Source organism: Pinus tabuliformis, chromosome 1_2 (genome assembly GCF_031772625.1).
Source record: "Pinus tabuliformis cultivar Carrire ecotype Pingquan chromosome 1_2, CPIR1, whole genome shotgun sequence".
Classification (NCBI taxonomy): Eukaryota; Viridiplantae; Streptophyta; class Pinopsida; order Pinales; family Pinaceae; genus Pinus; species Pinus tabuliformis.
Window position 1 is genome coordinate 558,419,148 of NC_142298.1, and position 144,179 is coordinate 558,563,326.

The following is a 144,179-nucleotide window of genomic DNA, read 5'->3' on the forward strand; positions in this document are numbered from 1 at the left end:
TCTGTGCAGTGTCCTGTGCCACCTACGCTTTTGTTGCCACTGCCTCCTGCCTTCTTTTCTCTGCCAACTGCGCCATGCGCAGTTTGCCCTCCTCTTTCTTCTTTTGTGCCGCAGACTTCTCCATTGCTGCGATGTCTGGGGCGCGCCACTCCAGTGGCCATTTCTCCAGTACATCAAAAATTACATCATCCGTGGCTACAAAGGGTAGCTTGCTCCTTTTCTTAGCCAAGCCCTTGTGTGCCCTAATGTATATGTTGTGGAGGTCTGCTTTAAACTCTACAAAACTCTATAGGTTGTTGTAAATAGTGGGTGATAACCACGACTGGAGGTTAATCCCCATCCTGAGGTTCATCCATGAACACCCAGAATATCTTACTATCGCGGATCCGTTTTGCATCCTTTGTGATCCAGAGCGAAGCGTACTTTGTGGCCTCCGGCAGATCCCTGTCAATTGTGGGGAACTGACTGTCCTTTGGCAATTCCCCTGCCACGAGCACTATGGACAGTAGAAGCCATGCATAGTGGAACGTTTTTCCTTGTTCTTGAGCCTCACGGCAATTCTCCAAGAATTCCTTGCAGAGGAACTTAGACCAGTTAAACTGGACCCCCTTCACGCATTGTTCAGCAAGTGCTACCACTGGCATGGGTACCTCATCCGCGCGACACATGCGCATAACCTTACTTGCCAGTATTTGGGTCACCACTCTTACTGCTTTGTTGTTGATGTTGGATAGGTGTAGCCCCTTTTCTTCTTCTCCATTTTATATTTCTTCTTCATGGCCTCCGCGATGGCCAATTCACTGCTTTTCCCGTCCAAGATATCTACGGGGTCCTCTCCTTTGCATCGAAGCCGGGTAATGTGGTGGATCAAGTGGTCCGTGATGGGTATGGGCTCCTCCAGCCACAAACACCCACCATGCACCAGGCAGAGTAGTTTCCTGATGACAAAAGTGGTTATTGGGGCATGGTGGAAATGCGGCACCCAGAGCAGGTTTAGCAGCTCTGCCTTTTCCACTCTGCGCAACCACTTTCGCGGCTCTAATTCAGTAACCCCTGCCGTAGTGTTCTGCTTAGGCTTCATGAGCTGTGCGGTCTCTAGGTGAGGGAACTTCTCGTGGTCAGCAAGATCCCAATATTCAAATTTCAAGCTAGGCACCCGTCCCAGGTGCGTGCCCTCAAAAATGATGTCGTCTGGGAGGAGCGGGGTCTGGAGAGAGCTCTTGCTCTCATCAAGATCCTTGGGCACTTTAGCCTTCCCCTTCCATAGGGGGATATAGGCGGGCAACTTTGTTGGAGGGTGCGCAAGCTCAGTTTCTTCCTCCATGCCTTCGTCCTCGTCTTCTTCGATGATAAGGTCCTCTAGGTCTTCCTCCTCCTCATCGGTTTCTATGTTAACGACTTTCCCTTTCTCCTCCATTGTTAGCTTGGTGTGCAGCGGGTTTCGCGGGGACACACATACGGGAACCATCGACTATTTGTCTTTCTTCGGCCTCGGTGTGCACGGTGATTTAAGGATTTCTTCCACAATCCCAGTGCCTTCAGGGACATCCCCAACAGTCAGGGCCTGTACAACCTCTTCGGCGATCATCTATGTAATTTCCATAACTTCCTCAGATGCTGCCATCATGTCTGACCAGAAAACTATCACTCGCATACTCAGGGGCTCAATCAATTTTCTGCATAGGAAAAACAGGGCTCTGCTCAGGCTACGCGAGGTATACAACAACTCAATTCACAAATGACCAAGTGTTTTTTGCTAGGCAGCCCTTTGTAATTTATAGTGCCTTTTGAATTTGAATTCAACCGTTCCCCCCAAATCCGGTTCATTAATGCTCTCTTGGCAGCAGATTTTCCCAAATATTGCCCATAAATCTCATCTTAAATGCCTACCGACCGCTCCATTTTGTCTCAAGTCGAGCATCACATTGTGAATAGTGACTCCAATGGTCACTTTCTGCCTAACCCACGTGGCAGTGCAGCCCCCCTTGCGCGGTCGCAGACCTTGTGACTCTTTGCTTCTACGTGCAACTCCTGGGCATAGTAGTTTATAGTCCCGCACCTCCTTTCAACTTCTAAGAGCACTAAGACTGTACTTTCCACGGCTAGTCAGGTGGCTACGCCACCTGTATAGGGTTTCATCTAGTCATCCATCACTTTTCCAGGAAAATACCCACCTTTTATTGTTACTGGCGGCGTTGCGCACTTTATCATCTGCAGCGCGCCATCATGGTTGATTCGTTTAGTAATATGCAGTCCAAGCCAAGGCATCACACTGATCAATTCACGGAAATAGTCCCCAAACTTGTCCGCGTGATCGTGTGCACCCGGTTTTATTACCCTGGTCTTCTTATCAAGAAAATATTCCTTTATCTCGACCTCCAGCTTCTTGACTTCCGCTACCACCAGTGCACTTTTTTTTCTTAATCACACCCTTTCTTTCTCAAGTTCTTGGAGCCTAAAATTACCCTGCTATATTTCTTCCTCAGGTCCCAAGTGTTCTGCTTCATTCGGCTATGCAATCCCTTCTTTCAAGGCTCCACGAATCGTCGTATCAATCGGTGCTTCCATGCGCAGACTAGGCATTTCATGCTCTATGGGGATTACAACAATCACTTCATACTTCAACCTCAGAGGTGCCTTCACCGTTAGTTTCTTGCACGTGGTCCTATAAGCCCATAGAACCGCTGGTACGCGTAGGTCCCAATCAGTCCTTTGTGCATTGAGGACCTTATTCAGCGCTTCACATACTTCGTTAAAGGCTTCTGCATGGATAACCTTCTGTGCACTTGGTCTTTCCATATTCCATGGTTCCAACCGGAGGGGTCGTTCATGCCATTTCCTCGCCTATGCCTGCTTACTGACCATGTCTCCTAACGCAAAGACTGAGTGCATCTACAGATTTCATACCATATGCCTGCGTCCATCTGGACAGGTCGGCGTGCGGACTATTTTTTCCGGCAATCTTGTCTGTTAATCACATATGAGGCTTCTCAAACAGCATGCGCATCATCCTCCTGCATTCGCACCAGTCCTCAAAACTTCTTTAGTGCATACCCCACCACCTCACAGGCGTAGCGCTCAGTACCCATTTCAAAGCTTCAAAACGTTGTTGTTCTGGCACTTCTCTTTCAAATATGTTCAGGAAGTCATCCACCTCACTTAACCCATCATACGTAGGTAGCTCCCTTACCTCCATCGATATGCAACACAACGATCTCGTCATCATGTTACAGCTTAGCATGGTTACCTCGTGTAACCGGTTCTGCCATCGTTATATCTCTTCTTCAGAATCTGACGTGCAAGAGCTTTCACGCTCCCATGAGATTCGTCCATCCACAGTTGGATTCACCCAGTCTTGTTCTCGCGTGCTTATCTTGTAGATGCAATCCAAATCGTCATCGCTGTCATAGTCACGCACTGGCTCTGTGTAGCGCGATCCTTCTACAGGGTCCAATGGTACAACTACGCGCAGAGACTTTTTCTCAAAAATCATCTTACACTTCTTCATATTTATCGCCCCATTCATGTCAGTGGCCCAATCTATTCCTAATAGCGCAGGGTAGGGATTGTTGTCATCAACAATCTCTATTACTTCGCAATCTTCTAGTGTGCTTGCTCCTTTGATATCCATTGTGATTCCCTACAATCTCCCCATAGGTAGGATCTTTTACTGGTTCACCATTCATAGTTGGATAGGAGACCATTACAGTGTAGGCCTTCCCATGCGCTCCCATGTTTTCTTCAGCAGGACGTTCGCATCCGATCCTAGATCCAGAATCACTTGGTCCATCTCATATTCTCCAATCTCCGCGCTCTATCTCATCTCCCTTCCAGATCGCGTCATGTGCTTTCCGAGCTTCCGGACTATGTGCGGTTCTCTTGGCGCGGTCCTAGCACATGTATTTATGAGTTCCTGCAACCCCTTTATAGCCTTGCTACCGCGCAACAGCTTCATGCATGTTTCTAGGAACGTTGTGAGCATTGATGGGTCCATTTTTGGCTCCGGTCTATCTTTACTTCCTGAAGTGGAGGCATCAATGAAGCTCTTCTTGGCTTCCATGAAGGTTTCCTTAGTGTGCTCCAAATCAAACTATGGTTCCTTCGTTGGAGCCTTGCAAACCCAAGTACTTTCTTCAAGCTACTTGCCTTTGTCATCCCCTGCACTAATTCCACTTTGGAGCATAATATTTACATTAGGGTCTTCCTCACGCGACTCAAACCTCATCATTTGCAGGTTTTGAGTCGGGGGAGGTTTGAGTGCTCCTTTATCGCGCAACCTCGCTATCAGGGTGGGACAATCCTCCATCTCATGATCAAACAATGTACAATACAAGTATGATGGTCGTGCTGGATTTGTACAATCGTGGGCATAATGTCCTGGCCCTTCGCAAATGTAACATATCAGTTGTCCGTGACCTCTTCTTGGTCCTCCTCCACCTCGGCCTCATCCGTGCCCCTAAAATATGGTTCGTGCCATCCCTGCGTTCTAGTCAAGGGCCTGCGTTTCAGTCTGAACTCTGTAGGTAGGAGTCTAATCCATCATCAACTCATAACTTCTACACGTGCACTCATCGTGTCCCACTGATCTACAAAAATTACAGAACAACTACTATGAATTTTGCGTGTACTTTTGTAATAAATAGTAGTTATTTGTAGCATGCTTTCTTCCTATCTGATAAATCGCGCACCATAATGCAGGCATCGTGCTTGGTCCTGCTTGCACCTTTTGTCTCAATGGCATTGGTCCTCCTCCCGTGAGGTAATTCGCAAACACCAGGCAATGGTCCTTGTCATGTCCCTGACCCTTGCACTTTATGCACCATACCTCATCGCGCACTTCTGGGCGAGCTTTCCTGTCTTATTTCAAACTCTGCATCTCAAGGCACAATTTTTTCAATTATGCGTGAATCTGCTGAACTCCCAGGTTGGGATACTATATCGGGGTCTCGTGCAATCTCATCGCGACCTCCAAGGCTTCGGCCTTAGTTGCTAGCCTCTGTTGTGACAGCGCGTTCCGTAGATGCGGTGTTCGCGATGCTACAAACCATCCGCGGTGTTGTCCATCCGTCAACGTCATGTTGGCTTTGCGAATTGTGAACTTCAGTCTCTGATCCAACTCCCAAGGGGTCTCTCCTGGTAGCATTGTGATTTCCTTGAACCCAATGATCAACCGTGCTTCTGACTTTGACCTGCTAAATTCTTTGTTTAGCGCAGTTTAAATATCTACGATCCCCACATTCGGATTGTCATTGGAATGTTTAATGTACCAGGTCAGCGCACTATCCTGTAGATCACTAACCAATGTCACTTTCTTTATATTGTCATCTGTGACTCCCTGCGCTTCCCATACATCTTTTATCACAAAAAAAACTAGTCCTGATCTTCATTCCCTACTTCCTTGAACACTGGAAACTTTATCGCGTTCGCCATATTGTTTTGTGGTGGTGGCAGAGGTGGTATGGGTGAAGATGGGGATGAAGACGGTGAAACTGGAGGTTGTGTGGGTGGGGTTGGTATGCTTGGAAATCTCTACCTTATCAAATTGATCACACTTCTTGGTGAGACCTTCGCGAGCTCTTCCTCGCCCCCTTGTGGAGGTGAAATTAAGGGGCTAGTTTCTAGTTCTGTACTACCTTCTTTTCTGTAGATTCTCCCACTTCGCATAGCCCCAAACATCAATTTATTTTCATAACCCGTTTTTCACCTAGTAGCATTTTAATCCAAGCGTTCAAATATTTAACGTACTTACCTCATGGCCATTTGAGGAAGCGTCGTTCTACCTCGCTATAGCTAACTGAAGTATCTACCACATACTCGGTGATGAATCCTCCTATAATTCGATCGAGCCAGTGATCAACAGCGCATGTGATATTATCCTCTGATGCTTCCAATTTGCGCACCAATTCTGGAGTCCACACAATAGGTCTATCGAGCTTACACCTTCCTTGGCTATCTTCTAGCTTTGTGATCCACTCGTATAGCTCGGTAGGGAAATATGCGAAGAAAATTTTGTGGATCTCTATGTATAAGTAGCAGTCTAACCACTCTTCCTTTGATAGTCATGGGTTCCTATTCTCTTGTGCCGTGAACTCGTGAATCTTCCTATCCAACCAATCTTCCATTCCTTTCTTTTTCGGATTCCATTGATATGACATCAAACATCTCTATGCAGATCCCAGTCCTGGCAACGAAGCCATTTGTTGGCTTGTTGGGGCCTGACCCAGGTTCGGAGTTAATTAGCCAAACAAATCCCTGTAGTACCAGCCCTTTCGGCAACAGTCCGCGGAGTGCGGACTGAGGTCTCACCTGAAGTAGTATAGGGGGGTGCTGGAACCAGGTTTCCACACCCTTGAGATGTCTGAGGGTTTGATTTGTTCCAACTGCTCATCCCTGTGCGCAGATTACTTCGCGCACTTCCCGGGCTTTCGCGCTCTAATATACTTGCCTTCGCACAGCCCTAGGGGCTGTGGGGCTTTCGCGCTGCTTGGAGTAGCGCTCTGCATTATTTCCCTAAGTCACTTGAGATCTTACCTATCTTCCTACGCTAGTTAGTTATCTTCATGTAAATAGAAGCCTTGTGTTATATTTATTTATACAACACACACATATAAGTTCACGTAGCAAATAAATAGTACACTTGCAATTTATACCCAATAATGTATTAAATAGGAAAAGATACACAGAAATATGGTAAACTTCTCCTTTTTAATTCTTCCAATGGTTATAGACTCGTCCTGCCCTGCGCACTCAGCTACAGGGGTCCGCGCACTCAGCTGCGGACTACTAGGCCTCTGCGCACTCAGCTGTAGAGCCTTCTCCTACTCTACGACCCAAAGACACACTTTACACTTCGACTCAATCTCTTAGACTCATCATGCTTCTTGTCTATTCCTTAGCTATATGTTATCTTCTACACTTAGAGCCTCACTCTATTTATACAATCCCATGGTCTGCGGACCATGGGTAGGTCTATCAAGCCGACATTACATTACAAAAACAAGGGCGGACAACCCTATGACTCTATTATGACTTCATGCTCCGCGCCCACAAATCGCGGAGCCTTTACAAAGGAGTTGGTCAAAACTTGGGCTTTAAGCCCCAAAACATGCCTTGGGGGATTCCATGCCCAACATTGCATTCCATAGCTTGTTAGCCAAGATCAGAATGAAGATTTGACGAGGGAGATATCATATGAGGAAGTAGAGGAGGTAGTGAAGGCCATGCCCAAGAACAAGGATATGAGCCCATACAACTTCGCAGCAGACTTCTTTAAAGCCCATTGAAACTTTAATGGTGAAGAAGTATGCACATTGGTGGGAGATTCCAAGCGTCTACAGAAGGCTTGGTCTGATTTAAATGCCATACTCATAACATTAGTTCCCAAGACTAGTAAGTTGGAAGATATAGTGGGGTATGAAGCCATATCATTGTGTAATGTAATCTATAATATTATATCTTTAGTCATTGCCATTTGTTTAAATTCAATGCTTCAAGACTTAATTTCACCCAAACAAAATAGCTTTGTAGAAGGGAGATAAATTAATGACAGTGTAATTACGACTCATGGAGTAGTGCATTCTCTAAATAAATTTAAGAAATAAGGCATGTTGATAAAGCTAGACTTGTCTAAAGTGCATGATAGATTGAATTAGGACTATTTGGTTGAGGTATTAGATGCTTTTGGTTTCTCGTCACATTGGAAATCTTGGATTTGATCTCTTATCTCAACCCCTTTTTTCTCCATTCTTCTCAACGGGTCTCCCACTAAGACTTTTAACCCTTCATGAGGCATAAGACAAGGTGATCCAATTTCACCATTTATTTTCATTCTGGCTCCAGAGGGGCTAGGTAGATACCTGAAAAACACATGCGAAAGGAATATTGTCAAAGGATTGTGTTTGTATGGAAACGAACTCCCTATAACACACTAACAGTTCATGGATGATATCTTGTTATTTTATTAGGACACTCCCCAAGAGTCAAAAGCAATGTGAGGTATCATATCAAAATCCGAGACTATTATCAGTAATGAGAAAACAAGCATATCATCTTCTTTTTTAATTGCATCACCCCCATACAACACCACCTAGCTATAGTCTTGGATTTCCAAATTACGAACCTCCTAGTTGAATACCTTGGGGTTCCATTGACAACCAACACTATGAAAGCCTCTTATTGGCAAGAGATCCTACAGAAGATCTTGACCAAGCTAAACAATTGGAACTTTTAGTCTTTGAATGTGGTCGATAGGTTGGTGTTGCTAAAAGAATTCCTTCATGCCCTGCCTACTTACCAAATGGAAATAATGTCATCTCTAAAGAATATTTGCAAATAAATTAGGGATAAATTTAGGGACATTTTAAGGAGACGGGTTGAGAAAGCTAAGAAATGGTCGTTGGTTGCGTGCGAAAAATTGCGCACATCGAAGATGACAAGGGGTATGGGTTTATGGGATATTGATGTCTTAAACCAAGCCTTAGGTGTGAAACTTTGGAGGAACTAGATCCAGGGTGGAGAGGAAATATGGAAAAATATCTGGAACAGGAAATATAGTATAACCTCTTCACAAGCGGACAAACTTTGAGAGAAAATTGTCTCACATGGCTCCTCTATCTAGATTCTGGCTCAATCTAACAAGATTATAGTCCAATAAAACTCCTTCTGGGAAGTCAATAGATGGGATATATCCTTCTTCTTGGAAGAGGCTTGGAAACAACTCTCCAAACTCAGTGAGAAAGAGGAATTTAGGGAACTAAAAAATTTCACCACTGAGTAAGGGAAGATCAAGGTAGTTGATTACTGAAAAGAGGTCTAGCATACCTCCAGCTAGAGAGAGTGGAAGACAAAAGAGTATTGGATTGAACCTCAAGAGGAGCATCCCTAAAATAGCCTAAGTGAGGAACTACATGAAAGGGGAATTCCAATTGATAAGGAATCGAACAAGTTACAATGGGGGTATCGAAGAAGGACACAAATAATTGCCAAGATATGTGATATGTAAGAATATATGGATGAACAAACCTTGCATAAAAATATGTTGAAAATAGCAACAAGAAATGTTAGAAGTAACATCAAGAAAAATCCTAATTTAATTTGTCCTTGAATTAAATTAGGAATTAAATTGTAGTTTTATTCTCATAGCAACTTGTAATGGTTAACTAAGTTAAGTTGATTTAATTGGCTCAGTAAATTTGAGTTGGAATTCTATCTAGAGTCATGTAGAGTGATCCATAAATTTTAGGGGCCCAAGTTGAGTTCTTATTGAGTTGTAATTATTTAATTCAGTTTAACTTAGTTAAATTTAGTTAAACTAGTTCTAACTGATGGAGGAACTAGTGAGAGGTCAAGTGGAATACATTGGATTTAATTAAAATGCAATGATCAATCAGATAACTGATAATTCACTCATAAATAAGCATGACCCACTTGAGATTAGAGTTCAGGGATAGTGTACTATCAGTTGTAAAATCATATAAATTAAACTAATGGTGCATGCAATCATAGGAAGGCTTGTGGATGGATTGTGCAGTTATGGATCAGGAATTTCCCAATCAAATATGGGTTAATTCCCAAGGGAACATGGCAAGGAAGTAGGAGCTTGGCAGGCAGCAGATTTGGCTAAGTATTGGCTTGAGTTGGTTTGTGAGAAATTGAGTGAGATTGTACTTGTGCAAAGATTGTTTAGATTGAACAAGAATTGTATTTTCTTCTCATATTTTTTGGTTAATGCAATATACAGATAGTAGGTGTTTTTAGTTGAGGCTTTACTCATAAAATTATTTTGTTATGTGTGATTGAAATTCTTCCTTTTCTTGTTCATGATTTCATTGATAAATTTCTATTTTTGTTGATGAGTAGAGTAGATTCAAGTCAATTGTTTTAGCATATCACAATTTGCAGTTTGAATCTACAATAAAAGTATACATGGTATTAGAGTTGAAATCATTATAGAACAAGAGAATACTATTTTGTTGTGCGGGTGAAATTGAATTTGCAGTTTCATACTTCAGAGCCAGCAGGATGTCGTTCTACGGTTTGAGACTTAAGTATGCCCTTGAGGGTAGCTCGAATTATATAGCTTGGAAGTACATGATGGAGGTAGTGTTGGAATACAATGGGCTGAAGGAATTCATAGATCATGATATCCCGAAGCCTCCAACATATGATGTTAAATATCTAGCAGAGTGGAGAAAGTGTGTGGCAAAGGAAAGAAGGATTATCCTAGAAGGAGTTCAAGATAATATTGTCTCAAATCTCCATGGTAAGGAAACTCAATTTGCAATGTGGAAGGCCTTGATAGACACATTTCAAAATAGCAGTGACCACAGGAAGCTAGAACTGAAGGAAAAACTCAGAAAGATCAAGATGGAGAAGGGTGATATAATGCCAAAGTACTTGACCAAGTTCATCCAATGTCGAGATGAGCTTGGAAGTGTCAGTGTCACTATTTCTGAAGATGATATAGTGAGCCTAGCACTATATCAGAACTCAGTTAATGGGAGGAAGAAACTACCAGAGTGGGAGTGATTGTGGTCTGACTTGGTATAAGAAGAGATTCGGCGGAACACCAGTGATGGGACCTCATCCAAAGAAGTGGAAGAGGACTTTTCATTAGTCAAAAAAGAAAAGAAATCCAAGGGAAAGAAGTCCCAAGGTGAGGAGGGAAACAAGAAGAAGGACTTGTCGAGCATCAAGTGTTTTCACTATCATGAGTTCGAGCACTATGCCACGAAATGCCCACAAAAGAAAGAAATCAAGAAGGAGCCTACAGTAGCAGCAGCAGGTGAAGCTCTAACTTCACAATTCAAACTTGATTTCACTCTCATTGCATGCATGGAAAGAACTATAATGGGAAGAATGTGGTACCTTGATAGTGGTGCCTCGTTTCATATGACGGGGAATAGTGATCTCCTCAGTGACTTGGAGGAGAAAGACCTCATCATGCAGCCTCAGAAGCAGCCTCAACAAGTTGTGGAGCATCCACAATTGGAGAAGAAGAGAGGAGATCGACTGGAGACATCCACTCAAGAAGAGACCTCCAATAGGGTCAAACTTCGAGCCAAGTGGTTAGAAATAACACATGCAGTCATACCTCCAAGTGGGAGGTGGGGCAATATGAAAACTTAGTCCAAATGTTTCAGAATTTGGGCAGGATCCATTGAGGTGTTTTTTTTGCCTCATGGATCATTACCTTGCTATGGGGGCCTAAAGTATTCAATACCAGGAGGATTAGTGTCAGTTAGATACTAAGGGGTGCAACGCATTGTTGATAGCAGACTAGGATGCTCAGTAGCAGAGTCAGTAGTAACACAATTTTCCCAATAGAGAGTTGCAGACACAGTTGATTCAATTTATTTTGTTTGGATTCTTTTTTGTTGCAAATGTTGCAGTAGCAACAAAAACAATGACTAGTGTTGAATGCAAAACATGCCAAAGGCACTAGATGGGAATAGATTTGAATTTCTTTCTTGTTGAGATGGAGTGTTGAAAATAGCAACAAGAAATGTTAAAAATAGCACCAAGAAAAATCCTAATTTAATTTGTCCTTGAATTAAATTAGGAATTAAATTTATTTCTATTCTCATAGCAACTTGTAAGAGTTAACTAAGTTAAGTTGACTTAGTTGGCTCAGTAAATTCGAGTTGGAAGTCTATACTGATACCTAAATTTTAGGGGCCCAGATTGAGTTCTTATTGAGTTGTAATTATTTAATTAAGTTAAACTAGTTCTAACTGATGGAGGAACTAGTGAGAGGTCAAGTGAATTAAATTGGATCTCATTCACATGCAATAATCAATCAAATAATTGATAATTCACTCATAAATAATTCATGCATGTCAATTCTAAGAAAGACCTAGTTGAGATTAGAGTTTGGGGACAATGTGCTATCAGTTGTAATACCATCTAAACTAAACTGATGGTGCATGGAATCAAAGAAATTCCTATGGATGGATTGCACAGTTATGGATGTGGAATTTCCCAATTAAATATGGGCTAATTTCCAAGGGAACATGGCAAGGAAGGAGGAGCTTAGCAAGCAGTAGATTTGGCTAAGTATTGGCTTGAGCTGGTTTGTGAAGCAGTGAGTGAGATTGTACTTGTGTGGAGATTGTTTAGGTTGAACAATCATTGTATTTTCTTCTCAAGTCTTCTGGTTAATGCAATATACAGATAGCAGAGGTTTTTAGCTAAGGCTTTCCCTAGAAAATTATTGTGTTATGTGTGATTGAAATTCTTCATTTTCTGCGTCGTGATTTCATGGATCAATTTTTTTTACGCTGATGAGTAGAGTAGATTCAAGTCAATTGTTTTATCATATCACAATCTGTAGTTTGAATCTACAATAAAATTCTACAAAATAGCCTTCTTCCTCTACTCAGTGACAAGAAGAAAATTGTTGACTTGGGACCACATAAGAAGGAAGGGATATCAATTTTAATAATTATATGAATAATTTTATATTTTTTTATTGATATGAAGATCTTTTATATTTTTTATTAGGTATGTCAAGCCCCATGAGTCAATTTGAATAATTATATGAAACATTATATATGTGTGTGTGTGTGTGTGTGTGGGGTAACTTTAAATGAGTGCTTAAAATTAATGATATCTCGTGAAGTTATGAATCATTTTTATGCTTGTTGGATTATATAATTTTATGAACAACATAACAATTTTTGTGGCTCATGTGTTTTGGATATGGACAATATAACAATATTTTTGACAAAAAAATATTTTTAATTCAATGTAATTTGTATTGAGCATTTTTATTAAAAACAAATAAAACATTTGGAACTAATGATGAAGTCTTTAAATTATAAGGTGATATCATCATGCCATTTTGTCTCATGTCATGTTTGGAGTAATTAAATAATGCTAAAGGATTAGACATTTTGAGGTTTAAGTTTATGGTTTTTTTTAGACCATGGTTTGAAATTTTTTCTATTGCCTTTGTTGTGATGGTACAAGTGATTAAGGCCATTGTTTCAAAAATGTTACAATTTTAGGTTAAAAAATTTGTTGTTGATAGCACCATTTTTCAATTTTGGGGTTTATTTTAAGTTATGCTTACAACTATACTACTTCTTAAAGTCCTGGTTTCAAATAAATTGTAATTTTAACTTTTAATAAAAAATAAGGGAAAAATAAATAAATAATGCTCTTGATAGCACCACTTTTTTATTCATAGGTTGGTTTTAAAGTTTTTGTTAGCTACAATATGAGTTTTTAAGGCCATGGTTGAAAAGAAAATTTAATTTTCACACACCCCCACCCCATCCCTCCATCCACCCTCTTCCCCCACCCCTAATAAAAAAAAACAAAACAAGGTGCTACTTATGGCACCGCCCTTTTATTCAAGGATCGATTTTGATGTTTTTGATACAAAAATATGGGTTTCTAGGGTTATAATTCTTATCTTGGGGTCACAATTCTCATTAACCCCATAACTATGTTAGGTTACCAACTATGATGTAGAAAAGGTTGGGAGAATTCACATTATGCATTTTGGATGCGGAAATTTATTTTTGATTCCTATCTCTTGGCCTATAATTAGGAGGGTATTCAATACCAAGGATTGAATAATAATGATTCAATCATGGGGGTAGAGGAAAAAATAAATGGCTCCCACACCCTTATAGGGAAATGATTTAGGAGATATTAAAAGGGTTTCTAACCACTCTAGAACTTGAAGGATTGTTATGTTACAAGAAACAGTTTGCCAAAATAGTTTTTGGAGATTGATTTTAGTTGTTAGGATTAAAAATACTTTCACTTCCTTACCATCCTTTCCCATTCATCATCATCTATTTAGGATGAGTCCTATTGGGTTGTACTTATTATTTCAACAACTTTAAGAGTAACAAAAATTTCTATTAGCAAGGGACAATCCTTAATTCTATAGTAGGTATTTAAAACATGAAATATGTGTTGGTGAAGTTGTTGTATCATGTTAGATGAAAGAGGACTTGCCCTTTCCACTGGATATACACAAATTCCTTCAAGTCTTTAGAAGCATCAACCTTAAGATGCATCCCCTTGTGAGGTTGTTGATTAAAAGAATGATTTGGTTCATGGTGAATAAAACTATTAATTTCCATCAAGATATGCTATATATTATACTAAGTTGCAAGGAGAACCACGAGATTTCTATCCAAATTGATTAATAAAGTTAGGAAGCTTCCTATATGAATAAATCCTTATGCCATTTGGTAAACTTGACCAATGTTTTTTTAGACATCCATGATTTGTCAAATATCACTTGATGTTAATGGCTCTCTTCAACAAAATAAAATTGAGAAAATTCCTTGGTCATGCTACACAAAACTATGCAAATATATTCATTGAATCCCAAGCCTCATTGGTCCAATAATTTGTCACAACCTCAAATAGGATTCATCCCACAAAATAAGTGAATAAAGTGTTTTTTTTTTTCCAAATTTTCATGTATTACCATAGGATTTCATAATATTGAGAATTAAAAATAAATTAATAATAAAGAATTATTACCTCTTACAACAAATTCTTCTAAATGAATTTATACAAGACCTTCTAAGGAACCATATTGTCCTACTCATACTCACCATCTCTTTACATAATTGGTAATGATATGGTAGCAATTTAAATAACTCCCTATAACCATTTAACATCAAAAATAATGCTACCCCAATGGGGGTGGAAGACCATCATGCCATCATGGGATCCAGGTGGGTAACTGCCACCCCATCGACCCCCCATGCAATTAAAGCTAGGGTGAGGTGGAGGACTTCACCATGCAATCACATGTGTATATTTATATGGAGGAAAATTTAATGGGTATTGTTCCAGAGAATTATGTTGGAGCTATGTATTTGGGTGGGAATTCAGGATGGTGTGGGAGCGCTCTTGATGTCAAGGGGGTAACCTGCCATTATTTGTAGCCTATGGCAACTCAACTCTGCTGATTAGTCTAGAATTTTGCAATTTGGTTCAGCCTAAATGTGAGGGAGGAAATAAGTTTCCATCTTCTTTGGTTGCCTCTCCTGCAACCTAGCAGGACTCGCTCTATCTCGTATTGCGGTGGTGCAGTTCATCCTTTTGCCAAGGAAGGAAAATGTTCAATTTTGTAGCTATGTTTGGTCTTCATAATTTAAATTTTTATCCCTTGTAATATATAATATAAATCTAAGACATGTTATTCATATCATTTTCATTGTTTAGCACATGAATTTTTTTATATAAAAAATGTTCTTCATGTCAGATTTAAAAGAGAAAATTTTGAAATTTGAAATTTGAAATTTTGGCTCCAAAATAGCCAATTTGTCCCTTCCTCAAGTCAAGTCGGCCCCAGTGGGGAGACACGCCCATTCACAAAGGCAAAATACTATATAGAGGGATTCAACCTCAGACAAGAAAGACTATTTCTGGGCAGCCAAATGAAGGAGAAGAAGGATGAAGAAGGATGAAGAAGGACAAGAAGAAAAATTTCATCTTTAGCATATATAGCTCCCTCCCTCTTTAGCTCACACGTGTCTTTATGGGAAATTTTTTGGGCAACATATTATGGGCAGGCCGAATTTATAGGTAGACTGGGAGGCCAAATTTTTTGGTTTCTGAACAATTTCTAGGAGGTTGAATTTTGGCCTAGGGAAGATTAGATCAAGTTGAGTTGTTGGATAGATTGGAGGCTTGACTTGAGGGTTGTTGACCAAGTTTGACCATAAGCATTGTTGGTTAATTTCACCACATAGTTGAGTAGTTGCATTAGATTTCTCTTGTTTAACTAAAGAATTTCTCTAAGAAAAAGGTTATTGGGTATTTCCCCTAAGTGGATTTTCCCAAGGTAAAATTTGTGCTCTCTTTGTGCATTGTGATCTCTATTTTCCTTTTACTTTTATGGTTGAATTTCTAAAGCGTATTTTCTTAATGATAAACTAGAATTGTTAAAACAAGATCTACATCATTTGAAGTAATTATTAATATTTCAAAAATTAGTGCTTATATCTATTGCACTTGAAAACTTAACATGGTTTTAGAGATTTGGTGAAGGATAGGACATTGAGATCTGTTAGGTCCCTATACTACTAGTGTAACCCCTTATTGTTATTAGTACAACCCCCTTATTATATTGTTGTGCCCATGTAGTCCCCATATTGTTATTATTGTGCCCCATAGAAGCCCATTATTGTTATTATTGTGCCCTTACATTATTATTGTCATGTCGGCTCTAATTATATTATGACCCCTTAGACTCCTATATATAGAAATGAGGTCTTGTGATTTGTATCATCGAAGAATTGTTCATTTGTGTAATGTAAAGGAGGTTTCCCACCTCGAAGAGGCTTATTTCTAAGGCGTTGATCTATCTTTTCTATCTTTTGGTGAGCTGGTTTCATAACATTTGGTATCAGAGCTTTGGATTCTAGGGTTCCGCTGCTCCAAACAGGTCATCGTGGAATTTTCGCTATAACTTTTTTCGGCAACGTTTCACATGCTAAAATGAAAACCCATTTGGTTTGAAATCGTTCTGAACCTAGGGTCCGAATATCAGAGCTTTTCGTGCTATATTTGCGGAGATATGATTTGAGGAAGTTGGCCTTTTTGCAGACTCTCGAATTACATTCCAAACAGGTGACCTGGGGAAAATAGTCATAACTTTTGTTTTGAGCATCAGATTGAAGTTTCATAAGAAGTTATAGAAATAGGACAGACTGTAGTTTCCTGTATATATTTTTCAGATCCTCAGGTCAAACCAGTGACACGTGGCACTTCATACAATTTAGCTCTTCTGAAAAGGTATATAATCAGGTCATCTTGGGAGATTGTGCATAACTCTTTCTTGGAGAATCTAAATTTGATCAGACTGGTGGTGTTGGAAAGAGGACAGAAAGGGCCACTTTAGGTCACAATTCCAGAACTTAAAGATCGAAAAGTACAGAGTTATAGTCGTTTCAAGATCGAGCTCCTAAAACCAATAAAAAACAAGATGAGGAAGTTTGATGGCAAGGATCTGGTAAATTGGATACTACAGATGGAAAAATATTTTGATGTACATGGTGTACCACTATTAAAAAAGGTATGTATTGCATCTTCCTATTTAGAACAAGATCAATTTTTATGGTATAAAGGGCTTTGTTCTCGTAAACAACTTGTTACATGGTCAATTTTCATGGAGGAAATTATAGCACATTATGAGAATACAAAGAGCAACACCTTCTTTAGAGAAAAACCACAACAATTGGAAGAAAAAAGAGAAAAAGGGCTTTGTTACAAAGTGGAAAGAAAAATTATGGAAACAAGGAATTCTACCCCTCACAACTATAAAGATAGAAGTGTTGTTTCTCCTAGCCTTCCACAACCTACAAGGGTTACACCACAAAAATTGGAAGAAAAAAGAGAAAAGGGCTTTGTTACAATTGTGATAGCAAATGCACTAAAGGTCATAAGTGTGCTGAGAATAAATTATTTTACATAAAGTATGAAGAGGAGGAAGAAAAGAATCAAGAAACATCAAAAGAATTGGATATATGCCAGGACCCAACCCCAAAGAAAGAAGAAATGAATCCGACCATATCTTGTAAAGCATTGGCAAGAATTAACACTCCTCAAACTCTCAAGATAGAAGGACATATCAAGAAGAAAAAGGTTCAAGAAGTGAAAGATCACATCAAGAAAGAAGAAATGAATACAACCATATCTTGTAATGCATTGGCCAGAATTACCACTCCTCAAACTATCAAAGATAGAAGAACATCTCAATAAGAAAAATGTTCAAGAAGTGAGAGATCACATCGAGAAAGAAGAAATGAATCCAAACATTTCTGGTAATACATTGGCCGAAATTACCACTCCTCAAACTATCAAGATAGAGAACATATCAAGAAGAAAAATGTTCAAGAAGTGAAAGATCACATCGAGCATCAAGACATGAATCCGACCATATCTTGTAAAGCATTGGAAGAAATTACCACTCCTCAAACTCTCAATATAGAAGGACATATCAAAAAGAAAAAGGTTCAAGCAGTGAAAGATCACATCGAGCATCAACATCAAGTTCTCCAACTTTTAAAGGATAACTCCACTTTGGTGCAAAATTGAATGAAACAACAGCTAGATCAACATCGCAGTGAAAAAAGTTTTGATGTAGGTGATTGGGTATTTTTACGACTACATCTCAAGTAAGCTATTTATGAGAAGGAAATGTTGGCAATACTACATGCACTTAACAAACAACGACCTTACCCATTGGGAAGACACTTCAAGGTAAAAATGGATCATGATATTCTTAAATACTTTTTAGAACAAATATTATCTTCAGAAGAACAAAAAAAATGGGTCACAAATATGTTGCGTTATGACTATGACATCATCTATAAAAAAGGGAAGCAAAATTTGGTTGCAAATGCACTCTCAAGAATGGATGAGGATGTGGAAGCATTGTTTTATGTTATTTCTATTATCCAACCAGATTGGATAAAAAAGAAAGGGATGAATGGAAGAAGGATGAAGAAGTGTGGCCACTCATTCAAAAGTTGCAGAAGATCCCAATTCAAACAATATTTCCAGAACTTGACAAGGAAGGAAAAATCATATTGGAACCTGGAGCAGTCACAGAAACAAGAACCTGAAAGCTAGGAAATCGATCAATTTCAGAGTATCTCATCAAGTGGAAGAACTTACCCACTGAAGATTCCACATGGGAGGACAATAATTTTATACAGAAGCGTCAAGAACTACTCAAGCGTTGAGGACAACACTTTTTGAAGGAGAGGGGCATGTTAGATCCCTATACTACTAGTGTAACCCCTTATTGTTATTAGTACAACCCCCGTATTATATTATATTGTTATTATTGTGCCCCATAGAAGCCCACTATTGTTATTATTGTGCCCTTACATTATTATTGTCATGTCGGCTCTGATTATATTCTGACCCCTTAGACTCCTATATATAGAAAGGAGGTCTTGTGATTTGTATCATCGAATAATTGTTCCCTTTTGTAATGTAAAGGAGGCTTCCCCCCTCGAAGAGGCTTATTTTTAAGGCATTGATCTATTTTTTCTATCTTTTGGTGAGTTGGTTTCATAACAAGATCACTCTTGGAAAGTTTTGGTAAAATGATAAAAGACCTCATCCAAGATGTTTTTGCTTGTCTATGAAAATGGGTTCCTATATGAAGGCAGAAAAAAATTAGAAGGAGCTACAAATTTTAGGGCTTATAAAACTAGGATTGATCTCCTTCTTGTGAAGAATGAATTCTTGGATATTTTAAAGGGTAAGGTCACTGAACCCGAAAAGGATGAAGAAAAATTAAAATTTCAGATAGATTATATTACAGCTAGAAGTATCATTTTAGACTCCGTCAAAGATCATTTGATCCCATATATCACAAATATTGACTCTTCAAAGAAATTGTATGATGTCCTAATTGGAGTATACACTATCAACACTATTAGTCAAGCAATGAGATTGAAGGATGAGTTTCGTGATGTTAAAATGACAAGGTATGATACTATAGCCTTATAATTCATGAGGGTTTCTCAATTGAGAGATCAACTTGAAGCAATTGATGAAATCATTTTTTAAAAGGAACGAGTGACTACAACACTTAATGGTTTACCTGAATCAAGGGATTCATTTGCATCAAGGATACATTCTGGAAAATAAACTCCAAAATTTGATGAACTATGGACTACATGTACTCAAGAATAATCAAGGCTCATGTCTGTCGGGTTATGTTATATTCTTTCCACGTAGTTAACAGGGGGTTTGAGGGGCGCCCGTAACCCCACTTTATGGGGTCCGGAGCAACGCCCCAGAAAATTTTGGTTTTGGACCCTATGTTAGATTGGGCGGAGCCACCTATGGTTTTGTGCATGATTTTCGCACATGTTTTTTTTGGACGCGATGGTTTTCGGTCCATGGTATTGGACGCGATGGCTTTCGGTCCATGGTATTGGATGCTTCGACATGTATAAATATATATTATAACATTGAAAGGAACATAATGAAAAATAAAGCTGGTAGTCCCAGTTTTGGGATCCAGGGGAAAATCTCTGTGTATATGTGTTTTATGTGTTCTACTCTCGCATTATTTATTTTTTGTGTTTTAGAATTCGTATGCAGGTAAGTTCTGTACGGGGTTAAAACCTACATTTGGTATCAGAGTTGTTTTGGCGCCTTTGTTGCTGAGGGGTTTCGCTTGGGCCTGTGGTAGACCCTATTCAGTGGGAGATCTGCGAGATCGATTCTAGTGATGAAAGAAGATGGCGAGCAGTGGAAAGATAGAGATCGAGAAATTTAATGGTCAGAGTTTTGAGTTGTGGAAACTCAAGATGGAGGATCTGTTGGTGTATAAAGATCAATGGATTGCGGTAGATCCGGGTACTAAACCAACGGGAGTGTCCGATGAAGAATGGAAGAAGTTGGATCGGAAGGCAAAGAGCACAATGCGATTGTGTGTCTCAGATTCAGTATTGCTGAATGTATCAGGGGAAGCTATGGTGAAGGCTTTGTGGGACAAGTTAGGGACTTTGTACCAATCTAAGTCTCTGGTGAATAAACTGTTCCTGTGGAAAAAGCTGTATAACCTGAGGATGAAAGATGGAGACTCAGTGACAGAACATCTGAACGCTTTTAATACTATGGTAAGTCAGTTAGAATCTGTTGATATTAAAATTTCAGATGAAGATAAGTGCATAATTTTGTTGTGTTCTCTATCAGATTCATGGAATAGTCTGGTTATTGCAATAGGTAGCAATGCAACTGCCTTGCAATTTGATAAAATAGTCTCAGCCTTGTTGATGGAGGAGATGAGATGGAAAAATATGGAGAGCCAAAATGGTGATGCCTTGTCTGTACGAGGCGGTCCCAAAACAGAAACAAAAATAAGTCATCGAGTGGGAGATCTAAATCTAGAGGGATATCTAAATCTCCAGGAAAACCTGTAAAGGTGGTGTGCTGGAAATGTGGAAAGGAAGGGCACTACAAAAGGGACTGTAAATCTAAATCTCCTGACAAAGGAAAGGGATTTGATGAGGCTCCTTATATAGAGGTGAAAACCACCTCAGATGAAGGTGGGGATGTGTACTTGGCTTCTTCAAGTACACATGTAGATCATGAGGCATGGTTGATTGACTCAGGTGCATCACTTCACTTCACTCCCCATAGAGAGTGGTTCTGTGAGTATGAGAAATATGATGGTGGTGATGTCTTCTTGGGGGATGACAGGAAGTCTAAAATCATTGGTCACGGAAAGGAAAAGTTGAAGTTGCAAGGTGGAAGAGTTAGAACACTTCCAGGTGTTCTACATATTCTTGCATTGGCCAGAAATCTAATTTTTGTAAGAAAGCTGGATGATGCAAGTGTAAAAATAGTGTTCGAGAAGGATACCTGCAAGATGGTTTGGGGAGCACTGGTATTGATGCGGGGAGTTTGGATTGGAACTCTATACAAGCTGCAAGGTAGCACAGTTGTTGATGGGTGCAACAGTTCTGTGGTTCTTGAAAGTGGAGCAGAAAATCTAGTGGTCTCTGGAGAGAAGACCATGCTATGGCATCAAAGGCTTGGACATATTGGAGAGAAGGGCCTTCGGATACTTCATGGTAAGGTATGGTAGAAGGTATGAGTAATAGCTCTCTGGATTTTTATTTCTGTGAAAATTGTGTGTATGGGAAGCAGAATCGGGTGAGTTTCCCCTCTAGTGGTAAGAGGGCGAAACAAATATTAGAACTTGTGCACATTGATGTGTTTAGACCTGTGAAGGTTCCATCACTGGGTAAGCCTGTGTATTATGTATCATTTATAGATGACTTCTCAAGGAATACATGGATATATTTCCTTAAGAAGAAATCTGAAGTCTTTGACAGGTTTAAAGAATTTAAGGCTCTAGTGGAAAACCAGACAGAGAAGAAGATAAAGATGCAAAGGACAAATAATGGTGGAGAGTTTTGCAGTAAGGAATTTGAAGAATTCTGTAAGAAGTGTGGTATAGCATGGCAGGAGACTACTCCATATACACCTCAACAAAATGGAGTTGTAGAAAGAATGAATAAGACATTGATGGAAAGGGCAAAAAGCATACTTAGTGGTGCCGGGTTAGGACAGGAATTCTAGGCAGAGGCGGTGGATACTACATGTTACCTGGTCAACAGGTCACCTTCTTCAGCATTGGAAGATAAGACTCCACAAGAGGTATGGACTGGTAAGAAACCCTCTCTTTCACATCTGAGGGTATTTGGACGTGATGCATATGTACATGTTCCAAAGGAAAAACGAACCAAGTTGGATAGTAAATCTGAAAAGTGCATCTTTATTGGGTATACGGATGGTTTAAAGGGTTATAAGCTTTGGAACCCAGTCACACGGAAGGTTGTGTACAGCCGAGATGTGGTGTTCAGAGAGGTGAAAGATGTTATTAAACATGAAGTCCAACAAAAGGAACCTGAGAAGATAGAGTTTGAGCTAAAGGAGGAAGAATCGGACTCTACAGCAGAGGAGGAATCAGAAGATGAAGAGCCACAAACTCCGACTGTGAGAAGATCAGTTCGAGAAAGAAGACAGCCAAAGATGTATAGTCCATCTGCTTTCTGTTCAAATTTTGCTTTTTCTGTTACTAATGATGATCCCAGAACTATGAAGGAAGCAGTGGATTCAGAGGATGGAAAACTCTGGAAAGAGGCCATGGTTGATGAAATGGCATCTTTGCACAAAAATGAGGCTTGGGATCTGGTGGAGTTTCTGACTGGGAGGAAACCCATTGGTAGCAAATGGGTGTTCAAAAAGAAGACAAATGCAGAAGGAAAAGTGGAGAAATACAAAGCTCGGTTGGTAGTAAAAGGTTATTCCCAGGTGCCGGGAATTGATTTTGGTGATATTTTTTCTCCTGTTGCCAAGGTAACTTCTATTAGATTACTTTTGTTTGTTGCTGCTGGTTTTGATTTTGAGGTAGAACAGATGGATGAGAAGACAACATTTCTTCACAGGGATCTGGAAGAGGAGATCTACATGAAGCAACCTGAAGGCTTTGCGGTGAAGGGTAAGAAAGAACTGGTATGCAAGTTAAAGAAGTCTCTGTATGGGTTAAAACAGTCACCAAGGATGTGGTATCAGAAATTTGATACATTTATACAGGGACTTGGCTTCACCAGAAGCAAAGCAGATCACTGTGTGTATTTTAAATTAATTGGTGACCGTGTTATTTATCTGGTCTTGTATGTGGATGATATGTTGCTGGTTGGAAATGACAAAGAAATTATCCAAGATTTGAAGACCCAATTGTCCTCCAAATTCAACATGAAAGATCTTGGTGCTGCAAATTATATTTTGGGCATGGAAATTAAAAGAGATCGTACAAAGAGGAAGCTCTGGTTAAACCAGAGGAAGTATGTCGAGACAATAATGCAGAGGTTTAATATGCAGGATAGTAAATCGGTGAAGGTTCCTATTCTTGTAGGTGTGAGGTTATCTGCTGAACAGTGTCCCAAGACACAATAAGAGGAAGAGGACATGTCCCGTGTTCCATATGCAAGTGCAGTCGGTAGCCTGATGTATGCAATGGTCTATACTAGACCAGACATTGCACATGCAGTGGGAGTATTGAGCAGGTTTATGTCAAAACCAGGGAAGGAGCACTGGACAACAATGAAGCGGGTTTTCAGGTATTTGTGTGGCACTAGTGATTATGGTTTGTGCTACCAAGGAAGACTAGGATTGGATAGAGTGTTGGATATTCATGGCCTTGTTGATGCAGACTGGGCTGGAGATCTGGATCAGAGAAGATCTACAAGTGGGTATGTGTTTAACCTATTTGGAGGTGCAGTCAGTTGGATGAATAAGAAACAATCTGTAGTGGCACTATCAACTACAGAGGCAAAATACATGGCAGCCACTCATGCAAGCAAGGAAGCAGTTTGGTTGCAGAGATTGTGTTCAAGTATGGGGTTATTACAGGAAGCTATAAGGATAGACTGTGACAGCCAAAGTGCAATTTTCTTGGCAAAGAACCCTGCATATCATTCAAAGGCAAAGCACATTGATGTTCAGTATCACTTTGTGAGGGATATGATAGAAGACAAAAAGGTGTTGCTGGTAAAAGTGGACACTTTGAAGAATACTGCAGATGCATTGATGAAATCTATGAGCTCTAAGAAATTCTCTTGGTGTAGAGAGAAAATGGGCGTTTCAGGGCTGGAAAAATGACTAAACTCTCTTGTGGCCCCCTGTGGAAAGAAAACAACAAGTGGGAGAATGTTGGGTTGTGTTATACTCTTTCCACGTAGTTAACAGGGGGTTTGAGGGGCACCCATAACCCCACTTTATGGGGTCCGGGGCAGCACCTCGGAAAATTTTGGTTTTGGACCCTATGTTAGGTTGGGCAGACCCACCTATGGTTTTGTGCATGATTTTCGCACATGTTTTTTTGGACGCGATGGTTTTCGGTCCATGGTATTGGATGCTTCAGCATGTATATATATGTATTATAACATTGAAAGGAACATAATGAAAAATCAAGCTGGTAGTCCTGGTTTTGGGATCCAGGGGAAAATCTCTGTTTATATGTGTTTTATGTGTTCTACTCTCGCATTATTTATTTTTTGTGTTTTAGAATTCGTATGCAGGTAATTTCTGTACGGGATTAAAACCTACAATGTCAGGAGGGAAGATTTAAAGATCTGAAGAAGGTGACTCTCAAGCATATGAAACATGTTTCATGAAATGTGGAGGAAGAAATAAATTTAGTTTCCAAAGAAGAAATGAATGAAGAAGACTTGAAGGAAGAAGATCTACTCCTCAAGGAAACAGAGAGAAGTCAAAAGTCCAATGCTATCATTGTCACAAATTTGGTCACTATAGACACAATTATCCGAAATTATCAAATGATAGATAGAGAAAAGGAAATAAGCTTGCCACCGCAACAGATTTTGAAAAACTTACAAAAAGACCCAAGAATGAAGATTCAAGTACCAAACATTTCTTTTATTTTTCCGCTCTCACAAGTTCTATGCATAAAGTGATCATTTGTGGGTAGTAGACAGTGGTGCATCAAGGCACATGACAGGGGATTGCGACAACTAATCTAATGGAAAGGCGATTATCTCAAAAGGTATAACTTGGAGATAACAATAGTTATGCAATAAAAGGTGTTGGGGAAGACTTCCATTGAGTTGGAATCAGGTGAAAATGTTCATCTTAGAAAGATGATATATGTACTAGGTTTGAAAAAGAATTTAGTTTCCATTTCATGCTTGGAAGGTAAGGGAGATAGAGTAGCATTTGCTGATGGCAAAGTTCTTTTATGGCCCAAGGGTTCTAGTATAGATGTTTCTAAAGCAATTGGATTTCATGAAGGAAGGTTGTATAGACTTTTGAAACAACCTACTCAAGAATCAATACATAATGACATCAATCCATGTGAACTTTAGCATAGAAGATATGAACACCTTCACTATAGATCTTTGTTTACATTAAAAAACATGGTTTCAAGTGTTCTAGATTTGTAGGTAGAACATGAAGAAGTATATAAAAGATATGGACTTGGGAAAAATGTCAAGAAGCCCTTTCTAAGCAGTGAATTTAGGTCTAATTGTTTTTTGGATCTAGTCCATTCTGATGTATGTGGTCCAATGTCAATGATGTCTCTTAGAGGATCTTTGTACTATGTAAAATTTATTGATTATTTCTCTCACAAGGCATGGATTTACTTCATGAAGGTAAAGGATGAAGTCTTTGACAAGTTTCAGGAATTCAAGGTTAAAGTTGAAAACTTCTGATAATGGAGGGGGAATATACTTCTAAGGAGCTTGTTACCTTTTGCAAAGAAGTTGGGATTAAGAGGGAGTTGATGGCCCCTTATAATCCACAACAAAATGGAGTTGTTGAAAGAAAGAATAGAAATATTGAAGAACTTGTTGAGGAAATTATGAATGATCTAGACTTACCAATGTTTATATGGAGTGAAGCATCTATGACAACTGTCTACGTTCAAAATAGAAGTCCTCATCGAATTTTGGAAAACAAGACTCCAGAAGAAGCTTTTACGAGACATAAACCATAGGTTGGTCATTTGAGAATATTTGGTTGCCTTGTTTATATCCATGTACCTAAACATAAGAGAATAAAGCTAGAGCCTTTAGGAAAGAAAGGAATACTCATTAGATACAGTGAGTCATCAAAGGCCTATAGAATCTAGTTCCAGGTCAAAGACAAGTTGAAGTTAGTAGGGACATGTCGTTTGATGAAAATGTTTCCTATTGGAAATCTAAAGAAGTTTCTATGGATTCTAATGATGGAAAAGAATGTGAAGCTCCCAAGGAAGAAGTTACAGGTCCATCCAATATTGCAGAACATCTTATAGATCATCAAGAAGAGCCAACAAGTCCTAGAAAACCAGTGGATCCAATTGTTGTTCCTGAAATTAGGAAGAAACCAGCTTGGCTTAGATCTACCTTGCAGGAAGCAAAAGACATAAAGCACCACATTGAACCTTCAGGGAAAGTAAGAGACCAAAGAGGTATGTTGGTTATGTAGCATTGTTGAATAATATCATTTATTTTGAACCTTCCACCTTTGAAGAAGCAACAAACTAGCAAGTTTGGAAGGATGCGATGTTGGAAGAATACCAATCAATTATGAAGAATGATGTATGGGAGATTGTGCCTAGACTTGAAGGGAAATATGTGGTGACCTCTAAATGGGTATACAAGATCAAGCATGCAGTGGATGGTAGTATTGACAAGTACAAGGTGATATTTGTATCTAGAGGATTCTCCCAAAAAGAAGAGGAATATTACAATGATATTTTTTCTCCCGTTGGTAGGTACACTACCATTAGATCTATTATTTATGTTGCTTCTTATATGGGTTGGAATTTACACTAGATGGACGTAAAGACCACTTTTTTTAATGGCATGATTGAGGAAGAAGTGTACATAGAACAACCTCAAGGTTTTGAGGTTCATGGAAGAGAGTCTCACGTCTATAGATTGAAGAAAGCCTTGTATAGAATTAAGAAAGCACTAAGAGATTGGTATTCATGAATTGAAAATTATCTGAGAAGAGTTGGTTTCTCCAAAAGTGATGTTGATCCAAACCTATATTTCAAGGTCGAGAAAAATGAAATTGTGATTCTATAATTGTATATTGATGACTTATTTTTGACAAGTGTGGAGCATCTCATTATTCGAGGTAAGAGGGAGTTGGCCTCTAAATTTGATATGAAGGATATTGGATTGATGCACTATTATTTGGGGATAAAGAGAAGGCAGAAGCCTGGCGAGATCTTCCTTGGTCAAGAAAATAATATTGTCAAGATCCTGCAAAAGTTTGGAATGATGGAATGTGGATTGGTAGAAACTCCCATGGTGAAAAACCTAAGAAAGTTAAGAGATACGAAGTCAGATTTAATAGATCCATGCATGTAACAAAAGTGCTCACTCATGTATTTGGTTAATACCAAGCCGGGCATTTATTTTGTTATGAATACTCTAAGCCAGATCCAGGTGGAACCAAGACATGATCATTGGATTGCAGCAAAGCACATACTAAGATATTTGTGTGGTACTATTGATTATGGTTTGAGATATGTCTCAAACGGTGATATATAGCTACAGGATTATACATATGTAGATTGGGCATGGAGTGCTAAAACATAAAGAGTACATCCGAAGATTGCTTTAGTTTGGGCTTCGCTATGATTTCGTGGATGAGCAGGAAGCGGACATCTACTGCACTTAGCACCACTGAAACAGAATATATTATCATTGTTTTAGCGATTTGTGGAGCGATAATCAAAGTTGTGTGAAGCTAACAAATAATCCAATTTTCCATGATAGGTTGAAGTACACTGAGATCAAGTACCACTACATTCATGACATGGTGCAGAAGGGAGCAATGAAACTCCAATATGTATCTATTGATGAGAAAATTGTTGATATTCTTACAAAGCCTCTGTCTAGAGCGAAGTTTGTATATTTTAGGGACAAGCTTGGACTTGTTGAGAATGCCTCTCTCCTTGAGAGGGAGTGTTAATGAGATAGCACCATGGACTAACATTTTCCTTGTGTCTAGTATATTGACCCGAATTAGGGAGACTGGTACAACAGAGGATAGTTATTCTTCTTGTGTTCAGTTTGTTGACCCGAATGAGGAAGAATGGTCATGGAACATCAAGTTCATTTAACATTCAACCTTGGATTATGTAGTTAAAGTGTGGCCTTTAGAGATTCACCATGTATAATTGACCTGAATAATGTTAAACCAAGACTAGTCTAGATACCATGTGTCAGGTAACGACCCAAATTATGGTGAATAGTTGATGCTAAATAATGTACCATGTATCTAAAGCACTGACCCGAATTATGGTGAGGATATACCATAAGTCTAAAGTGTTGAGCCGAATTATAGTAATTAGTTGATGTTGATGATTTACCATGTGTCTGAAGTACTGACCCAAATTATGGTGAGGATATGCCATAGGTCTGAAATATTGACTCGATTATGATAATTGATTAATATTATTGGTTTATCATGTGTCACAATTGTGCCCAATTATAATAATGATTTTTTATAATATAGATTTTAAAGACAATATAATTAATTTAAGAAGAAAAAAACGAAAAACATGGACAACAATGCTATATCCTATGTAAACTCTACACTATCCTAAAATAACGTGATCATGACTTTGGACTCAAACTCCAAATCTCTACGACATAAGAAGTCAAATCACATCAAAAACCATATCCTCATCCTCATAGAGCGTATAATGATAAGAATAGGCATATACCTACATCAAAGCATCCAATTCTAAAATATAAGCATTGTACTTTTTGAAATGAGCGAGTACCATGTTTTCAAGAAATTATTATATTTACATTTTAAAAATATGGAATGAGAAGCATTGTACTTTTTGAAATGAGCGAGTACCATGTTTTCAAGAAATTATTATATTTACATTTTAAAAATATGGAATGAGATTGTTACATTGCAACAAAAATTTAAATGAGTTCTTGAACAACCGTGGATCTCTCCTTAAACGAAGAGGTTTTTCCATATGAATGGTAGGTCATTTATGGACTTTTCCAGAATCTATGTAAATTTACTTTGATAATCTTGGTAAAGGAGAATAATAATTTAAATGTTTTATTAAATTATTAGGATAGGAATATTTTAAAAAGCAATTTATTAAATAAAAGAATTATATTATTAATTATATCGATAAAATCATTTATTTAATTAAATATAATAGAAATATTATTATATAAATATTTATTTTATTTTGTATTTATTTATAATAATTATAGCAAAATTTTTAATATAAGAAATAAATAAGAAAAGAAACAATTTAGGAATAAAGGGAAAATTAGTATTTTATTAAATCTAATTTAAAAAAAACACACACGTGTTTTGGTTTTTATGGATTATTTAAATAATAAGAAAGTCTAGAAGGAAAGTTATAATTCATAATTTAATTTGTATCAGATAAATCTAAGCATTACATCTACATTGAGGAGGCCCAAGTCGTCGTTAGGGTTAGCCATTCCATCATCGTAAATTGAGGGAGACCTTAGAAATTGAAAAAGATCCAATAATTTGAATAGAGATGATGGTTGGAATATTAGTAAAAGTTGGCTCCGTGTCCTGTCCTCCTAGTTTTTTAGGCTTCTTTTTGGGATTTATTTTGTTTGTTTATCTATGCAGGTATTGGTATCATTTTATAGTATTTGTTGTTGATTTATTCTTCATTAGAGTTTGCTTTCTTGATCCTTCGTGTTTTTTTATGTATTTTATCATCATATTCATTCTTAACTCCTTTTAGTATTTTTGTCATTTGTTTAATAGGCCTCAGCCCCATATTTTATTGTTAACCCTGTTTTATTTATTGATTACTTGTATATATATATATATATATATATATATAGATATATTTCTTTTGACTTGTGTATATTTTTGTTTTATTTTATTTATTTTTCTATTAATTATTTTTTATTTAGTTTATTTTATTTCCATTAATTATTTTATGTATTAAATGATCTTGTCTCAATTAGGGTCTTGATTCCTCTTTATAATTTTTTACTTCCCTCATTGTTTAGAGTTTGACTTTGATTTTTTAATTTTTTATTTTTAATAAATTAAATTAAATATTAATTTTCAAAAACTAGTAATATTTGGTTTTAATAAATTAATTTAAATATTATTTTTCAAAAACTAACCATTTAATATCGCCGTTACTTATTAATAACTTTTTAATAAATTAATAAACTAATATCATTATTTAAATATTATTTTTCAAAAACTAGTCGTTTAATATAATTGTTACCTATTAATATTTTAATAAATTAATAAACTAATACCATTATTTAAAATTTTATTTTTCAAAAACTAGTTGTTACTTAATAATAATGGTTTTAATATATTAATAAATTAATATCATAATTTAAATATTATTGTTCAAATATAGTTGTTACTTGAAATTATGTTTCTGCATTGCTCTCTATTTAAGCCTTTGTCATGGTCTACCTCTTCATCTGGTCCTAATGATAAACCACACTTGTTGGTTCAAAACACGTCAACCAAAAATTTCTCTTATGTGATTTCTACCGCAAAACTTTGCTTAATTCATTATGGATCACAGAACCCTGAATACAAAAAAAAAAATGAGATCTTAAATGACCATGAGCCTCACTTTGAATATAGACCTTTAACCTTAATCCTAAACTTTACAATGCACAGAAAGCCCATACAAGAGAATTGTGAGAATCAAAGGCACCTGTTTTTTGACAAAAGTAAAATTGAACTCTTCTTAAAAGATCTAAATAAAGATTAACACCTCTTAATTAATCAATGAATAAAAAAAAAACTCTATCATAATTTTATGACAACCCTCTCTAGTTCTATTAACAACTTCTTTATTGAGGTTTCATATAAAAAAAACTACCAACCCTTTATATGATAATGATTGTAAAATTGCTAGAAAATAAATTAAAGATGATCCTAATGAATCTTTACTGCTTGATAAATCTCTTATAAAAAGGAAGAAAATGTACTATATAAATAGAAAGGAAGATCAACTATTGCACCTATCTAAACAAGATCTTAGGGAGTTTGGAAGGAAAGTCATAATTCATAAAACAAAAAAAATGTATATGATTCTATTGAAGAAATATAATTCCTATCTTAAAAATCTTTATGAATCCCCTAATGCCATGGACAACATTTTGAATGCCCCTATAAAAGATGAAATTTTTCTTTGTGAGACATTGAGTTTAGGGTTAAGAAAATTGCAACTAGGAAAGCTAAGGACATTGAAGGCTACAAACTTGAAATTTTTAAAATAGGAGGACCTATCCTCACCCCTCACATATACAAGCTCTTCAATTTGGCAATGAAGCAAGGCTTCACTAAGCATTGGACACAAAGCCTCATTGTACCTATCTTTAAAAGTGGAGATGAAAATATTCCCTCTAATTGTAGGTCCATTATGATTAGCACATTCTAGGCAAGATGTATGAAATGATTTTAGAAAAGAAGATTAGCCTATGGTTAGAAATCCACGGTAGAAAAGTTAAAGGACAAGTTAGGTGTAATAGATCTGACCTGAAAATATATCACAATGCAAAATATATCTAATACTGCAATTAAACCCAAGATCCAATACAAGAACAAAATAGATAAATTTTAGATCTTTATTAATATCAAACCCTTGAGATAGGTAACACCATACTATCACTCCCTAAGGAAGGAGAAAACTCCACAAGTCATATGCTTGCCAATACAATATTTCATGACATCTCTCCATGGGGAGTCTCTAGCCTCTATATAAGCTTCATACATAAAATACCATGGGGTCATTACCACGGGTCTCTCAATACCATACATCTAATAGCATGGGCTTATCACATTATTGCTAACTACTTGTGGTCCCTTACATGATGCAGGTTAACCACTTTATTTCTTAACTATGGCCCATCCCATTATTACATTGTTCCCTTGAGTACCTCCCTCTGTACCTCCCTCTGTACCCCATACTATCCCTCCTAGGTATACTACATTCCACCCCCCCTTAAACATGTTACATCCTTGAAACATAAGAAGAACACAAATAATAAGATATACTCAAAAGAGTAGTCCACTGGTACCATGCACGTGCATCTGGCCATCCAAGAGAAAGGTGAACCCTCGATCTAGCTGGTGCCTCGCTAACTTGAAATGGAAGTTGAACCTGGCGGCTCTTCGTGTTGATGTGTTGTGGGTGGATCATCGCCCCTGTCTATGTGTCGTGCAATGGTTGTTGTCTTTGTGACTAATTTGTTGTCATCGTGTTGGTTGTTTTCTTGCTAGGTAATGTGGGTGGTGATATGCTGAATTTTTAACCAACGGTGTATCTTTCTTTAATGCACCACCTAATGGAGCCTAATTGGTATTTGGTACATGTTGGGGCGCCGTTGTTGTTTCTTATCTTCCAATATTACTTCAACCATGGATTCTTCATTTGATGTGTCAATCCCTGGAACATCTTTTGTTTCAGCCTCCTTGGACTCTACTTGTTTATTGATGGAAATATCCTGTAATGTAATTTTCTTTTTTTATATACTAGAGCTTTAGGAATTTCTTTTGCACATTAATAATGATAGAACCAACAAATTCCATGCAAGGGTATCCCAAAACAACATCCACATTATCCATATCTGAAGCATAAAAATAAAAATGCAATACATACTTATCCACAGAAATCTTCAAATATTTATAAACTTGAACATCCTCATTATCAATCTGTGCGTTTTCAATGTGTTTTGCTGGAACTCGTAATTTTTTTACCAAATTAACATTTATAAAATTTTGTTTGCAACTAGGATTTATAGGCACAATGATCATCTCCTTCTGAATACATCCATGAACTTGCAATAAGGGGATACCATCAAAAAACAGCCCCTTATGAGTCTCATTCACCTGTTTTCTAGCATGAGACCATCTTTCTAAAAGGATTTCTTCTCATTTTCATGAGGAAGTCGCCGCACTAAACCGTCAAGTGAGTACCACCATTTAGCAGCCTCATCTTTTATATTAAATAGTAGGCAACTTGTCTAAAATTGTTTGAATCGATACTTGACATATTTCATAAATTTTTCAATAGTGGGACCATCATCCTGTCCTGTAAAAATCATCTCATTAGAAGCCATGAAGTAGAATGAGAGTTTTGAAAAAATTACCCACTTTATGTGGCAAATTTAAAATGGTCACGGTTTGGTCAATATTGTTCAGAATCCTTATTATGACCTATTTTCAGAAATGGAACGACCATTCTGCATCATCTCATGTGCTAGAAATCCCGATCTAGGCACTTTGGAATTTCATATTTGCGTTGCAACTATCCCGCCGTCACAAAAAAATCTAAAAAAAAACAAAAAAATAAAAAAAACTGATTTTAAATCAGTGATATCTCCCTCATCCGAAAAAAAAAAAAAAAAAAAAAAAAAAAAAAACTGATTTTAAATCAGTGATATCTCCCTCATCCGGACTCCGATTCGACCGTTTTTTTTAAATTGGGTAATCTTTTAAATGGATCTCATATATATATAATTATTTTCTCAAAATTCCCCACAAAAATGACAAAAATTAACTAGAGATCCATCGTCCACGAATTTTCGTCAAAAAAATTATGCAACATAGTTGATGTTTAAATCAGCGATATCTCCCTCATCTGGACTCTGATTCGGCCGATTTTTTTATTTTATTTGGGTATTGTTTTGCAAAGAATCCATATCTGCAATTTTTTTCTACAAATTTTGCACCAAAAGTTTCATATCTGATCTGTAAACTCGCCGCCCCAAAAAAATTCTGCAAAAAAATAATATATATATATATATATATATATATATATATATATATATATATCTGCTTTCCCAAGAAAGTGCTCTGATACCACTTGTCATAAATCTGACCTACATATGTATGAAAATATCAAATATACCCAGAAATAACAAGATCAAATAACAAAATCGAATATAGAAATGTTTCTCTTTATTAATCAAACCCTTGAAGTAGGGCAACACCATACAATCATTCCTTAAAGAAGGAGAACACTCTACAAGTATGCTTGCCAATACAATATTCCTTGACATCTCTCCATGGGGAGTCTCTAGCCTCTATATAGGCTTCATACATACAATACCATGTGTCATTACCATGGGTCTCTCAATACCATATATCTAATACCATGGGCTTATCACATTGTTGCTAACTACTTGTGGTATCTTACATGATGCGGATTAACCACTTTATTTCTTAGTTATGGCCCATCCCATTATTACATATTCCCTTGGGTACCTCCCTCTGTACCCCATACTATTCCCCCTAGATATACTACACTAGGTTTATGAGATATCATTCAACTATGGACCACCTTGTTACTCTCAGAATCATTGTAGAGGAATGTCACAGTAATTAAATTGATCTCTTCTATTGTTTTGTTGACTTTACAGAAGCTTTTGACACCATTTGCATGATCACCTTTGGAAAAGGATAGAAGATATAACAATTCCTCTTAAGTAGAGGATTGTTGTGACAAGATTGTATGAGAATGTTATTTCCAATTTATAGGATGATTAAGGGTTCATCGAAATAAATTAACTACAATATTGTAGTCAAGCAAGGTTACCCCTTGTCTCCTACCCTTTTTGGCATATACATTGATAAACTAGAAGCGTATTTGGAAGATCCAAGTTGTATGGGGCCCATGTTTATTGGTATAGACATAGCTCTTATCCTTTATGTTGATGATATTACTCTTTTGGAAATGATTCATTATGATCTTGGAAAGTTGTTGGCATTGATGTCAATGGATTGGAGATGTTGTTGGTCATAAGCATATGTGATGAGCATTTGGTGTTGGATGCTTCGTAATGGTCTTGTTAGTTGGCATTGATGTCAACATACCTATGACTAGACATAGTGGAGATGATGTTGTGGCTGCTAAGGAGATGGATTCCAGACATGTTGAGTTGGTTGGAGATGTTGCTGCTGCATGTGGTTGGAGTGTTGCTCTAGATGTTGCATATGTCTCTACATGTCTCAGAGACATTGCATATGTTGCTACATGTGTGAGATGTAGTTGCTTGTGTTGGAGGTACCTCTACCAGTGATGGAGGTCGTTATATGCCTTGATGTTGCTGCTGCAAGTGTTGGAGATGTTGCTATAGGTGTTAGAGATGTTGTGGTTGTTGCTTGAGGAGCTAGAGATGTTGATCTTGGTTCTAAGGTTGGCAGAATAGATCTTGTATTTCATTGACGTGTTCCTTATCTCCTCAGTTGTAGACTTATCTCAGTGGCTTGGATGAGTGTTTAGATAATGAAGAAGATGTTCCATCAGGTGGAAAAGGTACAGAATTGAAGGATTAATGTTTTACTTCATTTTTAGCCCCAGTCGCATGCATGATGGGTCAAGGGAATGATTCTAGGCTCCAATCACTGGCAGGGCAGGCTCAAGGGAGCGGTTATAGCCCCAATCAAATGGATGACTATGTTATGGGAGCGACTAGGGATTTTTATGATAATTGCTCCACATTCCTCGTGTTCTTGAGCTAATTTTTGTGTTTTGGCAACCTCCTTGATAAAAAAATTTCAATTTGTTATCGGAAAAGTTCACAGGACCTCCAGAAGTTTATTAAAGTTGAAAAGATAAAAAAGGCGGGTGGAGTTAGTGGTTGATTGAGTCAACGAGTTGAATCTGAATCTAATCTAGCATATGAACAGAGTTGTGAAGCCCATTAGTTTTGAGTAATTAATGATTTGAGCACTTGAGTTCGTCTACATATTGGAGAAATCTCATTATGAGTTTGGTTGGATGAGTTTTGTGTGTGTAGACAGAGTGATCTTGGAGAAGAGCTTGCAAGCTGCATGTTTCTCTAGTGTTTAATTTTTGAAGCAATTTGTCGTTGAAGCAACAGAGAGTTGAAGTATGTTTCAGCCATGAGATTATCATAATGAGTGAGTGTTTTATGTATGGTTGAAGGAGAGTTTGAGGAGATTGTTTTCCAGTTGGTGTGGATATTTTGTGTGGAGTTTTTTATTGCAGCTTGTGCTACAAATTTGTGATTTGATTGAGCTTTGATAATATGTTTCTGCAGTGCTCATGTTGAGCAAGTTATAGGAGTCTAGTATGAAATATTTTGAAATGAGGCTCGCATGGAGGAAGTGAAGGCATGGAGGCTTTGAGTAGACAGTGACATGGCAAATTCAGTAGAAGGAAGAGATTTCTCAATCCAATGGTGGTTGGATAGTCCAATGGTGGTTGGGCAAGGATCGACTAATCGTGGGAGCCTTCAGTGGATGGTAGTTCGTAGATTCGAGAGAAAAAAAATTTCTTGTATGATAGGTGCCAGCATATTGTGAAAGACGTCGAGTCTTCTGGCTCATAGGAGTGAGCTGATCCATGTATAATTTGTTCAGTAGATAATAAAATATTGAGCAGTACAACAACATCAAGGTGGTATTTTTCCCGGTGAAGAGTTTTCCACCATAAACACTTGTGTCCATTGTGTGATTTATTTCATGGTTTATGATTTATGTTTGATGCACTACTCTATAATTATGTGTTTTAGTTTATGCATGTTAAAGAGTAAATAATTGGAGAAAAGTTAAAAAGCACCACACTTCTGATTCACTGTCCCCCCCTCTCAGTAGTGATCTAGTTTCCAACAATTGGTATCAGAGCAAGGCTATCGGTTACAGTTTGATCGCTTGAGAGTGGATCTTGGAGATTTTGATAAAAAAATTGCATTTTTTTTTCTAGAATGAATTCTCCAAAAAATTGGTTCTTACTGCTATAAATCTCAAAGCATGGAAAGAAAATTTGAAAAATAAATTATTGCTTGGTGGTTCTAACATTTGGAGTTTGGTTTGTGAAGGAAATGATGGAGATTTGCCTGCATCTAAAAAATGGAAGCAAACTGCTCAAGCAAGGCAAAATATTTTCAAAAATCTCCATAGTTCATATCTAGAAAAAAATTGGAGATTTAAAATCTGCAAAGGAAATTTGGGATAGATTACATATTTTATATGGAGCCAGCAACAACAACAGTGATAAGGATATTGAGAAGAGCAGCAAAAAGAAGAAAGAAGCTCCACTTGAAGCAGCTGTGAAAAATGACAACAAATTTGAAGGTATAAGGCGTAATGATATACTCTTGAGTTATGTTTCTGATAGCGAAAATGACAATGATTCAGATTTGTTTAGTGATAGAGATGATGATCACAATTATATGCTTTTGAAGGCTCAATATGAATCTTCCATGGTTGTTATTGAATAATTTTCTAGTGAAATTGGTAGACTAACAAATGCATGTAAGGAGCATAAGAAGAAATTGCAAGATTGTGATCAAAAGGAGAAAAAATTAAGGAATAAATTAATATCTTGAGAAAACAGCTAACAGAATCGAAAAGATTAGAAGAAGTCAATTGCAGCAAGCAAAAAGATAGAAAATATTATGTTGAAGCGCTTGAAGGTGTGATTGATAGTTTGAGAAAGGAGCTTGAGGAAAAGAACTGGCAGTTGGAGAAAGTGAAGAGCACTGTACCAATGAAAAAAGTTAGCAACAAATAGGAAAGATTGACAAAATAGAACCAAAGAAGCCTGCAACAAATAATGTGATCCACATGCAGCAGCAAAATAGAGAACCAAAAGGAGATTTCACATCTAGAGGACTATTTTCTCCTATGGTTGGAGGTAGCAGTTTTGAAACGAGAAGTCAAAACTCCTTTGCCCCCTTGATGGAGGAGATTGAGTGCTTCAACTATCATGATTTCAGTCATGTGGCAGCTGATTGTAGGAGGAGAATGCACTCATCCATGCAACAATATAATCAGCCAAAAGGAGGACCTACATTCAGGTATAAAAAATCTTTCAATGGTCATTGTTTTTCCTATAACATGTTTGGGCATAAATCCATTGATTGCATATATAACATAAGAAGATGGAGGTCCAGTATGAGAAAAAAATTATTAGATCCTTTGGCTACATATCTTGGTCACATAGAGTGTTATGTATGACATATTTGTGGGCACATTACTAAGGATTGTAAGATGCCTAAACCATTGAGTCCATTTGTTCAAAAGAAGCAGTAAAGGGAGAATGTGCATCCTACAAGCACATGGAAGAAAGAGTAGCAGCTAGGAAGATGTGGTATTGCACTTTTTTCTTGTGATGAGGATGACATGTGGTATAGATAGTGGATGCTCAGACCATATGTCAAGAGATAGGAGAAAATTTCATTTTCTCAATAAAACCAAGGACGAGCATGTTGTGTTTGAAGGTAGTGAAACTGCTAGAGTGTTGGGAAGTGGTAAAGCCAATCTTGGTGAAAAGAGGACAAATGCAGAAGATGTTTGGCTCGTTGAAGGTCTAAAGCATAGTATCTTGAGTGTGGGCCAAATGGTTTATGGAGGAAAAGAAGTGATCGTCAATTCCAAAGGTTACATCATCTGGAAGGAAGGATCAAAGAGAGTGATTGCTAGAGGAATCAAGACCCCAGATAATGTGTATGTGTTGAAGGGAAGAGTGAAAAAAAAAAGAGATCAAGAGAGTACTCTTCCTCATCAAATTCAGAATAGATGAAATGAGTCCCTACTACAGTCCATTCTTTCATGTTAGATCTACTTGACTGCAATAGTTTGTATGAGACTTTCATGGTCTCAGGAGGAGTGTTGGAAGCTTGATTTAGTTCCTTCATGCACTTTCATACTAGCCAAATCACTTCATGTGAGGTATATCATGTTCAGGGGGAGCTATGTTTTTCAAGGTTTGATTCTTTATGTTTATTTATTTTCACTCATTATTTTTGTAGCTGATGTATTTATTGCATATGAGTGCAAAAGACATGTATGATAGCCTTGTTGCAACATTCATTGATTATTTTTCAACCATATTGTTACTGATGGTTTTGGATCAGCTACATGTTGAGAGCTTGTGATATTATTGGAGGTATGGCAGCCACATGGTTGTCTTATGCACATGGTAAAGGTGTGATGGAGGATCACACATTTAAGGGGAGCATATATGATTCCTAATGGATTTGCAGAAGGTTGACATTGTTTTGTTGCAAGATGATTTTTATTGTTGTTGTCACATTTTGCTAGTTGGATCATCTAGAATTTATGTACCTCATTGCTTATGTTTTTACTTTTAGATGGATCATGCATGTCGTTGTTATATTTAAGATGGTTGGATTATATGTTGCATTTGCATGGAGAGAGAGAGAGAATGATGTTGTTTATGGTATGATGGATATTCATTTGGTTGAGTCATGTTGATTTATATGGTTGCTCATATATGGAGAGAATGTAGTTTCTCATGATGAGGATATGTACTTGTTGATGATGCTATATTTTTGAGCCTCATGGATACTTTTTGATGATGTGGATATTTTTGTTGTTGCTACTATGACATATTGTTATATTGTTGCTATCAGTGGTAATGTATTTGTTGATGCCTATGTGGAACATGGTGGTTGCTAGTGGATTTTATGATCTTGTTGCAGGATCTTCATTGTTGGGATGATGATGGCCAAGGTGTTGAGTGGCCATGTACTAGCATATGATGTTGTTAGTACTTCTTTTTATTGCTGCTACAGTTGGAGAGCTCATGTCATAGCTCGTGGATGTCATGTATTGTATTGTTGCTACCATATGGAGCATATATTGATGCTCATTATTTCCATGTACTCATGCATTACATATTTTGGGCATGTACTGATGAGAGCACATTTTTGTGCATATGAAAAAGCCATGTACTATCATTGTATCATATTTTGGGCATATTGCTCATAGAGAGACCCATGCATGGAAAATTTTAGGGGCTAATGTTCGCCCAGTGGGCTAATTTTCCATGATTTTTCCAAAAAAAGATTAGCCAATTTTCAATTTTTATAAAAGACGATTTGCCCAAATTTTAGAATATAAAATTATTTTACCTTAAAAATCGCCAACATTATATAAAGACTATATATAAAATCATTATAAATTTGAATAATTTTACAAATATATCAATAAACATTTTATAGTTTTCATATTAGGGATTAGTGAGATTCGCCAATGTTTTTAAACTTCGAGAAAATTTTCCATCCTTAAAATTTTCCTTGGACCCATGGTGTCTAGCATGTCTTGTCATTAGCTATGTATGGGTCAATGGATGTCCAAGTCATGTATTATGATGTATATCATTGATGTAGCACTACATTGGGTGCATGATGTAAACTTGGGTCCATAGAGTCATGGTTGGTGATAGGTGTAGAAGAGTTATATGTCAGTCCTCTTTACTTGTCACAATTATGTAATTTCTCGATGTAGCATTGTTGTATTGTACTTCATTGTATATCATGTCCAAAGTTAGTTAGAGTCATGGTCCATGTGTAGTATCTTGCACTTGACAAGGAGGCTCATTGCATTAGGCAAAAAGTATGATTGCAACTCCATTACAGGCTTAGGGGGAGCAAGTTCATTCTTCAGAGTTGGCATGGCATTGGCTAATGGTGTTGGAAGTTGGTTTCCTTGTTTTGCATGCTTATCTTCTAGAGGATACTTCTTGGTTTGCATCAGTGTTGTGTTGAGTATGACAAGGGGAGTCCTTCTCTCATCCGACACATTATTGGCATTGTACTTCAGTGTTGATATGGCCCTTTACCATTGATGTCAAAGGAGGAGAGATTTGGATGGTTAGTTGCAACTTTAGTATATGGAGATTAGCCTCACTTGTTAAGATTGAGGTTGACATCAATGCCAAAGGGGGAGTTTGTTGGTATTGATGTCAACAAGTTGGAGATGTTGCTAGTCATATGCATGTGTGATGAGTGCTTGGTGTTGGATGATTCGTGATGGTTTTGTTAGTTGGGATTGATGTTAGCATACCTATGACTAGACCTAGTGGAGATGATGTTGTGGTTGGAGATGTTGTTGTTGCAGGTGGTTGGAGTGCTTCCCTAGATGCTACATATGTCTCTACATGTCTTGGAGACATTGCATATGTTGCTACATGTGTGAGTTGTAGTTGCTTGTGTTGGAGGTGCTTCTACCAGCGATGGAGGTAGTTGTATGCCTTCATGTTGTTGCTGCAAGTGTTGGAGATGTTGTTGCAGGTGTTGGAGATGCTGCTACAGGTGTTAGAGATGTTGTGGTTGCTGCGTGAGGAGATGGAGGTGTTGGTCTTGGTCCTAACGTTGGCATAATAGGTCTTGCATGTCATTGACTTGTTCCTTTCCTATTCATCAGTTACAGACTAATATCAGTGACTTGGAGGAGTGTTAAGATACTAGAGAAGATGTTCCATCAAGTGGTAGTGATACAAGACTGAAGGATTGATGTTTTACTTCAGTTTTAGCCTCAGTAGCATGCATGATGGGTCAAAGGCGCAGTTTTAGGTTCCAGTCGCTGCCAGGGCAGGCTCAAGGGAGCAGTTATAGACCAAGTCGCATGGATGACTGTGTTATGGGAGCGACCAGGTATTTTCACGAGAATTGCTTCGCATTCCTCGCATTGTTGAGCTATTTTTTGTGTTTTGGTGACCTCCTTGATTGAAATTTTTCGGTTTATGATCGGAAAAGTTCGTGCGACCTCTAGAAGTTGATTAAAGTTGAAAAGATAAAAAAGGCTAGTGGACTTGGTGGTTGATTGAGTCAATGAGTTGAATCTGGATCTAATCTAGCATATGAACAGAGGTGTGAAGCCCAGTAGTTATGAGTATTTATTGAGTTGAGCACTTGAGTTCATCTACATATTGGAGAAAGCACATTGTGAGTTTGGTTGGATAAGTTGTGTGTGTGTGTGTGTAGAGAGTGAACTTGGAGAAGAGCCTGCAAGTTGCACGTTTCTCTAGTGCATAATTTCTGAAGCAATTTTCAATTGTAGCAGCAGTGAGTTGAAATATGTTTCAACCATGAGATTATCATAGTGAGTGAGTTGTTTATGTATGGATTGGAGTAGAGTTTGAGGAGATTGTTTTCCAGCTAGTGTGGAGTTTTTTTATTGCAACTTGTGCTGCCAATTTATTATTTGATTGAGCTTTGATGCTATGTTTATGTAGTGCATGAAATATTTTGAAATGAGGCTCGCATGGAGGAAGTGAAGGCGTGGTGGATTTGAGTAGACATTGACTTGGTGAATTCAGTAGAAGGAAGAGGTTTCTCAATCCAATGGTGGTTGGGTGAGGATCGGCTGATTGTGGGAGCCTTCAGTGGATGTTAGTCCGTAGATCCGAGAGAGAAACAATCTCTTGTCTGATAGGTGCCAACATACTGTGAAAGAATTCGATTCTTCTATCTCATAGGAATGAGTTGATCCATGTATAATTTAATTAGCAGATAATAAAATATGAGCAGCGTCGCAGCAACAGGGTGGTTTTTTTCCCGGTGAAGGGTGTTCCACCAGAAACACTTGTGTCCATTGTGTGATTTCTTTCATGGTTTCTGATTTATGTTTGATGCACTAATCTATAATTATTTGTTTCAGTTTATGCATGTTAAAGAGTAAATAATTGGAGAAAAGTTTAAAAGTTCCACACTACTAATTCACTCACTTCCCCCCCCGACCACCTCTCTCAGCAGTGATCTAGTTTCCAACAAAAGTAGTTCATGTTCTAATATGTGTATCATTTTTAATACTAACAAAACAAAAGTCACAATAATTAATCTAGAAATATAGCTTGATACTTTCATATATGGCAACAACAACTTTGAGGAAGCTCCTTCATACAAATATTTTGGAATTGATATCCATCACAAGTTCAACTAGAATTATAACATGGAGAAAATGATAACTGCGGGATGTAAATATTATTATGGGCTTGAAAACAATAGTAAGTTAACAAATATTTGGATATGGAATTAAAAAATAAAAAACAAAAAACTCTAACTCCTCACTCCTCTTTTTTTATATATGTATAAGAAGAATTTATACAACATGGAAGACAAGAGGTTTCCTAATATTGTTTTTAACTCTAGTCAAAATCACCATCTTTGGCTCAAGTGGGAATGACATAAGAATGCCCAATCTTAATTAGACCATTGGGGGATAAAGGAGGAGATCATTTTGCAAAATAAAGATAATGTTAACAATATTATTACATAATTTAAGGAGAATTGTGGGGTGATAAAGAGTTAGAGGGAAAAAGGAAACTAAAATATCATTAGGAAGTAATTGATCCAAATTACGTAAGCCAAAAATATATCTCTATTTGTCCTATATATATATATATATAGCTAAAATAAAAACAAATTCTCATGGGCTTCATTGTGACATTGGACATTGGTCAATTCTCAAAATACCATGGATAAAAGAGTCTATCACCTTTGTGACACTAAGAGAGTTGAAGATGAAAAGCACTTTCTCTTAGATTGTCGAGTTTATATGCACATTCAATATAATTTTCAAAACATTTGTCATACTACCAACCTTTTTGACCTTTTAAGTAAGCAAAACTATAGAAATAAAATGTTCAAGTATTCTAAGTAATATCTTACATTCGTAAGCTCCCATAAACCATTTTGGTCATAGTGGACATTAATCATTATAATATATTATTATTTCATCTAACCTATTTGATATATTTTTAAACTTGTTTTATATATAGAGAGAGAGAGCTAGCATTGAAAACTTTTATTATAATTTTATTACTTCTCTCTATACTACCATTAACAAGTTCTTTGCCTAAGTATCATATAAAAAGAATAATAGAATTACCAACCTTTGGTATGATAATGATTTCAGTATAGATCCATCTTAACGACAGATCTAACAAGGCTTCAAAAATACAAAAAAAAAATAGAGTTCAAAACTTGAAAAAAATTACAATAACACGTCATTTTCAAAATCATTACCAATTGAACTACCCAAAAAAATTATTATTAAAAAAATAGAAATAAAAAACTAAAAAATATAATTACCAATTCATATATATATATATAATTAATTTAAAATTTTTAAACATGCTACAAATACATCTTAATATAGATAATTCTTTTAAGTATGCCATCTATATATATACCTATAACATAAATATAATATAATTTAAGATTTTTAAACATCCTACATTTACATCTGCATCTAAATATAGATAATAAATATATATAATATACATTTAATTCATTTTAATTACAAAATTTAAAGAATCCTCAAATATATATTTCCTTTTTTTTCCATAAACAAATCTACATTCTTTTGTATGATAAGATATTGATTAAAAAATAAATTAAAAACATTTTATGAAAATAAATTGAAATTTTCGATATTTATAACACGATGTGCTATTTAAAAATAAACTAACTTAAATCTTAAATAGAGTGGAATTGAGAAACTTCTTCAATATGCTGTCAGTTATATTCTTCCAACTGAGAAACTTCTTCGATATTCTCTGCTTTTTCCTTGCGACTGGCCAACAACTTGTTCAAGATTCTATCTGTTATCTTCTGGCCGGCTATAAATTTCAAGAGTCTTCCTACCACAATTTGATCAAGATTCTATCTGTTATTCTCTGGCCCGGTATAAATTTATACAGTCTGCTACCACAATTTGTTCAAGGTTCTCTGTTATTTTCTGGCACGCTTAAATTTCAAGAGTCTGCTACCACAACAGAGACCAGAACAATTAGCGTCTGGAAAAGTCTCAGGAAAGTCCATCCTTTCTTCATGGAAAATCTTCGATGGAACCTCTGCTCGGGATCTAGTATGCTTATTGGGTTTGACTCTATTTCATGTGGTCTGGATTTCTCATTCCCTCTTTCGTTGGCATGCATTCTTCATAGACTGGGATGTTTCTCATGGGACAAATTGATAAAATCTTGGTCAGATTCTATCCCTGTTTGGAAGGATGGGGAGGACCTGCATTTGCCTCAATCGCTGATCCCTCTCTTGATCTCTGTAAAAGAGAGACTAAATAGCCTGGGGATTTTTTGAGCGAGATCAAAGGACTGTTTGGTTTGGTCTCTTCCAAAAGCAAAACTGCCAGTGCGCGTAAAGGATATTTATGCAGAAATGATCTCTGTTCACGCTAGGTGTCCTGGTCTGCTTTTCCCTCCTTGCCTTTGGGAGGCTGCATGTCCTCTTAAAATGATTATTTTTTCTTGGCTGGTATTTGGGAACAGGAATCTTACATGGGAGGTTCTTCAAAGGAAAAACTGGCAGGGCCCAAGTAGATGTGCCATGTGCCACAATGCAGAGGAATCAAACCTGCATATGTTTTTTCAATGCGCCTCGTCCCTCCATATCTGGTATGATCTTTCTTTAGTTTTTGGTTTTCCTTACCTTATCTTTCCTTCTGTACAGGATGGTTTTAAGTGGTGGAGTGGGCAATGTCTATCCTGGAGATCGTTGTTCATCATTGCTTGTTGGTTCTTATGGAAATGGAGAAACGCACAAATTTTTCAAGAATCAAAGGAGCCCCTTCATGCAATTCTTCAGCGTATTATGGCATGCCATGACTCTTTTCATCAGGGCGACTCACAGCCAAAAAAAGTCTGCAATAAGAAGCGGGATATCTTTTCCTATCAGACTCCTGCCGCGTTCTTTGATGGAGCTGAACGCAACCATAGTTGTGGCTGCGGGGTTGTCGTCGTTATAAGTGACAACCTTCACTATTCATTATCTTGGCATGGTAGTTTTGGCTCAAACTCTTTGGCGGAGGCTAGGGCTCTCACAGGGTTGCTTGCCTTCTGTGTCTTCTTGGGCATCCAGTCTATATCAATCTTTGGAGACTCAAAATCGCTCATTGATCATGTTAACGGTCTGGGCCTCATAAACTGTCCACATCTCCTTGGATGGTTAAGCCGCATCAAGTTCTTTTAGAACTTAATTACCCAGATTTCGTTTCAGCATATTCCCCGTTCCTGGAATGCTCAGGCTGATATCCTCTCAAAGGATGGTCTTCGCATGCAGCCTAGTCTGTGCTCATTAACAGTCATGCATGATGATATCTCCTTCCTCATTCAGGATTTCAGTATCAATGGAATGTGACTCTCATCCATGACAAGGCCGCGAGCTCTCTATATGAATGTGTTTTATCATGCAATCTTTTGGATGGTTTTGCTTCTTCTGTGGTAGAATGACTTTATATCAAGATCAGATAAGCAGGTTATGTAAATGTTTCTATTCTAGTTTTGGATGATCCGGAAAATCTGTCCCTATATTTAGTATCAGCTTCTAGGCTTTCCTTTTGTCCTCAATCTTGTTATGTATTACAGATCTTTATATTTTCTTAATATAAATCTATGCTGGTTTTTTTCCTCTGAAAAAAAAAAAGAACTTCCACAACTAATCGAAGCCAAGTTATTGCAAAATTGAAGGTTACTGTAATTACAATCTGTAAACATCTACAGTGCAGAATGTAAAAATTTCAATTTTCTTTACATTGCAGAAAGTACAATTTCCAATTTTAGGACTCGATCTCAGACAGTCAGATTGCTGCCACTCCTCCTTCCATATTTCCCTGCAGATTGATTGAATGAGGCCTTCAGGCATCAATGTACCATTACAAGGCACCATGGCTCCCTGACAGAGAAAGTAAGTTGTGAGTTGAACATCCCATGGCTGAACATCGTGGCAACGCCTATCTGCTATGTAGCATGTGCATTAAACTGCAACCCTTGAAAGCATGTTGGCTCCTGAGGAGTAGGGTCACTGGCTAATGATTGATCCACATACACGGTAGACCAATTTTTGTTGAAATTTATGATTGAATTGATTGAAATTGTAGAGCCTGATTGGAACTGATGGACTCAGTAAAAAATATCTACTTCACCCTGATTATACACTGTGGGTCTCATCTACAGTTTCATCGAAAAACAAACAATTTGATTAAAATTGTAGATTGTGATGGTATAGCTAGATTCAACAATAAACATTTACTGCACCCTGATTTCTGCAAGATAATGAAAATAAACAAATAATTTGGCTGTAATGGTAGATTTTGATAGCATAGATGGATTCAGCAACAAACAACTCACTGCAAAGAGAAACAAGAATATTTTTAGAAATGAGGGCCAAGGTCGCTATTAAATGCACATTCTAAAAGGTAGAGCCAATCAACGCATTGTTGAACTTATTTCGATTTCGATTGCAGGTTCTGGAAAGGGGTAGTCTTTAAGTGAGACTTTTTGGAGTTTCTGACAGATTTCTGGTAGGTGAAAAAATTTGTGGCCAAATATTGATTTGTGTTATTTAAATTGGCTTTTTGACTGTATATATGGATTTAGCACCCTCAAAAACCCCTGAGGCACTTCCTTTGTGAAGAGTTCACCTAGGAAGCAACAATGCTTGTTGAACTTATTTTGATTGTAGATTCTGGAAAGGAGTTGTCTTTAAGTGCGACTTTTTGGAGTTTCTTACAGATTTATGATAGGTGAAAAAATTTGTAGCCAAATATTGATTTGTGTTGTTTAAACTTGTTTTTTGCCTACATATATGGATTCAACACCCTCAAAAACCCCTGAGCCACCTGGAAAGGAGTAGTCTTTAAGTGCGACTTTTTGGAGTTTCTTACAGATTTTTGGTAGTTGAAAACATTTGCAGCCAGATATTGATTTGTGTTGTTTAAACTGGCTTTTTGCCCTGCATATATGGATTCAGCACCCTCAAAAACCCCTGAGGCACTTCCTTTGTGAAAAGTTTGCTTGAGAAGCTTGTGATTTCAATGAATCCCTCCCAATTCTAAACAAATAAAATCATAAAACTTTTCAAAAAATTCAAACAATTAATATCTTGCAATCCTACCGATCGGGGCAAATTCAAACAATTAACCTTGCTGCTATTTGCCAGATTCCCGAATATATAAAGATGCCCATGGTTCCCCATAAACAACATTTTCTCACTTGAAAACACAGCACTGCTATCAAAGAGGGGAGATTGCAAGAATCACAAACAAACGAAAGAGACTGTTAAAAAATTGTCGCCGGTTGCAGAATTTTGTTCTACCAATAGTTCTACCACGCTTCTGTTTCTTTCTTGCTTGCAGGTATAGTATCTGTCCTTACCTTTGAACATATTCGCTGAGATAAGAAGTGAGGAGAAGCAGAGGACACCATTAACAGTCGCAGTAGTAAAGGAGGTTTCGACTGGGGCGACCTAGAAACACGTCGCCACATTAATCTAAACTCTTAAACTCTTGGTTTCTCCATGAGTCCTGTGAATGTGTTGCAAGGTCAACCCAGTCGAGCCTGCTCTGCCTCATTTATTCATATGAGCCCAATATGCAGGGGCACCCCCTTCTGAAACGGCAAGAGCTAACGGGCCTGCCATTGGGCATTAAATGCCCGGCTACATGCGCCCCTGATAGCTTTTTAACACACACGCCATTATTTTTTATTTATCTATCACCGTGCGCGCGTGTTATAAAAAGCTATCGGGGGCGCATGTAACCGGGCATTTAATGCCCAATGGCAGGCCCGTTAGCTCTTGCCTTCTGAAACTGATAGCCAATGAATGTCTGTAATTTATTAAGATGAGATTGATAGAAAAGGAGAGGGGCCGAAATCTGGTAGTACAAGCAGTACAAGTGAAGTGCAGAGATAGCCCTGAGATTTATGTTGAGTTAAGGTCGAAATTAGATGGTTTCACACACTGTCGATGGAAGCAATGAAAGGGCTTAATCTCCATAATTTGGTTGAATTAAATGGGGACAGTGCCATGATGGTAGGTCAGTACGAAATTGCAATGTATGGAGTGTACTCCAGTACTATTTTTACCAGAAAAAAGTTGAATAGTACACACAATAATACATTATTATAATAATAGAACGAATTGAAGTATAGTAAGGTTTGAAGGTGTCAAAGCCAGTGTGAATGCTGACGTGTCTATGAGACTCAGTTATAGCGATAGCTTCATCACATTATTTATATTTTTTCCAAAGAGGGAAATTTCCTCCAAAGTTTGTTACAGGTGCAAGGAAACTCATTAATAAAAATGCAGTGGAAATAATTATTTAGTATTTTTAATTACATAAATAATGTTGATTTAACTATATAATCATGGCTGGTTTTCTATAATTATATAAACTTATATTATTCCTATATTAATATATTAATTAATATATATTAATTGATTTTTAATTATAAAGTAAAATTATGATTTTTAATTATAAAGTAAGATTATTACTTAATATTATCATGAAATCTTGTGATACTCACTCATTAATGTTCGGAGATTTTATGACAATAGTATATTAAACATATGTATATATCATATCTCACTAGTATGTTAAAAATAATTATACATCATATTCTAATACTCGTATCTTTTAGGGTGCAATGTATGTGCACTTGATCATATCACACTGGTATGTTAAATATAGTTATACATAATATTCTACTTCTTATACATTCTAGGTGGTAATGTAAGTGCATTTGTTTGGTGATTCGTGACATTTATGTCATAATTGAAGAGAAAACATGCTCCTCATATTCCATTTCATGACATTTATGTAATAACTCGAGAGGGAAAATGCTCCTCATATTCCATATAATGGTGAGATTTTGGTTGAGTAGGTTGTTGGTGGAGTTGTATTTCATTATAATTCTTTGTGTTCAGTAATATATATAAAATTAGTGTTGTTCTAATATTTCTATAACATTGTGGGTATTGTTATTTAAAAGGGTTGTTTGAAAATGTTTTGAGTGAAAATTTATGTTTTTAGTGCTAAGGAGATAAATCATGATGTTTTTATTGTAATGGTGATAAAGTCCAAGATCATTTTCTCAAATAATAATTGGCTTTCAAATTATGTTCAAATCCCTATTGTACATTACCTTTTTAATCAATAGAAACATAGAATAGAAATAGAAATTTAGATAACAAAGTATTCAATAAAACAATGTTTTAATAATAATCATTGTTATTTAATTTAAGGTTGTAATTTAGCTAGATGTCAAATTGACATATAATAGTATTCAATAAAAAAATCTTTTAATAATAATCATTGTTATTTAATTTAAGGTTGTAATTTAGCTAGACGTCAAATTCACATATAATATTTGTTTGTGGGATCTCCTTCCCATAATGATTTCATTGCTTGGCTTATGGAGATTTACATATCCTACACTCCTTTAATTTTGAAACTTGTAACCTCTAAGGATGAAACGCATGTTCTTTACATATTAATTTTTTGCTAAGACAAGAATCCATTATATAAAAAAAATTAGGGAAGTAGACTCCTAAAACTCTCACTACACTATATTTGTTCATTCACATACAACTATTCTAATCCAATGACACATATACAAGTGCTTTGTACTTATATGATGTGTTGTATTCTATCAAAAGAAAAAACCATATATACCTAACTAAATTCCAAAATATTAGGCTACAAATTATATAGCTTCCACTTCGCATAATATTTCTCAACCATTTTTTCCTAGATTGAACCATGTTCTACAAAATTCAAAATTGATTCTTAGTAGTGTCTTTTTCTCAGTTTGTTCATGAATGAAATAGTAATGTGTCCTTATATGGTTAGCTTTCCCATAGCACTTTGAATGCTATAAATTTTTCTATCATACTTCAATATTGTTGGCTTGGTTTGAGTATCCTCAATGTATTGCAATGCTATTATCTATCATATAAATTCTTTTGTGGCTCAACATGATGTTAGGTATTCTATTATGCATGGAGATAATTTGTTTATTGTTTCTTTTTTAACCCACAAAGCTACACCTCCACTAAGGATAATACTATGTCCTAAAGTGATCTAGGTTGTACAAGGAATGAAATGAAGCGTAGGAAAGTAAATGTAAAATACATGGAGAATTATAATAAAGAGAACAATAACATAGTGAAAACCCAACTTCTTTAATAAATGAAATTACATAATATTGTAGAACACAACTGGTTAGAACGGTAGTAGTTATCTTTGAATAGAGAGAGATGGAAACTATACACATTCACAAAAGTTGTTACAAGAGTCCAAAAGAATGGGATTTTAACATAAATAAAGAACCCTAGAGGCCAAAAACTCTAACCCTAGAAGATGAAATGCCAAAAGGTTTATGGACCCTAAGGTAGTTAGTTGGTACATCAACTTCCCGAGGACTCAAATTTTGCATACAATAAATGTTTGGGGCACATGATAACTCGTTGCAAATAATTATTCAAGGATTGCAACTTTTGACTAGCGCTTGGCATACCATGGCAACTCTTGGCCCCTGGAATTACCAAAAAACATATTTTAGGGCATAAAAATTTCCCCAAAAGTTTGGGACCTAATAATCATGAAAAACTTCCAAGAAGATAGAGAATCGTTGAAATAGTGGAAGAGGTGGGTGGTCACCAATATCTACTTGGATCATTCCTCACCCCTTAGGAAGTAACAGTATCCATTGTATCAATGTCCCTTATCAAATGGGGAAAATTTTGTTGAATTTGGATCATGGTGAAGAAGTTGCCTTACTTTGACAACCTGGTAGAGTTGTATGTGTTGTTGGTGAGTATCCTTTATTTTGGTGTCCATGATCTAATCCACTGTACCATGTTCAATGCAGTTGAGATTGATTTCTATGGGGGTCAATTGCTCAACTACCTTTGATGTGTCCAATAGAGGTGGGAAATATGGTCAAAGCAACTCCACATTAGATAGTGGGTGCAAGCCAAGGAAAGGGGGAATACTCAATTAAAAAGAATTATCACCCACAACCTTTATGATTGTGTAAGTTCCATATTGGAGTGGCCTGAGCTTCCTATGGGGGCCTGAGAGGCAGTCTTTCTATAAATGTAACCACACTTTATAACCAACCTAAAACTTATGTGGAACGTGTTGATGGTCATGTTGTTGCTTCTACTTGGCAGTGGATTTTTGTAGGATATCATGGACTTGTTGTTCAAGGTGTTGGATCCATTCAACAAATTTGGTTGCCATATATGTCTCAACTTGACCATGGGAGGACTCTACCAGTGAATATGCAATGGCCATAGTTACATCAATTGGGGCCAATGGTTGGAATGTTAAGCACAACTAAAAGGGATTATGGCCAATAGAGATGTGGAGGGATCTGCTATAGCTATGTTGAACATATGGAAGGCTTTTGTCCCATATTTGTGGATTCTTGGATGTGTAGATGCATAAGATATGCATAATCTTCCTATTGACCATTTCTATTTTTCTATATGATTGGGGATGAAAAGTAGTCGATTTTTTCAACTTGGTATCCATGAGAGACCATAAGTTGGACCAAAATGTGTTGAGGAACCTGTTGTCCCTATCTGAAATAATGGTCCAAAGTAGCCCAAAATGAACCTAAACACACTCAAACAAGATTTTAGTAGTGGATTTAGTTGTGAAACTTTTCTTGCATGGACCAGTCTACAACCACAAACACAAAATAATTACCATGCTTAGTGGATGGAAAACCTGAGTAATCCATTCTGACTGACTCTTAGAGATTGTCTGGGTAGGTAGATTCTACATGATCAGATATATCTTTGAACATCCTCTCAAAGCTTTGGCCAATAGAAATACTTTTGAAGTACTAATATTATCTTCTCCACACCAAAGTTCCCTAACACCCAACTGTAATGTACTTCCCAAATCATCTTGGCACACTTGGTTGAAGGAATACCATGGTGGTTGAGGTAGCAAAATATCACATCCTGGACATAGAAGTATGGGACTTGTTTTCCTTCAATTGACATCTAGTATGTGATAGCAAAGTTAGAGTCATTATTATATCATTATGGCCACCCATAGGTCTCATGCCCATAAGCATTAAGAACTATGGTTAACACCACAATTGGGGGCCAACTAAGGAAGCCTACTACATGATTGGTGCTACCATTCTTGTATTTTGATGTTCAAGTGGAATTGTTGCGAGAAAGTGGACCATTTTTTATGACATTAATTATGTAAGTTTCTTGATGTATGCATAAATTGTAGAGGCCTATGATTTGTGTGGATGATCTTCTCCTTCCCAAGAATATTTTTCTTCCATTGTTGACAGGTCTACACAATGGAGTACATCTCCTTATCATAGGTGGGGTACCTTTGAATGGTATCGAAATTGTTTCACTATGATAGGCCATCATATGTCCTTGTTGAGAGAGGACCACACCAATAGCATATTCAGATGCATCTATCTCAATCTCAAATGGTTGTTACATGTATGGTAAGGTGAGGATTAGTGTATAGCAAAGGAATTGTTTTAGATCCTTGAATTCTTTTTGTCGTCACTTAGACCAAGCAAAAATTTATTTTTCTCCACCCTTGGTTACTTGATTTAAGGGCAAAGCAATATGAGAGAACCCCAAGACAAACCTCTGGTAGAATTTAGCAAGGCCCAAGAAGTTATGGAGCTCTAGTAGATTCGTGAGAGTTGGGAAATCTCAAATGAATTGGATCTTGGTTAGGTCCACAACCACCCCATGTTCATCCACAATTTATCACAAAATATTGAATTTTTTGCATGCCAAATGAGCATTTCTCCATATTGACATACAACTTGTGTCATTGCAGGGTACTCAATACCTATTGAATGTGCTACAAATGTTTGGCTCAAGTTCTGTTAAAGATGAGGATGTCATCCAAATATACAACCACAAAATAGTTTGTGAATGACTGTAGGATATCATCCATCATCCTCATGAATTGTTGGCATTGTAGTGTTGGAATTGATGTCAACAGTGTCTTGGTACTATTCATCATATGGCCTTATGTCAACCTGATGTGGTTGGTAGTCCTCCTCATGATGCGTGATGAGTGTGATGAGTGTTTGGTACTATTCATCATGTGATGAGTTTGATGAGTGTTTGGTATTATTCATCATGTGATGAGTTTGATGAGTGTTTGGTACTATTCATCATGTGATGAGTTTGATGATTTTTTGGTTTGTTGTAGTGATTAACTTGTTGGTCTTGTTGGTTGGCATTGATGTCAACATGGTTATGACATGACCTAGTGTAGGAACAAGAGGCTGATTAGAGATGGCTACAAGACATGTTGTGTTGGTTTGTTATAGGTCGATGTTGTTGCTACAAGTGTTGCACATGACTCTAAAAGTGTTGGAGGTAGTTGGATGGCTTGATGATGCTTCTGTAGGTGTTGGAATCATTAGAGATGTTGCCACATGTGTTGAAGATGTTTCTACAGGTGTTGGAGGCAGTTGGATGGCTTGATGATGTTGCTACAGGTGTTGTTGTTGTTGCTGCTATAGATGTTATAGGTGTTGGTCTTGTTGAGGAGTTTGGCATACTAGGGTTTGTATGTCACTGACTTGTTGTAGAGGTTCTTGGCCTATATCATCAGTTGTAGATCATGTCACAAAAGTTTGGATTTGTGTTTAGGAGTTGATGAAGGTGTCCAAGAAGTTTGGCAGAGTTCTACGCTTACTAGAGTGAGTTTTCTTTATCCTCTTCCCCATTTGCATGGAGACAGGCTCATGCGTGCGGCTGGAAGGCTCCAACTAAAATTTGGCAGGCTTGTGCATGCGGTTGTAGCCAAAATCTGGAAGTTCAATGGGTGCAGTTGAGGCCTGAAGCAATTTTTCCTCTGCATTCCTTGCACACATCAGGTGTATTATGTGTTTCTATGGCTTGTCTTGTTCGAAAATTTTCATGTAAAGGTCAGAAAAAGCTAGTGAGCTTCTAGAAAGTGGTTAAACTTGAGAATATCCATCATTAAGTGGAGTGTGTGGATTGATTAAGTAAAAGAGTTGAATATGGATTAAATCAAGCATATTAACAGAGTTTGTGGAGCTCAGTAGTTCTTAGTAATTATTGAGTTAATCACCTTAGTTCATCTATATATTGGAGAGAGCTCAATGATAGTTTGGTTGGATGTGTTATGATTTGAGTGAGTGCATGGGAAGAGAAAAGTGTGCAAGCTATGAGGGTTGTAATGTAGAATTTCTAAAGCAATTTGTAGGTGTAGCAACAAGTACCAGGAGTATGATTTAGCCAACATTTTGTGCATAGAGTGAGGAGATGAAGTAGAGATTGATTTAAAATCCTTTTAATGTTCGGTAGTAGCTTGTTTATTCTCCAATTTGTTGGTTGCGTGCAACAGTTGTTTGTGAGAAAATTTATTATTGCAGAGAGGGTTTTTTTCGATATATTTATTAGAATATTATTTGCAACATTTGATGTTTTCATTGAGGTTGTGTTTTAGTGTGTGGTTTTGTATTGGATCTTTCATTTGTATGCCTTGAAGAGATTCTTGTTGTAGTGTTCATGTTGAGGAGTTCTATGGTTCCAGTGTGAAATATTTTGAAATGTGAACCACATAGAGGAATCGAGTTGGTTGACTCAGGCGACGATAGTACAGGGAACAAATTTGTCCATCCAATGGTAGTTGGATAGTCCAATGGGGTTTGGGCGAGGATCGTTGGTCGTGGTGGCTTCCAGCGGATGATTGTCCATAAATCCATGAGAGAAAGAGTTTCTACTGATAGTATCCAGTTGAAAGCTATATGGAGCAGTTTTCTCCATCTAATGGTAGTTGCATAGTCCAAAGGGTATTGGGCGAGGATCATTGGCCACAGTGGCTTCCAACGAATGGTTGTCCGTAGATCGGTAAGAGAAAGATACTTCCTATATGTAGTAGGAAATGTACACACTATGTAATGAATTTACTTGAAAAATAATAATATATTATTGAGAAGTGCAACAACAAGAAGGGTGGTTTTTGACCCATGGGGAGGGTTTTCCACCAGAAATATTTGTGTCTCTTGTGTTAAATGCTTGCATGGTTTTACTTATGTTTGTTGCTCTAATATATGCTTATGTGTTTCAGTTTGTGCATGGCTTAGAGAATAACCAATTGGAGAAAAAGTGTAAAAAGTTTATAAGTTCCCTCTTTACTGATCCCCCCCACCCCCCCCATTAGTGATCTAGTTTCCAACAATTGGTACCAAAGTGGGTCTCTAGGTTGCAGCTTGATCATTGGAGAGTGGAACTGGGAGTTTTGGCATAATTTTGCAATTTTTTTGAAATGGATTAACAAGGAGTTTTAGTACTTGATGAAGGTAAATTTGCAACTTGGAAGGTAAAATTAGATGCATACTTGCAGTCTCTTAATGAGAACATTTTTCTATCAGTGGAATATGGAATAAAGGACAAATTTAATGATAAGGCTAAAGAGATTATTCTCCATAGGTTTTCAAGATCTGAAATTCTTTATGTGAGACATTATGAGACTGCAAAAGAAATGTTGGACAGGTTGCAAAGTTTGTATTGTGGAGGAACATTGTAGATTTTAGAGATGGAGAACAATGCAAAGGATTCTACTCTTATTGCAGTGACAAATCAAGCCTCCTCACAAGATTAAGATGAAATCCCTAGTGATAGAAATGATGGATCAAGCATCAATTGATAGGAACAACAAGAAGAGATCAACAACAAATATGAAGAGAAATCCAAGGTAATTGCCCTAGAAGAATAAATTAAAAGGCTCACAACTGAAAATAAAGATCAACGAATGTTGCTGCAATTTTTTTATGAAAAGGAGTGTGCTTACAAAGAAGAAATTTTAGATTTGAAAAATCAAATGGAAGAAGGAATGAAAATTGAAATTGGAATGAGGAAGCAGTACAAGGAGTTGGAGGATGACTATAAAAAATTGAAGGTTGAAGTAAATTCTATAAGAAATAATTAGAAAGGTTTAGATCTAGTGCTCAAGCATCTGCAAGCAAGTCAGAAATTGTTGGATAAACTAGTAATAGCATGAAAAATGGGAATCAATAGCCATGCAAGAAGCAAAATAACAAGCGACAAAGGCTAAGGAAGAAGAATATAATTGGAAGATGTTATAACTATGGAATACATGGACATATAGCAACAATTTGCAGTAGTGGAGAGATCATACCTTCTCATCAAAAGGAGCAACCAAAGTGTTGTATCTCCCAGAGACAACCTTGGATTGCTTCAAGACCAATGCCTGGGCACATCTAAAATGGTGTGTCTCAAATGATTTAGAGGAAATTGGAGACAACACTTATGATATATGGATACATATCTACATAGGAAATAGGTTGGTTCACTAATCCAAAGAAACAAAACATAGATTTGTGATACTTCTTCACTAGTTCAAATCTCAAAAATAAGCATAAAAATAGTGGAGGCCAAGAGCTTCAAGGTCTTGCAGCTTAATAATCTTTTGCAGAGTGGGTGAGAGAAGATAAGAGAGAAGAGTAATCCATCACATAGAGCATATTTCTTCAAGACTTCTATATTCAACACATAGAACTTGGGGTAGTAAGGACTTCTATGCTTATTTGTGTTACAAGCAGAAATAATGAATGAAGGGAGAACTCAAAGCTATGATTCATGTGTTGCAAATTTAAAGATCTAATCTCAATAGTCCTCACAGGCATATACATAAACAAGGTTCAAACAAATGAATCTATGAAACAACTACAAGCATTTGTATTAACATAGAGATACTAATGAATCTGTAAGGGGGCTTGAAACACATCTAGCAACAATAATTACATGAATTCAGGGAAGAAGCATGAAAATAAAATGAGTTAGACAAAGGGGAAAACATATTGTAATCCTTTGAAGAGAGAATCACCATTGTTTCCCTGAAATTTTGAAAAGATCTGTGTTGCAAAGGAAATATAGTCTGAAATTATAACATGTAGTGTTTTCTCTAGAATTTCTGAACATGTTCTAAGTCTTGCATTCCTCTATTTATCTAGAGAGAGGAGCCATAACATTCATTACACAAAATATCTCCCTACTCAGCTATTTGTTCAACTAGCTGTATCCATCCTAAATGGCTCTATGGCCCCAAAAATATTACAAAGTTGAATGCCTTCGGATTGGAGACACGTTACATTACATCATAGTAAATAACCACAAGGAAAAAATACATGAAGATCTCCTTGCCGATCCTGTGATCATCTTGATTTGTAGGAGCCATTCTAGCTAAGGTATGGCCTCTTGCACTGTTTCATAGACCACTGTATTTTTTCCTTTACTCCATTCAGCACTGACTCCCAGACCCGTGTCTCAGTGATCTTCCTTGAATCGACCCATCTTGTGCCTTGAATACACCACCTGCTCCTCTTAAAACCATAATTGTCGGCACATAATGCCCTTTAAACCTTTGTATTGTGCTTCCAATGCCCTAACGCAGTGGCTAAGATGCATTCCATGTGTAACGACACAATCTCATAGGCGCAAGATTTTTTCCTATAAAATAGGTGAAACATGCATTTTTTATTTTCCCCTTAGCCCCCTTTATCATAGCCCCTCGTGTGGATTTCCTCATATGACCGGGGGCTGGAACCAGGGGCTTCACCCTCACGTGTTAAGGCCTTTAAACCTGTGTCTGGGATCCTTTTCCTTTGTATCACAAAATCCTGCATATCGGCACTTTACCATGCTTTTCCCTTTTCCATAGCGCGGGCTGATAATCCAGACACGAAATCCTTATAGACCAAGCCATAATAATTTATCGCGTTCAAGGGAAAGTCCCACGCATCACAATCGACCCTGCAATGTTGTCTTAAGCTTTTCCCTTTAGCCACTTTTGATCGCCGATAATTCAGACGTGGGACCTCTTTAGACCTTGCTTTAATCTTTTATCGTGTCCGGGGGGGAGTTTCCGCATATCGTAATCGGCCCTTTTCTATTGCCTTAAGATTTTCCCTTTAGCCGCTTGCAATTGTCGATAACCTGTTGATGTCATTGCTGATGTCATCACTGCCACGTGTCACCCTATGGGTGATGCCATGTGGCACCCAGAAACAACCCCACAGGACCCTTGAAAATGCCGAAAGTGAGTGACACGTGTCCACCCGCAACATCATCTTCCATACTTGCCACGTCATCGCTAATGTCAACTACCATGTCAGCTCGGTGGACCAATCAGAGGCCGCCAAGTGGTCTCTTAGAGGAGAGAGAAAAGGGCATGCCCGACCCTGTTTTTTCAAGCATTTCTTTGTTAAACTTTTCGGCCCTCTCTCGACGATTTTACATTATATTGGCGAATCAGCCCCCGAAAGATTTATTAAGTCACCACCCCACCAATCCATAGATATTGCAGTGTTGCGGGATGTGGGATCCCACCACGTGGATGAGAGAGAAGGTGTTGGCTCGACCCTTGTTTTGTTAGTCCTTTCCTTTGTACATAGTTTTCTCACCCCCCCCAACGATACAACATTATATCGCAGGGTTGGCCCCCCACAAGGTCTGTTAAGTATGGAGCCTGCCCGTCCACCGATATATGATGTGCTCCATGACTGGGCCCGTCTAAACACCGATATAAGACTTGCGATGGACCTCCCAGGCCCGATTGCGATTTTCTCCTCAGACTTAGCCATTTTTTGGTTTTCCTAAGCTTTCCAAGGCAATCTTCAACATGCTCTAACTTCTGCTCCGAAAGTCCATTTTCAGAATTCTATATACTATTGGAAAGATATTTTTGAGCACTAAGCATTAGAGTGGGGTTGATGTAGCTCTGGGATCTTCTATGGTTTAGGAAAGTGGCTCCAAAATTTCACTATTCTTGGGCAACCTTAACCAATTGAAACCCACAATGCCGTGAGTGACAACATTGGCTCCAACTGGCGATAGTTCCTTGCTAGAAAGGTGCTGAGAACCTGCAGACCAGTGGATTTGCTTCAATTGGGCATCGAGTCATTTCTAAAAACTAAAAAATTAACTGAATGACTGTAAACTGACTACATGATTGTAATATTTACTAATTGTCTGACTTACATAGCTGAAAACTTTTAAGAAAAATAAAAATTTCAGACAACATATCACAAAAGTCTTAGGGCCTTCTCCTCGAGCTTCAAACTTGAATGACAATTTTCCATATCTGCTGAAAATATAATTACTAGGTGATCTCTTCTCTCCAATGCAGCCAGTTAAGCAACTAGCTACTTGACTGAGTTTTGCTCATACCTCTTATGAGGAGGCAGCAGAAGAAAGGGAGTGGCCACTCAAGATTCCACTGTTTCTGAAAACAAAAATTCCAATGATACCATCTCCACATCAGGGCACTAGACCTTATTCCATTGTTCTCTAGAAATTCAACAATTAAAATGACCATGTACCTCATAACATCTTCAGACACAAACTTTAATATGTGTTCCCAACTTCGTAATTGATGCTCAACTCTTTTGATATCCTCCATGAAACTTTTAATCGAGTTAATGAGCTCCTTACCTTCTTCTATACATTGTCGGATCTACTTAATATTCATCCCGGAGCCTCCAATAATAGTCGAGCATTAGACATTCTCATTCCTTATTGTCTGTAACCCAAGGAGCATTGCTTGATGTTCTGCCACATTGTTGGTTGCTTTGAGCTTTGGCTTGGATGATCCGTAAAAGTATAATTTATCCACTTGATTTTCATTTGTATTCTGGTGGTCTAAAGTCTTTGTTAGGTGTATTGATGCTTCCTCTAATATGTCCTCATCTTCTTCTATAAATAGGTAGGAGAGCTCATTTTCCTTCCCATGCACTAGGGAGTTTTCTGAGCCTTTAGCTGGGGCCACAGTTTTCACAAACCTGGACTCTCTGTACAGTCTCCTTTGTTCACCTCCAAACGTGGGGATAGTGGTGTAAGTTAGATCCAACTTAATAGAGCCCCCCATCTTGGAACCCCAACATCTGGATAAGAGCATTCCAAAATGAGGAGGTATATCAGCCACCACTATGTCCATTACCACACTTTTCACCAGGATCTGATCCAGGTTTACCACCAGATCCTTTATCATGCCTAGTCACTTAACTCTCTTGGAGTTAAAGGAGTACAGGTCCTTGTATGGTCTAGTGATCTCCAAGCCCAACTGTTCCATTACTGCTAGTGGCATCAGGTTGTGTGAATCTCAGGAGTCCAACATGCAGTTGTGTAATAAAAGATCATGGATTGCCAAAGTCAAAAAGAAAGGTATAGTAGAAAGATCAGATTCTTCCACATGTGACCCAAAAGCAACCATGGGTCTCTCCTCTTGAAGGTTCAAACTATCATGGGATGGTGTGGAGTTGGATGGATGCATGAATTGGGAGACTTGAGCTTTGTAATGAGGTTGCTTTAGGAGCTCAATTAGAGGAACAATAATTTTTACCTTTTCCAACTCCTTCTATAGATTGAACGTATGTTGGGCCTTTTCTCATCTCCAAGATTTGTTCTTTCCCTCTTCCCACTGGCAGTTGTCAGCAGAACATGTGCCTCTTTTTCTGTGTGCCCCTTAGGACTGTTGCTCTGTTCATTTGCAGAGACTCCTATCTTGGGTGGGTCAGGATGTAGCTTACCCTTCCCTTTGTCTGGGGCTAGAGGAACCACTTGGGGAGAAGCTTCCCCTTGTTGTTTTGGTTCTCTCATCCTCTTATTCGAAGATCCTAGATTATACTTACATTGTGGCTGTGTTTGCATGAACTCTACAAACTGTTTGCAATAATAATCCATATATTCATCCTCTACTACTGCTTTTCCATCATGACCTACCTCCTAGTGGGCCACATTTTCATATTCTTCTTCAGAGAAGGCTAAATAGAAGTTTCCTTGCATCTCATGGTCAATCGACGATTTCTCATCGAGACCGCCTTCTAAGTATAAAGGATGAGGGATCTAGTCAAGCTGCTCCTTTCTATCCCTTGGAAGTATTTGCAATGGAGGTCTTCTATACTACGGATTGTAACCCCGGTTGTTGACTTGAGCATTCTGTTTGGAGGGGCTATTGTTCTCAATCTCAAGCTTTTCAACTTTTTGAGTTAAACCCCTGATGAGTTTGTTCAGCTAGTCCCACTTCAGGTCTGATGATTCTCTATCTTGACCAGAGGAGGATGCCTCTTCCTTCCCTCTTTTGAGTTCAGAGGGTTCTTGTCTTACCCTTGACTTCCCTGTCAAGGCCAGATTTTTTTCCACTTCAAGAGTATCAATCTGAAGTTGGTCCATAGTGGTAGATTTCATTTCTCTCAAGGTAAAACCAACATCAGAGTCAAAGGCTCCCAAGAAAACCACTCGAGCTACAGTTGGGGGAGGCTTTATGTTAGCTGGTAGGTTATTGAACTGCTTATTGAATCTTTTGATAAATTATGTAGTATCCTCCTTTAGATTTTTCCTTATTGAATTGAAATCAGTAAGGAGGTACTCATGGTTCCTCTTTTCTCCCCATTTCTGGGTGAAAGAGTTTTCAAGTTTCTCCCATGTAGGGATGGAGGCATTAGGCAGGGATTTGAACCATTTTCTAGCCTCTCCATCGAGGGATTGTATAAACATTCTCATAACCACATCCAACTGTTCCACTTTTATGTTCTCAGAAAATGCACTGAAGGTTTCAATGTGGTTTTGTGTTGTGTTATCATCTTTCCCATTGAACCTAGGTAGATGCTTTAGGTAGATGCTTTAGGTAGTCTTGGGGAATTGCACTCAGAGGCTAGGGTAGATCAAGAGGTGCATATTTATTGAGCAAAAAGCCTGGGAGAGCCATTTGGACTAGTGGAGGGAGATTCAAATTTGCTTGAGGGATTGGGGTTAATACCACAGGGGTTGTAGGGGAAGGAGGATATGTCAGGGCCTTAGGAGTAAGTCCTAAATACTAAGAAGCAACAGGCTGAGAAATGGAAGAGGGAAATTCAAAGGCTAATGAGATGGTAGCACAATCTGGGGGAGTTTTCTCTTTCCAGACTTTCTTAGAGATCAATTTTTCAGGGTCAGATACAAATGGGGCTTTCTACTGGGATGTATTTGAGCGAGTATGAGGCCTTTTAAAAAGCCAGAGTTATGAATGATAATGATAGGGGTGTGGAGTCACCAAGGTGACATGGACGTAATCATAATAGACTTTGATCACCTATTCAAAGAGTGTTTCAGCATGTCGTATCCCAAGGGAAAGAATCCTTCAATAAACTCCCCGACAACGACACCAAAAGATGTTGTATCTCCTAGAGACAACCTTTGATTTCTTCAAGAGCAGTGCCTGGGCACATCTAAAATGGTGTGTCTCGAATTATTCACAGGAAACTTGAGACAACACTTATGATCTATAGATACATATGTACATAGGAAATAGGTTGGTTCATTAATCTAAAGGAACAAAACTTAGATTTGTGATACTTCTTCACTAGTTCAGATCTCAAAAATAAGCATAAACATAGTGGAGGCCAGGAGCTTCAAGGTCTTGCAGCTTAATAATATTTTGCAGAGTGGGTGAGCGAGGATAAGGGAGAAGAGTAATCCATCACATAGAGCATATTTCTTCAAGACTTCTACATTTACATTCAACACATAGAGCTTCGGGCAATAAGGACTTCTATGCTTATTTGGGTTACAAGCAGAAATAATGAATGAAGGGAGAACTAAAAGCTATGATTCATGTGCTACAGATTTAAAGATCTAATCTCAATAGTCCTCATAGGAATATACATAAACAATGTTCAGACAAATGAATCTATGAAATAGCCACAGGCATTTATATTAACATATAGATACTAATTAATATGTGAGGGGGATTGAAACACATCTAACAACAATAATTACATGAATTCAGGGAAGAAGCATGAACATAAAATCAGTTAGACAAAGGGGAACGCATATTGTAATCCTTTGAAGAGGGAATCACCATTTTTTCCTTGATATTCTGAAAAGATCTGTGTTGCAAAGGAGATACAATTTGAAATTATAACATGTAGTGTTTTCTCTAGAATTTATGAACCTGTTCTAAGTATTTCATTCCTCTATTTATCTAGAGAGAGGAGACAGAACATTCATTACATAAAATATATACGGTCCCTACTCAGCTGTCTGGTCGACTAGTTGTATCCATCCTAAATGGCTCTATGGCCCCAAAAATATTACAAAGTTGAATGCCTCCGGATTGGAGACACGTTACAGTACAACATAGTAAATAACCATAAGGAAAAAATACACGAAGATCTCCTCACCCATCTTGTGATCATCTCGATTTGCAAGAGCTTTTCTAGCTAAGGTATGGCCTCCTACACTATTTCATAGACCACTGTATTTTCTGCCCTTACTCCATTCAGCGCTGACTCCCAAACCTGTGTCTCAGTGATCTTCCTCCGAATCGACCCACCCTATGCCTTGAATGCGCCACCTTATCCTCTTAAAACCATAGGTGTCGGCCCATCACGCCATTTAAACCTCTGTATGGCATTTCCAGTGCCCTAACGTGGTGGTTGAGCTACATTCCATGTGTAACAATGCAATCTCATAGGTGCAAGCATTTTTCCTCTAAAACAGGTGAAACAGACTTTTTTATTTTCCCCTTATCCCCCTTTATCATAGCCCCTCATGTGGCTTTCCTCATATGACCGAGGGCTGGAACTAGGGGCTTAGCACTCAGGTGCTAAGGCCTTCAAACCCATGTCTGGGAGCCTTTTCCTTTGTATCACAAAATCTCGCATATCGGTGCTTTACCATGCTTTTCCCTTTTCCATAGCACGGGCTGATAGTTCGGACACGGAATCCTTATAGACCAAGCCATAATAATTTATCGTATTTGGGGGAAAGTCCCGCACATCGCAATCATCCCTACACTATTTTCTTAAGCTTTTCCCTATAGCCACTTGCGATCTCCAATAATCCGGACGCGGGGCCCCTTTAGACCCTGCTTTAATCTTTTATCACGTCCGGGGGGAGTTCCCGCATATCGTAACTGACCCTTTTCTGTTGTCTTAAGCTTTTCCCTTTACCTTATTGCGATCATCGATAACTTATTGACGTCATCACTGCCATGTGTCCCCCTGTGGGTGATTCCACATGGCACCAAGAAACAGCCCCATAGAACCCCTAAGAATTCCAAAACGAGTGACATGTGTCCACCCGCCATGTCATCTTCCGTACTTGCCACGTCATCATTGATGTCAGCTTCCATGTCAGATTGGTGGACCTATAAGAGGTTGCCATGTGGTCTCCTGGAGGAGAGTGAAAAGGGCCTAATCGACCCTGTTTTTTCAAGCATTTCTTTGTTAAACTTTTCGGCCCTCTCCCAATGATTTTACATTATATCGGCGAATCGGCCCCCGCAAGATTTATTAAGTCACCACCCCACCGGTCCATAGATATTACGGGGTTGAAAATGCGGGATCCCACCACGTGGAGGAGAGAGAAGGTGCTGGTCTGACCCTTGTTTTGTCAGCCCTTTCCTTTGTACACAATTTTCTCCCCCCCCCCAACGGCGATACAACACTATATCGTAGGGTTGGCCCCACGCGAGGTTTGTTAAGTACGGAGCCCGTCCGTCTACTGATATGTGATGCACTTCATGCCCAGGCTCACCTGAGCGTCGATATAAGACTTGCGATGGACCTCTTGGGCCCGATTGCGCTTTTCTCCTCAGACTTAGCCATTTTTTGATTTTCCTGAGCTTTCCAAGGCAATCTTCAATAGGCTCTAACTTTTGCTCCAGAAGTCCATTTTCAAACTTCTATACTCTGTTGGAAAGATCTTTCTGAGCACTAGGAATTGGAGTAGGGTTGATGTAGCTCTGGGATCTTCTATGGCCTGGGACAGTGGCTCCAAAATTTCACTATTCTTGGGCAACTTTGACTAATTGAAACCCACAATGCAGTGAGTGACAACATTGACTCCAACTGGGGATAGTGCCTTGCTGGAAAGGTGTTGAGAACATTGTTTCTTCCTAATATATTTGTAGATAGTTGGTGTTGTAATATTATTTAGTGCCCAATAGTTAATACAAAGCCTCCAAGTTCCATCCTTCTTTTGTACCAACATGACCAGGTTCCCACAGGGTGATGAACTTGGCCTGATGTGCCCTTTCTGCAACAAGTCCTAAATTTTCCTCTTGATCTCATCATTCTCCATAACAGAGCATCGGTAGATTGTTCCATTGGGTAGTGACACACTCAGGGTCGGATCGATGGAGTGCTTTAATTGATAGTGTAGGGGTACCTGTGTGGGTGAGGTGAATATGTCACTATACTCCTCCATGACCTTGTCCATCTGCTTCTACCATGTAGAGGATCCTTATATAGAGTCGTGGAGGTGGCCACAATATCCTTCTTCTTTCCCCGAGGGTGAATCATAAGGAAGAAAAATTTCTCGATCTAGGAAATGATCTTACTACATTGCTTCACAGAGATCAAAGAGATGGCGGTAGATGGAGCTCCCTCTGGTATCTTGTATTATTGCCCAAAGTAATAATAACAGTTCGAGGCCTAGACTCATACACAACATGATGCTTCCACAAGTATGTTTGGCCTAATAATACATCACAAACTTCAAGAGGAGAAACATCACATAATACCTCATCTATGAAGGGCTTGATGTTGTAGGGAAGGTGACACTACTGGTTGATGCAAAGATCTTATCCTTGGTGAAGCCACCCGATGGTGTATGGTTGTGGGTGTGGTGTAGTCGGTAGGCCCATTCGCTACACTACCTCTGCTAATGACATATATAAACCTAATTGGTTCATTTCGACCAGTGATTCCAGTCATTCATTATATACGTAATTACATCATTCGAGATATGTCATTATGCATTCAGGGATTAGATATGTCATTATGCATGAATGAGATAAATGAAATTATGCTTTCTCTGCAGAAAATGTTGCTATGGGCATTAGACCTCCATTTATTGAACAACTAGTAAAGCGCTCTGTCCCGCTGTTTATGTGTCTCACCTAGCCTCTCCTGCCTTGTAGCTCTCTTATCTGTGCCTAAGCTTAGTTGACACGAGGACCGGCAGGATGTGTAAGCATGCTTGACTGTTAAGGAGAGGGGCTCGACCATAAGGGAGAGGAGATCCCATTCAAGCCGAGGGGAGGACGCTACCACGGATGATACCCATCCTTCCCTCTTAGCACTTACCGTTGCAGATCCTGGTTTCTTCTCCTCCCCCCTAGCCATCGGCGTGAACGTTGTGAAATGCCATGATTCAAAAATAAAAAAGTAACTGAAACCAGAGGGTTGGGCTTCGTATTCAACCAGCAAGCTTGTTCGTTGGGTGTTTGATTTCGACTTGTCGTGTTCTTTTGGCCAGCCTCGGCTTATTACCTTCCTGCCTATTGTTCCACCAAAGGTTCTAATCACGGGTTCTCCCAGCCCCCTAGCTAGCTTTCTAGCATCCACGGGTTCAACTTCGGTTCAATTTTTGAGGCCCCTACTATGGCAAATGGGGGGTTCGCCTAGCCTAACATTCTAGCGTAACGGGCGGGTCTAGCCATTCAGCAAAAAAGCTCTCGCCCCCCCTATATCTATTTGGGTGAAACCAGCAAATTCTCAAAAGCAAGCCCCAGTTGGTTCTTATCCCAGCCATCCCATCGATCTCTTTTATTTCCCAACCTGCTGCCCTTTTAGCCCCATTAGCTCAAAGGGGGGCTAAAAGCAAGTCAAAGCCAAAATTGGAGCAATTCTAGATTTGCCAGTTGGACATCTCGGCTATCGTAAACATCATGAAATGGCATTATTCCGAAGAACAAACCTAACATTTAGTGCCCAAATGAGGGGATCCTCAGACTCCAAAAAACCGAGGACCGATAGGGGCTCGACTGATAAGGAGAGGACCGGTAGGGGCTCGACCAACGGGAGAGGAATTTATTGCTTGCTTGACGTTAGGAAAGCAAGGAACGGAAGGGGCTCTCAATCTAAGGAGAGGATTTGAGAAAGGCAAAACGTCAAATGAGAAGTGATATATATATATATATATATATATATATATATATATATATATATATATATATATATATATATATATATATATATATATATATATATATATATATATATATATATCTATATCTATATCTATATATCTAATCCCTCGGAAATGTGGTTGGACTGACCCTATTAGGACATTGATAACTCAATATCTTATCATATCTAAAAGCTTGTGTTATATACATAATGAAACAACAATTGGCTCATCAACTTCCTAAAACAGGTCCTACCAAACTGGTCATTTCAAGAGTGAGGTGGCCTGTTTACTAGCCCAAGAGATGGAAAATGAAGTAAGCAAAGGTGGCGTGTAAGTGAGTAATCAGTGAGTAAATGGATCTGCATCAATCTGGGCCTGGATCTCGAGGAAATGAACTACTTAAAGGTGGCATGGTTACCCCGCCCATTCCTCAATTTTCCACTCCAGAGAAGTAGTAAATTCACGAGTGATAAGGTGGCGTATAGAACTTGGCCTTATAGAAAATAGAGGTTCAAGGGTGCTTGCTCCCACACCGCCCCATCATCATTGGGTACCTGGGAAATTGAAGAGTGAAGGCCTTAAGGTCAGGTCTCTAGAATCCTGCAAACTCGTAGCCCTTAAAGAGGGTTTGGAATAATGTATTATTCTTCGAACAAAGTGTATGATTTTCCGAGTGTATTATTATCCGAGCCCTACCAAACCCCCTCTATGTTTTTTAGGAGGGCTCTTACCCCATTTGATAGCGATAGGCCACGTTCACACTCTCTATTATCCTTATCCCCCTCTCTTTTCTTGGGGCCCCTCCCCCCAAGAAAAGAGAGCAAGCTCCTATCGTCGCTTCCACCTTTTCATTCGTGAATCTCCCCACTTTGGCGGGGTGGTCAACTGAGGGGAAGGGCAGGTAAACCCACCTCCACCATAAATGGAACGACGAGTGGGACATGGAAATTAGGAAGGGCGGGTATGAGTTCCCTTACACCAACCCCAACCTATTGAAAAATGGAACCCACTAGTGTCTATTTTGAGTGGGACTAGTATGAATCGAAATAAGTAATAAATCCGGAAAAAGACGAGTTTCAGTCATTTGGCGGAAATCAGTCAAAAACTCCCCTAACATCAGTACTCAAAGACTCTAAAAGCAAAATATACACATTGGATATATTTAGAAATACTGGAAAAAACAGTCATTATGTATAATAAGATAAGTACTCCTAGATGTGTAACCACCTAACCTGGATATTCCCCACTGGCTATCTCCTATATTGGATAAGGCTTGGATGGGATGAGTCTTCCTTCCCTTTACTCCTTCCACTGGGCGACTACTTCCACAGGTAGTATTTCCACTGAACGACTACTTCCATGGATAGTACTTCCACTGGCTACTTCCGCCCGGCTGAGAATAGATTGGATTTGTCCTCTCCCGTTGGTCGAGCATGCTTACGCATCCTCTTTTTCATTCACAAGTGGGGACTGCTCCACAGGAGACTAACCGGGCTTCGTAGAAGATTCATTGTAATGGGAATAAAACAATTTCCTGCTCTAAGGGTGGGACATTTTGAAAGCAATCATAAGGGGGAGACGTCGGGAAAGAGATCCCTAAACACTGCTATGAGGATAAGGCAGTCATATAACATTTCACGAGGGGAAATGCGCTGATAAAAGAGAATCTAATTCTTCGAGTGATTTTATGATCAATAAGGAAAGTGTTTGTAATGGACCTAGTACAGATGAGGGCGAATCCAGATAGTCTCGTTGTGAACCAGATCTATTCTCCTGGCAACTTGCAGGAGATTGACTAGGTCAATGGAGAGGTTATTCAGGGAACTAAGAGATGCAAATAGCAGAATAAGGGTCGAGTCACCGTGTTTGTCGAGAACCCGCGTGTTAGCTACCTATACCAATAGGTTTCATTTTTCATGATTGGCAGGGGAAGTGCTAATATGATCTACTTTGATGGTGCAAAGATCTCATATTTGTGTGGAAAACACCTATCTGCAGTTGCTTGATACCAGTCCTACTTCTGAATGGGTGATCCAACAGTCTAAGCTGGGTCATGCCATATTTCAATTTTTTGTTGTAGACTAGAGAAAGAAATCTGTCCAAACTGTTCAATCTTGGCAGATAAGTAGTTAGGTAGAGAATGAAGGTGCCCAACTGCTTAATCTGGGGCCTTGGAAGTAATAAGGCTAGCCTTAGATAGAAAATCAAAAGAAAATGCCAAAGGAAAAGAAAAAGGCACATGAGGGTTTGCCAGTCTAAGTGCACCCTCCTTGAAGTAACAAAAAATGCTAGGCAATAGAATGGGTAGGTAGATGGGGTTGCAGAAGCATGATTTCTTTCATATCACTGGCCTGAGCAAAGGAAACACATGGTGGCCAGTGCAGATATTCCTATTAAGCAATTTTGGAGCAACAAAGTGGAGCATGTCTAACTTCCCAATCATCCCCCATCAAATTCCTTGCTAACATCCCTCTATCACCTTGGTTTATGAGAGAAATCAAACTCATTCATTGATCCTTGTAGCATAAAGAGCCACATTTCTTGTGTAAAAATCTTTTCATTTTGATCTACTCTCCTAACTAAGTTTGTTCCCTAACAACTTAGTCTTTGCCTCCTCTCTTCCACATTCCCCTCCAATACTAACTACTAACTCTATCTACACTTAACTCCCTATGTTCCCCTTTCCCTATTACTATATCACTATTGTGTATAAATAACCCAAAATATGTATATATCCCTCCCCTTTGGCATTATAGCCATATGTTCAAATCTTGGAAAACCATGCAGAAGCAAAGTCTTGTTGTAGGTGGTTTGTTTAAAGTCAGGGATTAAACTAACCCCTGGTTGGTTTAATAACCTAAACTATACCCTTGTCCCCTTACAACCCCTTCGCAATGCTTTACCCGCACTATTTTCAAAAACCTTGTTAAAACCCACTTTTGTCGCCTATCCAAAGTTTTGTTAAAATGCGCATTTCACATAAAACAAAGGAAATTATTAATATAATGCCGCCGGGTCCCGCCGTATTGTCCTATCAGCTTTGCGCCCCATCAACCGTCGGATCTAGGCCCTCCCATCCGATGGCTCACAGTGATATTGGACCGCCCCCGATGGCGGTACTTTACCTCCCGAAAAATGTCAGACCATGACGTCAGGGCAGTGCCACGCGTCGCTCCCAGATTATATCGGGAGGCCGCCTGCCAAAACCGCTCCCGTACTATAAGCGGTCCGATGGAACCACTTACCGCCCTCCGTATACCGCCTGCCCACGTCATGCCCACGTCACGCCAAGTCGACCCCGCATCAGCGCATGGCCCGCCATTGCTCCACGCTGTCCGCCACCTCATCAGTCCCCGTGGACCACTCACAGGCCACCACATCACCTTTCCGTACCCGACCCCACCCGATGACATCATGCTGACGTCATCCAAAAAACGCGCCAAAGCCCAAAATGTCCATATTTGGCCAAAAATCACGGTTTTTCGCACTTTTTGACAAAAGAACTACTGTGCTCCCTGCATGCAATTTTACGACCATTTCGCCGCCAACCTGCAGAAAGTGATTTAAAGACCGTGGGCACCCTCAACTCGCCTGCATTGCCACCATTGCCCGAGTTTACCAGGTATTTATCAAAATCTCCCCTCCGCACCTGGTTTTTTGCATAATTCACCGAAACAAGTGAGAAAAGAGAGAAAAATGCTGTAATTACCAGCAAATCCTCGGTGACCATCATTTATATCCAACTATAAGGCTGAATTCACCTCCAGACTGTCCGCATTGAGCCGAATTTCCACAAATTTATAGCCTGTTTGCGCATTCGCAAACTAAAACCTCTGCTACACAAGTCCACCGGGAAAACAGCTCTTAAGTCCCAGCATTTGCTCATTAAACCTTTTTTCAGGAGCATTTCAACTTGTTTTCACCATAGCTCACCCTGTTTCCTCTGTAAATTGCCCTGCTACTGCAAAATTCACTACTCTGTATCGCTGTGCCCAGAAAATTAAGGTCAAATATAATTCAAAGTACCAAAACCATGGAAACACCAGTGGCATTGAATGTAACACCTCTAAATGCCCCACAAAGAGAGCTAGAATGGCAGGCCCTGGCTGACAGAGACTACCAAATGGCAGAGGGAATCCCAGACTACAGCAAATACCACATTCATGTACTCAATGACCTTAAAGCCAAGCATCTCAGTGGAAATGATATCCTAGGGATTTGGGACTCCAATTTTCCCATTTTCAATCTCCCTCAGGTCAATATCCTCCCAGACTTGATACATAGATGCAGTGCCAACTATGACCCATGTTAGAGAGCTATCCTCAATTCCTCAGGCTCAGTTTTGTTCCATGTCACCCCTGAGGCCATAAATGAGATGCTACACTTTCATACTGCAAAGCCATTGACTCCTCTCTCCATGATGGACTTGCTAAAGAAAGGAGGCAAGCTGTCTAGTGCCCAAATTTTAAAGATCAATCAATTATTCATTCAACCAGGCTCTGAAACTGTGAGGACTCCTCCCATAGGAAATGTATATTTCAATGAGTTGGGCAGGATGCTTGTGGATATGATCAGTTATGTCCTGGGTTATAGGTCATCTGAGGATGCTGATGAAACCATTCTGGCGATGCTGTCCATCTTCTCCCCTGGAAAGCCTCCTGCTGTTCACTATGATTATGCTGCCTACATTGCCAACAAGATTCATGAGCAATTGATGAATCTAGAGAGGGAGAGGATATTTAGATACACTTCTTACATCTATCACTTGTTCCTATTCTATCAGCCTGATAGCTTCCCTATTACTCTCAAGAAGCTTGATGCCCAAGGGAACCAAAGATTTGTAGTATTTTGGTCTTCAGTTTTCCATCACATATCTTTTTCACCATATAACTACTGTGAATTCATAGACCTGTTTATCCATCCAGCCATGTCCTTGCTGTTGAGTGCCCCTCCTCCAAGATTAACAGATGAGATGCAAAGAATCCTACAGCTCTCAAAGGCCTACAGCATTGGGGATTGGTACTTCTACCAACACCATACAGTAATCAGAATATATGGCTGTGAGTTAGCCCCATATAGGCTACCAAGATATGTCCCTATGAGACTCTTTGCCTTAGAGTATTTCAGACAATTTGGAAATGCAGACATGGTCCATTTCCACAGCAAAAATAAGAAGGTGCAACTAAAAGTCAGAAATCAGCTAGGCCCATTCATTTATAATAAAAGAGAAGAGGCATGGCAAGAAGCAGATAAGATCCTGCAACGCCTCGGATTGCAAACCAGTTTCCTCTGGATACCCTATGATCCCAATCATTTCATTAGCCTTAGAAGGGTTAAGTATAAGTTGGCTAGCTATGATCATGTCAGGCTGCCTCATATTGAAAAATATGCAAATCTGTTAAGATGGAAAGAAGGCACATTAGAAGAGGCAAGTACTAAAGAGGAAATACTACAAAAAGAAGCAAAGAATCTTGAGAAGGAAGCTGACTTGGAAAATTGTGGGCAGGTTTCCTCTTCTTATCAAATTCAATTTGGAGCAGCTGCCTCATCCTCCACAGCCCCCCAGCAGGCAGCTCAAACTACTCCTCAGACAGCCAGCACAGGTAAAGGAAAAGAGATGGAACAGGAGCAGCCACCCCCAACAGCAGAACAGCAAAAAGAGCAGCCCAAACAGCAAGAGGAAATGGTTGAGGCCCCAATATCTACAGAGCAGCAGGCTCAAGAAAGTGTGCCTACAAGGCAGGAAACAGTAGTGGATGCCTCGGTGCTCCAAACTCCATTAAATGAAGAAAGGACCAGGAAGAGGGATAGAGAGCAGGAAACTCCCCTCACTACTTCAACAAGTCAACAAGGGGAGAAAAGGCAAAGGTTAAATCCTCTTTCTGAAGAAGAGATGCCTATTGGGCCATCCATGGGTATGGGCCCCCCTAGCATGGAAGCATCTGCCAGTTCCTTCCAACAGGAACAAGAAAGAACACTTGGAGGAGAGGTCAGCTCCTCAAGCCAGCAAAAAAGGGCAGAATCAAGCATAAAACAGCAATTTATTGACATCAAGAAGAGAAATGAGCCAGTTAGACTCCAGCTATACAATCACTTACTCAAAATGGCTCCCACAAACCAGCAGAGGCTTATGTCGGCATATGACATAACAGAGGGGAAGATGACCATGAGTCATTTCATGCCTACTATGCTGCAGCCACAGTCAGCTGCAGATTATATAAGGACCAACCTGGAGGTATTTGCAAAAGACATCCACCCAATGGACCAGATAGAGCTTCATAAGCAAACGGGTGAGATGGTCTATTCCACTCTTGCAGACAAAACCTTCCTTGCACACAAATTGCAAAATAGTCTCCATAATACTACTGCACAATTAGAATTGGAGAAAGCATCTTCACAAGCCAAAGACAACAGGATTAAGTCTTTGGAAGATATCATTATAGAGCTTGGGCATGACCCAAGTGATCCCAAAGCTGTGCAGGCATTATTAAAGGTAAGAGATGCAGATATAGCAGCTTTGAGGAAGATGGTCAAGATTCCAGCAACCCTTCACCCTCAAACAGAAGAGGTTGCTCAGCAGAGAAAAGACCAAGATGTAGCAGCCATGCTGCTAACACTACACAAACAGTTGGTACAAACAGAAGGGAAGTTGGTAGAAACAGAGGCTGCATTACAGGCAGCCCTGAAACAGAAAGAGGGAGGCCAGACATCTCAGCCCCCTCAGCCAGTGATTAATCTTGAGGAGCCTCCTCAAATTATCAGTCCTCCCACAGAGCAAACAGCTGGGACAGGCCCATCAACATCAGCACCAGCAACAACATCAGAACAGGCACCGAGCCTAGATATGCAGAAGATGATGAAGGAGATTCAAGTTCTAGAGGCCCAGATGGCAGAACTAAATGAAGCCAAGGAAAAATTGGCTACAATTAATGAAAAGTATGATAAATCAAAGCAAACTGTAGCTGAAAAAACAAGAGAGGTGAAGGCTCTTGAGAAAAGGATAAAAGAGCTGGAGAAAGAGCTCTCTCTTGACAAAGTGGTGGCAGAAATCAAGAAAGTCCTGTGGGCCAATATTGGTCAATCCATAACAGATCAATGGCAGTATATAGAAACCATTCATGAGCACATGGATCTCATAGGCAGGGCCCACAAGGAAAGCCAGAGAGCAAGGGCATCTCTAGGCAATATGCCTGAGATAGCCAATAGGATGATCAATGTCCTGAACAACCGCACAGGCCCTCAGTTGGTAGCAATAGGAATCCCCAACAGAACTGACACCATCTTACTGGTGAAAAGGGTGCTCACTTTAAGAAGTCTTGTGCAAACATTGGATAGAAGATGTCAAGAAATGCAGACAGAGGTGAACAAGTTCACAGAGAAATTCACAGCATTACATAACAGAGGCCTTCCCAGCTTACTGAACAGCACAGGAAGGCTACTATCCCATGAAAACTATGCCAAAAGGGTAAATACATTTGCTACAAATCAGATCACTGCAGGATCAAGTACCCCAGAGGAAACAGGGCCTGCATCTGGGCAGAGCCTCTATGACAGAATAGAAAATTTGTTTTTTATCATGAATGAGATCAGACATCTGTTTGAAGTGCCTCCTAATTACTACAAATATACTGAGGCAGATGAAACATTAGGCACAATTTTGAGACATCAGTTGCCTACTCAGGAATGGTGGACAAGCATGATACAGACATTGCTGTGAAAAAACAGATTTTCATCAAATCTTGTACATCAAATATAAATCATCATGTTCAGAAAATTGATACATTCTTTATGACTGGAGAAGAGTGGACAGAGCCAACTCAGCAGACAAAATTTGGCCACCAAAGCAGCACTAACAGATGCAGGTGACAGGGCCGAGAAAGCTACAGCATGACAAAGCAATAAAGAGCTTATCATTCAGAGTTAATACAAAGTGCCCAACCGACTCACTGGCCTCCAAAAGTCAAAAAAGTTTCTGACAAAACTAAAGGGTATTCATTGTATATTTAAGATGGCAATAACTTTCTTATCTGCTATTCTGAAAGTTGGTGAATGTAGTTATTGAGAAAATGACTCAGCGTTCAGATATTTTGTAAAACTGATTGTATATATATCCCCTAGCATAAGCTTGCTGGGGTTGTTGTTTTTCTCTTCTGGATAACTTATGCTGTAAATTTCAGACTTTTAATACAAGGAGTTGATGGAATTTTTGAAGTTCTGAGTTGTTTTGATGTATTGTGGTGTGATTGCTTACTGCTACAGGATTCCTGCATATTTCATGGCACAATAAGTTTCCTAAACCTTCTTGTTATGTATTTCATTCTATCATAATCCGCTCATGCTCTATATTTCACAGTTTAATAGCACAGAAAAAGAATATTTCAGGATTTGTCCATTAAACACCCTGAACTCAATCTATGCTGTTATGAATGTTTTCTTCAGTATTAGCTATGAATGTGTAATTCTTAGTTGCTTCACCTTCATACTAAAAATTTCACAGTGAGTATTATTCTGGAATTCAAAGCTGCTCCTGGGTGATATATCCTTTTCCTACATCACCAGCTTAGTGAAAGAATCTTAGTTGCCTCTCACTCGCTAGACATATTTCATATTCCTAATTTTAAGTTTGTTTCATGATATATCTAAATGGCCCTGCAGTTGTAGAAATCTTACTCAATATCCCAAACAACCCTTAATCACAGACTCCATTGCCCAATGGACTGAACCTTCTGAAGATCTCATCTCAGCTACTGGAAGACATCATCCAACCAAAACTTTAAACAAAACTCTCACCTCATAGCTAGCCTAAAATCCTCAAGAACAAAGTTAAAACTGAAAGAGAGAGCCCTCTCTGATTACAGGTAGGCTAGAGCCTGTAATCCAAAGCTTGGTTAGTGGTTACCCCGGCCGTATTCCCTCAGGAGTCAAAGGGAAAAACCTGGGTGTTAACACCGCGGATGCTTTCAGTAGGAATAATAAGAGGGAATTGTCCAGTTATAATGAAAAGCACTTATACTGATCGATAAGGTATTAAGGTGACTTCCTCAAAGGTAGGCTTTGCTTTCCTTTTGGCGAGGAATGACCCATGAAGTGCCAGACAAGGACAACCAAGAAACTCATTCATTATATATGATCCTCCCCCTATATCTTAAGGTATAAAATGACATGCAATAAGATCGTTATATATGTGATTGCCCTACCTTGAGTTGGAATTAGACTCGGGCAATCAAAATAGTCAATCAAAGAGGAAGGGCCAAGCCAAGAAGAATCCACTATTTAAGATACAGGAATAAGGCCTTGTTAAAGCTAGCTTGAAAAGCCCATTGAAGGGGATCTTCCTGTCTCTCTAGTGTCACTATTCCAAGTCTTTGGCCAGTCCAATAAGGTTTCTCTCCCTTAGGGCAAGCTTATGTCCATGGTCTATCTGCCAAGGGGAGGAAGGTCTCTCTAGTCAATAAGGTATCTTCCTCTAGTGGAGCTCCTTACCTTAGTATTAGATCTATATCTGGTAAGTAAGGCAATAATGGCTCTCCCAATGGTTGAGGAATTATGAAGATTTGATTTGCGAAAGTAGGCACTTTCTATCTGCTATAAGACTCACTGAAAGAATCGAACAGACAAGTTTTGGACTTTTGGACCTCCCTCACTTTGTTACTAAAAGATTCTACCTCACTTTTTTACTAAAAGGTTCTTTGTCTCCCGCTATCGACAATGAACTATAGAGAAGAACCCTTCACCCACTTTTGTGAGTGGAAGAGACACTCCCCCTCCTTTGAATCTTGCGCTCAATCTTCTCGATCTTGGTGGTGGCAACGATGGCACAAGGCTCCCATATATAATTTGCTTCCCTTTGTCATTCTCCTTGTCGGGTTTTGACTCAAAGTCGGAACATGAATCTGATTCGGAAGCCTTCAACTCACCTACTAGTGATTGCTTGGCTCAACACTCACTCGTGTTGTGAGTGGGGCTCTTATGGAACTCACACCATTTTCCCATGTCCTTCTTTGTCTTCATGGTGTTGTTCTTTGCTTGTGGCTTCAACTGGTTGTCCTGGGTTTCCCCGCATTGGATTTTTCCTTTGTTTTTCAGTTTGGGGGCACCTTTACCTCGTTTTGGATTTGCAAATTCAAACTTGCGCTTCTTCTATTTAAATTTCTGCTCGATCTTGACAGTGTATCGATAGGTGGCACTGAGTGAGGAGATGTCCAGGAACTCCATGTCATCCTAGATGTACTTGTGTAGACAGTCACGATACTTGATTACCAAATGCTGCTTAGAATCCTTGATACCCAACTTCATGCTAAGGGTATGAAAAATATTTGTGAACCTTGACATTTCTTAGTCCCTTCCCTGCTGCAACATGGTCCACTTTATGTATTTATCTTCATAGCTCCTGATATGGTAATACTGCTCCTTGATGGAATCTTGAAAATAATTCCAAGTGGGTGTGGCTAAAAATAGTGAGGTTTCCCTCTCGTCCCTCTTCTCGCAATAGGTTTCCCACTAGTCCTTAACGTGGGGGCTGACTTTGAGGAGTGCAAAAGTAATATTTCCCCGATTGGAAAAATCACAAATCGAAAAATTTCCTTGTAAAATATTTAACCATTTATCTATGACATTTGTATCTATCTAGCCTTCAAATATGGGGATGTCAAATTTGAATTGTACCTTAAATGGAGTGGCACCTCCAATGTGGTTGTTGGATGGAAATGTGTCGCTTGTGGGTAGCTACCAAAGGATTTGGGAAAAGTTGTCCATCATCGTGTTCCTTTGTCGCTCGAGGGATTCTTTGAGCAATATTTTGAAAGGATCCCCTGCTCGCTCATCTTTATTTTCATCCGCCATTGGAGCTCGTCAGGGTTTGCAAGGTTGGTCTTGCAAAGGTTCAACTAGTTCGAGCCCTAACTCCTTATACCCTGATCTCGTTGGGGACATGCAAAGTCAAAAAAAGAGAAAGAGAAGATCACTTTGATACCACTGATATAGATTTATATAGTAACACAACATAATAAAGATATAAAAATAAACACAAATATGCAGTAGAAATAAAACTTCATTCCATTAATATCAAGGAACTGAAATATGCTTACATACAAAATGGCAATAAACTAGCTCAGGTGATGGTAACTTATCTATGAAAAGAGATATGGCGGCTACATGCCTCTAAACTATGTTACAATGAGGCTCAAGGGCCTTTTTATTATTAAACAATAGAAGGAAACCCTAAAAAACAAAACCCTAACCCCAAGAGATGGAATGCCAAGAGTTTGAGGGCCTTGTTGGGGTTAGTTGAGCAGCCAACTTCCCGAGGTTGAAACTTGGTCGTATGATATCTATTTGGTGCGTACGATACCTCGTTGGAAATATACCTATGAGTACTATAGGATTTGCAGAAAACCCCTACCTATGGCTATGGGCCTACTATGGACCTCAAAAAAACGTCTTTTAGGGGGTCAAAACAACTCCGGAAGTTCAGGACCCGAAAAACTGCTAAAAATAGTAAATGCTTCAATAATCAAGGAAACTGATGAAACTGACTAGAGGTATAGGTGGGTGGCCACCAATATCCACCTCGATCAAGATGACAAATTTTATATGCATTAGTGTGACTATAAAGATAAAAATGGTGTTTGGAGTAGCCCAGGAGGTAATTCACAGCGTCAGACAAAAGAAAAAGAAGGGTGTGGTTCTTAAAATAGATCTCTCCAAAGCCTATGACCGAATCAACTGGCTTTATCTCCGGATGCTGCTAACTCATTTGGGCTTCAACTATTCTTTCATCAGCTGGATAATGGGCTGTATCACAAATGTCAGTTTTGCTGTTCTAATCAATGGAGCAGCCTCCCCTTTTTTCAAAAGCCAAAGAGGCCTAAGGCAAGGCTGTCCTTTATCTCCTCTCCTGTTTCTTCTAGTGGCAGAAGGGCTAAGCAGGTTGATTCACAAAGCTAGAAGAGAGGAGAAGGTAAAAGGTATAGAGGTAGCAATAAATCTTTTCATCACTCACCTTCTTTTTGTTGATGACATTTTGATTTTCTCTAATGGATCATATAATGAACTTAAGGAGATAAAATGCATTTTCGATCTATTTCTGAAAGCTACTGGCATGCAGATAAATTCTAGAAAATCTCAAGTTTGTATGGCAGATATTGACAGAAGGGAAAGATCCAGGATGCTCAATCTTTTTCCCTTCCACCATCAACCACTGGATTCCCCCTTCAAATACTTGGGGTTTTGGCTAAAGCCGGCAGCATACAAGAAAGAGGATTGGAACTGGCTCATAGCAAAGCTAGAAGCCAGAATTACTCATTGGAGTTTCAAGTGGCTCTCCAGAGCTGGCAGATTGACCCTCATCAAATCTGTATTGTTAGCCATCCCAGTATACTGGGCTGCTTTAACCTGGGTTCCCAAAGGAGTGCTGGAGAAAATCAGAAGGATTTGCTGCAGATTTTTATGGGCAGGATCAAAAGAAAACTCCGTTCTTCCCTGGGTGGCTTGGGATAAGCTGGCTAGGCCAAAAGAATGGGGAGGATGGGGATTAAAAAGGCTCCCCGAGTTCAGTCTTTCCCTGGCAGCTAAATCAGGCTGGAGATTAATCTCGATGGAGAATCTTTGGACAAGGGTGGTTAAAAGAAAGTACATAGATCCAGTCCCTTTGGAAGATTGGATTCGGAGCCAGGAAAAGAAAAAGAAGAATGTCTCAGCCATTTGGAAGGCCACGGTGGAGGCTTTCTCTATGATTGAACAAGGATTGGCGTGGAAGATAGGAGATGGAAGTCATTTAAGAATCGGCAGGGATCCCTGGGTAGGTTGTAATGAAGCCTTTGCCTTGTCACCTGGCTTTCTAAACCAGGTGGAGAAAGTAGGCCACTCTACTATATGGGGACAGGCTTGGAAAAATGATGAAGAATTAGGAATAAACATCAGGTGGAAGAACGAATGGTGTTCTTTCATTCAAGAACTACATCGTTCCAATGTCAGGCTTAAAAACGAACCTGATTTGCTGATATGGGCGCAGGGGAAAACAGGTGAATATTCCCCAAAAGATGGATATACCTTCTTAATGAAAAAGAAAGGTTGGGGAATACCAGAATGGTGGTCGAAAAACATTTGGAAGTTAAAATGCCCAGCTAAGGCCAGGATTTTCCTATGGTGCATGCTTAAAAGGAAAGTCCCAACTTGGGATATTTTACGAGCCAGATACTTAGTTGGGCCAGGGAGGTGCCCATTATGCAAAATAGAAGAGGAATCAATAAGTCATCTCTTTACATCTTGTGCAGTTTCAAAAAAAATCTGGGAGGAGTTAATCAGTTTGCTCAATGTAAAGGCACAGTGGGGGTTAGATCCTTTGGAAGAAGCTTGGAGGAGATGGTGGCAGAACTATCCGGAGGGAAACATGAGAAATCTACCTCTTATCTTTTTTTGGGGCGTATGGCTAGCGAGAAACAAAAGCCTGTTTCAAGACAAGGACACTCCCACATCCGCCATAGCCATTAATTGTGCAGCCATTTACTCTGCCATCCCAGTCCCTGAAGCAAAAAATCCTCAAATTCAACACAAGCCTGTTATTATCCAGGAGGGCATTCCATGGGCCTTTTTTGACGGAGCATCCCAGAATAACAAGGCTGGAGCAGGACTGTGCATTCATTTGAATCCTGATCACTCCCTAAAAGCTTCTGTAGGGCTAGGACCTGGCACAAATAATTTTGCTGAGCTGTCTGCCTTGCGCCTTCTTCTTTGCTGGTTACTTCAAAGAAACATCTTCACAATTCAAATCTTCGGAGACTCTTTGAATGTCATAAAATGGGTTAATGGGAGTGCTTCATGTCAAAACCAGATTCTGAAGATTATTTTAGAAGAAATATTGTTTTTAAAGTCATCTTTTAACAGCTTTACCATCTGCCATATTTACAGGGACAAAAACGAGGAAGCAGACCAGCTTTCTAAGGCTGGTTTACAGCAAGATTTGGGCAGCTGGTCAATAGTAGAACTCAGTCAGGGGCAGTCATCCACCTCTTTTCAGCCCCCTTTTGCTCCTCCACAGTGACCGCGGCACGTCTTTCTTTTTGTTTGCAGTTTCATGGGCACAATGATATATCTGATACAGTTTCTTTTATATTGTAATTTTTTGAGCACTACAAATCAGGAAAACTCTACACCTTTTTTGTACTTTTCAGCTGGTTTTAAGTGGTATTTACAGTCATGTAAGGGGTTGTTTTCCTTCTCAGAAGGAGACCCTAAAGTATACTTTGTTTTAATTGTACTAAGCCTCCTGAAGGGAGGAAGACTAGACAGTTTCTATTAGACTTCTTTTCAGCAGTTTCCGGACATATTTTATCATCCACAATCAGTCAAAAAAGACTGAGATTTTTGTTGTTACTTACAGAAGATCAAAACAGCAATCATATGAGCCATCAGGATTGCTCAAAGCATACAGAATGTAACTTTTTATTTTCTTAATAAAAAGTTTCGCTTTTTTCTTGGGAAAAAAAGATAAAAATGGTGTTTCCTAAATATTAGAGATTTTGGTCGAAATCTAGTGAAACAATTTTTGGTCAAACCTTATTATTTGAAATGCTTTTATGATTGCATACATGGATTCAACACCCTGAAAATTCCTAGGTATACTCAAATTGTATTACATCTCAAACTTGTGATTCCAACAAATCCTTGCCATATTTTGAGCATATTCCACTGGAAAATATACCAAAAAATGCTCCAAAATGTCTAACAGGTAGACTATGGAAAAAAAAATGAATTAATTTACTTCTTTTAATTTCATCTCATTAAAGTAAGTTAGATACTTTTAAATGTAGGATTAGAAATTAGATAATTGAGTATGCGTAAAACTAGCCTAGATCAATCTTAGCCCCGGATCTATCAAGCGCTGAGAGGGATCAAATCTCTGGAGGCGAAAACCTCTTTTTTGAGTGAAAAACTTGAGGAAAGGTTTGCACCTCAAGAGATTTGATACCTCTCATTGCTTGATATATTCGGGGTTAAGATGGATCTAGGTTAGTTTCAGTCATGCACAATCACACAAAATTCATTGAACATCTAATTATTTTGATATTTTAGAATGATAGAGACTGTTAATTACTTGAATGACGAAATAAAAATTTTGAATGGAAAGTAACAATGTAAGAATCTTGAATGATAGAAAATGTGAATAATAAGAATGTAGCCAATTACAAATAGTCTTCATTGTGATCAATCTCAAACTATTTTCTTCTACTATTCTTATTGTCACACATGTTAGTTTTGCCATATTCTATATAGATCATATGAAAATGTGGTTGAAATCATAGACCATTCAAATCTTTAACTCAAGATTTTGTAGTAAACGCCATACCTTGTCTCTCTTTCTCTCCAATATTAATAGTAGCTTTCTCCAAAGTCAACCATTGTAACTTATGGAGTGTTAAACCCTAAGTAAGTTTCAATGGTCACTCGTTTTCTATTACCTCATTTGAATGAAAAATGACTAACAGTGTTGAATGATGGAAAATAGGAATAATAATAATGTAATCAATTACAAGTAATTTACAATTTCAAGAAGCAAACATTTCAGGTAAGTGAACATTTTATTTAAGATGAAAATTCATGTATTTTATTTATGGTTGAATTATTGTGACACGGAAACCAATGCACATAGTCATTAATTTTTTTGTGCTTACAATAAAATCAATGCATTTAGTGAAAGCAATCAAATAGAATTAGAAATCAACATTTACACTAAAATCGAAATATCTAGTGCAAGTAATTGAATAGGATTAGAAATCAACAACTACATTAAAATCAATGCATCAAGTGAAATCAATAAAATAGGATTAGGAATCAACATCTACACTGAAATCAATCCGTCTATTTCAATGAAAAGCCAAAATATTCATGGCTTTTTGAATTTTACCTTTTGCAAAAGCCTTACTTCCTCTTCCATTATGGTTAATAATGTTCAATATTATATAATATTATATAATATCTATATTTTTCTCTATGTATCTCTTTCTTCTTCCCTCTCTATCCCCCTCCATCTCTATGACTATCTTCCTCCCTCTCTTCTTCTCTCTCTCTCCCCCATCTCTTTCTCTCTCTCTCTCTGGCCCTCTTCTCCCCACCATTTATAGCTATATCTTCCTCCATATCTCCTTCTCTATCTCTCTATCTCAGCCCCCAAACACACACACTCTCTCCATATCTATATATCTCTCCCTCTCTCTTCTTCCCTCTCTCCCCAATCCATATATATCTTTGTCTCCCATCTGGTCTCTTTATTTATCTCTCTATCTTACCCACCAAATATACTCTCTCTCCCTCTCTCCACCTTTCTCCTTCTATGTATTTATTCTTCCCTCCCTCTCTCCCCCCCTCCAACTCCTCTCTCTGCCCCCGCTCTCTCTCTCTATCTCTCCCCGCCTTTATCCCTCTACGTCTTTCTTCTTTCTCCCCCCCACCCCTCTCTCCCCCTCCCCACCCCTCTCTCCCCCTCCAACTCCATCTCTCTCTACCCACCTCTTTCATTCTCTCTCTTTTCCTTCCTCTCTCCCACATCCCTCTTTCTCGCCCCCCACACCCCCCTTTTCTCTCTCTCTCTCTGCACTCCAACTCTATCACTATCTCCCTTCCCCTCTCCTTCTTTCTCCCCCCCTCTATGCTCCCTCAATTTTTGTGTTTCCCTCTCTCTCTCTCTCTCTCTTTCTCTCTCTCTTCCCCTTCTCTCCCTCTTTCTCTTCTCTCATTTTCTCTCTCTCTTCCCTCCTCTCTCCCTCACTCTCTCTCCATCTCTCCCTTATCACTCTCTCTCTCTGTCTCTCCACTTCTATATATATATGTCTTTGTCCTACCCTCCTGATCTAAAATGGATCTTAAACCTCTAAGTCTTCAAATATCAGAACCAGAGAATGTAGAGAAAAACACCAAGGAATGGTGGAAATCCAAGAGAAGCGGGAAATGAGGTATCATTGAATCGGAGTCGTTGGATCCACCAGATCAATGGTGGGGATTGAATCGGTGATACCACATCAGAGGTAGCTAGCGGAACGTATCGGAGGCAGCCCATTGGGAAGTGCGATCAGCGATCCAGTGATTTAACAAGAACCGTTGAATCGGGCGTGCAGATCCAATGGTGGAGATCACATAATCGCATCGCAATGTTACCAAAGGTAAAACTTACCCGCAGGTCCAAAGTCCATGCGATATGCAATTTTTTCTTTATCACATCACAAATAATCAAAGAGGAGGACTTTTCACAGGCGCAAATGATTTCAACGGACCCAAAGGAATTATGAACCAAAACAGCAGAAATTTGAATTCCGTGGTAAACGGTATTTCGAACAGGATTCAAGTAGTAAGCGGTATTGGATGGGCTCCACCCGATTCCATACATTGGCTTAAATGTAGCATGGCGTAGCAGAAAGGAAACCACTTTTTTGGGCAGGTAATCCCCGTGCAAGTGGGCTACCCGAAATGGTCGTCAGCCGTTGGATTAACGGAGCATAGATCAACGGTCAAAGGGGGTGTTGGCAGACGAGGCATGACAACCATTCGATTCATCTGTTTCGGGATTAGTGTCAGGGAAAGGCCGGACGGTTGGGGCCACCCGTGCCCGCCGGTCCTTTCGTTCAAACTGTTTCTAATATAAACAAACCAGTTTCCACGCTTTAAGTGTTTTTGTAAGAAAAAACGTGTTATAAAACATGATGAACGTAGAAAAGTTGTAGAGAATAAGACAGAGAGGTTGACAAAGCCCAAGAGCTAGAGAGCCAGAGGGAGTTAACAGTATAGAGGTGGAGAGAGCAGAGCAGAACTAGAAGGGTTTGGAGAACCATCCAGGGGGTCTGGTGGTCGTGTAACTCTGTGTAATTGCCACTGACTATTGTGTTGAGACTCAGTGTTTGAGTTCACACTTGTAATCTCTGTTTTGAAGACATAATATAGAGGTCGCACTGAAATCTTGGACCAGGAGACGTAGCCAGGAAGTCTGATGAACTCCTTTATCATTTGGCTGTGTTGATATGTGTTTTATTGTGTCTTTTTAACTGTTGATTGTCTATATTATTCGCAATCTTATCCATCCATTGCACTAAATAATATAGGCATTTCCTGCACATAAGTCTGTAATACCTTAGTATTTATTTAAGATCGCATTTCAGATCAAGTGGTATCAAATCTTAAGCTATTTGTTAAGTTTAGACAAGCTTGTGTAGGAATTTGAATGCTAACTAGATTAAAGCTCAGAAGAGGAGAAGAAGAACTTGTTGAGGCTAATCCAGAGATTGGAAGAGTCTTTTCTCAGAGGAGAATGGCAGAAGAAACTCCATTGGGATCAGAATCTCAGTTTCTAGATAGTTTTATGACCATAAGAGCTATGGTGGAAGAGATGTATCTGGAGTTCAAAAAGGGTCGAGGTGAAGGCACTTCGACACCAACACCAGACAAACGAGCAGAGGAACCTTTTCTATTTGCACCTCCATAAGCCAAAGGAAAAGGAGGAATGCCTCCGCCACCATCTCCTCCATCATCAACATCATCATCATCCTCAGAGTCATCCTCTTCGCATAAAACTAGATCTTCAAAGAAGAAGAAGAAAACTTCTTTAATCAAATTAGATGTTAAGTTTGATTTTCCAATTTATGATGGAGAACTTAATGCAGAGAAGCTAGATAATTGGATAAGGCAAATTGATGTATATTTCAGGGTGCAGAACGTTGAATCGGAAAGGAAGAAGATCCAGCTGGCTAGCCTTCGACTAGGAGGAACTGCACTGGTATGGTGGGAAGGCAAGACACAAGCTGATCTTCAAAAACATGGTAAAATCATTTCTACCTGGAATGAATTTGTTTTTGCTATCAAAAAGCAATTCTATCCTTTGGCTTACATGCAACAGGAAATGATGAGTTGGCAAACTCTTCAGCAATTGAAGGGACAAAGTGTATAGAGTTATACTCAGGAATTCAGGAAAAGAGCTTTAACTCTAGGTATTTCATTGGACTCACCTAAGACTTTATTGAAGTATATAGGTGGTCTTCATAGTTATTTAAAGCATACTATACTTATGTTTAATCCCACTAGCTTAGATGATGTATTAGTTCAAGCAACACATCTAGAGGCTAGAGGTAAGAATGTAAACCCAGAGGTTGGGAAAACATATAAATATGCTGTAAACAAAAACAAGGAAAAGAAGAAACTAAAATGGAAGGAGAGGAAAGAAAACACTGTAAAGAAGGATAAACCTTCATGCACTCATTGTAAGAAAGAAGGACATGATGAGGCACACTACTGGTCTTTGCATCCAGAACTGAAGCCTAAGAAGTTTGGGGGTAAGGAGAGAAAGAATGTTGTTGCTATTCAGAAGGACTTGGGGTCAGACTCAGGTGATGAAACAACAGTTACAGCCACAGGTATTAAAGGTAAAGATTCTGAAGCATCCACAAGTAATTCTTCACAATCTGTTGATAATGAAAGTAATGAGAGGAAAAGAAATGAGCTATTTCATATTAGAGTAATTTCCAAGCATAATAAGAATGATACTTTATTTTATAGTTGATCACAAGTAAACTTGATTTTTGAAACAATTGTAAAGAAGTTGGAATTAGAAACAAAGCCTCATAAGAAGCCATATCCCTTAGGTTGGGTGTGTGATAAAACAAAACTACAAGTCACGAGACAATGTAAACTTAGGTTTGTTATTGGATCAACATTTGTAGATGAGGTTGAATTAGATATAGTTCCATTGAATATATGTGGTATTGTTTTAGGAAGTCCATACTTGTATGATAGAAAATCTATTTTCTATAGAGTTGAGAGTAAGTATAAACTCACTAAAGATGGAATAGAATACACTGTAAGGGCTCATAAACTCAAAGATAACTACTCTCTCATAAACTCAGGGTAGATGAAAAGAATTGTGAATTCAAGTAAGCAATTTTTACTAATGGTTGTAAAGGCAAAGGATCCTGAAAAATCCAATGCATTTGAAGGCTGTGATCCTAGACAGAAAGTTGATTTAGTTAAAGTTGTTTTGGAGTATGATATGCTATTTCAAGAACCTAAAGGTCTGCCACCCAAGTGGGAAATAGTACATGATATTCATTTACAGCAAGATGCTCCACTACCTAACATTGGAATGTACAAGTTATCAACTTTAGAGAATGCAGAGATAAAGAAGCAGGTATAGGAGTTGCTCGATAAGGGGTTTATACGACCAAGCACATCACCATGTGGATCGCCAATCGTGCTGGCGATAAAGAAAGATGGTTTGTGAGAATGTGTATTGATTTTAGAGCACTAAATAAAATAATGATCAAGAAGCGTTATCCTCTTCCTCGAATAGATGATTGTTAGATCAATTGAAAGAAGCAATTTACTTTTCTAAGTTAGATTTAAGAAGTGGCTATCATCAGATCAGAGTTGTAGAACAGGATGCCTGGAAGACTGCTTTCAAGACAAAGCAAGGACTTTATGAATGGTTGGTTATGCCTTTTGGTTTAACTAATGCTCCTGCTACATTTATGTGAGTTATGAATGATGTATGTAGACCATTTATTGATGATTTTGTAATAGTTTATTTAGATGACACTCTCGGTTTTAGTAAGACATGGGATGAACATGTAAAGCATGTGAAGCAGACTTTAGATGTTTTAAAAATATAAAATCTCTATGTGAAACTGTCGAAATGTGAATTTGGTAGAACATCTTCAAATTATTTGGGTTATATTGTAGGGGGTGGTGAATTGAAGATAGATCCCTCTAAGGTTGAAGTCATTGTGAATTGACTTAAACCCAAATCTGCTTCAGAAGTTAGGAGTTTCCTAAGGGCAGTACAATCCTGGAGAAAGTTTATTGCTAACTTTTCATTGATTGCAACACCTTTACATGCTTTAACAAGTTTGAAATAGGTGTTTCAGTTGGGAGGAAAACAACAGAAAGCCTTCGACACTTTAAAAGAGAAAATTAGTGCAACACCAATACTAGCATTGACAGATCTTCAACATCCATTTGAGATTGAGACAGATGCCAGTGACTATGCCAAGGGAGTAGTGTTGATACAACACAGGAAACGCATATGCTATCATTCTGAGACATTTACTTTTGCAGTAGTTAATTATCTTACATATGATAAAGAATTGCATGCATTAGTACAAAGTGTGAAAAAGTGGAAACATTACATAATGGGTAAAGAAACAATCATACATACAGATCGTCAACCACTTCAATATTTGCACTCACAAACTAAATTGCAGCAATCAAGACATTATAGGTGGATGGGTTTTCTACAACAATTTCATCTTGTCATCAGATATAAGAAAGGCATACACAATAAGGTTGCAGATATCTTATCAAGACCTATCATAAATGCATCTACTATACTTAATCATAACTCAGTAATTCATGAAAGTTACATTGAACAATATGCTCAAGATGTAGATTTTAAAGATGTATATGCAACTTTAAGTCATGGCAAGCAGGTAGAAGAATTGGATTATTATGTAAATGACCAACTCTTATATCATTTGGGAAAGCTATGCATTCCACAAACTGAAAGATTTAACATAATTTGAGAAGCACATACTTCTCTCATATCAGGTCATTTTGGTGTAAGTAAAACAGTTGCACAGTTGCAAAGGTTTTGTTATTGGCCAAGAATGCATGAGACAATTTCTAGATATACCAAAGGGTGTACTAGCTTTGCTACAAGCAAGCCCAGTAATAGAAAATTAGGCTTGTACACTCCACTCCCAATTCCTTCTCGTCCATGGGAAAGTGATTCCATGGATTTTATTGGGGATTGCCAAAGTCTAGGAAAGGTCATGATTATTTGTATGTAGTTGTGGACAGGTTCAGTAAAATGTGTATTTTGATACCATGTAATAAGTAGGTTACAACTGAACAAACAACAAAGTTGTTCTTTCAGAATGTATGGGTTCATTTTGGGTCACCCACTTCTATTGTATCTAATTGAGACTCTCGATTTTTTGGGAAGTTTTGGTCAAGTCTATGAGAGTTAATGGACACTAGATTGAAGAAAATCACAACATTTCATCCACAGACAGATGGTCAGACAGAAGTGGTTAATAGGATAGTGATCCAGTTGCTCAGAGGCTATTGCAGCAAGCATCCCAAGCTTTGGGATGAGTATTTATGTTATGCGCAGCATGCTTACAACCATGCCAAACACTCGTCTACTCAGAGATCTCCTTTTGAGAATCGTTTTGGTTTTATACCAAAGTCTCCCTTGGATTTTGTCTTTGGTAAAGACATAGCAATTGATGGACACAGTGATGTGGAAAAAGCAACTAAGTTCATTGAACAAATCCAGGAAATTCACCAGGCAATACAAGAACAGCTAGAAAGAAGTCAAGCCAAGTACAAGGCAAGACATGATAAGCATTGAGTTGAGCATAGTTTCCAAGTTGGTGATCAAGTTTGGTTGTATATCAGCAAAGACAGAATGCAGGGTGAAGGTAAGAAGATTAAACCAATAAGGTATGGACCTTTCAAGATACTTGAAAAAATTGGTGAAAATGATTTTCGCCTTGATTTACCAGCTTATATGTAGATCTACTCAGTCGTTAATGTTGAAAACTTGAGATTGTATGAACCTTCATTGATTGAAGATCTTGAAGAGCAAGGTCAGTTGCCTTCTATTGAGGATTTGTTGCCTGAGTATCTCAATGAGTTGCAGGAGGACACAGTTCTGGACAGGAAGGTGAGAACTACGCGTTGAGGGGATGTTGAGTACCTGAGAGTAGGACTCAAGGGTTCAAATCCAAGCAAGGCATGATGGATAGAAATTGGACAAGTGAAGGAATAATATCCTCACTTGATCGATGCCTAAAACCAACTTTTGGTGGTCCAAAAGCTTTTCAGTGGGGAGGTGTGATCTAAAACGGATCTTAAATCTCTAAGTCTTCAAATATCGGAACGAGAGAACGTAGAGAAAAACACCAAGGAATGGCAGAAATCCAAGAGAAGTAGGAAATTAGGTATCGTTGAATAAGAGCTGTTGGATCTGCCAGATCAACGGTTGGGATTGAATCAGTGCTATCACATCGGAGGTAACCAGCGGAACGTATCGAAGGCATCCCATTGGGAAGTGCGATCAACGATCTAGCGATTTAACAAGATTCGTCGGATTGGGTGCGCAGATCTAATGGTGGAGATCACATAATCGCATTACAATGTTACCAAAGGCAAAACTTACCCGCAGGCCCAAAGTCTATGCGATATGCGATTTTCACTTTATCACATCGCAAATAATCAAAGAGAAGGACTTTACACAGGCACAAAGGATTTCAACAGACCCGAAGGAATTATGAACCAAAACAGCAGAAATTTGAATTCTGTGGTAAATAGTATTTTAGACAGGCTTCAAGTAGTAATCAGTATTGGACGGGCTCTGCTCGATTCCATACATTGGCTGACACATAACACGACGTAGGAGAAAGGAAACCACTTTTTCGGGAGGGTAATCCCCGTGCATGTGGGTCGCCCGAAATGGTCGTTAGCCGTTGGATTAACAGAGCATAGATCAAAGGTCAAAGGGGGTGTTGGCGGACGAGGCATGACAGCCGTTCGATTCATCTGTTTCAGGATTAGCACCGGGGAAAGGCCAGACGGTCGAGGCCACCCGCGCCCGCTAGTCCTTTCGCTCAAACTGTTTCTAATATAAACAAATTAGTTTCCACGCTTTAATCATTTTTGTAACAAAAACGTGTTATAAAACATGATGAACATAGAAAAGTTGTAGAGAAGAAGACAGAGAGGTTGACAAAGCCCAAGAGCTCGAGAGCCAGAGGGAGTTGATAGTAGAGAGGTGGAGAGAGCAGAGTAGAACCAGTAGGGTTTGGAGAACCATCCAGGGGGTCTGGTGGTCGTGTAACTCTATGTAATTGTCACTGACTGTTGTGTTGAGACTCAGTGTTTGAGTTCACAATTGTAATCTCTGTTTTGAAGACATAATATAGAGGTCACACTGAAAGCTTGGACGAGGAGGCATAGCCAAGAAGTCTGGTGAACTCCTTTATCATTTGGTTGTGTTGATATGTGTTTTATTGTATCTTTTTAACTGTTGATTGTCTATATTATTCACAATCTTATCGATCCATTGCACTAAACAATATAGGCATTTCCTGCACATAAGTCTGTAATACCTTAGTATTTATTTAAGATCGCATTTCAGATCACCTCCCTCTCTCTCTTCTCCAATTCCATTTCTCTCTCTCTGGCCTCCATCTCTGTCACTATCTCCCTCCCTCTCTCCTTATCTCTCCCCCCCGCCACCCTCCCCCCCCCTGTCTCTTTTTCTCTTTCTCCCCCCTCCATCCATATGATCAATAATTGTCACTTTATATAATCAATAATATATGTAATGTCTAATATCCATGGTTAAGAATCTTGCTATATTGTAAGTTTATTGTAAGTATTAAGTTTTTATGTGCTTATTAATTAAATTTAAATATGGTTATAGAATCATTATTAGCCCTTGCCAAGGCAAGACTCTAGCAATTGATTTTTCTACTGATCACTATTAGTTTAGCATTGGCCAATGCAGTTTATATTGTTTGACTATTTTTCAAACATTTGATTGGACCATAACTTAAGCTCTATTGCAACGTTTTCACAATATAATTCCACCTGGATAACTGACTTACTAGGAGTAAAACTGTAGATGTGTAGACTTAGTAGTGGTTACTACCCACCAAAATTAATGCAAGTTCTTCCACCTAAGCAAGCAATTTAGTTATCCACTTCATATCTCAATTTATTAGTTCCTACCAAAGCAAGATTATAGAACAATTTCCTCTTCATATCTCAATTTATTAGTTCATACCAAAACAAGACTATAAAATGTTTTGCATATCAACCACTATTAATTTAGCATTGGCCAATGATAGTTATAATGATCTATGTAATTTTTCCTAGAGCATAATTTCTAAATCGAGTTTGAGGGACTAAGATGCCTTGGAAAACAAAATTACAATATGAAAAATTGGATTTTATTATTTTTATTACTTTTAAAATTTTATTGTTAATTGAGACAACATTTAAATGTTTACACTCATTTACATACACTACAACATCTCCTCCATTCTGGGCTCTATATTACTTTTAACCTTTTGTTATTTTTTAGTTGAGTCCACATATAAATGTGAAATGTTTACAAACATCGTTCTCATACTAAGTTGTAGAGCATCTCTCAATACAATAAATTCATATACTTTCTTAATTACATATCATTAAAAAAAATTTAAACATTTTATAATGTTATGTAAAAAGTTCTATATACATGAATATGTGGGTAAAAATAGAAAAAATCCATTTACTTCTCTCAATTACATTTCAACAAAAAAAATAGATATTTTAGGTTGAGTGAGAAATTCTATTGCATCATGCATGTGAGTGATATTAAAACTGAATTTATTTACTTCTGCTAACTTCATTTCATCAAAGAAGTAAGATACTTTATAATCGTGAGCGAGAAGCAAGATATGCATCAATTATGGGGGTGACTTTAAAAATGAATTCATTTACTTTTCTTAATTACATTTCATCAAAAAAATACTTTATAAGGTAAGATATAATATACATAAGTGTATTGGTAAGATTAAAATGTACTTATTTTAATTATATATATAAAAAAGCCAAATATTTTATGGTTTCAGTGTATTTTATATGTATATAAAAAGGGTCAATGATGATGATGGTAATTATGATGATAATGATTAAGATCAATATGATTTATGGGATTTTAAGAAAGTAAAAAATTAATTGAGACTTGTTAATATTTTATTTATGTGATCAAAAAATAAGGAGAGAAGCATTTCTAGATCACTATAGTTTTGTTGACTTAACAAGTCAAGAAAGTTGGAAGTGTGGCAAAAGTTTTGGAAAGGAGAATAGATGTGAGCAAAAATCGAACAATCCAAGAGAAAATGTTTTTCATCTTCAACCCTCTTGTATCGCAAAAGTGACAAATCTTTCATCCCAAAGTATTTTAAAAAATGATCAATAATCAATTTCACTTGAAAACTCATAAAAAAATAGTTAATATCTTGATTGTTTATATATATATATATATATATAAATTCAATTTTATTTTATATCAACAAAATTTAATCAAATTCAATTTTATTTTATATCAACCGAATTTAATGAAAATTTAACCTTATAGATAATTTGATATATTAATGTGTATATTTTAATATAATATTTTTATTTTTATTTTTATAATCTATAAAGATGAGAATCAATCTGCATGATGTGAATAATATTTATCTACATTGTTATTGTGAGTGGTTCATCTGGGTGTGAGTTTGCTGAGCAACCTCGTGTTGATGAGGTAATTATGGTTACTAGCTGGCTGGAGATGAAATGCCATCCCACCTCCCTATCCATTTGAGCTGCGGAAACATTCTATGTATGACAACGTTCCATTAAATTATTCTAATTTCCATTTGTAAGATAGAAGGAAAATCAAGGAGTTAGTTTTTAATTAATGATACAAGCGCAGTTTCTATATCATGTTGTTGAATTTGTGAATTTGTGTTTCTAAGCTCCAAGGAAAAATATAATAACTTGAAAATATTTCGCAATAAGTAAGATATCTTACTAGATGTTTCTTAGAAAATAAGATATTCTGAAATAAAATGATTATTCATTTTTAATTTCATATAAAAAAATTATATTCATTCATCTTTAAGAATATGATTATCTAACGAAACAATTCGAGTTGGCCACAAAGAATATCCATGTGTTAGATTGATGGATATCGAAAACATAATGAACATTCTTTTGTATTCAGGTCAACAATTCTAGTTGGCCACAAAGAATATCATGTGTTAGATTGATGGATATCGAAAACATAATGAACATTCTTTTGTATTCAAGTCCATGTACATAATGAATCAATGAAATTTTAATGATAGGTCTAAGTCTTTTTATCATAAGTATCACTTAAATATGTTTGTGAATTGCACATAAATACATAGATTGTAAATACCACATTGAAGTTTTTCATTAATATTTGGAGTTTAAATGGAGAATATGGTATGTAATGATTTTCCTAAGTCTAAATTTATGGTTTCAAAAGTAATAGCCAATTAATCACTCAAATTTCAATAAAACAACTAATTAGGTTATTTACATAAGATTGAAAAGATAGTTTGAGACAATTTTTTGTTGACATATGGTGTTTCAATGTAGTGGGACCATATGAAGCATAACCAAAATGTAGAATATACATGTACTGAGCTACATGCTCCAACCATTGTTATTTTTATTACTTAGCTAAGTGTATCTTAACCTTTAAGTAACAAAGAGAGCTAGTGAGGTTAACGAGTCTTGTTCCTATTTTGAGGTAGGAAAAATCTTGTTCTCATAAAATTGCTTGTCATTGACATGATAGTGGTAATACTCCCATTATTGCACTTGATCTTAGTTCCCTAGTGAGAATTTGCACTAGGGTGCTAGATTTTGCTTGTTGTAACAAACGCTATTAAATATTTTATAAAAATCCATTGAGATCTCATAATTGGAATAATTCAAATTAATAACCTGCTTATAAACTAGTCTCTTACACTTACGTAATGGATGAACAAACCATAGCAAAAACCATTTCAATTACATGTTTAAATTTCAAGAATATCATATATAGTACTCCAACAAGATACATACAGACATCCAATATGCTTTACATATTTTATAAATGCCTGAAATATTTTCCCCTTAGACGCATACAATCACTACTCCAACAAAAGAAATATAACCATCTAACATGTTTTACATATTTTCTTAAATACCTAAGGTGTTGGGAAGTCAAAACAAGTGATCCTTACATTGGCACTATCTTAAGCTACAATCCTACTTGTATCTATCAATAACCATATAACGCAAAGAATGATCAAATTCAATAACCAAATCATATTTACATTTCTAACCGCCCTATTTGATCCTATTGTGTTTTTTTGAAATAACCTTCACACTTATCCTTCACAAAACTCGCCCCTTTACAAAAGGTGAAGAAGAAATAAGAACAATTTATTTTCCCCAATTGAACGAAGTAGGCAACTAGGTTACAATCTTTTGCATGTCCCTGCAAATCATGTTTTTTCCTTAAGTGAAGCTTAGGAACAAATGGTGGACCATTACAAGTTGTCAAATTTGTTGTAACTACCTCATATTCTGCTACCTCATTTAAGTTTATACCATTTATCTGAAATTTTCAACAATTAATTACAAAATGAAATAACAAAAGCACTTGGATAGGCCTTCCAAGTTCAAACATAGTGATAAAAGATAACAATGCAAAGACATTTAAAAGCAAAGTCTAACACTTCATACCCACTAATAGGAATCTTAGAAAACTCAGTGATCTTGATATTCATACTTATTTCATGGCTCTAAGAATCATTAACAAACATTCATAAATTTACTTCTTTACCAGTGTATTCACATGATAGCCACCATAAATCCACACTATGTTATAGCCATTTCACAAAAATGAATAATTAACTCCAGAGTGTCTAGAAGATAATATAACTATCACAATAGTTAAATTAAACTAAATAAATTCACAATAAAACAATATATCATATCCAACTTTTAAATAATAATTTAATAATAAGAAAAAAAAATAACTTAAAATATTCTCAAATCCCCCACATAACACCATATTGCAGGGCATAATTATAAATATATTTTTTCAATCTTTGTATTGTATTTAAAATATATACCTTATAAATAAAATAAATAAATATTCCACAAAAATGAAATGTACGGGATGTCCTATTGTGGTACTTACACACACATTAATCATAGGGCTAACAACAAAGATTCCAAATTACAAGACAAACTCATGTGTTTATTTTACTAATTAAAATAAAATTCATAGTGCTAAAAAGAAGCCTGTTTTTACCATGCATTAACACCGGTTTGTCATCATTAGAGGCTTTCCTCACTTCACACTTATTAAAAATGAGAAACCATCTATTTTTTTTCCAAATCTAAAATAAAGGTGGAGATATTTAATAAATATTTTATTTTGTTTTGTTTAAATTTATATTATTGAGTTGAGAAGTATATTTTACAGTAGAATATAATATAATGTGTAACTTTATTGGGTTGTTATTAAAATTAAAATTTTATTTATATCAGCGAAAAAAATACAAAATATTTAAATAATATTTGTTTATAAAAAAATTTGCAAGTGAAGAAATTGGGACCCTCTCGGCTCATGTAAGATCCTTATTTAAGATGGATCTACGTGGGTATTTATTTCTAAATATAAATTAATTATGTCAGGGAAAGTGTACATTGTGTACACTCTAAATGACACTAGGGTATATTTAGCCAAAAAAAAAAAAGTTGGATACAAGAAAATAGGTTAACGGCCAAGACTTAGAGGTATCTGAAGAGCGAAAATCTGCTTTCTTATGAATCACCAGCGAGTAATTCCAAATAGGATAGTTTTCCTTAAATAACAATGATAAACCAAGCTACATTTATGAATAACAACCCATGATGACTATCTTTATTATTGATTTGACAATTAAATTATACACTAAAAATAATTATTTCATAAATACACCTCCTCTTAAACATTATTAAAAAATACTGCCTGCCGCAACATTATAAAGAGATACCACCGACATAAATAAAATGCGGAAGTACTGAGGGACCACCGACATAAACCTCTTCTCATCGGCTTTCTCTGACTGAAAATCTGAACGTATATTTCTTTACATCGAGCTCTGACTTCAGCTCTGGCACTGTGCCATGGCCGTAAAGCTCATTAACCTCCAAACATTCGGCAAATACAAAGGAACCAATGGGGAGAATTACAAAGATGGAAAGTAAGCAACTAGAACACTGGCAGAGTCCAGAGGGACCAGTAAATATATCTCTTCATTAGTATAAAATTTTCTCTAATTTTACGGGTTTAATTTTAATTTTAGTGATGATGTATTTTTTTAATTTTAATTTTAATTTTAGTGATTTGTATGTTTTTTTTTTAAATCACATTCATAATATAGAGTTTATTATCCAATTTAATCTTAGCATTAAATATTATCCAATTTAATCTTAGCATATAAATAAAAAGGGGTTACGTAGTAATTAGTATTTTCCATTTAAATATAGTTTAATAAAACAAAAAAATAACAAAAATAAATATTTCATCACAAAAATAAAACAACTAATAAAATTTGTATTGTTGAATTGCATCACCAAAAATTAAGAAATATGATTAATTAATATTGTTTATATTAATACACACATATATATATATATGATATTATAAAAAAAATAAAAAAGTTAAATAAAAAGAAATAAAACTAAAAACAAAAAATTAGTAATTAAGAGAAATAGAAGTTACTAAACAACCCATAATAAGACCTTAACCAATCACCTTACTATAAATAAATTTAAATGATAATAAAAATAATAAAAATAGAATTCCTAATGTTAAACTATAAATAAACATCATAATTTATTGGTTAAAGACAAACTAATACCTAATTGAAAGCAAAACTGAATACCTTATACCACACTTACCATCTAAAAAATTCCTAATAATTAAATTATAACTATAAAAACATAAAAATCATAAATTAATTATTAATAAAAAATTATTCTTTCACCAACCAAATAATTACTAAATTTTTTTATTAGTGATTAACAAATTAAATAACAAAAAAATAAAATAAACGACCATCACTTATAATTCAAATTGTGTCAATTTTAAATAAATGATAAAAATTATGTCAACGTTTCACACCCCTTTCAATGATTTTTTTATTTAAAAGATTATAAAAATTACTTTTTTATTTTAACTTTAATATTTAATTTTAATTAAAAATTCAATAACATTTTAATGTTAATGAATAAAAAATAATAAAAGTTGGTTATTTAAATATGTATAAGATCAAAGTAATAAATAAATAAATTTAATAATTTTATAGCTAATTTAAAATCTTAAGAATTATAATAATATTTATCGAGAAGGTTTTTGGCGATAATCACATCAAAATTTATTGATCGAGATGAAGAACTAGAACATGGTAACAAGTTAAATAGAAAGATCGATAATCACATCAAAATTTATTGATCGAGATGAAGAACTAGAACATGGTAACAAGTTAAATAGAAAGATCGATTAGAAATGAATGACTACATTTGACCAAGGAACTCACTAGGCAACGACTACATTTTACAGGGCGAAGAGTCGTTGCCCAATGAGTTGCTTGGTCAAATGTAGCCATTCCTTTCTAGTCGTTGAAGGATGGATCTCTCTATTTAACTTGTTACCACATTCTGGTTCTTCATCTTGTCCTGGCAATGAACCGACTACATTTTACAGGGCCAAGAGTCGTTGCCCAATGAGTTCCTTGGTCAAATGTAGCCATTCCTTTCTAGTCGTTGAAGGATGGATCTCTCTATTTAACTTGTTACCACATTCTGGTTCTTCATCTTGTCCCGGCAATGAATGTTCCAAATGGGTCGACCAATGAATTTTGATGTGATTATCGCAAAAAACCTTCTCAATAAACATTGATATGGATCACAGAAGCCTAAATTTCATAATTATACTAAGGGTTTTCATTTTATTTATAAATTTTAATAATATATTAAATTAAAATAATAATAAAAATACAAAATTTGTGATTTTAAAATTTGTTCTATTTTATATGTTTGCAAATTATCACATTAAAATAACACAAAAATAAACATTTTAATAATAATAATAATAATTATAATAATAATAGTAAGATAGTTGTTAAAATAATATAATATGATAGTTGTTAAAATAATAGAATTATTACACTGAAATATATATATAAATGTAAGTATGTAAATTTTTCTAACATAAAAAAATGTGTATATTAAACAATAGTGCAGTCTAACTTATAGACGAAATGATCTTTTTCAAAGGAATTTGATGATACAACTTCAAGCAAGATTCTGTTTTTGTTGTTGTTTAAAGTACATTTTTGAATGCATAAATATTTTCGTCACCCTAAAAAACCTTAGGGTACTCAAATTCTACAGGTTATCAACTTAAATTGAGATTGTGCTTTTTTGTTGTTTAAAGTACATTTTTGAATGCATAAATGGACTTAGCACCTAAAGAACTTTAGGGCACTGAAAGATCTTTGGGGTACTAGAATTCTACATATCAACTTAAACTCAATTTTTTTTAAATCACTAACAAATTTTGGTTAAATATAACCAGAAAAAATGCACTAAAAAAGATCATTTCGTCTAGTAGTTAGACTATGCGCTAAAGAAATGCTCTAGGCTATTTTAGTTCTTGACATTCAAGATAGAATTTTGTGTTCTCTAAAAATCCTATAGTCTTGCTTTGGCAGGAACTGATAAATTGAGATGTGAAGTGGATAAACAAGGACTTAGATAAATTTTGGTGGGTAGTAACTACTAATAAGTCTACACATTTACAGTTTTACTCCTACAATAGTGCTTAAAAAATATAAATAATGGTGGGAAGTAACTTCTGATAAGCATATTTATTTACACCTTATTCCTATCCATTTTTTATCTGAAAAATGCTTAAATTATGGTGAGAAGTAACTGATCATAAATATAAATATGGTATTTACTTAAGTATCAACTATTTTCAAAGATTTTATTTTTGGATGGTTTTTGCAAATTTTAAGAATAAAAAATCATTACACAAATATCAAAAAATAATGCATGAATATTGCAACCATATCCATGAATTATGGCATAAAATATGTGATTCAATTGTCTACATGGGATTATATTGTTCAAAGGCTGCAATAAGACCTTCAAGTTATGGTCCAATAAAATGTTTGAAAAATAATTTTTAATAATATTGAAAAATAAATATTTATTTCTCAAAGTTAAACATTATAAGCAACATTGGTCAATGCTAAACTAATAAGTCACCCTATATTTTTATATGTCATAATTATTACATTATAACAATGTTTTCCATTTAGCTAACATATATGGTAGAATCATTACACATAGTTTAACTAATAGACATAATGACCATTTTCTGGATATTTTTCTAGTGAATTTTGCACAAATTACGATAGAGATTTTTAAGAATCATAAGGTTAAGGTGTTTAATTTGTAGAGTTCAAGTGCTTGAAGGGCTTTTCGGGGTGTTGAATCCATTTATGTACTCAAAATTGCATTTTAAATAACAAAAAACCCTTTTAAATCATTACAATGTGCCTTTTCCTCCACTCCAGCTAGGCAATTCGAATTCCATGCATGTATGGGCTATTTTTAGTTGATTGACTAGTTTAACTGAGAGATCACTAAGTTAACAACAATTCTATTAATCAACCTTCAACTAACTCAACTAGGTACTTGAGCTTAGTTAACTAAGTTCAACTTAAAATAACTGAACTAGATTGCTAAATTTTAGCAATCACTACATGCACAACTCTACTTCTAGCTTATAACTCGAATTTACTGAGTAAACTAGTAGACAAGGCCATGTCGCTCTAGCTAGCTGTAATCCAAGTCATCTTGCTAATGTGGAAAATTGAATTATTAAATTTGATTAAGTCTCAAGTCAAATTTAGTCTTTCTTGCTACAATTCCTAACACTCCCTCTTAGCAAGAAAGGGATTTTGCACCACCCCTATCATGCACTTGTGGAATTCAAATTTGTCTCTTCATAATGCCTTTGTCAATTTATCTACATATTGCTCCTCATTTCAAATGTACTGTAGCATCATAATTCTCCTCTGCACACAATCTCGCAAGTAATGGTACTTGATATCAATGTGCTTGGACCTGTCATGAAATACTGGATTCTCAGAGAGTTTAATACAACTATGATTATCACAATAAATCACTGTCGGATCCATCTCCTAACTGAAAATACCCACAAGTATTTTCCTCATCCATATGGCCTCACATGTTGCTTTACTTGTAGCCATGTATTCAACCTCTACTGAGCTAAGTGCCACAGACCTCTGTTTCATGCTATACCAAGAAATAGTTGCTGACCCAACATTAAAGATAGTACCTGAAGTACTTTTCCTGTATGATGGACTCCCTGCCCAATATGCATCAACGAAGCCTTGGATCTTCACTCCCTTCGTCCTCATCTACCATAACCTATACTCGGTTATGCCTTTGATGTATCTTAACACATGCTCCGTTGACTTCCAATACAAGGTAGGCTTCACCATGGATTGACTCAGCCGATTAACTACATAGATTATGTCGGGCCTTGTGTTCATGAGATACATCAAGGATCCCACAAGCTATCTGTAGATAGTAGCATCTACTGCCTCTCCTGGAGAAGAACTCTCCTTCCTCTAGTTTATAGCTATAGGTGTGTCCATGGGCTTGCAGTTCTCCATGTGAAATCTATGAAGTATTTCAGAGGAATACTTCCCCTGACTCACTAACATCTCATCATCACCCTACCATACTTCCAGCCTAATTAATGCATCAATCCCATGTATTGCAACTCAAATTCTCTTGCAAGGTCCTCCTTGCAAGAGTGGATCAACTGCTCATCCCCTATAAGTATCAAGTCATCAACATACAAAACCAAGACAAGAAACTTTCCATCTACCACAATGTGATAGAGATTGGCATCTGCTTCACTTTTGGTGAAGCCTCATCCACTGAGATATGTGTCAATATAAGTGTACAACGCTCAGGGCACCTTCTTGAGACCATACAGAGCTCTCCTAAGTCTACACGCATGTGTCTCCCTGTCATATGTCTCAAATCCCTCTGGATGCTCTATGTAAATTTATTCCTCAACAACATCATTGAGGAAGGCGGTCTTCACATCCATCCAATGGATCTTCCACCCCATCTACGTAGCTAATGCTAGAATGCTTTTGGTTGATGAAAATCTTTCCATAGGGGAAAAAGTTTCCTCATAGTCCACTCTCTCTACCTAATAGAAACCTTTCGCCACAAATCTAGCCTTGTAATTCTCGATGCTCCCATCATATGCATGCTTCACTTTTTAGATCCACCTGAAACCAACCACTGACTTGTTCTCTAACCTCGACACCACCTCCCATACATTGTTATTCATGATGGAGTCATACTCCTCCACCACGGCATCAACCCACACTGGTTGAGAAACTACTTCCTCAAATGAACAAGGATTTGTCTCAATGAGTTTTGTCATGAGATCCATACACCCAGTGTACTTGTTTGGTGACCTCCTCTTCTTGTGTTGAGATGTAGGAGCTCCCACATGCTCATGTGCATCCTGTACCAATTTCTCATCTTCTCTGGGGCTCTTCCTCTCCTCTCTGGAAGCTTTTGGTTGAGTGGGTGCCTCCACTTGGCCTCCTGTCTGCTCCTCCATATGTGGTTGTTCCACAACATCCTGAAGTTTTGCATGAGGCTCCTCCTTAGGAACTAGAATCTCCTCTTCTGGTACTCAAATCTTGCTCTAGAGAGCATCTCATAGCCTTTGCATCATCAAATTTAACATCTTTCCTCACTACTGTCACTCTGAGTGAGAAAAACACATCTGGTAATTATGTGGTGTATATGTATATCCGACAAAGACTCCCATCTCAGTTGTAGGCTCAAGTTTCTTCATGTTATCCTTTGGAGACATGACAATAGACAGTAGCTCCAAAAATTTGAAAATGAGATACATATGGCTTCCTCCCAGGGAAATCTTCTTCAAGTGTAATCATGCCAAGTATTCTATGAGGGCTCTTTTTCTACATATAAACTGTGATGTTGCATGCTTCTGCCCATATATGTAATTGCATCCCTTGATCATGTAACATGGCGCTTTATGTTCCCACTATGCTTTTCTTCTTTGTTTTAGCTACCCCATTTTGTTGTGGGTTATGAGGTTCTATTAGTTCTCTTCTAATACCCTCTTTGGCACAAAAGTCCTTGAATGTGTTAGAAATAAATTCTCCTCCATTATCACTTCTCAAGGCTTTCAATTTTTGACCAGCCTCATTTTCAGAAAATGCTTTGAATTCAACAAATTTTGAGAAAACTTCATCCTTCTTTCGCATGAAGAAGATCTAGAATTTTCGAGAAAAGTCATAAAAAAAAATCACATAATACCAATGTTTTGTTGTACATATTGTAGAAAATGGTCCACATACATTAGAGTGGACTCGCTCCAAGATTTCTCTAGCTCTACTATCTTGGCCTTGGAAGGTGGATTTGACATATTTCCCCAATGTGCATCCCTTTGCAAACACCGTGTTGGTCAAGGGTACATTTTGAGAGACCAGTGGTAATCTGTTGCATGATTTTTAAGGCCCCATGGTGTAAGTGTCTTAGGCGCATGTTCCGGAGTTCTCCAACCTCTCAACTCTACACATTTTATGCCTTTCTACTCAGTGCAACATACGCTTCCACCTAAATTTTGTAGAGATTTTTCACTCTAACTCCAATGTGTTTCACTTGCCTGGTATCTACATGTCTTAGAAAGGCTTTCCCATTACTGGATTCCCTTACTGAAAACAACATCATAGCCTCTATCCTCCAATACAGCTACATACACCAAGTTCTTCTTCAGCTCAGGTACACACATAACATCTTTTAGATGAAGATGGGAGCTTAACTCCCTCTTAAAGGTTACCATTCCAATTCCTTTGGTACTATACCACCCATCATCCCTAAGTTCTATGTGCATATGGAGATCCTTATCCTCTAATCTATTGAAGAATTCTTTACATCTTGTCATCTGGAACGAGGCACCTAAATCTAGATACCACACATTCCCCATTATAGTGCTCACCATGCATGCAATCAGGGCGAAGTCTAATTCGAATTGTGAGGCGAGTTCTTCACCTCCTACTCCTCTTGAATGATTCTTGTTACACTGATTTTGTGGACACTTTGTTGCATAGTGCCCATATTCATGGCAATGAAAACACTTTATCTTGCTTAGGTCCTTCTTCCTTCCATTGTTCTGGTTGTACTCCAACTTGATTTGGGCCTTCTTGCCCTTCCCAACCAAGGAAAAAATATCTTCCTCAAATTTAGATGTTACTCCATCTCTAGTGTTCCTCTGTATTTCTTCCTGCACCAAATTTGACAAAAGTCTCTCCCAATTTGGCAATTTTTCCCTTCTATTTACAGAGTCCTGGTAATTGTGCCAAGATTTTGGAAGGCTAGGAGAGCTAGGCTCACTAGTTCTAAAGAGGGTATATTTTCACCAACTCCTCCAAGCTCATCTCAACACTGAGTGAATATGGAGAGGTAATGTAGAATGGATTCATTTTTCTGCATGCGGATATTTTTGAGCTTGTCCCTCAATGCTAATTTCTTGGCATCACTACCATTTTCAAATAACCTAGTGAGGGTCTTTCATAGAGAAAATGGAATCCATTTTCCATTAAATTTGATACTATGTGGTCTCTCACACCCTTTAGGATTATCCTTCTAGATTTTTTTGATATCCTTCTTCCACTGGGCTAACTAGTGTGCATCCAATATTGGTGGCTTTGGAATGTCAGTTTTGGTGTACTCCAACACATCATTATCATCAAGTACAACTTCCATCCTATCTTTCCAGTCTATGAAATTTGAGGTTCCATCTAGGACATACTCCATTCTCAATCCACTGAAAGACATTTTCCCACATGGAAGAAAAAACTTCTTCACTAAATATGCAAATCGAAATCTCTAAAGGAGAGGCTCTATTCACTAGTTTCTAGTGTGACTTATTCTATAATACCATGGATAATTACAATGTGCCTTTTCCTCCACTCTAGCTATAAAATTTGAATTCCATGCATGATTGGGCTATTTTTAGCTGATTGACTGGTTTAACTGAGAGATCATTGAGTTAACAACAGTTCTACTACTCCATTGAACTTCAAATGACTCAACTAGGTACTTGAGCTCAATTAATTGAGTTCAAATAAAAATAACTAAACCAGATTGCTAAATTTTATCAATCACTACATGCACAACTCTACTTTTATCTTATAACTCGAATTTACTGAGCAAAATAGTAGACAATGTTCAGAAATCAATGCTTATAGGAATTAGGGTTTGATTCCTCGATCTTGATAATTACTTGTGGATTACATTGGCTTCTTTTAATTCTTTATTAGTTTATATTTCATCAAGCAATTACCAAATTATATGCATAAGAATACGACAAGAATAAGAGACACAAGATGTAGGCACTCAGCTAGGGAAAAACCCCTTTAAGGGGAAAACCTAATCCAACACTTCCACTAGTATATTTAAATCAATATGAGATAATCCAATACCCTTTAGACCTAGAGAAAGACCTCCTCCAACAATCAAGTTAGCCCTTACTTTTAATAGATGATCCCTGACAAAGTCTCTAATTGAAAACTTCCCAGTAGCAGCTTCAATCCAGAATTTTGACCCCTAGCAACAAATTTTCAGGCCCTAGCTATAGAATTTTGGACCTGCCATGGACTAAGAATTTCAGCCCCAACAATTGACCACAGACTTCACGTGTGTGAGAGATAAATAACCCAAAAACTTGAATTAGGTCCTCCCAACTGATTTCATCCTTCTCCAACTACTTCGCTCTCTTTTATTCTTCTCTTCTAAGATCAAACTTGTTGAGTGAGTGTTCCAAATAGGTCAAATAGCCTCTCTATATATAGCCTTTCTGCTAGGTCAAATTTCCCTACTGTAGGTTGACTTCATGGGGACATGGTAGACTTGGTGTGGAGGGGACAAATAATCTTTTTGACTCAAAAATAATTCCTTTTACATGATACAAAAGCCCAAGAAGGGCCTAATAAAAATGACATTGACTCTATTGGCTCAGAGTAAAACCCAAAAGCCTTTAATGGAGGCTATGACTTAGAAAACATTGACCCAAGCATGAAACCCATGCTTGAATAATTAATTTTCTTTAATAATAAAATTTATTTTGATAAGTACAATTATGGAGACCGACACTGGTTACATTCTTCAACAAACAAGGCCATGTCACTCTAGATAACTGCAATCCAATTCATCTTGTTGATGTAGAAAATCGAATTACTAAATTTGACTAAGGCACAAGTCAAATTTATCCTTTCTTGCTACAATTTCTAACAGTTTTTAGGGTGTTGAATCCATTTATGCACTCAAAATTGCATTTTAAATAACAAAATTTCACAAACTTGCTATAAATTGTATTGTCGGATTCCCACCCAAAAAAACCATTTCGTTATTCCTAACTAACACTTAACTATATATGTGGAAAAAATGTGGAATGGGATATATGGAACAAGGAGAGCTCTACAACGTAGGGTTTGAAAAAAAAAATCTCATTCAAGATGACATGGAGACTAAAACTCTTAATTTCAAGAGGGCTTTTTGGTACTAAAAATGTGTAGGGATGATATTAACCAAGAGAATGAGCATCTCAGGGGGGAGGAGCGAAATACCCTCTCACAGAAATGTGGTAGAAGGTACTTAGTATAGAAATTTTAAAGCTTCTGGTAGCATATTGGAAATTGGCAGGAGACTAGATAATCTAGTTACAAGATCCCAGTGGCAATCTTGGTTTTGGAGTAGATTTCTACCCAAACCCATGACTAACCCTAAATTTGTGATCTTGACAAATAAGATGGAAAAATAGAGATGTCATGTAAAGGACCACGGCCTCATCTACAATTTCATTGGAGGATGGAAAACTGAGAAGGAATTGTTAAAGTAGATGTAGTTGAAATGGCAACCCAAAGGTGAGATAGATCTGAGATTAGGGGCAAAGGGTTTTTTCACGGTTATTTTTTCAAACTTGGAAAATAAGTCTAGTATTTTTTAAGGAGGCCCCTATTTCCTAAACAATGTTGGTCTGTACGTGAGACATTGGAAATATTGTTTCAACCCTGATAAAGAGGATTTTTTGGTTGTTCTAGTATGGGTCCATCTATACTCCCTACCAATAGACTTCGGGAATCTTGAAATCCTAGAAGCAATTGGAAATTCCATAGAGAATTTTGTGAAGTTTTTGAAGACAACAAGAAAGGGACATTATATGTCTTATGCAAGAATATGTATGGCGGCTAATCTAATTGTTAGTTAAATTACGCCATTAAATTTCCAAACCCGGGGTTCGTATCCTTGTGAAGTGTGTGTGCATTATATATGCTAGGAGGTTTACTTTTGATTAAGGATTGAAATCTAAAGGCAAGGTGAAAATTTCAACTATTCAAGACTACCTCTTATCAATTTATGCACATGTTCTTTTTGTAAGATCAATTTCAAAATCAACTAAACTAGAATGCAGGAAATCAAAGCATATTAATCTAAGAATGGAAATGTATATTCTATCAAACTGAAATTAAAAGTCTATTCTAATTTAGCAGAATTGAAAGACTATACTAATGAGAAAAATTGAAAGTCTATGCTACTTTGCAAATTGAAAGTCTATACTAGCAAACAATTAAAGGAACTCTTATTCTAATGAACTTGAAAGGAGACATATATATTCCACCTATATTATAATCAAATTGAAATAACCATTGTTCTACAAGCATACAAGAAATTAAAAATAAGAATGAAATCAACTTGGAAAGCAGTAATAGAAATCATTAAAAAATTACTAATGTGCGCAGTCTTAATGCGATTCAATCCAAATATGAACCATAAATCTGAGACTAAGAGAGAAATTTAAAGTGTGCAAGCTAATAAAATAAATTAATTTTGGTATTTTTTTCTTAATGTTGAGCGCTCAACGTGTTACAAGAAAACACTTGTAAGTGCAGGGAAAGTTGAGTGTCAATCTAGAATGAAAAACATTCCAAATCTAATCCATAGAGATCAAATTAAAAGAACTAGTAAGAAAATAGAATAAAACAACACTATACTATCTCATTGCTCGTTAGGGGGCCCTCTTGGTGAGCACGAGACATAAAAACTCAAATCAACAAGTTAAAGCACCAACATATATGTGCAGGAACAAAGTATTGCATTCACTAGAAATTAAATCTCAAAGAGTCACAATAATTACAGAGTTAAAAACTTCGTTGTTTTTGCTTCGGATCAAAGTATTATTATAGTGTCTTTAACCAACAACTTTATAAGAAAATAATGCTGAGAGGCAAGTCCCTCAATCAACTCATAGGTTTCCTAATGAAAATGGAAATATATATTTCATGATTTGAAGATTTTATTCTTCATGATTTTCTACGAGAATATAAAATCATGATGGTTCTTGATCTACACATCATTTTCTTCAGGTCTCGAATCTCACTTACTTGATTCCACGCTTTTCTAGTGATGAAATTGTTTTCCTTGAAACCCTGTGTGAGGATAGACCAAAGTTCACTTTCACTTTTACCAACTACATTCTTGAGCTCTATGATATTCCAAGTAAGCATGATAGGTGGATATCCTTATTACTAACATTTGGCATCTATCCACATCTCTTGTTCATCTTCAAAGCCTTGCAAACCTACCTACACATGGACTTAGTTGTAGAAATTTTGATTAGCTACATAATTTGTACATTTCGGTAGCCATAACAATATTTCAATCAATTTTATAAAGAAATTCTAGATTATGAGTAGCAAATGATTGATACCTTATGTTATCGTTGAGGATGACCTAAATGGCCTTATAACATGTAGATGTAGAAAAAAAATGTATGGAATAGGTGAAAATAAAGGGAAAAAGGTATCAAAATGAGGACAATTTAGGGATCCAACATTCCCCCACACTGAAGATGTTGCATGTCCTCATGCACAAAATTGCAAAAACTGAAGGGATGTCCTGTCATTGAATCATCTCTGATGCTTGGATTAAAACATCCAAGTTTGTTGATGTCCTTTTGCTCTGTACATTCAGTTACCATTAGGACTTCCTCATCAAACACTTTCCTTATAACCTTTAGCTTTATGTCTAAGACTCTTATTATTTTCCTTAAGTTTTTGGTTCTTTTTATACCAGTAGCACATCCTTAGCAACATAGTCTCATTTTGAGCTTTCATTATTTCATTTTCATCCTTGATGTGTCTATTCAACAACTCCAATTCATACACTTCTTGCTTTAAGGCATTAACAATGTCTTGTTCTTTGTGGGAAGTACCAGGATCAGTCATAGGAACATCATTATGTAAAGGATCTTCATAAAAATCAATTTCAATAGGAGAATTTACCTTTTTTGCACCTTTTTTTTTTCTATAGTCTACAAGTAATCATAGATATGTTGTTGAGTGATATCGATCTCATGAATATTTCTTGTTGGGCATGGACGTTCTGCTATCACCTTTGTCTCAACATTGTCTCCTTCGTCCATATCAACAGTCTTTGGAGGTACTTGACTTCTCTTCTCATCTGAATGCCTATAAATCCTTTTTCTCCTCCTTAGTTTTTGTTCCATCTCCGCTGATTTTGATATCATTTTCCTTTTGTTACCATGTTTTTTCATTTCTCTTTGGTTTTCCTTTACTATCTCTGGTTGTTCTGCAATTTCACTAGCTTTATTTCTTCTAACATTTTCTCTTTTGTTTTTATTTGTAGCTTCATTCAAAAATTGACTGAGGGAAACACCCTCTTCTATATTAATGTGTTGAGTCTTTGTGTCTATTGGTTCATCTAATTCCAAACCCTCAGTTTTAGTTGTTGTAAGTTCAGGGTTAGGGTTTTGAGGATAAAGAAAGTTCAATTTTGACCTATTTTGGTCTATCATATCTCCTCTTCTTCTGAAACTTCTATGAAATGATTTCTAGCTAAAACGCCTTGCCAATTATCATTGACGGTCTTCAAGTGTGCCTCAACAAGAATTTTTACCATTCCACGATGATACATATCCCTGTCAATATTTCTAGAGTATCTTTGTCTATTAAAAGTCATATTCTTTTTCCATAGGGTCTTGGATAAACGGTGATTGGGTTCTCTGTTAAGGCACTCCTTGATGTGAAGTCATTGGTTCAATTCCCCACCCTGATCAGGGTGATATATTGGACATGATAAAGATGTATTCCTACCAAACTTACAAAAAAAATCCATCTTCTTTAAGCTACACATCAAATAATATGGCAAATTTAATTCTTTCCCCTTAACAAAATGCATTAGCAGCCTTTCATGGTAAAATAGTAGGGTTCCAAACCTACCTTCACAAGTGAGAAATTTATAAAGTGCTAACAACAAGTTCCTCCATTGGATTTAAGTGTCGTGACTGGAATTACTTTCTTGAAAACTGAAGTATCCATGCTTGGATTGTGTAAAAAAGTCTTCCAGTGCTCATCCTTAAGTCTCTTATTCTTAAACCAACGCCATACCTTTGGAGCTATGTCACCTTTGCTACAAAGGATTATGTGATTTTCAATGTTATATCCCCAATCTCAGCTTCCACTCCATCAAAATCTTTAGAAAATGTTTTGGTGACTTGATCTTCATAACCATCAAACTTTTTGAAGAATTTAAGCGATCTTTCCTTCTGTAATTGATCTCTAGTAGGCGTTGAGGAAATTTGTTCCATTCAGCTCATATCGGATGATGACACCCATTGTGGAAGAGAAGTCATGCCCCCAAATTTCCTCTTTTGACAGAAATGGATGAAGAAATGAGCGGTGAAGTGGAATGAATTGATGGTGGCAAGTTATGAATGAAATAGATGGGTGATCAAATCTGAATAAAACTCTTCCTCTTCTATTAATGATCTCCCATGAGTTAATCAGATCTGTTTTTGCAGGATCATTAAGATTTAGGATATTTTGAATGATTTGGATGTGATGGAAGGATTTTTAACGTGATGGAGTGAATTATGGCATGGGTGATAGGATAGAATTATAAGTGCGGTCATAATTAGGATCATCATTTCGAAAGGTGTATCATAAACATTGTATAAGCTCATAAATCTATCATTTCTTTAATGAAAAAATGATCTAATATCCTATGTGCATATCTTTTGATGTAGCCACTTTCCTTATTTTGCAAGTTCATGATGCCTTGTGAATGCTTACTAGGTGAAAATGCTTGCAAGTCTGTCATTGGCTATAGAATATGAAATTAACTACGAAATGTTGCAGATTCTGCAACTTCTTTATTATTTGCTTGAAACTTCTTGTTGTTATTGAAAGTTGATGATATTTTTTTATGATGTTGATGAATGCTCAGAATTTTCTTTTTAAAATAGAAACAAATTCTTCCAAAGACTTTATTAGAACTTCAAAACTTTATTGAAATTTCAAAGATAGAAAGGGGAACAAAGGAAAAATGGGAAAAAGAAAAGGGAAATTTGAAAATCCAAGCTGCCAAGAGTCCCTTGGTTTTCAGCTAAGATTTTTTGCATAGGAATGCTAGCAATGTTAGTTCTCATGCCTATGTTTTTTATTTATTATTATTATTATTATTATTTTTAGAAAAAGAAATTACAATTCTTTTGATGGTAGGGAAGGATAATCTCCTTTCCTTACCAACTCCAGATCAAAATTCTCTTGCAGATACTTAAAAAATTCCTCTCTTATCAAGGACTTATGATTTAATTTTAGCTTATGCCCATTAACAAGGAAGGTGATAATTTCTTCATCAATAGTCATGATTCTAACTACCCCATTATAAAAAACAATGTCTATTTCATAGAGACCAAGCTAATGTGTGATGTATATTGGATCATTATATTTTTTTCATCCATCTCGATGCATTCAAAGTGGAAAAAGTGGAGGAATCAACTCGTGGGACAATTTTCACCAACAGGACCTAGTTTGGTAAAACGAGGTCTGAAACATTCTGGGAGAATTTTGAGGCATCAAATGAAATTTTTTGGGGGGTAAAACTTTACTACTTTAGCATAGCACATTTTCATGTTATTCTACACACAAATATATTTCCAATGGTGCAAGAAGCGAGTCAATTAGACTCTGTATGAGAAAGTTATGCCACCCATAAGTTGACCTTCATGTTCTCACCATGAGGTTCGAGAGGATGCCGCATCAACACCCACTATTCATGGAAAAGAGATAGTCAGTGACTACGATGTAAAAGGCTCTAGAATATTCTATAGTGTAACTCTTATTAAGAGTTGACGTAGTCAAACTTAACCACTAATATGCTATTGGGTTGTGTTATAATTAGGTCACCAGGAGGAAGAGGCATTTTCCATTCTTTCGCGTGTATTTGTTCCATAACTAAGGAGAAATATCCAAGAGAGATAGGAGGTAGAGCACACAGAGAGTATTTGTGCATTATAGTAGCCCATGGGCTACATGCCATACTTCTTTGTAATTTTAGCCACATTTCCAAGGTGAGAAAGAGAGCAACGCGACCTCACATTCAAACTGGGTTTTCTCCCGAAAGGGTTTCCTAGATCATATCTTGTGTCTTATGTGTGTGTGGGAGACTTATTTTTTCATTCTCTATTTTCTACATCATTTCCATTCGCATGCATGCACTAATTACAGTAAAATCTATAGATCTAAAAATATAATAAATTGTAATGGTGTGGAATTTCATATTTTTAGTATGATATTATCAGATATGTTGTGATGAACTACCTAGTGGAATATCCACGACAATATACAAATCAATTTGTTTGAAATTTTCCTAGAAAATCCTTAAACTTAGAATAAGAAAGAAGATCCCAATCAACTGGCTTGAATTTCTTGACTTTGATGAATTTATCATGCCACTTGGTTCTTTATTGTTGGATTGTGTTTTTTCATTGTATGGAATCTTGTCAGATCTCATCTAGCTCATTCAATTGTCCCAATATTTGTTTTGGAGCTTCAGATAGATCAAGCCCCATTTTTTTTTTTTTCTAAAGGTCTCCACTTGGAATTCAATTGGAAGCAAGACTTTCTTCCCATATATAAGCTCATAGGGAGTATGCCCGGTAGTGCGTCTCCATGTAGTGTGGTATGTCCAAAGTGCCTCTGGAAGCCTTTCTGCCCAATCTCTTATGAGCAAGTGTACAACCTTGGTCAATATAACTTCAAGTAACTTGTTTGTAGATTACACTTGCCCATTGGCCTGTGGATGATATGGAGTGGATTTTCAATGCTTGATTTTGTATTGCCCCATAATTTTTTGCACCAACTCAGATATGAATTGAGCATCTTGATCTGTCAAAATTTCCCTTGGGACACCAACATGAGTGAAAATATTCTCATAAAGAAATTTAACTACAACATTTTCAGTAGCAAAAGGAAGTGGCTTAGCTTCTTCCCATATTATAACATAATAAGTACAAACAAAAATGCACCTCTTTTGTTTGGATGGAGGGCTGATTGTACCAACAAAATCTAAAGCCCATTTTTCAAAAGGCTCTATGAGTACCTGAGGTTATAGAGGCATTTCGTCTGATTGAATGGTCCTTCCCATTCTTTGAAAACTATCACATCTTTTAACATATTCTTTGGTGTCTCTAAAAATAAAAGGCCAATAATATCCCAAAAGAAGCACTTTGTATGCAGTTATTTAATCACAAAAATGTCCTCCACATGGTTCATCATGGATATATTTTAATATCTCTCGCACTTCATCCTCTTGAAAACATGTTTGGATAATAAGATCATGTCCAATTAGGTCTAATTCTCCCTTTAACCATGAATAGGGTGCACTGGCTTTGATGACTTTTTTTCTTTCTTTGGTTGACAATTATGGAGGAAAATGTTTTGTAGCCAAACAATTAGCAATATGTACAAACCAAGGAATTTTTATAGACACTACAAAAAGATATTAGGAAGGAAAATTATCTACCAAAAGAGTATCAATATTATCATTCTGCATCCTAGAAAGGAAATTAGCAATTGTGTTTTCCTTTCTTGGCCTATTCGGGATGGTAATATTGAATTCTTGTAACAATAATAACCATCTAGTGATCTTTTCATTAGCAATTGGCTTATTCATTAAATATCTAATAGTAGAATTATGAGTATGAATGAAAGTTTCATAATCAGTGATATGTTATTGTTGCGACAAACACCCTCCAAATTTTGTCTACACTTTAATTTTGGAGCCTACTGTATATCTTGCGATCATTCGTTCTGTAGTCACTTTATGTTCGATCGATAAGTGTCAAAGGCACATGCTCACACATGCTCATTCCATAACAAGTTCATGAGCGTGCTCTTTTAGGAAACCTTGAATAGGTATAACACAATTCCATCAAGACAGTGCATGTGTGATGTTCAACCTGTGTCGACAGTCAGTGTGCACTTTCATTAATATTCTCTCACTTTTGATTGCGAATACACTTATATTTCAGTGAATTTTTCAAAATGTCGTTGTTGTGTGCCTTCGCTTTCATGAGTGTCATTTTCATGTTTTGACTATCACTTTCGCTTGCTTTCACCTTAATTAATGTCATTTTCATGTTATATTTTCTCTGGCATGCGTCTCTTTTAGCGTCATTCACATATCGCATGTGTTTCTTTCACCTTCATTCACATATCACAAGTGTTGCTCACACTTTTCTCTTCATATAGAAAATGCCATCTTTGGGCATGGGAAGTGTCTCTTACCATGTAAAGTGGAGTTTCGGCTTGTTTCAAAGGGTAAGTTTTGTATTGAGGAGTCCTTCTAGTCATGTAGACATGATTTACACTCATTCCTAGAGATTTATTCGTTGTCACACAAGTGTTCTGACTTTCGTCACAAAGTGTACCTTTTGTGTCACACTTGGAGAGGTATGTTATATCACCATCACATTGCGGACATCATGTTGTTCTTGTTTTCTAAATTCTTAGTGATCAATGTTATGTATTCCATTGTTTGAGTGTGTGATCATGATCTATTTTTGTCTCTATTCACCTGAGCTTCATTGTTCCCACACTTAGCCTTATCCGGAAAAATTCACTCCAGGGCAACTTGACTTCACTCGCCTTCTAGAAGTGCACATTACATAGTCTCAACCCTCATGACCTGACCTTGACTCTTGGAACTGGACATTGCATAATCAGTGAATCACACTACCTAACATTGACCCTTGAGCTCTAGAATTGTGTAATTTATGCCCTCTAGTCAACCAAAACTGTGCACAGTGCAATGTCAAGCCTCAAGCTTCCAGCCTGACACCTTGAGCTGCGCAAATGAAAAATTCATGATACTATTTCCCCTCCAGAACTGCGCATTAGGAAACTTTAAGCCTCAAGCTTGATCCCTTGAACCCCTCAACTACACAATCTCCCATCTTGTTCTCCTATCGGAATTGTGCATTGGACAACTCCAAGCTTCAAGACTCAACCTTGAGATCTTGAGCCCCTCAACTATGTAGTCACCTATCCTAGCCTCTTAGAATTGTGCATTGGGAAACTTCAAGGCTCAAGCCTCAAGCTTGACCTGCTAACTCCCTCAACTGTGCAGTTCCTTAAGTATTCCCTTCCAGAACTATTCATTGCGCAACCTCAAGCCTTGATCCCCATCCTTGGGCTCTTGAACCCCTTAATTATGCAATCCTTTGACCCTGGCCATCTTGAACTACGCATTGTGCAGTCTCAAGCCTCATTCCTAGACATTTTCCTTTGGAACTGTGCAATCCCTGAGTTAATCACTCAATCAGGCACCTATCCTACCCTCTTAGAATTGAGGATTGGGAAACTTCGAGGCTCAAGCCTCAAGCTTGACCTCTTGACTCCCTCAACTGTGCAGTTCCTTAAGTATGCCCTTCAAGAACTGCACATTGCGCAACCTCAAGCCTTGATCCACATCCTTGAGCTCTTGAACCCCTTAATTGTGCAATCCTTTGACCTTGGCCATCTTGAACTATGCATTGTGCAGTCTCAAGCCTCATTCCCAGACCATTTCCTTTGGAACTGTGCAATCCCTAAGTTAATCACTCAATTAGTCACCCGGTTCTAGCCCTAACAAGTGATTTCATGAAACATGTTAGATTAGGAGTTTTCAGACTGATGTCAGCTTGTCATGAGTGGTTTTCAGTTGTAGGTACTCTATCTTATCATGACAAGATGATGATGGATGAAAAGGAGAAGGAGACCATGCTAGAAGACACCTATGGAGCTGAAGAGATAAGATTATCATCAGGCGAGAAGATGAAGGAACACCAGAGTACAACAGAAGATAAAAAATCAAGACCACATTGAAGACTCCTTACTTTTAAGCTAGATGAAGGAGGAAGAAGAAGAACATGCACCATTTCTCAAGAAGACTCAAAGACAACAACAACAAGAATGGCTTTACATTTCCATGTCATCATGCATTTCATTTCATCAATGTCTTGTCATACCTTGTTATAGTGGCATGTCATCATTGTCCACATCATTTGTGGATTATGTGGTTTCAATCTATATTAAATATAATGTAAAGTGAAAGTCCAAGAGCTATGTATAGAATGTGAAAAGTCATGAAGGAGTCAAAAGGCCATAGGGAAGTCAAACAGTCATGAGGGTAGTCCAAGAATCACAAGGGAGGTGAATGTTCACCCCATTTGTTATATATACACCCTCATAGCTCATGCAGAGGGCTTTTCACCTTGGCTACTCCTATTGGGCATTATAAAGGAAGATAGTCCTTTTGGAGGAGCAAGTTACTGCTCTAATACTCCACTATTTGAGCTAGTGGTGTTCATTGTCTTGATGTATCTTGGAACTTTTGCTTAATTTAGAAGCTCATTGAGACAACACACTTTCATGCATATGTCGTAAATATTGTAAGACTATTCTTCAAATGTTTGCGATGTATGTTGTTTCATCTGTGCTAAGAAATTGAGTTATTTCGATGGATTTAGTAATTATCTTGTTGAAGGTGTTTTGTATTTGTTTTAACAACTATTTCTTCTATGTGAACTAATTCTCTAGTTGTTCAACGATTCATTTATATGTATATGCTCATGAGTATTTTCTAGATTAGTACGGTTACTTGTCTTGAAAAGGCTCACTTTTCTCTCCCCTTTCAGTAGAAGAACCTTGATACATTTTGCTAGTGAACAATCCATAAGGAATACTCACATGCTAATCCGAGAGAACATGTATGTTGCTCTCTTGTGATAAACTTTGTGGCCAAGGTAAATCTATAATAATATATGGCGATCGGGCCTTAGTTCCAGAAGGGCTCCCACACAAAACGATGCAAATTCTAATTGGGACTTTTCATCGGTGAGACCCCCTTAGTTGACAGATTTCTAGCACATGGCATGAACAATAGCTAAAATTTTTTTTTAGTAATTGTATCTTTTAACTCTGCAGGAGTCAAATTTTTACTCGTATAATAAATAACATGAGTCAATTCTTTTTGTCCCAATATAGCTCCTAAAGTTGTATCTAAATCATCAATTGAAATATGAAATGGAAAAGATCGATTTGGCCCTCTTAAGATTTGTGCTTTAGTACTTTTTTGTTTCAATGATTCAAATGTTTTCTGGTAGTCACCATTCCAAACAAAATCACAATCTTTTGTAAGAATTTTAAAGAGTGGAGAAGCTATTTTTGTGAATTCTTCTATGAATATTCTATAATATCCTATAAAACCAAGAAAACTTCTAACATCTCTTTGAAAAGTAGGAATTTCAATTTTGGCAATTACCTCTACCTTAAATGCATCCACTTTAATTCCAGTGCCTGAAATATGATGCCCCAAAACAACTCTCTCATTAAACATCATAAAACATTTTTCATGACTTAAAAAAAGATTTGATTATTTACATATAATGAGAACTTTTTCTAATTTATCCATAGCTTCTTCAAAAGTGTTTATATAGATAATAAAACCATCCATGTAAACTTATACATAACCATGGATCAAGTCATTAAATATACTTAAAACTACTCTTTGGAATGTAGCAAGTGCATTACATAAACCAAAAGGGAGTACCCTGTAAGCATACGTAGCCCATGGACCTGTAAAATTTGCTTTTCCTTGATCTTTTGGTGCTAGTTTAATTTGATTATATGCACTAAAACCATCAAGAAATGAAAAATATTTCTTCCCTGCTAAAGTATCTAATACTTGATAAATGAAAGGTAGTGGAAAAGTATCTTTTAAACAAGCCTTTTTTAGTTCCCTTTAATCGATGCACACTCTCCACTTTCCATTATTCTTAGGTACAATCACCAAAGGTGAGACCCATTGACTATCTGAGATTGGATAAATGAAATTCACATTAAGAAATTTTTGTAATTCCTCAAAAATTTCTCTCAGATTGGGATCCATCCTTCTTTGAGGTTGTCTCACTAGTTTGGCATTTTCTTGGATATAAATATGATGCACACATGTGTTTGTATCAATCCCCTTCATATCAGTATATTCTCGTGCATATACTGAAGAGTGTTCTTGTAGCATCTTGACCAATTGTTTCTTTTGAAATCCTTCCATGTTATTGTTAATGTTTAATGTTTCGCCTAGAAAAAATTCTACCAAAGAATTACCAAACTTTTCCATAGAATGTAAAGCTACCTTGGGTTGTCTAGATGAAATAATTTCAATGTTACATTGCTCTTGAAAACTTTGATCTTCTTCACAATATGAAGAAGATTCATTATTATTCATCAATCTGTGAGAGAGTAAATACAAAATGAATATTTTCAAAGTCTTCATTATCATCATCATCAATCCAAACTTCACTTTCCATTTCAGTTATTATTTTTGCAGGTGGATATAATGTGAAATTATTAGAGGAACTACCATCCGATATATACATATCTCCATATCTACAACTTATATATGCGTCAATTGTAGCTAGCCAAGGTCTATCAAGGATCAATGGATGCCCTCCTAAATTATTCTTGGTAGTCAAAATCATAAATTCAATAGGATATTCCCATGAATCTAAAGATACCGACACATCCTGTGATATCTTATCGGGTTCAATAATAGATCTATCTACCAATTGTAATAACATGGGGGTATATTGAATATTAGGAAGCTTAAATTTATCCATAGTTTTTTTACTCGTTATATAGGGCTACCTAGATCTGAATATTTTTTAATTATTGGTTTCCCCGTCATAATATCTACAATCTTTCATACCAATTGAATCTTTTTTATGTCTTTTCTTTTTCTTATTGGTTTTTTAATGCACAACTCCTTTGTTGTTTTTGCAAAGATGGATATTTCCTTTATAACTTGAATTAAAGGAATTTTGATGAAAATGTTTTTCAATTCGTCTAACATATTATAATCAGGTAAAAGGATTTTCCTTTTTTACTCCCTTATCAATTTGTAGTCTTTCAGGAAAAGGGTGTTGGAAATAATACTGAGAGGGGGGGTGAATCAGTATTATCACATTAATAAAACTTTTTCATTTCCATAGTCATATTCATATATGCTACTTCCACAACTTCTTATGATTAAGTTAATTGATCTTCAATGAGTGCATTAGAACATTATTAACCATATTATCAGTTAACAGATGCAGTAACATAGAATATATCATCACACATAAGGCACACACATGAACACAATGATATAAGGTGGAAACCCAATGCGGGAGAAAACCACCTGCTGCAAGTCATCTCAATCTTCTTCTTAATAAGAAAATCCTTTTACAATATTTTGTACTGGTGCAGTCTTATACCAGTACGGGAGCTACAACCCCCTTTGGTCTTGTACTAGCCGATTCATTTACTAGTACGCAGGCTGCTACCTGCTACAATGCTCCAAAGGTTTCCTTTAGCTCTTGTACTAGCTTAGATACTAGTACGTAGGTGCTGACCTACAATCTTCTCTCCTCTAGGTACCATGTTTCATCAATTTTCAGACTGGATACACTGAAGCACAACACATAATCTGAAAGGCCACATTTCATCCAATTTTCATACTGGGCCCAACAACATTGAAGCTCATAATCAAACAACCTTCTGAATTGCCCAAGCACTAGATCAATACATATACAAGTGAGTCATCAATCAGATCTAGTCCATCAGATCACATAAAATGAGTCAATAAGCATCTGATCCATTCATCCATCAATGTATAAACATTTAATCAATCACTGCTGTTATCAGAACTTAATATCAGAAACCAGACATCACTTCAAAACCCAGAACACAACAATATACAAGGGCAGCTAAATAGATTTCATGAGAAGTACGCAGCTTCACCCATATAACACCTGCGTAGAAGTACGCACTGTTTCCAACTGCGTTCCTGCGTACCCATGCACTGTGCCTCACAGACTTCCTGCGTACCTACGCTCTGTGTCCAATGAACTTCCTGCGCCCCTCCGCATCTGCAGCGCTTTTGGGCCTGCGTATCTGCGCACCTGCAGCACTTCTGCGCCTGCGTATCTCCGCACTTTTCTTTCACTGTACTTGCGGGTATAGATAATTTCAAGAATTCAAGAATAACCCAGACTGTCAGATCTACAGATCTGAACATGCGCCGAAGAGATATCAACCCATTAGTAGATCCGACTTGTAATTCTCATGTTTCTCCTTGATATTGATTCAACTCTCTCTCACAAACCGATTACAAGAATTTCAGATCTAGCTTCTCTTAAGATCTTCTAATTTCACAAGTGTCTAGCCAAATGATCTCCTTTGCTTTATATAGGCAAGCTCTTCCTAAAATCATGGATCAATCCCATAGGTAACCAAAACAAGGGGCCCAAAAACATGGGGCTCAATAATAATAATAATAATATAAAACAATGCCACTGACCAAACCATAGGATCAAATACGTCGGGCTAAATACTATGGTCCACCATTGGATTCCCACGTGAGAATACTTTTTCACTGCATTAAAGTGCGTGAACTAGGGTCCGCACCTTTTACACGGGATACCTGCGTGTATGTACGCACTTTATCTAACACATGCCTGCGTGTCCGCACCTTTTGTACGGTGTACCTGCGTACCCCTTATTTTCTTCAATATTTGAGAGCTGATCATCAATCTCTGCTACTGACTGGTTGTACTGTGATCCATTACCTGTATAAGTTGCCATCAAGGACAACACTTTAGCCATAATGCCAACAAAGGGGGAATTTTTAAGGAAACAGAAGGTTGTTCTATTAGAGAAATTGTAGGAGTTGATTTTATTTCGTTGTCACCTAATTGTGTAGGAACATCTTCCTTTGGAGTAGTATTTTCTTGATCAATAGATGCCTCTTTTTTAGGAACATCATCCTCCTTAGATTCTGATATGACAACTGGTGGGATTTATTTTGCAGGGCTTGACCAGATCTAAGTTGGACGCCATTTATACCTAGAGGAACTATCATACAAGCTTGAAAATTTTGAACCTCAACATTATAAATGGGTTGTTTAGGAGTTTTATTATTTGGATTTGGGCTTGGTTGTTCAGGTGTTTAATTATATTTTTGAGGAAATGGAATGGATAGCAAGGGAAGTGGTTGACTTGAATTCAGCTGAGGTTGGAATTGTGGTTTAGTATGTTGTGAAGGTTGAGGAGGGTAGTATTGAGGTTGGTACTAAGGGTATGGTTGTTGAAATTGAGGATACTAAGGATTCAAACCATAAGAATTTTTCCAACCTTATGACCAAGATGGGTTTGGGGTTGAGGTGGCCAAGTTTTCCAAGGCACAGGTGTATTCCAATTGCTTTTTGGTTCTACATATGATTGATATTGTACATTGGGGTCTTGTTACATACCTATTTTTCAAGGCTACCAAGGTCTCTTGGAAGCAACATAGAAAAGTGATTTAGCTTGACCTGTTTCAGCTTCATCTTAAAAAACAGCCTTAAGTCCAAGTTTTGAAGGACACTCCTTTTTGTCATTATTTTCTACACATATAACACATATTTCAACATTGTTAAGAGGACATTCTCGTAAAGCATCTTTTTTCCTACATCTAGGACATAAAATATATAATGCAACATTCTCAACTTTTTTCTTGTTTTGTATCCTTAAAGTATCTAGTTGTTCACTAATATTTCCAAGGATATCAATATTAAAGTTATCAAGCAAATTTCCTAATTTTTCTCTACATATTGTTTCAGATGCAGATTTTCTTACTCTTGACAGGAATGGACCTCTTGGATTCTTACCATATTTTTCCTTTTGGCTTGCAACGTGTTTGCACAATTCACAAATTTCTTCGAATGACAAATGAGAAACATCTCCCTTTCCAATTAAAGATCAATCCATTCATCCCTTCTAGATTTTAGCAAGAGAGATTTTAATGAATATTCATGTAAATTATGAAATTTAGTCCTTTTGAAATTGTAGGAAAATATTTCCATCAAATATTCAAAGTTTTCATCCTCATTTTGAACCATCTTAAAGACTTCATCCCTAAGGTCACAGTGTATTTAATAATCTTTATATTTTTCTACGAATATTATTTTCATATCATCCCATGTTCTAATAGAATGTATTCCTAGACCCATGAACCACTTAAGAGCACCATCTTTTAGAGTAGTGGGAAATAATTTCAATTTTTGAGTATCAAGTAGGTAATCATATGATCTGCATAATACTTCAAACTCAAAAAGAAATTTTTCTAGATTCTCAGTTCTTAACCCATGGAAAATAGGAAGGATAGATGGTGAGATATTTTTCATGGTAGCAGTAGTATCAGTTTCTAAGATAGGTAATTCAAAAGGATTCTCTTCTCCATGAAAATTTCCACCATCTCCTCTTACCCCTCTACTACCTTGACCTATGAATTTCCACCATCTCCTCTTACCCCTCTACTACCTTGACCTATACCACCATCTCTGCGACCTCCTCGTCCTCCATCAATTCTTGTTCCTTCCCCATTATGAACCTCTCCCTCATTTGCCATGGTAGATTTCTTAGAACTTATGTAGGGTTCTATAATAGGATATATTCAACAAATTCCTCCTCTTCTGGTTCTTCTACCAATGGTTGATTTAATGTGGTTTCCTCTTCTACTTATTCTTCCTCACTAGGTACTTCTAACTCCTGTCCTAAGAGTTGTTCACTTGTTGAAGAAATAAATATGTCTCCTTCAATTGGCGATGTAGCTTCTTCAACTATAATTTCTGTAGATGAGGTTGGTGAATACCTAGGTTGAATTTCAGATCTATGTACTTAAGGGAGTCTATGTCTACCTACTATAGATGGAATGTGAGTGTCAGTGGATGGTGTGGAACTACATGATCTAGTGGGGGTAGTTGGTGATGCTGGTATTGAATTATGTCGTCTTCCTTTACTTAAAAATATACCTCTAGAATCTCATTCTCTATACGTTCATCCTAGATGATTTTAAAATTATTTTAACTATGAATTTAAAAAACGAATGCATATAGTATGATATTATTGGTGCACTAAGATGACTTTATAAATCAATCTTAATCCTACATTAATATGTCAACCTGGGATTTGTCTTTTTATTTCAAGGTTGTAATCATTGTCTGTGCGATAACAATCAGAGATTGGGATGTAGGTGATTAGTCCTAAATCCTAACTAATTTTTGCGGAAATAAACAATTTCTCAACAACTCATTGACTCTAGAATTTCAAATACAAAACAAAGATTATTCTACGGTTCAAAATTGGAAAGATAAATCAATTGCAAACTACTTCAGACAAAGATCTTAATCTAATATTCCAAATGCCAAAAGGAAATCAAACTGAATAATCGAATCCACACGTATTAAAGGAAACTACTCAAATCGTGCTAATCGCAAGGAGTATCCAAAGCTAGAAGTAATTGCAGAAAGCATATACAAAGAGGAAACAACAATCATATACAAAACTTACCTTCTGTAATTACTTTCTGTAAATTATGAAAACGATATTAACCGAGATATAAAACTTAATCTATGTCAAACTGTAGAAGGAACATCAATATAAATCTTAACAGTAAGGAATAATCAACATAATACAAATGAGCAGTAGATCTTCCAGTGACCGGGCCCAAAGCCTTTATAAGGAACTACCATAGAAGCTCAATACACTGATTTAATGTGAAACTCCAAGTTTTTTGTTAACTGTCAAAAGAAATTACAAAATCACTACAACCCTTAAGATTGAATTTGCATTCACAGTTTTGCTGGAAATTAATAATGATTACAAAAGTTACTGTTTGTTTTCCTCTACTAGCGTTATATATTCTCTATGAAATGCTAGCAAAATCAGAGCTTATCCTGAGGACAGGAAGATCCTCAGGAATGCTCAGCCGAATAATTGGATTCTCCACATTAATTTTGCGTTTTGTCTCTTGTCTTTAGCTTGGCCTGCACAGCTAGAATAACGACATCTTCCTTTCTTGGCACTGTTGTCTTATCCAAAGGAATACGAGTTGTCTAATTTAGTCATCCTGCACATAAACAAGCGAAAACTTAGGCTTTTAATGCTAAAAGCATGTAACTCATTCAACACTACTTTTCATTCATTTTTCATGGTCTTACTTTGAGAATATGTTCAAGACAAGAGAAAATTCATGAAAACCATATGATTAATCAAGAAAATGAGGAGGAAAAACATACCTTTTCCATGACCCAACATTCTCCCCATCTTACCTTTTTGCCTGTCTCCATGAAATAAGATAATTAAGATGCAATTGAGTAAGAGAATAGGCAGGATATGTTTCTTCCTTGTAGACCCAAAAACCATTTTTATTTTTAAGTACTGCAAAGGCCCGACCTTCCTGATAGTTTGGGAGCTCATAAAAACAATGATACCCATCAGAAGGATACAAAAAATAGGGGTTCTATAATGACATCCAATTCAAGTAGGACCTTCACTCAGGATAATGTTACCATAAAGGATGAGTCTAGTTGAAATGGCCTTAAAGTTTATGTAACCAAAGGGTTCTCGGTTTCTAACATTGTTGGGAGAAGTTTTCCACCTTTGCTTTGTAGCCAAGAGAGCTACTTCTCTAATGTCCTAAAAATATTCCAAACTTGACTTGATAATGTCTATGTGGATGGGGCCCAAGGTAAACACAACCCCTTCCTGTTCCATAAACCTTTTATGTTGTATCCAGATCTACAGGGGTCTTGTAGGTTCACCTCTTACCCAAAGATCCAATCCACTTTCTCTCCTCTAGAAGGTATCATGAGCCTTAGCCCATTTGAGGTGGTTTTTGGCGAAGGAGATGAAAGGCTAGAACTGGACATCCCCGATGAAGGGGCTTGGATTGGCATCCCTTTCATCCTCCTGAAAAAAGTTATGAAAATATAATTCATAGAGAAAATGTTTTACATCCTCAGTCTGTTTTTTATAGCATTTAATAAAATCAGGAGTAGAACTAAACTCAAAAGACTGACCAGCTCTACTAGCCTTAACTTTTAACAACAAATATCTTTCAAGTAGAAAAATTTCATTGTTTGTAGTTGGCGACCTATAGGCTAGTGCATCTGAATAAACAGAACAAATAATTTTGATTTTCTCCAAGGCTTTCTGATATTGTCCGTGTACTTCCTCCACTTTCTTTCATTCTGCTCTGAGACTAGCATAGTTATCATCCTATGTTGTAGTTAAGTCATTAAAATTTTTCAGTAACTCTTGGTATTTCTTTAAAGGCACAACTTTTTTTTTATGTTGTTGTAGAACTTGTTGTAACTCTCCTAGTTCTGTCTTAAGTTTTCGAATGATAGCCATGTTGACACACGAACACAGAGGTATGTTTGAAGATCTGTTTGGATAGTTGAACTTCCATTGTTGACACAGGAATATAGAGGTCTATTTGAATATATGTTTGAACAATTGTATCTATTAATTCCACAGAAGAACATAAATCTATTTGAGTTTCTACCGAACTAGTACAAACATCCTCTGTTTGAGTCACTGTTGAACAAGTGCTAATGTTTTCCGTTTGTATTCCAGTGGAGTTAAGAAAATTCTCACTCTGGGTTCCTATTGATTTCGACTCTACTTCCTTCTTATAAGCTTTCTTGGAGCCTTTTATCCATTTCCTATGTTGCTTGACTTTTCTTTTCAATTTCTCATTTTCCTTATCCGTCAGTTCCAAATTGTGATCGTCTCTCTTCTTTGTCCTTACTATGGGTTTCTTCATTGGGGAAGAAGGACCAACAACAACATTTTCAAAAGTATAAGAATCGTCAGGATCACATTCGAGTAAGATTGTGTCTCCTGAATTAGCTTCTGACTCCTCAACATTGTCAAGGTCTGGTTCAAGTAAGGTTGTAGCTTCAGAATTAGCTTTAGGATCCTCAACATTATTAGGGTTTTTTTCAAGTGGGGTTGTATCCCCTGAATTAGCTTCTGGCTCCTTAACATTATCAGCGTTTTGTTCAAGTAAGGTAATATCCCTTCAATTAGCTTCAAGCTCCAATTCCTGTGTATCTCTGTCATTTCCAGAAGAGGGTAATATCTCTGTGTGGTGAGAACTATGAGGATAAGTATAAGGGATAGGAGTAGGGACTTGTTCTTGTGAATTCTCAAAGTGGCCTATCTCCTAAAAAAGGGTTCCCAAATTTTCCAAGACCCGAGCTGCTTCTTCTTCATAACTCCAAGGAAAATCAACTCGTTGGCTTTTAGTGGATTTGTGGGGTGATCTCAACTCATATGTGGCTACATTAATGCTTCTCTGTTGGACTATTTGCTCAAACCATCTTTGCTTAATAGGAATTGATGTCAAGACAGGGGCTTTCCTTTTTCATCTCGTTTTTGGGGCTTATATCTCTGTAGTCTGATGTTCTTCCTTAGGCTGGGAATTTTCAGGGATTCCTTCCAGGGGTGGTACATTAGAGCTTATAAAATTGTCCCAGGTTAGCTACAACTGAGTTAATTCCCTGGTGACTATCAATTTGATCAAACCATGATGACTGACTGTAGCCTGTGGGTTTTTAGATTTCCTCACTCTACTAGCAATTTCATGTAATAACGAGTTCAGGAAAAATGGAAAATTGATTACTATATTTTATTTTAATGCTTCTAACAATTTAAGGTGTTGGGGCCTTACCACATCATGGCGGTTGTCGCATGTGATGTATTTCTGGATGAACTTTTACATTTTGCGCCATGGCTCACTCAGAGATGCAGGATAAATACCTTTGCCTTTCCGAACTAATTCCTCACTAGGATCCTTGAATAATTATACAACTTTGTGGAGTGTCGTGTGATTTTCTACCCATTTTATGCCTTCTGTAGGGAGGCTTGTGACCTCTTCCAAAATGGCTTCAGTCACTGCTATGGTCCTGCCTTTGACATTTGTTCTCTCATTCTGTAGATTCTGCAAGATTTCCAGGCTGACATCATCATTAAACCCTTGCAGGCAAGCAAGATATAGTGCCCATCCTGCACATTCTAAAATATCTCGGGCTTGCGTGGTGATTTATAACAATTTAGGCTCACTGCGGACAGAGGTGCCAACCATGCCTGCTATTTCCTGAGAACAATCTGCAAACCTGCATGCACTATTGAAATCCAAATTCTCGTAATGAAACAACATATGTTAAGCTACATGCAGGAGTCTAAGGAACGAAAAATAAATACAATCTCTCAATAATAATATCCTATCATATCGACAAGTATGGAAGATGTTTGTTAATCGTGCACCTTCACATCGTCATAATGTATGACCGTCCCCCTTTAATGAGAAAAAGGGCGACCACGACCTTTGAAGCATGTTGATGAGCCTCATCATTGGGTAATTATATGGGTCTTAATTCACCTCCTAGCTTAGTCAAACCAACTATTCTCACAACTTATTGCATACTTTTGATTATATTTTGTTTATGAGATGAGTTAGACTTGGATATTTTGCTTTGTGGTCTAATGTGCATGTAATGCACATTAAAGGATAAAATCAAGGAATTTTAGCAAATACCTTGGTCAAAAATCAAATAGGACAAGGGAGAGGAATTATAGGAGGGAAATCCTCCTCAGTTACTACCCCCCCATTCGAATATTCCTCCATCAGCTCAGAGTGCAACCAGCCAAATCATGAGGACTAGAAGGCAGCCGAGCAAGTGGAAGTCAAAGCATCAATTTATCTCTAGATTGGGAGCTGAGCCTACCTAATTTTAAGGGAGTTGTTGGAGACTGTCAGGCCAGGGTAACTCCACATTGAACGAGAGACAAAACTGATTGATTTTATTCATTAGCTAACACATTATTTATATACATACATATGATGGATCAGTTCATCTTCTAGATGACTGTCCAGTTCACCCATCCGTTTCGGATTAGGTGTCAACATTCCCCCCCTTAATCTGAAGGGATGTTGGTGAGTCCAAGCATCATTCTGAATCTTTCAAGCTTTTCTCTTCCAAGCGCTTTGGTGAAGATGTCTGCAATTTGCTCGTTTGTGGAACAATGACGGAGATGGATTGTTTTGGCCTCAACATGATGTCGGATCAGATGATATTTAGTATTGATGTGCTTAGTACGATCATGGAACTTTGGATTCTTGGCCAACTTTATTGCAGATGTATTATCAATCATGAGTGGAGTTGATTGTATTTGTTTTACCTGCAAATCTTCAAGAATTTTCCTGAGCCACACAATTTCTTTCGTTGCTTCAGCTGCTGCCACATATTTTGCTTCTGTTGTGGAATCTGCTGGTACTGATTGTTTGCGTGATCTCCAGGAGACAGCTCCTGATCCAAGACTCATAGCATATCCTGAAGTAGATACCCCAGTTTCTTTGTCTCCATCGAAGTCTGAATCAGAGTATCCAATCAAGTTGAAGTCGTCCACCTGTGTATACTTGATTCCAAGGTCTTGAGTTCCCTTCAAGTACCTTAGAACTCTTTTTGCAGCAGACCAATGTCCCTCACAAGGCTTTTGCATAAACCTGGAGAGGATTCCAACAGCAAATGAAATGTCTGGTCTGGTAGTAGTGAGGTAGATGAGACTTCCTACAAGCTGTCTATACTTTGTTGCATCCTCAAATTCCTTTCCTTCAATAGATGTGAGCTTCAAGTTTTGTTCCATTGGAGTAGAAAGGGGATTGCACTCTGTCATGCCAAATCTGTTTAACAAATCTCCAATGTATTTCTTTTGAGAAAGAAATATGGACTTTGGATGTTGGGTTACTTCAATGCCAAGATAGTAATGAACATAGCCCAAATCAGTCATTTCAAAAAATTTTCCTAATTCCTTCTTTATGGATGCAATATAGCTTTCATTGTTCCCTGTCATTAAAAGATCATCTACATATACCACAAGATATACAACTGTTTTGCCAACTTTCTTGACAAATAAAGTTGCATCATCAAGATCAAAATGTTTGAAGTTGAGTTTCAGAAGATGCTCAGTTAGTTTTTCATACCAGGCTCGTGGTGCTTGTTTGAGGCCATACAAGGACTTCACAAGTTTGCATACTTTGTGTTCATGTCCTTTCACAGCAAATCCTTCAGGCTGGGACATAAAAACATTCTCTTTTAGATCTCCATTCAAGAATGCAGTTTTTACATCCATTTGATGGACTTTCCAACCGTTCTGAGCAGCTAGTGCAAAGAGTGTCCGGATGGTGGCCCATTTTGCTGTGGGAGCAAAAGTTTCCTCATAATCGACCCCTTCCTTCTGTGCAAAACCTTTTGCCACAAGCCTAGCTTTGTGCTTGTCAAGTGAGCCATCAACTTTGTACTTGTTCTTGTAGACCCACTTGCAGCCAATTGGTTTGGTTCCAAATGGAGGATCAACCAGCTTCCAAGTGCCATTCTTTATGAGGGCATCATACTCCTTCTGCATCGCTTCTTTCCATTCATCATGAGAAGCAGCTTCTTTGAAGGAAGTTGGTTCAAAATCTGTAGACAAGTTCAATTCACAATCATAAGTAACATCCATATCAACAGGTGAATTAGAGTTATCTACATCACCTCCATCTTGTCGGTTTGTATTTCTCGTTCCTGTTTTTCCAATTTCATCAGGATGAACACTTTCAAGTGTCTTTGTCAGCCACTTTGGGGGACCTTTCTGAGATGGTCCAGGCTGTTCTGTTGATTGAGTTGGGTCTGAATCAAGATTGAGTCTCCCAATTCTATCAATTACATCACTTAAAGCATCATCCGTTGTTGGAGTGTCATGCAGGGGAGATTGTTCTTCAGAAGAAGATTCCACATGTTGATCTAGTATAGGAATCCCCCCTTCAAGATGTGGAATCTGATTATCAAACTCTTGAAATTATTTCGGTTTTGTGAATCTATCCAAGCGATCAAGTTGCCGCTCAACAACACTGTCAGATTTGGATGATTCAAGAAAAATGACATCTCTAGATAAAACAAACTTTTTATTTACTTCATCATAAAGGCGGTATGCTTTAGATGTGTTTGAATACCCCAGGAAGATACACTTACGACTTCTAGCACCAAGTTTGTTTCTATGTACCTTTGGTATTAAAGCATAACAGGTGGAACCAAATATCCTGAGATGTTTTACCGAAGGAACATGTCCATACCACAATTCATAAGGAGTCTTGTTTCTTATAGCACTAGATGGACATCTATTCTTTATATATGAAGCACATAGAACAGCATCAGCCCAAAACATTGTCTTTACATTTTTGAAGAAAAGCATGGATCGTACCATATTCAAAATTGTTCTGTTCATTCTTTTAGCTACACCATTCTGTTGAGGATTATAAGGCACAGTTGTTTGATGTTTAATCCCATGTTGGCGAAGATAGTGTTCAAATTCATTTGATGTATATTCTTTTCCATTATCAGTGCGAATAGACCCAATATGAGATTGTGCATCATTTTCAATCCATTTATGAAAATTCTTGAATGTTTGAAAAGCATCAGATTTGTTCTTCAATAAGTAAACCCAACACATTCTGGTGTAATCATCAATAAATGTCATGATATACTTATTTCCATTTGCAGAAGGAACAGGCATTGGACCACATAAATCTAAATGAATAAGTTCAAGCTTCCTATGTGCTCTTGAATGTGAATCATGAAAAGACTGTTTGCTATGCTTTCCTAGAATGCAAGCATCACATTGTTTATGTTTTCTAGGAATTGTAGGCAAACCAGCAACACCATTTTTCTTCAACAAGCGGAGACTATCATAGTTTAAATGTCCAAATCTAGCATGCCATAATAAACTTGATGGAAGTGTACCTTCATCATGATGAGAAATATATGAAAAATGCTGTGCATGAGCAGAGGTTCCTTGCAGTTTAAGAAGTCTTTCTTCTTCTATACCCCTCATGACAAGTGAATGGTCAGATGCCTTTCTTACCTCAAGCTTTCCATCAAACATATGAATGGAGTGACCTTGCTGGCGGATGTGGACCAGGGACAACAAGTTTCTCTTGAGCTGTGGGAGATATAGAACATGATCCAGAAGAAAGTCTGGAAGACCAGGCAATTTAAGCCTGACTGTGCCAAGCCCTGATGGCTTGATTTTTGACTGATCTGCAAAGTATACTGCTCCATCAACATTATCAGTGAAATCTTCAAAAAAATCTTTCCTATGAGTCATATGACAGGTCGCTCCTGAATCAAGCAACCAGTCATTTTTCGAAGAAGTAAGTGAAGCATTAAACAGATCTTCATTTACTCCAATGTTACATTGTGCCTCAATATAGTGAGCGGATTCAGGTGCTTTACCTTTGTCTGTGTCATCAGTTTTACCTTTCTGCTGATTTCTTCTCTGCTCAATCTTTTCCCATGGTAGCTTGCATGTAGAAGCATCATGAGATCCATTTTGTTTGCAGCGAATGCAATGTAAGTCTGCCTTTTCTTCTTGAGGGTGTCTGCCCCCCCTGCCTCTGAAATATCTTCTTCTTTCTCTTGAATGCATACTGTAACAAAATATCTCTGCTGATAAAAAAACTTTCCTTACGTTACAGCCTTCAAATCCCTTTAATGTGTGACAGAAGGCATCAGAATTTCATTGAAATATTATAACACTTTGTGCTTCAATACAGCATAAAAACAAACTGTGCAAATGTTCTGACTGATATGACTTTGAATGCTTTTGAAACTGCTTATATAACCCCTTTGAAAAACTGCTTACAATACAAAAACTGCCATCATAAATACATATCAACGGCACACATTATACTGCCATTAAAATCATTTCTCTTGTCATTCTCAAACTTTTTGAGATGAATCAGGTTTAAAGTCATATACATAAACAAACTGCGCAAGTCATTTGGTTATATGCATAGTCAAATTGCGCAAATCATTTACCATAATCAAACAGAGGTGCAAAAGGCTCTCATTTCCAAACACAATTTCAATTAAAATTTGGAAGTGTGATGGCTTCGGCAGCTTGTAAAGGAATTTTCTGAGTCCCAATAACTTCATAAAACAACATATCACAAGCATACCATGTAGGAACGCATCAAAAGGAACGCATCAACGCTTCAATACTTGAATATACTTTCTGTTTGCTATGAAAGGAAGTGCATCAGAGGAACACTTCAACACTTCAACACTTGAAATAGCTGTTGTATATGGGAGAGCAGCGTATAACCAGAAGCAACTGAGAAAAGGAACGCATCAACGCTTCAACACGAATATACTTTCTGTTTGCTATGAATGGAACGCATCAGAGGAACGTTTGACTCCTCCCATCATTTCCAAAGGCCGGAAAATGGAGATGGGGATGCGGTGTCGCAGTGATTAGAGACTGCGTACCAGTGAAGGAAATGAAAACGAATTGGGTTCCGTACATTCCATTCGAAGACAGGCTTAGTTCAGTTGAGCGGTTGAAAACTCAAATCGTTACTTTGCAGTGTACACAGCGAAGAGCTGCTTTGAAACAGTTGAAACTGGAACGGATTAAGAAGTATGAGTATTGCCTACCTCATTTTTATCAGCCACTGAAAGAAGATGAGATTGAACAAGACGCAGTTGTTCAAATTATGTATCCTATGGAGCCTCCTGTTGTGTGCGATTTTGATTGGGAATTTGATGAGGCAGTTCTTACAATAAAAACTGAGCGAATAATAAGACTGAGGTCTCTTCTTAAAAACTGAGCGATACAATAAAAACGCAGCAATACACAGTTCTACCATACGCAGTAATAAACCACAGTCATATTTCAACGCAGCAATACACTGTTCTACCATACGCAGTAATAAACCACAGTCATATTTCAACGCAGCAATACACAGTCATATTTCAAATGAGATGGGGGTAGAGTAATAAACCCAACGCAGCAATACACTCTGAAATTGGATGTCTCCACTGAAACTCGCTTCGCACTATCCTATAGCCATTTGGAAGATTTGTTTAATCTGTCATAGGACCGAAGTCATACTGAAAACGCACAAGACCAGGGAGAGGCAGAGGACAGAGGACAATCGCAGAAGTTAATCAATGCACTAACGTTCAAGGGCAGAGGCACAGATGCGCAGAGAAAACGGATGCGCAGTCTCTCAGGACAGAGGTTTCATGAGGGCGCAGAAACCTGGCAGAGGCAGGAGTTACACTATTTTGGGACCTGTGCTCTGATACCATGTCAGGCCAGGGTAACTCCACATTGAACGAGAGACAAAACTGATTGATTTTATTCATTAGCTAACACATTATTTATATACATACATATGATGGATCAGTTCATCTTCTAGATGACTGTCCAGTTCACCCATCCGTTTCGGATTAGGTGTCAACAGAGACTTCAGATGCATAAGTATAGAGGCCTAGGACCTCAGTAGGATTCAAAATTTTAATTGTAAAACTCTACTTTATTTTCGAGTTGCAAGACTTGTGACAATTTTTTTATGTAATTCATTGTTTTGATAATAAGAATGAGTTTTTTTTCGAGCCAGCATTGAGTTAACTCAGAAGGCTAAAGCTCTTGGGTTAGGGCCCAAACATAGAAGTAAGGCTCCTCTTTATTGTACATGTATGCTAGCATAGATTCATGGTTTAATCCTTCATTTGCCTAAGTAGTTGCATTTCCATTACAGAAGTGTAGAGTAGATTGGTTGTATTTCAGATTTCTAGTTATTGCATGAGCTTTGGAGTTTGTTGTCTTGATTAAGTACTGGGTTCATTTCATCATTATCGTCTTCAATCACTCTCTTTTTGTAATAGATCTCACTCATATTCTCATTTCCTTCAACACTAAATACTTAAGTGCGAGCCAATAAATCACGTCTTAAGCGGATTATACCCGTAGATCTCCTTACCGTCCGATCCATAGCAAACCTGACCAGTCACCGTCTGATTCATTTCAACGCTTGAATTTATGTGCTCCAGATCTCCACCGTCGATCTATCTAGCTTGATCCAATGTCTATCGTGAATTCTTCCACCTACTTTATGCGCTCCAAATCTCCACCGTCGATCTGTCGCGCCCTCGATCCAATGGCTATTGTGTCATCTCGCGCGAATTCTTGCACAGTCAATATATGCCTGAGAACACGTGAGAAAAGTGGTTTTCTCGTGCTACATGTCACCCAGTTAGGCTAATTGCGTAAAATTTCGAAATTCCGCTTACAGCCTTGAGGGAACATGATAAACTTCTTACCGCCTACGAAAACCTGCTCCATCATTCTACATGTTTTTTCGCCCTTCTGTCGCCACGTGACTTGATGTGATCCATCCATCTATTAAATTCATCTCCACGATAAGATCTCCACCATTCATCTTCTGATTAGTCATGTTCGTTCATCTCTTGACTTAAACCTCCTGCGATAAGATCTCTGCCATTCAGCTTCTAATTAGTCCTATTCGTTCATCTCTTGACTTAAACCTCCTACGATAAGATCTCCACCATTCATCTTCCAATTAGTCATGTTCTTCCATCCATTGGCTTAACCTCTCGTGATAATATCTCCGCCATTCATCTTCCATTAGTCCTATTCATCCATCTATTCACCTAATCCCCTGCGATAAAATCTCTATTGCTCATTGTTCGTTCATTCTGTTCGTTGATCTATTCACTTAATCTCTGCGATAAGATCTCCGATGCTCATCTTTCATTCACCCTTTTTGTCCATCTATTCATGTAAGCTTCTGCGATAAAATCTCTGTCGCTCATCTCCCATTAATACTGTTCTCGATCGATCCAACGGTTCCTATGCACTTCTGCTTCATTACGTCCTCCTTTCATTGATTTCAATCTTCGCTTTCTCTTCCGCTTGACTCCTTGCATGCTTGATTTTACCAAAAAACCAAAAACGTGAAAACAAACTTAGTTTAGTTTCTTCGCCTACACATTAGTTTGGTTTGATGCTATTTACTTCTGTAACTTAGATAACAACATTAGGTTAGTGTTTATTTAGAAATTCTGCTTAGTTTAGCTATTTAAATGGTTAATTAGGATATGGTGTGATTTAGCATTACATGTTGTTTTCTTCATTACTGCAGTAGAGTATCTCTCTTAGAATAGATTTTCTCTTCTTCAATCAAAGAATCAAGCTTCTTCTGACTCTATAGAAGTCTGGCTTGGAACCCCTGGGGTCTCTTGCCAGATCAACAAGTGACAACAAGCAGGACCTTCACTTCTACTTGTACATATAGCACTGTCACCTCCAAGTTTGTACGAACCCTGGGTTGATAAGTAAATATAGTAGCCCAGGAGTTGCAACATCCTTGCTGCAATACTAGCGCTCATCACTTTTTGGCGCCATTGTTGGGGAGGTGTCAGAGTAGAATGTGAGTACTGCTCTCTTTTCTTCTATTTCTAGTCTGCTTTCTTTGCTTCTATTTCTAGTCTTCAATTTTCTTCCATTAGTTTATTTCTGCAAAAGTAATCTAGTATCCTCCTTTCTTTCATTTGTCATTATCTGCTTTCCTTTCCATTTTGCAAGTAGAATTTCAATTCAACAAGTAGTTTCTTGTGTCAATAGTTTTCATTCAATCAGCAATTTCATTTCTGCAAAGTACTTTCTTGCTAAAAAAAAATTCTTCCAAAAACCAACTCAAAATCATTTCCTTTCATGCCTCGTAGGAGTAGGGACAATTTAGGAAAATTCTTTCCAAATACCCCCACTGCATCCAACAGCCAACCTTCTCTCTTCTTCGCTGGCTGTGAACTGGAGGAACCGTTAGCTAAGAAACCTGACATATTTAAAGAACCTATAGGGGAAGAAGAAGAGAAGAACCCATTCCTACTGAACCAATGGCTGAAAACCAAAATGACAGAGGAAATAGAGAGAGAATTGAGGGTGCCTTCCCCATCAAGGAAACCAATGGGACACTAAGATGAAGAATATAAGCCCCTTTGCTCTACCTCATTTCCATGGCCTGAACACAGAGGACCCTGACACTTCCTATTTTAGTTTGTTGTCATATGCCAAACCTTTGACTATACAGATGATGAGAAAAAGTTAAAATGGTTTCCATCTACCCTCAAGGATGCAACATTGCGTCGGTTCACAGGTTTACCTAGAGATAGCATCACAACTTGGGCTCAGATGCAGCAGGGTTTTAAAAACAAATATAGGGACTATTTTAGGTCAAAGGATACTAAAGAAGAGATTTTCAAGATGACCATGGGCCAGGATGAATCCTTAGAAGACTATGAAGAAATATTCCAACACAGTTACAAAAGGGACAAGTGCACACTTGACCCTAAGTCACTAAAGCTGGTCCTGCTCAAAGGACTAAGGGAAGATATTCTGGATACCTTACATTTGTTAGCAGGAGGAGATATCTACCAATTACCCTATGAGGATATCAAGACTATCTTTAGAAACCATTCTAGGGGAGTAGTCAACCTATGGTCAGTACATCATCTTCCAACTCATCCATCAAGGGTGAAATTGGAAATATGCTGGAGGATTTCAAAAGTGAGATTCTACAAACCCTTGCCTTGCAATTGGGACACCATGAATATCAAAAGGAATCAAGAGGAAGCAGAGAGAGCCTTGGCCATATTTTGTCCTAGATGCACCAGGAGACATCCCGGAACGAATGTCCATTGAACTGCATTGAGATTTACTCGGTCTGTGAAGAAAACCACTCCAAAGACAAGTGCCCTTATTTACCTGGACTCAAAGTTGTATATCAAGGAGCTAAAGGGGTCATTGAGTAGCTTTGCTACATCAACCAAAGGAGACGTCCTGGGCCTAGACCATACAAGCAGGGTATGCAAGGGTCAACCCATGCATATTACAACCCCAACCAAACCATAGTTATACCTTCTTGGGGCCCCCTACTCATCCTTCCTAGTTTACACCCCATCCTTGGTCCTATGCATCTCAGTATCATTCCCAACTAGCCAACCATTCATTTCAACCTTATGTTCCACCACAACCTTAGTGGAATACCCCACACCAGGGGTGGAGGCCCTAATACAACAATGCTTTAGCTCTATTGCCTCCACCACCTACCCAACCACAACTCCTACACTATGTTCCACCCAAGCAACCCCAGATGCCTGCCCAGCCAAACTCGAACTCGAACAATAGGCACGCTCAAAAAGTATACAGTGGAGAGACATCATACCCATCTTATGCTGTAGAAATCCAGGAGATCAACCTAAGATCTGGGAGAATTATCCCCAATAACCAACCTCCCCCTCCACATAGGGAGGTTGAGGAAGAAAGAGAGGAAAGTAATCTTAAAGTAAATCCACCCTTTCCTGGGAGATTAGCCCAACCACTCCAGCCTACCCCAGAAGAACTTGAACTTCTGGGAGAATTGAAAAACCTATGTGTAAATATCCCCCTTCTCCAAGCAATAAAAGATGTTCCCATTTACAATAAGTTGATTAAGGAGAAGTGCTTCAACCATCCAGGAAGAAGAAAAAGGGATGCCCCTACCATTAATGTCATTGGGCAGCTATCTGACTTAATGCTAGGGCAGGTAATATGTCTGAAATATTTGGACTCTGGAAGCCCTGTAGTAAATGTGCACATCAATGGCACCATTGTCCCACACATTCTGATTGATATGGGGTCTTCCATTAATGTGATGATGTTGGGACTCAGAAATGTCATATTTTCATCCACCTTTTTCTTCACTATTCCTTACATTTCATCATGCCATTAAGCTTTTATCATATCATTTTCATAAATAAATTTGGGTTTCACCTTCTTATTTTCCATTTTATTCATTTTTGTATTACAAGTGAATTTATGATTAAATATTAGAAAATATACATATTTTTATATATATCTCAAGAATATGTGAGCTTTGTGATGTGTAGGAAATATGTGAAGAATTAATATCTCCTCCACCATATTAAGGAGATAATTATGCAAGCCTATTCCTAAGGAGAAAATCATGGAGAATTTGGTTGGCATATCTTATCCTATTCCTAAGGAGCAAATCATGGAGGATTTGGTTGGCATATCTTATCCTATTCATCAGGAGAAAATCATGGAGGATTTGGTTGGCATATCTTATCCAATTCCTAAAGAGAAGATCATGGAGGATTTGGTTGGCATATCTTATACAAGATATGTGAGAGATTTATGGAGGATTCAAAGGGATCATATTTTGTAATAATGGGAAAGTATTTAAAAATGCTTGATAGATTTGTGGGATCATATTTTGTAATAATGGGAAAGTAGTTAAAAGTGGTTGCGAGATTTATGGAACTAAAGAGAGATTAGTGGATGATCATTATGAGTTTGTTACTCATCCCATAGTATAAATAGGAGTACAATTTCCTCCATTTGTAATCTGGAAGTTTTTGTAATCTTAGAATTTTGAAATAAAGGATCATACTTCAATTTTTCTTCTACATCTGAGTCTCCATTGAAGTGGTATGCTTGTGGAGTTATGGAGGGCCCCCATGGCCTCACTTGCATGCTTATTTGTTTATAATTTACTTTATGTTTTTGTTTGATTTCAGCTTTCAAGTTTTCTTAAATGTTCTAATATTGGAAGAATCTTATTTGAAGGTGTTCTTGTAAGAGAATCGTAAGATCTCAGACAATTATTAGATCTAGGTTTATTTCATTTCAGCTTTTAAGTTCTAATTAGATGATCTAATTTTGGAAGAGATCTTGTAGAATATGTTCTTGTAAGAGAATCATAGATCTAAAACAATTGTTAGATCTAGGCTTGATTAGTTATTGAAAGAGATCTTAATGAATATGTTCCGGTAAGGGGACTTTAAGATCTTGGACAAATTAGGAATCTTTCTAGATCTTTATATTTTAGATAAGCACTTTTAAGTTTACCTTCCCGGGTTGACATTAAATTAAACTCTAATTTGCATCCGCATTTTAGACCACACAGATGACCAAGGACATCATGCTCAAGCTCAACCTCCAAGGGTCATTGAGGAAGACCACAACAGTTCTGTAACTTGCAAACCGTTCCACAGTCACCCCTAAGGGAATTTTGGAGGATGTGATCGTCTCCATTGACTCCTCGGATTACCCTGCAGATTTCTTAGTTCTCCAGCCTAAGGCTAAGTTTACTGGTTACCCTCTCATCCTTGGTAGGCCATGGTTGGCCACAGCTGATGCTGACATTAGCTGCAGAGCTGGGAATATGACCATCAAGAATGGGCATATGTCCAAGCAGTTAGTCCTATACCCTCCTGCTCAACCTTCTCTAGAGCATGATTTACCTTTATGGTTGGAAGAGGAGGAAGAAGATGAGGCTTATTCAACCCAACTTTATGCTTTGGAAGCAACCATAGGAGGAGGACAACAAGATGAGGATGACTTAATTCAATACCTGCTCCAAAGTCCAACTCCTAGTTCGTTACCATTAGAAGAAGAAGTAAGGGAAACCCAGTAAGGGAATACTTGCTTGGCCAATTCCAACCCACTCCGTGTCAAAACCATAGAATTTGGCCCAGAAAAAACTCTGAAAATTAATCCATCTCTTTCTGCTCTTGAAGAGGAAAATCTATGCAACATGTTGAGAGAAAACCTAGAAGCCTTCACTTGGAGTTACAAGGAAATGAAGGGAGTACACCCCTCAGTGTCTACTCACCACATATACATCAAAGAAGGTTGCAATCCAGTCCAAAAAACACAAAGGAGGATGAATCCATCTCTTAAAGACATAGTCAAAGAAGAACTGCTAAAACTGTTAGATGCAGGATTCATTTACCCTATCTTTGACAGTGAGTGGGTCTCTCCTTTAGTGTTAGTTCCCAAGAAAAATGGTAAGTGGAGTATTTGTGTCGATTATAGAGAGTTGAGCAAAGCCACAAAGAAGGATCATTTTGCCCTGCCATTCATTGACCAAGTGCTATATGGCCTAGTAGGGAAGAAGTTTTCTTTCCTAGTTGGGTTTAGTGGGTACAACCAAATCCAAATTTTCCCGGAAGACCAGGATAAGACCACATTCACCTGTCCTTGGGGTAATTTTTCCTATAGGGTCCTTCCTTTTGGCCTATGCAATGTTCCTGCCACTTTCCAGAGAGTAGTCTTGAGTATTTTTTCCAAATTAGTACATGATGTAGTGGAAATCTATATAGATGATTTTACACCTTATGGTTGTGATTTTCAAGAAGCCTTGACTAACCTAGGCAAAGTATTGCACAAATGCATTGAAATGAACCTATCTCTCAATCCAAAAAAATGTGAATTCTTAATGATTGAAGGGGTCGTGCTAGGTCATTCAACATATCAGCAAGGACTGCAGGTGGATCCAAACAAAATAGCAATCATCCAAAGGGTCCCACTTCCTCAAAATCAGAGCGATGTCAGGAGTTTCTTGGGGTTAGCTGGATACTACTGAAGGTTCATAAAGGACTTCAGCAAGTTGGCCTCTCCTTTATAGGGGTTTTTGGCCAAAGATTATGAGTTTATATGGTAAAAAAGTTGTCCAGAGGCCCTAGACATTTTAAAGGGTAAGTTAACCACTGCACCAATTCTTTGAGGCCCAAACTGGGCCCTCCCTTTTCATATTCATGTTGATGCCTTACACAAAGCCATAGGAGTAGCCTTAGGTCAGGTAGAGGAGAAATTGCCCTATGCTATCTATTTTATCAGTAAGAACCTATCAAAGGCTGAGCTAAATTATACTGTGACTAAAAAGGAACTCCTGACTATTGTTCATTCATTAAACAAATTCAGGCATTACATTACAGGCTATCAAACATTTGTGCATATTGAACATGTTGCAATCAAATATTTAATGAACAAACCAGATGTGAATACTAGAATTATAAGATGGTTTCTTTTATTACAATAGTTTGATCTAACTATTGTTGATAAGCCTGGCAAGGAAAATGTTGTTGCGGACTTTCTATCTAGGATGAATCTACCTGCAGGTGAAGAAGGAATGGTGGATGACTAGTTACCAGATGAGAATTTGTTTGCTATTTGAGTTCTCTCCCCATGGTTTGGTGATATAGCAAACTATTTGGTATCAGCATAATTCCCACCAAAATTGCCCTCCAAAGAAAGGAGCAAGATAGTCAGGAAAAGCGCCCCTTTCACCTGGATTGAGGGAAATCTCTTCAAACTTGGACCAGATCAAATATTGAGAAGGTGTGTAAGGGAAGAGGAATTTTTTGACATCCTTCTGACCTGTCATGATGGGCCTTGTGGAGGTCACTTTGCAGCAAAGAGGACATCATTAAAAGTGTTACAAGCGAGCTATTATTGGCCCACTCTTCATCAGGATGTGAAGAAGTACATTAGTTAGTGTGATTGGTGCCAGAGGATGGGAAAGCTTACTCCAAGAGATGAAATGCCCCTACAACCTCAAGTGAATTTCGAGCCATTTGACAAGTGGGGCATGGACTTCATTGGGCCTATCAACCCTCGTTCAAAGCAAAAACAATACATTATTGTGTGCACTGATTATTTGACTAAGTGGGCTGAAGCCAGGGCAATTAAGGCAACAACAGAAGAGAAGGTGGTTGAGTTCCTAAGGGAGAATGTATTCTACAAATTTGGGTATCATAGAGAGCTAGTCACAAACCGAGGCAGCCAATTTACCTCCAACATGATTGAAGAATTGCTCAACGATCGCAAAATCAAGCATAGGACCTCCACTCCCTATCATCCACAAGCTAATGGACAAATGGAGGTGACCAATAGGGCACTGGAGAGCATCTTAACCAAGGTAGTGAGTAGCAATAGGAAGGATTGGGCAGAGAGACTAGTTGAGGCCACCTGGGCCTATAATACAACATGGAAGACCACCACTAGATTTACACCTTATGAGCTGGTCTATGGGAAAAAGGCTTTGTTGTCCATTGAGTTTGAATATAACACATTGAGGATGGTAGCCCAACTAGATTTGGATCTTAGTCATGCACAGAAAGAAATATTGTTCCATTTGAATGGCTTGGATGAATTTAGAATGCAGGCCCTCCTACATACATAGATATTTCAGCTTCAGAGGAAGATCTGGCATGATAAACATATTAAGGAGAAGCAATTTCAAGAGGGTGATTGGGCATTGTTATATGATTCTAGGTATAAATACTTCAAGGGCAAGCTAAGGACAAGATGGCTCGGACCTTATGTGGTGGAAAGATGCCATGATAATGGTTCAGTGCAAATCAAAACTATAGATGAAGAAGCCATTCCATTGCTTGTTAATGGACACCGATTGAAAATGTACAAGAGGCCTTTATCAAAGCAAGAGTTCATTGAAAATATCAATAAAATAGTGATGATGGTGGAGCAAGTTCTAGCTCCTCCCTCATCAGGTCACTAAAAAAAAAAAGGACTCAGGTGAAAACCTCCATGAGGCACCTGAGTCCCATCTTTGGGTTGAAAACCTCGTGAGGCGGCCCAAGGATGAGGAAAAAATAGAAAGAAGAATAAGAAGATCCTTGGGTGAAAACCTTCCTTGAGGCGGCCAGGGAAAACATCTAGGGTGAAAACCTCTCTGAGGCAGCCTAGGTGTTTTTCAAAAAAAAAAAAAGAGATAAAAAGATGTAATTGTTATTTGCAGGTGGACGAGAAAGACAATCAAGGAGCAAAAAGAGGATCCAAAGGGAACCCTGCCTCACACATATCCATCTCCTCCACTCCTTACCATGCATCACTCCATCAATTCCATTGTTTTTTCACTTCATTGCTTCAATTTAGAAGATTGTGTTTCCTACAGGATCCCCTATATTCCCGTAGCAGCCTATCCCACAAAATATCAATCATCAGCTACATGTATTCACTAGGATGATCCAAGAGCTCTAGACAACAGACACCAGACGCCAAACAACAGAGGAGGAAGAAGAATGACCATGCAACAAATAAACAACACAACACCTCTGATCCTCAACAACTGCAGCATGGCAACGAGACCACAGGTAAGTATCCCGCTCACTCACTCATATGCATCATCTGATCAAAAGTTGTAAAGGTTACGAGGTAGTTGGTTTATAAGTGAAAAGGTGGCCAGTTAACTTGGCCACCTTCGACAAAGTAGATAGTCAAGCGGAAAAAAGGAAATTCTTTTTAAAATCAAAAGAGAATACAAGAGTCTGAAAACAATGATTTACTTTTGATGGCATTCAAATCCAATGTAAGGTGGGGCCCCGACCCATATTAAAGATCGAGCGATAGCACAAGATTTAAGTAAGCATGTGTTCGAGAGGCAGATAAAGTGATATGTGGGGGAGCAACGAGCACGAGTTATAACTCAGGCCCAACCCCCGTAATTGACCGTGACGTCAAGGTGTTTGACCGATATCTACAGCCTGAGATTGCTGCAGGGGGGTTCAAGCCTAATGAACATCACGTACACTCCCTACCCCCACAGCGGGCTATCCCAATCACTCCACTCCATTTCATCTCCTCCACATCATCCACCACCCTCATTCATTACCGTCCACCTCATTCACCATACCTCGTCACCTCATCTGCCATTCCATAGATACAGTGTTGTTTATGGCTACCATTTTAGGATGCTTGAAGAATTAAGATTTGGGGTAGAAACACCAGTTCACCAAAGACTCATCATACCCTATTTCTTGATGCAATCACTCATAGACTCCAGCAGCAAAATAAAGAAAGGGAATTCCCAACAATTGGCTCACCATGGGTTGATCAGGATCCTCATTGAGGATGTCCTCCAAAACCTCAGGATCCCTATAACATGGTCAGTCTT